The following is a 144,179-nucleotide window of genomic DNA, read 5'->3' as shown; positions in this document are numbered from 1 at the left end:
CCAGTTAACCCTAAATGCTCAGTGCTGACATTGACCTTGAACTGAATCTTCATAATCTAAATCCCAGTAAACATTTTACTGCACAGCAACAAAAGCCAGTACTGTCCTCAGCAATGCCAGAAATATTGTAGTTTTGAATTACAGTATTAGATCCCTAAGTAACCACTATGATGACCTGGCACTCCTAGTTTCATTAAAGACGAACTTCTCCTGTATTATTCTTACTGAAACCTGGCTTAACGCTTTCACTGTCGGTGCCATAATATTACGGCTTGCAAGCCAGTGTTGGTGCCATAATATTAAGCCAAAATTCTAGCGGTTTCAAATCTAGCAGGAGAAAGCTGGTAGACCTACATATAAGAGAATGAGAACGCATACTCAGTGTGTGCAGTATAAAAAAAATCCTGCAGCATACAGTGCATAATGAGAAAAAAAATTCCGACCGTGTTTTTCGTTTAAAACTGATTTTGCGGTGTATTTTCGTATGGTCGTATTCTCGTTTTCTTGGTCTCATTTGAGAGAATGGAAGATATATTACAGAAGTAGATGATTTTGAATTGTTTACAGACTAAAAGTACCTAGAAATCGAGCTCAAAGTAGTGGAAATATTTGATTTTTGCCGATGTTCAAGAGTAAACAAATAGTCACACATCCAGTGCACGTCAATTGGTGGGTCTAATATGCTTTCACAAATGTGCTGATATTTTTTATACCATTTTTACAATAATGCAGTAGTCTGCTTAACAGTAAATCATCTATTTTTTGTGAATAAAAATTCAAAATGGAAAGGAAGTGTAATATGAGAGGGGCCTGGAGACGTGACTAATGAATAGAGAAAATGTTATTTTAGTGCTAGAAATGTTTGTGTTGTTAAATCTGGACCCTATTTTGAAATTGGCCTTGCTTGAATTGTGCATGAAATTGGCCAAATTGCCAATTTTTTTCACTATTAGGTAATTGAAATCGGTAAATTGGTGGTTTCTTGCACTCGATCGATAGAACAAATTGAGTTCTAGTGAAATAGCTAAGAGTTTGGTTGACTGGAACAATGGAATTGGCCGAAAATAGGGGTCAAAGTGGGTGTAATAGCCAATTCGTAAGTATCGCCTAGACAGCTAATTTTGTAAGAGCATGATTCCGTGAGATTTCCATTAAATTTCATAATTTTGCTTTCATTACCTTTGGAAAAAGATTATCATTTCATAAGAAAAAATACAACCCTGATGGTTATTTGCCAGATCTTTCAGGCTATTCTTTATTATGAAGGTTAATACTAACCAAATCTTTTTGACAATTCCTAATTCTGTATGACCCTGTAAGAGTCGTACAGGTACTTTATGGCTGTCATAAAAGCACTGTATGGCTCTTTAACCCTTTGACTGTTTTCGACGTATAAATACGTCTTACGAGCCAATGTTTCTGACGTATATATACTCAATAATTCTAGCGGCTTCAAATCAAGCGGGAGAAAGCTGGTAGACCCACATGTGAGAGAATGGGTCTGTGTGGTCAGTGTGCACCACATAAAAAAAATCCTGCAGCACACATTGCGTAATGAGAAAAAAAACTGATCGTTTTTTTGGAATAAATCGCCGAATTTGAGGTGTATTTTCGTATAGTATTTATCGTTGTATTCGCGTTTTCATGGTCTTGGGTGATAAAATGGAAAACATATTACAGAAATAGAGATGATTTTCATTACTTTGACGATGAAAACGATCTTGAAACTGAGCTCAAAGTAGCGGAAATGTTCGATTTTTACCAATGTTCAGGAGTAAATAAATCACACCACACGTCCAATACACGTCAACTGGGGAGTCTAATATTCTTTCACTAGTGCACTGATATTATTTATACCATTTTTACAATAATGCAGTAGTCTGCATAACAGTAAATTTTGTATTTTTTTGTATGAATAAAAAATCAAAATAGAAAGCAATAATAATATAAGAGGGGCCTAGAGATGTGACTAATGAACAGAGCATATGTTATTTTAGTGCCACGAATGTCTACCTTGTTTATTCTGGACCCTATTTTGAAATTGGCATCTTTTTTAATTTGCGTGAAATTGGCCAAATTGCCAATTTCTGACCACCATATTGGGTAGTACAAATTAGTAAATGGGAGGTTTCTTGTACTCAGCTGATAGATAAAATGGAGTTCTAAAGAAATAGCTGAGTTTGGTCAACTGGAACAATGGAATTGGCTGAAAGTAGGGCTCAATGTCGGCGAAATCGCCGATACGCATATGCCGCCGAGACCGCTAACTTCACGGGAGTATAATTTCATGAGTTTTCGACCAAATTTCGAACTTTTGGTGTCATTACCATTGGGAAAAGATTCTCTATCATTTCATAAGATTTTTTTTTTTTTTTCAAAAATTGAGCGACATAGAATGACAGTTTCAGAAAGGGGCCTGAAACAGTCAAAGGGTTAAGAGTGATACAGACAATCTGTCCCTCTGAATATAATAATCATAATTCATATTTGTTGTTTCAGGGTGAGCTTCCACCGCTGTCACCACTGCCAGTGGTGCGACACACACCAGTGTCACCGCGGCGCCGCATCTCCAGTAACCACTCAGTCTTCATTAACACACTGAGTCCTGTGAAAGGAAGCACAGCCATGTCTCCAAGGAAACCCTTACCTTATTACTTTAACAGAAGTCCTGCTAAGGTAAGAGCTTTGAGAGAGTTCCTCCATGTGTCTCCAGTCTTTATTCTCCTTTCTTTATTTTATATCACTCGTTTTTCTTTTTCGGGCCACCCTGCCTTGGTGGGAATCGGCCAGTGTGATAATAAAAAATAAATAAATACTTTCGCTTTCTCTCTCCTTAATCATTTTCAGATTTATGCTCTCATTAATTCATTCTTATTCTTTTTTTATTTGTTTTTCTCATCAATATTGTTTATTCTTTTTCTCATTATCTTTGTCATCTTTTACATTTTTCTCATTCCTATTATTTTTTCATTATAGAAGGTTGGGAGGTGTTAAATATTATTGTACCATGAATCCCTGCTGTGTGTAGTCAGTGCCTCAACCTGCATCAATATAGGCTAGTACATGCTCTCTACATGCTACTGCTTATCTTATGCTAGGATATGTCTTGACATTACTGTAAGGCACCACTAGTTGCATTGCTGCCTCCAACAAGTGCCAGATCAGCCAGACTGTGATGGTTATGTAGGCTTGTGGGCCACTAGCAGCAACAACTTGGGTTGTGAGGGTAGAAGTACCCACTCAAAGTGGTTACTTAACCAGTTGTATATATACGTATTACGAGGTACTGTTTGACGTATATATATACTCATAAATTCTAGCGGCTTCAGATCAAGCAGGAGAAAGCTGGTAGGCCCACATGTAGGTCTGTGTGGTCAGTGTGCACCATATAAAAAATTCCTGCAGCACGCTGCATAATGAGGAAAAAAACTGACCCTTTTTTTTTTTTTTTTTAATTAATTAATTAAAATGCTGACTTTGTGGTCTATTTTCGTATAGTATCTATGGTTGTACAGTGGACCCTCGCCTAACGATATTAATCAGTTCCTGAAAGCTCATTGTTAGCCGAGTTAATTTTCCTCGTAAGAAATAATGGAAATCCAATTAATCTGTTCCAGACAGCCGAAAGTGTTTAAATTTTTTTTTTTTTTATGAAATAATTTCCTTACAAAGAAAACAAGACATGCACAATAACTACATAAATAAATGTTAAAAATGACATTTACCTTTATTGATGAGTGATGAGACAGTTTTTCTTGAACACTCTGGGATTTTCAGAGTGATACACCAGTAAAGACTTCACTTTACAATCCCCACTAGCATTACAACAAAACATGAGAGTCAGCCTGTCTTTTGTAGGCTTGTGTCCTGGGAGTGCCTTTTCCTCCTGAGTAATGTAGGTCCTGTTTGGCATTTTCTTTCAGACCAGGCCTGTTTCGTCACAATTGAACACTTATTGAGGGATGAATTTTTCAGCTTCGCCATGCCTTATTGCACTGTGTATGCCACTACAATTCTTAAATCTCTCAAACCAACCTTTGCTGGCCTTAAATTCACCAATATGAGCACTAGTTCCAGGCATTTTTTCCTGTTCACCTGGGTTAGTTGACTGTTGTGGGTCGCATATGAGGGGGGGGGGGGGCAGGCAAACCAAGAAAGTGGAGCATACACAAGGTGTGAGCATACTTGTGCCTCATACATAATCTTGCAACCCCTACTGTCAAGCAGATGCAAGAGACGGTGAAGTGCTGTAAACTTCCTGGCTGCCTTGTTTGCAAAATTTACATGGTTCTTCATGGTCAGTTTGGAGTCAAATTTCACCCCAAGGATATCAACTTCTTCCCCAGGCACAAACACCCTCCCATTCATACTTACTACTGACCGGCATTACTATCATGGTGCCCAGAGACCATCATCATTTGTTTTCTCAGGTGCAAGTGTTACTTGCAATCTGTTTTCCCAATCTGATATAGCTCTTAGCTGGTGATTGATGTAGTTTAGAGCAGCTGGCATTTCTTCTCTTGGATAAGTGAATGTCAGTGTACAGTCGTCTTCATATGCATGGGATTCTGGGATGAGACTGAGGAGGTCATTGCAGTAAACATTCCATAACAATGGTCCCAGCACGCTTCCTCGTGGAACACTTGCCCCAATTGGCAATCTTGCTGATTCCGTTCCATTGAGAGCTACCCTTAGAGACTTACCATGAAGGTAATCACTGAGGAGACATAGCGTAGAGCCTGCAATTGCCAGAGCTTAGTTTTGCTAAGAGGCTCTGGTGCCACACCCGGTCAAAAGCACCAGCAATGTCCAGTGCTATCACACACATGACTTTGGATTCATCCAGTGACTGGTGCCATTTGGTGGAGAGGTTTAACAACAGATCAGCAGTAGAGTAACCTTTCCTGAAGCCATATTGACAGTCACAATGTAGTGAATCATTTGTCTTGAGATTGTCTCAAGGATTTTGCCAGTGATTGACATGAGTGACACTGGTCTGTAGTTGCTGATTTCTGCTCTGCTTTTCTTTTTGTGAACAGGGGCTACATTTGCCTCTTTCCATGGGCCATTTACACTGTACTAGGCAGTGCTGAAAGATGCGAGTTAGAGGTGCTGCTAGCTGGTCTGCACATCGCCTCGGCAAGCTTGGGCCCACAGCCTTTTCTTGGTCAACCAATTTAAGGAAATGCATCTCTTCCTGCTTTGTCACAACTTTGTTTTGATACAGTTCTTGCAGTTAGCCAAGGAGGGTCCCATGCTGGATCAGGAACTTGCATTTTGGTAGCAAAGTGTTCGGCAAAGAAGTCCGCTTTCTCTTGACTACTAGAAGAGGTAATCCCATCTTGTCGATTTAGAGGTGGAATGACTTGATCAGGCAGATAACCTTGTCTGTCCTTGACCAGGGACCACCAGGTTTTGGAGCCTACCCTACCTGATGCTAGCTTTCTTTGTGTCCATCTCCCATTTAGCAATGGCCCACTTTTGAAACGTCACCCATATGCCTGCAAGCTTGCCTGTGCAAGTGTTATTGCTGTTCTTGCTGCTGAACAGCGGTTTAGTGCCGATGAAGGTAGCGTAGGTAGCAATGATACGGCCGTGGACTAGTTTGGCTTTAATTGGGTAGGAGTGAGTACACAACGGGCAGTGTGAGGGAGTGACCGCAAGCCAGTCCGTGGAGGGGGAGCACTTGTGTCTATCAAGTCGGTCGGCCTAGAGTGAGGGCGGATGGGCTCAGCCTCCCACTGACCTGAGTGAGCCTACAGAGGGCAGCACCTAAATGCTGCAAAATATGAACTAGTCAGAGCAGACGGCTAGGCTGTGTGTTCTGACAGTACAGGCTGTCTACACAAGTTCCTGTTATAGGTGGTAGGATGTCTCTTATACCTTCGCCATGCCTTGTACTTAGCAGTAGCAGCCTCTCTACAACGAAAGCCAAACCAAGGCTGATCTGTAGGCTTTGTCATATATTGCCAGTGAGGAATGTGCTCTTGTTGTAGATTAAGGATGTGTCCAGTGAAGGCTTTCACTTGGTTGTCAGCATCCCTTTGGAGAAGAGCATTCCAATCGGTGGTGGCGAACTCAGAGCAAAGGGCTGGCCTATTACCTCTTTCCCATAGCCAGGTTGTGCATGTGTACTCCTCACCTCGTTCTGTTGGGATCTTAAGTGTCGTAAAAACAGCCTTGTGGTCAGACGATCCAACGTAGCCGAGGGGTTGACGAGGGACTATGCCTTCTGCCAGATCACTCACTACTGGGTCAAGGGAGGAGCCAGAGATGTGAGTAGGGAAATCAAAAAAGTTTCTCATGTTAAATACTGCAAGAAGGTCATCCAAGTCCCTCTGTATAAGGTGGTGGTTGAGGTCACCAACAATTATGATACGTTGACAGTTGTGTTGTAGCAGAAGGGAGTCCATATTTTCCATTAGGAAGTTGATTGGGTCTGCATGTTGCCACTGAGGTCTGTACATTGCACATGCTAGTACAGAGGTACTAGTGTTTATGCAGAGCTTGAAGAACATCATTTCAAGATGAGTAGGGATGGCAGCATCAATGTGCTGGACATGAACACTTTTAGAGAAGCACACAGCAACACCACCTCCTTGCCCTTGCCTGTCTCTTCTCATCCATGAGGTGTGGCCAGCAATTCTCTCTCTGTCTGTTTCTCTCTGTCTCTGTCTCTCTCTCTCTCTGTCTGTCTGTCTCTCTCTGTCTCTCTCTGTCTCTGTCTCTCTCTGTCTCTGTCTCTGTCTCTCTCTGTCTCTGTCTCTGTCTCTCTCTCTCTCTCTCTCTCTCTCTCTCTCTCTCTCTCTCTCTCTCTCTCTCTCTCTGTCTCTCTATCTATCTCTCTCTCTCTGTCTCTTTTTTTTTTTTTACACGGTTTGACAAGGTTAAGGATCCCTAGCTTTATTGACAAGCTGTTTACAGGTTAAGGATTCCTAGCTTTATTGACAAGCTAAGAGCTGTTACCTACATCAGCTCATTTGAAAGCATTTTTATTGTTATGAGACATACAAGTAGGGAACAGGATGAAATTTGAGCCATCTGTGGGCCAGCATTTTCATTTGATCAACTGACTTTATCTCATTGACATCATTATGCTGTACGAATGTGTTCCATACTCGAGTCATCCTGGGTATATATGATCTCAGATGGAGTGATGTTCTGGAGAAGGGTACAGCCAGAGTGAAGTTGCTGCTTTCTGCCCGTCTTGTGGCATAAAAGCTTGTTTCACGCTGTCCTCGAAGTGGATCCAAGTGTGGTACTTTGACAATATTGGCCTTGTACATAACAGTTAGGAGGGATGTGGGTGGCCTATGTTGAAGGCTCTGCTGAAATGACAGATCTATCCAGGATGGGTCCAGGCGAGAGATGAGACGTCTTGCTCTGTTCTCTTCTCTGTCAAGCAGTCACAGATGAGAGGGGGGGGGGCAGGCAAACCAAGAAAGTGGAGCATATTCAAGGTGTGAGCGTACGTGTGCCTCGTACAGAATCTTGCAACCCCTACTGTCAAGTAGATGCGAGATACGGCAAAGTGCTGTAAGCTTCCTGGCTGCCTTGTTTGCAAGATTTACAACATGGTTCTTCATGGTTAGTTTGGAGTCAAATTTCACCCCAAGGATATCAACTTCTTCTCCAGGTGCCAACATCCTCCCATTCATCCTTACTACTGCACCAGCATTACCATCATGGTGCCTAGAGACGATCATCATTTGCGTTTTCTCGGGTGCAAATGTTACTTGCCATCTATTTCCCCAAGCTGATATAGCTCTCAGCTGGTGATTGATGTAGCTTAGAGCAGCTGGCATTTCTTCTCTTGGATAAGTGAATGTCAGTGTACAGTCGTCTGCATATGCATGTGATTCTGGGATGAGATGAAGAAGGTCGTTGAAGTAGACGTTCCATAACAATGGTCCCAGCACGCTTCCTTGTGGAACACTTGCCCCAATAGGATGTCTTGCTGATTCCGTTCCATTGAGAACTACTTAGAGATCTACCATGAAGGTAATCACTGAGGAGACATAGCATAGAGCCTGCAATTCCCAGTGCTTGAAGTTTTGCTAAGAGGCCCTGATGCCACACCCGGGTCGACAGCGCCAGCAATGTCCAGTGCTACCACACAGCTGACTTTGGATTCATCCAATGACTGGTGCCAATTAGTGGAGAGGTTTAACAACAGATCAGCAGCAGAGTACCTTTTCCTGAAGCCATATTGACGATCACAAAGTAGTGAGTGATAGTCAAAAAACTCATTTCATTTGTCATGAGATTATTGTCTCAAGGATCTTACCAGTGATTGACAGGAGTGACACTGGTCTGTAGTTGCTGATTTCTGCTCTGCTCTTCTTTTTGTGAACAGGGACTACATTTGCCTCTTTCATAGAGAGGGCCATTTACACTGTACTAGGCAGTGCTGAAAGATGCGAGTTAGAGGTGCTGCTAGCTGGTCTGCACATCTTCTCATCAATCTTGGGCTCAACTTGTCTGGGCCCACAGCCTTTTCTTGGTCAAGCAATTTAAGTAGGAAATGCACCTCCTCCTGCCTTATTGTGTCTGTCTGTCTGTCACTGTCTCTCTCTCTCTGTCTCTATCTCTCTCTCTATCTATCTCTCTTGTATATTCTTTGCACTTTAAATGCCATTGGAGGAGTTGCCATTATTTTGGTAAAGGACTCTTGCTGTAATTCATTTGTTATCTTCCCTTTTCTTGGATCAAACCTAAGTTGCCTGCTAGCCACTGTATGGATCATCAGTGTTATGACCTAAACACACTAACAGCACATTCCAACACTTAACATGTTAGTGTGAGCAGGGTAACATTTATGAAGGGATTGAGTAGAAATGGTTAGCTGGACTTGTCCTGGAGTGAGGATGTACAGTACACAGCACTGTTGCAGTTCAGAGCCATCTGTACTGTGATGTATGTGCATTTCTGGCAAGAGCAATATTTTTGTGTTGGCATGTGCATTTTTGTTTGTTTTTACCACCCTACATGTTAAAAGCAAAGTGCTGTACTTATCAAAGAAGATACAGATTTAGAGTGAATTGCAACACAAATGTTTGACCTATGAATAAACAGAAAAGTGATTGTGGACTTGAGCTTCTGGTCTGCTACTGCCAAGACAAGGTTTGAGTGTACAGTGGACCCTCGCCTAACGACGGCATCACATAACGTTAAATCCGCCTAGCAATACATTTTAACGCAAAAATTTTGCCTCGGCTGGCGCTAAAAAACTCGCTTAATGCGATTCATTCAAGACGTGTCCACGTGTGGCCTGAGCCCGCCTCACTTGTTCCGTGGGTGCCAGTGTTTACAAGCCAGCCACCACGGTTGCATCCAAGCATACAATCGGAACATTTCATATTATCACAGCCTTTTTAGTGATTGCACCTGCAAAATAAGTCACCATGGGCCCCAAGAAAGCTTCTAGTGCCAACCCTACAGGAAAAAGGGTGAGAATTGCTATGGATATGAAGAAAGAGATCATTGCTAAGTATGAAAGTGGAGTGCCTGTCTCCGAGCTGGCCAGGTTGTACACAAAACCCCAATCAACCATCGCTACTATTGTGACCAAGAAAACGGCAATCAAGGAAGCTGTTCTTGCCAAAGGTGCAACTTTGTTTTCGAAACAGAGATCGCAAGTGATAGATGATGTTGAGACTGTTATTGGTGTGGATAAACGAAAAACAGATAGCAGGGGATAGCATCTCTCAAGTGATCATATGTGAAAAGGCTAGGAAGTTGCATGACAATTTAATTAGAAAAATGCCTGCAACTAGTGGTGATGTGAGTGAATTTAAGGCCAGCAAAGGTTGGTTTGAGAGATTTAAGAATTACACTGACAATGTTGTGAAACACTTTAGGAATGTCATAAAGGAACGGGAGGTACAGGCCTCTATGGACAGATATGTTGTGCGACAGAGGCTCAATGACTCTGAAGCTGGTCCTAGTGGCATTAAAAGAAGAGAAGTAACCCCGGAAAAGGACTTGCCACCTCAAGTCCTAATGGAAGGGGATTCCCCTTCTAAACATTTACACCATCCACACACCCCTCCTCCCATCCCATCAGTCATCGCCAGATTTTCAATAAAGGCAAGTGTCATGTAACTGTGCATGTCTTCTTCAGTTTGTGTGTATTAAAATTAATATTTCATGTGGTAATTTTTTTTTTCATACTTTGGGGTGTCAGGAATGGATTAATTTGATTTCCATTATTTCTTATGGGGAAAATTTATTCGCCTAATGTTGAGCTCTCGGGAACAGATTAATATCGTTAGGCAAGGGTCCACTGTACATCCATTCTTCTGTTTATTCATTGATAGTTGTTCATTACTTTGTCTTTAACTTCATGTTTACCTTTTTCAGGATTTAAGAGTGATCAATACCATGCTCAAGCGGAAGGGCGTTGGTGTGAAATGTTTGTTGGGTGATGCTGACCTCGGTGGCTCAGATGTTAAACGTCCTCTTCTTAGCATGACAAAGCGTATACAAGGAGTCTTGGGTGATCGATTGTCAGCAACGCCGACCCTTGACCTCAAGGATTCAGCAGCACCACAGACTGCTCCAGCTTTGCCACAAAATGGCCACTCTACCGAGCCAGTTAGTGAGGACTACAATACAGCAGATCAGTCATAGCCTATAGGCAGTTTTTAGCAGTGTTGATAATTTTTTTTTTTTTTTTAATCTCTGCAATGAGTGGAGTGATAGCAAGCTTGTATTGGTATGTCATATTGTCATGCAGCAGTTTAGCCTTGTGAGATTACAATCCTTCAGTGATGTGGGTTAAATGAGCATTGTTTTGAGAAGAGTGTTAAGTTGGTTGGTTCTGTTGTTCAAATGTGAGAATGCATCTCATTGTGGTATGAATTAACTGGTATATTCCTATGTATCTTGCTGTTATTTTAGCAAATAACATATTCTTGTGGATCTCCAATGTAAACCAAAGACATTTGGTTGAGGTTGATAAAGATGGGCATGAATATTAAACGATGGTATCGCTGCAACTTTGTAAACCCACGACAAATTAGAGGACATTTCAGTTCATTCTGGACCATGGTTAACACCCATAATATCAGCTGACAGAATTTTGTTTCCTCAGTAAATTTTGCATTAACTGTAAATTCATGGAGCCATGGTTAGTGACTTGTATTCTTCATGTGATTTCAACAGAAAGATCCATTGGTGGCAATACTTACCATAAATTATTAAGTACTACAGTTACATTATTCTGACCATCTTCTCATCTTCAGAAAGATAAGATGCTCAGTATAAAACTGATAGATAATTTTATTCATGTTTATATAGCAAAAATTATATAATAAATGTTTATCGTTGTAACTTAAATGTTTTAATTTACTGTATACAGTTGTGTAACATTTTTATTTTAAATTGATTAAAGCATATTTGTATTTTCATTGTTTAAGCAATGAAAGTAAGTTGCTACAGTTTGGCATGTGTTCTTGTCCAAGACTTTGGTTGTGTTCCCTTGCTATTTAGACAAATATGACATGCATTGATATGATGGTATCCTGTTATATAGGTGTATATATTGCAGGGTAGACTAAGATGTGGGCTGGGTGGGGTTGGGGGATAGGGAGGGAGGGAGGTTGGGAGGGACATACAAGCTTGTATATTGTAATAAATTAATTATTATCTGGGCCATGTTTCATTTCTCACCCCATTAAGGCAGATAGATGTCTTGGTGCTGGTGTCATACGTTAGGTAAATGAACACAAGCAACTAGCAGAACATTTTGGTTACATTTTGCTTTCCTTGATGGCAGGTCCTTTACATAACCAATAGGAATTTATGGTTTTTACTGCCATAGCTGTACTAGGGAGGCATCAGCTCTGCAAGATGGCCATGCCATAAAGAGAAACTAAACACTGCCCTGTGGGGTTTGCCATGCACGGTGACCCATATTGCATTCATGGGGAAAGGGGCATTGCTATACCCACGGGTCAAACAGCAACAGTGACCCATAACCTCTCATTTTCCCCTACTGCCTGGAAGTTGAGTGTCAGTGGAGCTGTGGCCCTCAGGCTAGCACGTTTCTGTGGTATGGGGATAAATGTCAAACATGACGTTCTGTGCTGGCCGTACTTGAATCATTGCTTCTTGTGCATCACTCTTAACTTCTGTGGAGCACTGTATTCAGTTAGAACATAAGAAAGAAGGAACACTGCAACAGGTCTACTGACCCATGCAGAGCAGGTCCATTGCAACCCCCCCCCCCCATCCCCCTGGATTAGCCCAATGACCCATCCAGTCTGGCCACCTCCACTCAAGGAGCACGGCACTATACTCAGCAGCACAAGCTAGTCAGGTCCAACTCACACCCACCCAGACCCATTCGTGTATTTATCTAACCTATTTTTAAAACTACACAACGTTTTAACCTGAATAACTGTACTCTAGAGTTTGTTCCACTCATCCACGACTATTACCAAACCAGTGCTTTCCTATATCCTTCCTGAATCTGAATTTTTCCAGCTGGAAACCATTGCTGCGAGTCCTGTCTTGGCTGGAAATTTTCAGCACGCTATTTACATCCCCTTTATTTATTCCTGTTTTCCATTTATACACCTCGATCATATCCCCCTAATTCTACACCTGTCGAGAGTGCAGATTCAGGGCCCTCAGTCTATCCTCATAGGGAAGATTTCTGATACATGGGATCATCTTTGTCATCCTCCTCTGTACGTTTTCCAGAGCATTTATATCCATTCTGTAATACGGTGACCAGAACTGAGCAGCATAGTCCAAATGAGGCCTAACCAAGGATATATAGTTGAACAACCTGAGGATTTCTATTATTTATACTTCTTGATATGAAGCCAAGAATTCTGTTAGCTTTATTGCGAACACGAATGCACTGTTGTCTTGGTTTTAGATTACTCCTAACCAGAACTCCTAAATCCTTTTCTCAATCAGTAGTATTAAGATCTACATTATTTAGTTTATATGTGGCATGGTTATTTACCTGTCCAACCTTTAGAACTTCGCATTTGTCAATATTAAACTGCATCTGCCACTAATCCGACCATTGCATCAGTCTATTCAAATCATCCTGGAATGCTCTAGTGTCCTCATTAAAATGAACTGGACAGCCTATTTTGGTGTCATCAGCAAATTTGCTTATGTCTATTTATTCCCTCATCTATGTCGTTTATGTAAATTGTGAACAACAATGGGCCCAACACTGACCCCTGAGGAATACCGCTTGTGACGTGCCCCCATTCCGATTTCTCCCCATATATGCAAACACACTGCTGCCTATTTGTCAGCCATGCCTCTACCCAGGAAAAAATTTCTCCTATTCCATGTGCCTTGTTTCCTCAGTAGCCTCTGGTGTGGAACTTTATCGAAAGCCTTACTGAAGTCCATATACACAATATCATATTCATTACCATGATCTACCTCCTCAAACACCTTAGTGAAAAAAGTTAAATTCGTAAGACAGGAACGCCCCTTTGTAAAACAGTGTTGAGATTCCTTAATCAATCTGTGCCTATCAAGATGGCTATGAATTGCTTCAGCAATTGATTCCATAAATTTTCCCACTAAAGTTCAAAGCCAAGGACCTGTCACCTGCCTTGTAAATAGGTATTACATTTGCCATTTTCCACTTATCAGTCACTATGCCAGTTTGTAGTGATATGTTAAAAAGATTAGCCAAAGGTATGCTAAGTTCCTCTTTACATTCCTTTAACACCCTTGCAAACAGTTCATCAGGACCTGGGGATTTGTTAGGTTTTAGTTTCTCTATTTGTCTGAGGACCATGTCACTAGTTACTGCAATTGTGCAGAGTTTATTATCACCCAGTTCTACATAATCTATTACTTCAGGAATATCGCTAGTATTTTCCTGGGTGAAAACTGAGGAAGTAGGTATTGAGAATTTCACACATATCCTTCTCACTGTCAGTGAACTGACCAGAGTTACTCTTAAGTCTTGTCCCTAATCTTACTTCTGTATACCTGAAAGAACCCTTTTGGGTTAGTCTTTGAATCCCTTGCAACCTTAGCCTCATAATCCCTTTCAGCTTTTCTTATTCAAGTTTATTCTTTATAAGGGTTACAATGTGGGCTTTACAGGTTTTGGGTATTGTGTGGTTTACAGGTTATAAAATACTAATTACAGAGGGGGCCACTAGGACACCTAGCCTGGCTAGGCATTTCAAGCAGACTTGGATTAATTCTTAACATTAAATCCTTACAGATTATGGTATTAAGGCTAAGTGACTACATCATAATTTGTGAATTTAGCAATGTGAATGCTTTTTTGGCACAATACAAAGTGTCTATATTGGAGTATCATAGGCAAACTTATGACTAGTAAGGATTTATTATTTTAAGGTTAAGATTAGTATTTCTGGGTTTATAGTCAGTGGGTGAGTGAGTGTAACTGTGAACCACCAGGTGGTTATGTAGTTAGTTGTCGGGGTGGATCAGGGAGATAAGATGTTTTCTAACTGTAGTTTTGAAAGTGATGAATGTGTCTGCAGTTCTAGAGTTTTCAGGTAGGGTGAACCAGATATTAGGTCCTTTGAAATACATTGAATTTTTGTAAAGGTTTAGTCGAACACGGGGAATGTCATAGAGATGTTTGTGTCTGGTGTTATGCCTGTGGGTTCTGTCACAACTATCAAGAAAGCATTTTAGGTCAAGGTTAATATTGGAATTTAAGGTCCTGTAGATATAGATTGCACAGTAGTAAGTGTGGATGTTCTGAACAGGGAGTAAGTTTAGATCTGTGAAGAGTGGGGGGGGGGGGGGGGTTGCTAGGGATGGGATTTAGGGATTATTCTTTAATCCCATCCCTGGCAACAATCCCCCCCCCCCTCCCACTCTTCATAGATCAAAACTTTGTTTATCTCTCTTTAATTGAATATATTGATTTCTTAATTGCCCATCCCCTCTTTTGATACACCTATGTATGCCTCTCTTTTGACCAGTGAGACGTTTTAATCTATTGTTTATCCATTTGGAATCATTTTTGTTAGATCTAATTTCCCTACTCTGAACAAAAGTTGTCTGGCAGCTAGAACTATGCTCTGAAAAATGTCATATTGGCAACCAAGATTACGTACCTGATCCATAGTCAGGGCATCCCAATTTAGCCCACCCAGGTAATTTTTCAGTCCCATGAAGTCGGCCAAGCGAAAATCTGGGACAGAGATTTGATTGCAGTTATCTGGGTAATTCCATGATATATTGAAACTAAGTGATTTGTGATCACTTTCCCCAAGCTCATCATTAACCTCAAGATTATTAATTAATGAATCTTTGTTGGCAAGAACCAAGTCAAGCAGATTGTTTCCTCTAGTTGGTTCTGTCACAACCTGTTCTAAAAAGCAATCTTGAACCGTATCAAGGAAGTCACTATACTTGAGATTTCCTGTCATATTGTTCCAGTCAATTTGTCTAAAGTTAAAATCTCCCATTATCACCACATTTTCATATCTAGACGCCTTATGTATTTCGTCCCATAACAGCTTACTGCACTCCCCATCAAGGTTTGGGGGCTGTGAAGGCTTACTCAGCCCTGTAACAACTTCAGACAGTATTACCAAGGCTGGCTCCTCCTCAGGAAAATTAATGAATAGAAAACGAAATAATAATTCACAAAGATAAACACTTTATTATTTATTAAAGCAAACATAAAACAATAAAACATGAAAGGTATATCCTATTTGAAAGAAAAATTAAATGAATAAAATAACATTTGAACTCAACGCTAATACAGTGAACCCCCGGTTAACGATATTTTTTCACTCCAGAAGTATGTTCAGGTGCCAGTACTGATCGAATTTGTTCCCATAAGGAATATTGTGAAGTAAATTAGTCCACTTTAGACCCCCAAACATACACGTACAAACGCACTTACATAAATACACTTACATAATTGTTCGTTATGCGGGGGTCCATTGTGTGTGTGTAATATATATATATATATATAAATAAAAAACTTGGGTGTCTGGTGTTGGTGACACGGCGTGTTGTTGAAATCGTAGCCGTTGCTGATGGGGGGGGGGGTCGCAGGTGTTGGTGAAAATCCACTGGCTAGTTCTTCACAGTATAGCAGTGAATAAATCTATCCCGATGACAGGAAAGCAGGTTTTTTTTTTCCCACTGCGATGATGAGGGGTTATATCCTGCTACTTGCATACACAAACAGGTAAGTGGATCCAAAATTTGGGACGTCTCAGAACGTTAGTCCGTCTCCTTCAATTCTACTCGTTGATTGGCAGGTGACCCCCCCTGTCATCCAAGCTGGAAAGATAGACAGGTTACCCACTGCTTAAGAAATCTCTCCATGATAAGTACAATACCTAAAAGATGTGGTGATTATTACAAGTCAACTCAGAGCAAGAAGTGAAGCTTTCAACCAATAAATCCACTAGAATACAAGGCAGGCATGTACTTACAGTAGTGCTGTGAGTCTAGTGATTACTGTTTGGACCGGAGCCCCACACGTCACCTTTCCGGGGGGGGGGGGATAGCGTGAGCTAGACTGACCCTACCTTAACAAGCAGCCGGCAATCAAACTATCACTTTCGGGGTGGGGGAAAAGAGGCAGGAATAGCGGGAGCTAGACTTACCTTAACAAGTAGCCGGCAAGCAAACTATCGCTTTCGGGGAGGTGGGAAGAGCGGGAGCTGGACTTACCTTACCTTAACAGGTAGCCGGCAATGAAACTATTGTTACTATATACTCCATCGCTACTCCTATCTATTGAACTTTTCCCTCGCACTCCCCCATACCATGACTTATAGTCAAGGAGTATAAGAAGAATAGGCGAGGAAAAAGTTCTAACATGTGGAAGCCGCGTAAGGCAACAGATCTTCTACTGACTGTCACGACTTAACCAGTCAGAGAAATAAATGGATGAACCATTGATATACACAATATGGAACTTAAAAGCCTGGAGTGCCAATGTCCACCTCAAGAGGCGACTGTTGGTTCCCTTAAAAGTTTCTAGGTATACAAAGGTTTGTGGTCCGTTTCTAAAATGAATTCTTTTCCCAGCAAATAAAATTTAAGTTTGGAGATACCCCACACAAGGGCCAAACATTCCTTTTCTATGGTGGAGTATCTCGTTTCTGCGGGAAGGAGCTTCCGACTTAGGAAGCATACAGGGGAGTACCATCATGGTATTGTAGTAACACCGCACCTAAACCAGTATTGGAGGCATCAGTTCTTAAACAAAATGTTTTATTAATATCTGGAATCTTAAGTATAGGGTCTTTCGAGAAGATATTTTTAATCTCATTAAACTTTTCCCGAGCTACGTTGGAAAGTTCAAGAGGTTCCTTCACAGACTTTTTAAGGAAGTCGGATTAGATGCCTGTAAGATCAGTAAGGTTCGGGATAAACCGTGCATAAAAATTTACAGAACCAAGAAAGCTACGCATGAGCTTCTTGGTTTTGGGGAATTTAAATTCTAATAAAGCTTTGATCTTACTGGGAGGAGGCTGCAGAGAGTTATTAGAAAGTATCAGTCCAAGATATCTAATCTTGTTATACCCAAGGAAGCATTTCTTCGGCTTGGCAGTGAGGCCATGTGAGCGTAACCTACGCAAAACTGATGTTAATGTTTGGATATGTTTGCCCCACGTGGATGTCATTACGTAAATGTTATCAAAATAAACTGAAACATTTGGCATATTACTCAAGACCTTTCTCATCAGTCTCACGCTGTATAGTCCTTGTGGCTTAGCGCTTCTTTTTGATTATAATAATAATAATCATCAGTCTCACGTAGGTAGCACAGGCAGTTACCAAACCGAAGGGCATAGTTCTATATTGCATCAGTCCTTGGTGTGTAGGAAAAGCGGTGTACTGCTTAGAAGAAGGATCTAACATTACTTGATGATATGCCTGCGCAATATCAATCTCTGAAAAGAAGGAAGACTCATAAAATTTGTGTAGATCGCTATCTATTAAGGGCATAGGCTCAGCATCCCACCGAGTTATAGCATTAAGGCCTCTGAAGTCGATAGCAAGTCTATATGAATTATCCTCCTCCTTAACCATGACTACTGGTGAGCAATATGCAGATACTGAAGGTTCAATGATCTTTAGTTTTAATAATTTGTCTACCTCTCGGTCAAATGCATCCCTAAGGTGAACTGGAACTGGGTATAATTTTCGTTTGATAGGATTGTCTGTCACTAAGTCGATCTTATGGACTACCGTGGAGGTAACACCTGGAATATCAGTAAAGACGTCTGAAAAGTTACTCACACATTGAAGTAGTTCATGTCTCTTACGGTCATCCAAAGATTCATTAGTATTAATGTTGGTTGTGCCCGAGTGGTCAAGAGTCGCCAAGTCATGTAGTTCTTCATCATAGTCTAAGTTAGAGGTGTCAATTACGCACACCTTACATTCTTCAGTTGTTTTATCAAGTTCGTGTGGAAAAACTAAGTCAAAGTTATTAAGGCAGTCAACCGAATTTCTTCGGTAATATTTCTTAAGGATGTTGATATGATAAAGCTTACGTTTCCCCTTGACTTCTATGAGGTAGTCAACTTTCCCACAAATTTTTAATACTTTATATGGACCTTTCCATGCTACTAATAATTTATTTGACTTGATAGGCAAAAGTACCAGAACTTCATCTCCTACTTTAAAACTTCTCCTCTGACTTTTGGAATCAAAATAGGTTTTGTACTGGTCCATTGACAAGCTTAGGTTTTTCGAAACTATGTCAGAGGTCTCGTCAAGTTTGGGTCTAAGGTCAAGGAGAAACTGGTAAGAAGACTTAACCTCTGCATTTGCCTCCTCATTAATCCATAAGTCATGAAGGATGGACAATGGACCTCTGGCCTGTCTACCATAGAGAAGTTCCAAAGGTGAAAACCCCAGAGTCACTGGGAACTTCCCTCATGGCAAACAAAGCACAGGGTAGGTAACGATGCCACTCCTTAGGTTTAAGGGAGCAAAGTTTCCTTAAAATGGACTTGAGAATCGAACGCTGACGCTCAATCCTTCCATTACAGCTGGGATAATAGGGTGTGGTGAAGAGAGGCTTCACTCCCAGAGGTTGGTATAGATGTTGCATTAAGTCAGATGTGAATTGTGTCCCACGGTCAGACAAAATTTCTCTAGGGATGCCCACTCTGGAGAAGATGGACAAAAGGGCTTCAGCCACCTCTGTAGTAGTTATGGTCGTTAAGGGTACAGCTTCAGGGAAACTCGAAGCATAATCAACTAATGTTAATATATATCTATGTCCCCCAGATGAAAGTGGTGATAAAGGACCAACGATGTCAATAGCTACTCTTTCAAAGGGTACCGTAAAGACTGGCATTTTGACCATAGGTACTCGCCTGGTACCTCGGGAGGACGACAGTTGGCAAACTTTACACGATCTACAATAGGTAGTGACATCTGAGGACATTTTTGGCCAAAAATAGATTTCCCTAATTTTATTTAAGGTTTCACGATGCGAGAAATGTCCGGCCACTGGCAGGTCATGAGCCATTTTAAGAACAGTCTCTCTGCATTGACTTGGAACAACTAAGATGGAATAGTGTATCTTATCTGAATTTAATTTGAATACTGACTTGTACAAGATTTTTTTTTTTTTTTTTTTTTTTTTTTTTTTTCTCTTCAACAAGTCGGCCGTCTCCCACCGAGGCAGGGTGACCCAAAAAAGAAAGAAAATCCCCAAAAAGAAAATACTTTCATCATCATTCAACACTTTCACCACACTCGCACATTATCACTGTTTTTGCAGAGGTGCTCAGAATACAACAGTTTAGAAGCATACACATATAAAGATACACAACATATCCCTCCAAACTGCCAATATCCCAAACCCCTCCTTTAAAGTGCAGGCATTGTACTTCCCATTTCCAGGACTCGAGTCCGACTATATGAAAATAACCGGTTTCCCTGAATCCTCTCACTAAATATTACCCTGCTCACACTCCAACAGATCGTCAGGTCCCAAGTACCATTCGTCTCCATTCACTCCTATCTAACACGCTCACGCACGCTTGCTGGAAGCCCAGGCCCCTTGCCCACAAAACCTCCTTTACCCCCTCTCTCCAACCCTTTCGAGGACGACCCCTACCCCGCCTTCCTTCCCCTATAGATTTATATGCTTTCCATGTCATTCTACTTTGATCCATTCTCTCTTAACCCTTTGAGGGTTTTGGTCGTACTAGTACGTCTTACGCGTAGGGGTTTTTGATGTACTAGTACTCATAAATTCTAGCAGCCTCAAATCTAGTGGGAGAAAGCTGGTAGGCCTTCATATGAAAGAATGGGTCTATGTGGTCAGTGTGCACAGTCTAAAAAAAATCCTGCAGCACACAGTGCATAATGAGAAAAAAAAAACTTTGACCATTTTTTTTTAATAAATCAGCGACTTTGCAGTGTATTTTCGTATGGTATTTATTGTTGTATTCTAGTTTTCTTGGTCTCATTTTATAAAATGGAAGACATATTACAGAAATTGAGATGATTTTGACTGGTTTTACAATGAAAGGTGCCTTGAAATTGAGCTCAAAGTAGCAGAAATGTTCGATTTTTACCAAACTTCAAAAGTAAACAAATCGTGCCAAGCGTGCAATACACGTCAACTGGTGAGTCTAATATTCTTTCACAAGTGCACCAATAATATTTATACCATTTTTTACACTAATGCAGTAGTCTGCATAACAGTAAATCTTATATTTTTTGTGAGAATAAAAATTCAAAGTGGAAAGCAAAAGAATATAAGAGGGGCCTTGAGACGTGACTAATGACTAGAGGAAATGTCATTTTAGTGCCAGGAATGTCTTTCTTGTTTATTCTGGACCCTATTCGGAAATTGGCATCTTTTGAAATTTGTGTGAAATTGGCAAAATTGCTAAATTCTGACCACTGTACTGGATAGTTGAATTTATAAATGGGTGGTTTCTTGCACCCATTCGATAGCAAAAATGGAGTTCTAGCGAAATATTCATGTTTTTCGTCGACTAGTACAGTGAAATTGGCCGAAAATGGGGCTCAAAGTGGGCAAAATCGCCGATGCGTAAACATCGCCAAGACCGCTAAATTTGCGAGAGCATAATTCCGTAAGTTTTCAATCAAATTTCAAACTTTTGGTGTTGTTATGATCAGGAAAATATTCTCTATCTTTTCATAAGAGAAAATAATTTTTTTTTTTTTTTAAATTTGGCCGACCCTGAGAACGAGTTTCGGAGAGGGCCTGTCGACCCTCAAAGGGTTAATGGCCAAACCACCTCAACAACCCCTCTTCTGCCCTCTGACTAATACTTTTATTAACTCCACACCTTTTCCTAATTTCCACACTCCGAATTTTCTGCATAATATTTACACCACACATTGCCCTTAAACAGGACATCTCAACTGCCTCCAACCGTCTCCTCGCTGCTGCATTTACCACCCAAGCTTCACACCCATATAAGAGTGTTGGTACTACTATACTTTCATACATTCCCTTCTTTGCCTCCATAGATAACGTTTTTTTGACTCCACATATACCTCAACCCACCACTCACCTTTTTTCCCTCATCAATTCTATGATTAACCTCATCTTTCATAAATCCATCCGCCAACACGTCAACTCCCAAGTATCTGAAAACATTCACTTCTTCCATACTCCTCCCCAATTTGATATCCAATTTTTCTTTATCTAAATCATTTGACACCCTCATCACCTTACTCTTTTCTATGTTCACTTTCAACTTTCTACCTTTACACACATTCCCAAACTCATCCACCAACCTTTGCAATTTTTCTTTAGAATCTCCCATAAGCACAGTATCATCAGCAAAAAGTAACTGTGTCAATTCCCATTTTGAATTTGATTCCCCAAAATTTAATCCCACCCCTCTCCCGAACACCCTAGCATTTACTTCCTTTACAACCCCATCTATGACTATATTAAACAACCATGGTGACATTACACATCCCTGTCTAAGACCTACTTTTACCGGGAAGTAGTCTCCCTCTCTTCTACACACCCTAACCTGAGCCTCACTATCCTCATAAAAACTCTTTACAGCATTTAATAACTTACCACCTATTCCATATACTTGCAACATCTGCCACATTGCTCTTCTATCCACTCTATCATATGCCTTTTCTAAATCCATAAATGCAATAAAAAGTTCCATACCTTTTTCTAAATACTGTTCACATATATGCTTCAATGTAAACACTTGATCTACACATCCCCTACCCACTCTGAAACCACCTTGCTCATCCACAATCCTACATTCTGTCTTACCTCTAATTCTTTCAATTATAACCCTACCGTACACTTTTCCTGGTATACTCAGTAAACTTATTCCTCTATAATTTTTACAGTCTCTTTTGTCCCCTTTCCCTTTGTATAAAGGGACTATACATGCTCTCTGCCAATCCCTAGGTACCTTCCCCTCTTTCATACATTTATTAAACAAAAGTACCAACCACTCCAACACTATATCCCCCCCTGCTTTTAACATTTCTGTCACGATCCCATCAGTTCCAGCTGCTTTACCCCCTTTCATTTTACGTAATGCCTCGCGTACCTCCCCCACGCTTACATTCTGCTCTTCTTCACTCCTATAAGATTGTATACCTCCCTGACCAGTGCATGAAATTACTGCCTCTGTTTCTTCCTTAACATTTAAAAGTTCCTCAAAATATTCTCGCCATCTACCTAATACCTCCATCTCCCCATCTACTAACTCACCTACTCTGTTTTTAACTGACAAATCCATACTTTCCCTAGGCTTTCTTAACTTGTTTAACTCACTCCAAAATTTTTTCTTATTTTCATTAAAATTTCTTGACAGTGCCTCTCCCACTATCATCTGCTCTCCTTGTGCACTCTCTCACCACTCTCTCTACCTTTCTTTTACTCTCCATATACTCTGCTCTTCTTATAACACTTCTGCTTTGTAAAAACCTCTCATAAGCTACCTTTTTCTCTTTTATCACACCATTTACTTCATCATTCCACAAATCACTCCTCTTTCCTCCTGCCCCCACCCTCCTATAACCACAAACTTCTGCCCCACATTCTAATACTGCATTTTTAAAACTATTCCAACCCTCTTCAACCCCCCCACTACTCATCTTTGCACTAGCCCACTTTTCTGCCAATATTTGCTTATATCTCACCATAACTTCCTCCTCCCTTAGTTTATACACTTTCACCTCCCTCTTACTTGTTGTTGCCACCTTCCTCTTTTCCCATCTACCTCTTACTCTAACTGTAGCTACAACTAAATAATGATCCGATATATCAGTTGCCCCTCTATAAACATGTACATCCTGGAGCCTACCCATCAACCTTTTATCCACCAATACATAATCTAATAAACTACTTTCATTACGTGCTACATCATACCTTGTATATTTATTTATCCTCTTTTTCATAAAATATGTATTGGCAGTTTGGAGGGATATGTTGTGTATCTTTATATGTGTATGCTTCTAAACTGTTATATTCTGAGCACCTCTGCAAAAACAGTGATAATGTGCGAGTGTGGTGAAAGTGTTGAATGATGATGAAAGTATTTTCTTTTTGGGGATTTTCTTTCTTTTTTGGGTCACCCTGTCTCGATGGGAGACGGCCGACTTGTTGAAAAAAAAAAAATGTATTACTTATTACCAAATCTTTCTACACATAGCTCAATTAAAGGCTCCCCATTTACATTTACCCCTGGCACCCCAAATTTACCTACTATTCCCTCCATAACATTTTTACCCACTTTAGCATTGAAATCCCCAACCACCATTACTCTCACACTTGATTCAAAACTCCCCACGCATTCACTCAACATTTCCCAACATCTCTCTCTCTCCTCTACGCTTCTGTCTTCTCCAGGTGCATACACGCTTATTATAACCCACTTTTCACATCCAATCTTTATTTTACTCCACATAATCCTTGAATTAATACATTTATAGTCCCTCTTTTCCTGCCATAGCTTATCCTTCAACATTATTGCTACTCCTTCTTTAGCTCTAACTCTATTTGAAACCCCTGACCTAATCCCATTTATTCCTCTCCACTGAAACTCTCCCACCCCTTTCAGCTTTGTTTCACTTAAAGCCAGGACATCCAGCTTCTTCTCATTCATAACATCCACAATCATCTCTTTCTTATCATCTGCATAACATCCACGCACATTCAGACTTCCCACTTTGACAATTTTCTTCTTCTTATTCTTTTTAGTAATCTTTACAGGAAAAGGGGTTACTAGCCCATTGTTCCCGGCATTTTAGTTGACTTTTACAACACGCATGGCTTACGGAGGAAAGATTTTATTCCACTTCCCCATGGATATAAAAGGAAAAGTAATAAGACCAAGAACTATTAAGATAAAATCAAAGAAAACTCAGATGAGTGTATATAAATAAATGTGTACATGTATGTGTAGTGTGACCTAAGTGTAAGTAGAAGTAGCAAGATATACCTGTAATCTTGCATATTTATGAGACAGACAAAAGACATCAGCAATCCTACCATCATGTAAAACAATCACAGGCTTTCGTTTTACACTCGCTTGGCAGGACGGTAGTACCTCCCTGAGTGATTGCTGTCTACCAACCTACCTTTTATATATTCAAAGTTATATGAAAAGTTTTTCCTTTGGATAACTTGATTTTGTTTAGCGGCATTATGGCAATTCTGAAGAGAGGGGCAATTATGTTGTAAATTGACAAAGGAGTCCTTCGATATATCTAAAGGCTTAAAGTCAGGGAAAATCAAAGGATGGACAGTAGGAGAAGCCTGGGCTTTGGTCTGAGCCCTAGTCAAGACATTTATGGTATCGGAGGTGATATCTTCACTTTCATCTAACAAGTGAACCGGTGATCCTACTTCCTCGCTTTCGAGAGTAGCATCACTGGTTTTTATTCCCACATGAATCTCGCGAGACATTGTCTCATCTGAACTTTCGAGGGGCTTCTCTGACTCTACAGGAAGAGGATCTGAAAAGCTTATGTCCATCTTTGGTGATGAAAGGTCAACCTCAGAAGGAAGAATGGCACCTTTTACATTACCTATTAGTACGGAGCAAGAAGTGATGGGAGCTAGTACGGCTTCAGACCAACCTGTGAACCATTTAGACCTAATGTAACAACGGATGGTAGGAAAAGTGTCCGTACGGCCCAAGTAGTCTGAAAGTATAGCAGAGGAATGAGTTTCTTTAAGGTTAGGGAACAGCTTATCAGTACATAGTTCTACTGTCTTCAAGTTATGTCCTAGAATTTGTATTGATAAAGCCACTGGATGGCGAAACGTCTACAATAAAGATACCCAGATGTTGCACATGTGTCTTACTCTCAGCTTATCAGAAATGACTATACATGTGCATCCAGTGTCTCGTAAAATTGTAGATACATTAAGTCCATTAACTGTTCCTGAACAGAAGGGTGCTTGGTCATTACAGTCTTTAAAACATCTTCCAACTTTTTGGACCTTCTTAGAAGGACAATCTGGACGTTTATGTCCCTTAACACCACACAAATGACAAACAGGAATAAAAGAAGTCATTTTACTTTCCACTAGAGGCTTTGATTTCTTAAGGTCTGATGAACCCTTGCCCTTAGGGTTCGATCCCTTTAGGTCTTTTTATGAATTGTGAGCCTCAGCATACAGGTGAGCAGCCTCAGCAACTTTCCTCAGCTTTAATCAGGTTACGTTCTCTGATGAATGTTCGTATCTGGTGAGGAAGAGCTGTCAGGAACTGGTCAGCAACCATGAAGTCTCTAAGAAATTCATAACTGTGATCAATTCCTGAACTCTCTATCCAAAAGTCGAACAAACGAAAGAGTGTTACCTGTAACTGCTGAAAGTTCTGGCCAGGCTGTAAGGTGGCATACCTAAAATCTTTCCTGTAAGAATTAGTGGTTTTTTGATATGCTTTAAGGATTGCCTTCTTCAGTAGGTTATAATTACATATGATATCCTGTGACAGAGTTGCATAGATATTCAAAGTGGTACCAGAAAATAACATTCCTAACCTAGTAGCCCAGGTGTCAGCAGGCCATTCACAGAGGGTAGCGGTATTTTCAAACCTGATAATGTATGAAGTTATGTCTTCCCCCTCTGTGAAGGGAGGTAAATTAGGTGTTGGAATATGTGCACTAGCTGCACGTTGTTCCATTACTCCTTCATCTAATTGCTGTTGTGAGAAAGTTAACTTTTTATTCTCTAATTCAAGGCGAGCTTGTTCGAGCTCGCGATCCTTTTCTCTCTCCCTTAACTCATATTCTGTCCTTTGCTCTTTCCTCAAGTTCCCTTAATTTAACTTGTTCCTCACATACTCTATTTCTTTCTTCATGATCAAGTCTATCACGCTCCTTTTTGTCTTCTCTCTCTCTTTCTTGGATTTCTCTCTCAATTCTCTCTCCTTTTTCTCCTGTCTTTCAAGGTTCTCTTTCTCCTTTTTATCCTCTCTCTCTCTGTCTTCCTTGATTCTCTCTCTCTCTGTTCTTTCTCTCTCCTTATTCTCTTATCTTTCAATTCTCTCTCTCTCTCTTTCAAGTCTTTCCTGGATCTTAGCACTAATGAAAGATTCTAAATTTTTCCCTGTTATACCTAACTTACTTCCAGCATTCATCCAAAACTGGTATTCCTCCATACTTGCAAGAATAACTTAAACTATCAGGGGAAATGAAATGGGTATTAAAGAAAATGGAGGGTTCAATTCCTGCTCCGCTCAAACTGTAAATAAACCAGAGGGCTCGATACCTGCTTCAATTAAACAACATGTATTAATGAAAACGAAGGGTTCTATGCCGGCTCCGAGCAAACAGTAAGTAGAATGGGGTCCCTTGACCATCCAATCTTCTCATCAACAAATCAAGAGTGTCCTACGACAGTTCCCTTGATAAAATAAAGAGCTCAATGAAACAAATTGTCACTGAAAAATCTCGGGTCCCTAGAGTCTAATCCTCCAAAGTGTTTCAAGCTCGAACAAAAAGGTGGCAGAATTAAATATTATATCCTGCCTGACTTGACTTACAATAAATTGAGACTATAACAATCACCTGTACTGTAGTCCTACCATAGAGAATGATTACTCATGGCTGGTGGTAACAGTCTGTGGTATGCGGCGTTGAAGTTCCAATGGTACCTGGAGTTTACCTGGAGAGAGTTCCGGGGGTCAACGCCCCCACGGCCCGGTCTGTGACCAGGCCTCCTGGTGGATCAGAGCCTGATCAACCAGGCTGTTGCTGCTGGCCGCACGCAAACCAACGTACGAGCCACAGCCCGGCTGGTCAGGAACCGACTTTAGGTGCTTGATTCAGTAGAGTTGATCCTGGCAAGGTTGCTACTTGTGAAGGCTTACTCAGCCCTGTAACAACTTCAGACAGTATTACCAAGGCTGGCTCCTCCTCAGGAAAATTAATGAATAGAAAACGAAATAATAATTCACAAAGATAAACACTTTATTATTTATTAAAGCAAACATAAAACAATAAAACATGAAAGGTATATCCTATTTGAAAGAAAAATGAAAAATGAAATGAATAAAATAACATTTGAACTCAACGCTAATATATATATAGGGGTGTCTGGTGTTGGTGACACTGAGTGTTGTTGAAATTGTAGCCGTTGCTGATGGGGGGGGGTCGCAGGTGTTGGTGAAAATCCACTGGCTAGTTCTTCACAGTATAGCAGTGAATAAATCTATCTGGATGACAGGAAAGCAGGTTTTTTTTTTCCACTGCGATGATGAGGGGTTATATCCTGCTACTTGCATACACAAACAGGTAAGTGGATCCAAAATTTGGGACATCTGAGAACGTTAGTCCGTCTCCTTCAATTCTACTCGTTGATTGGCAGGTGACCCTCTCTGTCATCCAAGCTGGAAAGATAGACAGGTTACCTACTGCTTAAGAAATCACTCTCCATGATAAGTACTGTATAATCCTCCGATAGCGCTTCCCCCTAAAAGATGTGGTGATTATTACAACAGTCAACTCAGAGCAAGACTGAAAGGACTAAGTTTATTATTGGTCAGAAGTGAAGCTTTCAACCAATAAATCCACTAGAATACAAGGCAGGCATGTACTTACAGTAGTGCTGGGAGCTGTGAGTCTAGTGATTACTGTTTGGACCGGAGCCCCACACGTCACCTTTCGGGGGGGCAGAAGAAGGAGGGGAAGGGATAGCGGGAGCTAGACTGACCCTATCTTAACAAGTAGCCGGCAAGCAAACTATCACTTTCGGGGAGGGGGAAAAAGGGGAGGAGGAATAGCGGGAGCTGGACTTACCCTACCTTAACAAGTAGCTGGCAATGAAACTATTGTTACTATATACTCCATCGCTACTCCTATCTATTGAACTTTTCCCTCACAGGGGCCTATAAATCACACCCAAAATTAATTTGTCACGTCCCTCGAGAAACTGTAGCCAAACAGATTCTGTGTTTGATGTTTCTAATCTTATATCATGTCTAAGACAACAGTTTAAATTTTCTCTGACATCGCCACTCCACCACACTTCCTGTTGACCCTATCAGTGTGGAATAGTTTATAACCCTGTATGTTGCATTCAGAAGGCATTTCTGTGTCTTTCAGGTTGAACCAGGTCTCTGTTATACCAATAATATCTATATTACCTACACTTGCAAGTAATCTTAGCTCATCTATCTTATTTCTTAGACTCCTACTATTTGTATAGTCACTCGGTGCCCTCTACTATCTCTTTGTTTGTTGATCAGTTGATTTGCCATTACTAGCAACTTTATTTGAATATTGTCTTTTAAACATATCCCTGAGGTATCCTGGTAATAACTGCTGTTTTTAACCCTAATGCTGCAGCCTGATTGTTTCCCACAAACACCCATACCTCTATAATCTATCAGTTTAAATTCCTAGACAAGTCATCAGTTACCCTCTCAATCGAATTGGCTAATGCAACCACTCCATCCCCAGAGATGTACCCCATCCCTTGCATACATATCACATTTGCCAAAGAACAGGTCCCAGTTATCAATGAATGGGATTGCAAGTTCCTTGCAGTACCTGTCTAGCCAGCAATTTATACCAATTGCCCTAGACATCCATTCATTGCCCACTCCCTTTCTAGGCAAGATGCTACATATGACTGGGATCCCTCCCTTAGACCTAACTACTTCTATGGCTGACCTGTACTTATCCAGCAGCTCCTCTCTCCTGCCCTTCCCAATGTCATTACCCCGAGCACTAAGGCAGATAATGGGCTTGTTCCCATTACCTGCCATAATATTATCCAACCTGCTGACTGTCACCAACACCAGCTCCAGGAAGGCATACTCTCTGTCGGACCTTTCTGTCTCTGTTACAAAATGCACGGTCCATATATCTTACCTGAGAATCGCCTACTATTAAAATATTCTTACCTTGTTTAGCGGGGAATCAGTGGTACCTTCAACCTCACTAACCACTAAAGTACACTCGTCTTGGAGAACAGAGAATTGATTTCTTACCTTTACATCTTCTCTATTAACTCTCCTCATCTTCCTTCTTCCTGAACTTTGAACCACTTGCCACTATCAGTGCTGGTGACCATTTCCTCCTTACCAGCTAAATCCTTTTCACACTCGCACCCAAACTCATCTATGCGAAGCTTCAGCCTCCTATTTTCCTCCTGAAGAAGTAGGATCTCCTTCTTCAACACTTGAACCTGAGATTCTAAAACTATACAATAAGCCATGGTGCTTGGTAACAGCCCACGCTAACTCCCAAGAGCTTAGGCAGGTATGACCGTAGGTGACCACTGACCTCAGCGTACTGGCCTAGTAAGCAACAGTGTGCTAACACCATTTTAGTCTTGTGCTTGACATTTGCCTAGCTGTTGGTCCTTGTGCACAACTCTCTTACCCTCAGGTAAGTAAGTAAGTAAGTTTATTCAGGTATACACAAATACAGTTACATAGAATTATCATACATAGCAGCATATGTGTAGAGAACCTAGGATAACCCAAAAAAGTCAGACAGAGTGACTTATTTCCATTGGGGTCCTTTTACCTTATTATTATAATATAAAGGTTATAATATTTTCTTACTATTCTACAATGAAGATAACATCTTATTATCATACTAAAAAGACTATACTACACAAGGGTCATTAAGACTATCTACAATACAAGGGTCATTACTAGGAATAAGGTAAAATTTACACGTATGTTAGCTAAAAAATAGAAAATCATTCCCCTCCCTTTCTGTAGCTACATTCATCAGACACCTTTTGGCACTCTTCTTGAACTGGTTCATGCTATGACTGGCTTTGACATGTGCATGTAGTCTGTTCCATTCCTTTATTGCTGTACAATAAAAGGTGTTTGATGCCTGGCCAATGACTGTGGGTACTACAAAGTTGTGCTCTCTCCCCCTAGTACTATGATTGCTTTGGTTCCCAACCTTGACAAAATTGACAGCAAGATATTCTGGACACTGTTTGTGAGCAATTTTATAAACATGATTTAGCTTCAGTTGTTTTACTCTGTCTTCAACATTCAGCATATCCAACTGCTGTAATTCATCCTGGCCTACATGTTCTCTTGGTCCCAGCCCCAGGATGAATCTTACGATTTTGTTCTGGGTGATTTGCAGTCTATCTTTCAGTTTTTTTGTCAAGGCAGAGTACCATGAAGAGCAAGCGTAATCCATATGGCATTGTATAAGGGCTAGACATAGGGTCCTGCGAGCCTCAGTAGGTAGGTAGACACTGTGCTTGTCTATACAGGAACTTCAGTCTGGCATTCGCTTTCTTTACTACACTGTTCCCTATCACCCCTCAAGGAAGGTTCCTTGATGTTGGTGAGGGGCTCTTGATTTAGGGAATTGGATCTGTGCTCCAGTTCCCCGAATTAAGCCTGAATGCCTTCCACATAGGCGCTGTATAACGGGTTTACTTGATTATAATAATAATAATGTTCCCTATCAATTCTCCTGACATGCATGGGTCAAAGGGGATTCCCAGAGATTTTACTGATGAAACCAAAGTGATGGGCTCCCCATTACACTGAACATTAAAATTATTTACCCTTCTCAGTTTATGTTTCGTGCCAAAGAGAATGGCTTCAGTTTTCCCTAGGTGTAATGATAGTTTGTTGTCTACTAACCATTTGCTGCAGGACTCCAGTTCCAGTGTTAAAACATTAGCAATATCTTGTGGGTCTTTACCTGTCACTAACAGAGCACTGTCATCTGCATACAGTAGGAGTTTGCACTTGACACTGATAGGCATATCATTGACATAACATAAGAATAATAAGGGACCCAGAATACTACCTTGGGGAACTCCACATGTTATCGGCAGGGGTTCTGATTCCGTTTTGTTGATTTTGACTATTTGTCTCCTGTTACTAAGGTAGGACTTAAACCAGTCTACAGAACCTATACCGATAGCTTGAAGTTTCTTACATAATATATTGTGGTTGACAGTATCGAAGGCCTTTTGCAGGTCTAAGGTTACCATACCTATGAGGTTCGCCTTTGACATATCAGTTCTCAGGTAATCCATCAGATTAATAAGGGAGGTGTCGGTTGAGTAGGATCTTCTAAAGCCCGATTGATAGCTATGGAGAATGCTGTTGTCATTAAGGTACTTAACTACTTGAGAATAAACTGCCCTCTCCAGAATTTTAGATATTATACTGAGTATACTAACAGGCCTATAGTTGCTTACATCAGACCTACTATTTTTCTTGAAGATAGGAGTAACTCTGGCCTCCTTGAACCCCTCTGGTACGGTATTAGTGGTGATTGATAGATTTATTATGTGAGCAGTAGGGATTGACAGTTCAAAAGCACCATCTTTTAGGAACTTAGACGGGATGTTATCAGGGCCTGTGCTCTTAGTTGGGTTTAACCTGCTTAGTTCTTTTTGAATGAAGTCATGAGATACACTTTACTAGTTGACAACTGTTTGGGGTTACCCCTTTATTGGTATAGTATGTTTGAAACTTATCAGAGTCTGTGTTAAAGGTATTTAATGCAGCCGGTAGTTTACTTACTAGTGTTGATGAAACAGATGTGTAGTAGGAATTAAAGCAATTTGCCACCTTAGATGTTTCGTGGCATACCTCATTATCGATAGTGAGTACTATGTTAGACCTATCTACTGGCTTATGGCTATACCCCAACTGTTTTAGTTGTTGCCAGAGCTTTCTGGGGTTATACTTATACTCTTCAATTTTTGAGCAATAGTGCTTTGCCTTTGCTCCTTTTATAAGTCTCTGTACTCTGTTCCTCACCCTTTGGAATTCATTTAATGCTGCAATATCCTGTCTGTTTGCTTTAAATCTTTTTAGCAGCTGGTCTCTGAATTTCATATTATCTAATATCTCGGTATTCATCCAGGGTTCAGTTCTTTGTTTAATCCTAACCTCTTTAACTGGTGCAATATTATCAAGGATGGTAGTGAACATTGTTTTGAATTTTTCCCAGGCATCGTTTACGTCCGTGCAACATGTTATCTCTGTCCAGTCACAATTGTGTAGCCTATTTACCAGTGTTTCTTTACTGTAGTTTCTAGTTGACCTCATTTTTATTGTCCTGTGTAGGCCTATCCTATCCCTAGTGATTTTCCTGGTGCAGTAAATGATGAAATGATCACTAAGACCTGTGGTAATGATGCCTGACTGACTAATGTTCTCAGAGCGGTTACAAAGTATGTGGTCAATTAGGGTGGCTGAGAACTGTGTGATCTGGGTTGGTGTATTAATTAGTTGAGTGTAGCTATTTAATCCTAGAATTTGCTTATACCTTTTGCATAGCCCGTTATTTTGCTGCTGAAAACAGATATTGAAGTCGCCCAGTATTATTGTCTCGCAATTGTTTTCAACTCCGGACAAGACTCTGGAAAAGTCTTCTAAGAACTGGTCCTGGGTAGGAGAGCGGTAACTAGTTCCTACTAAGATGGGTTTGGTCTTGGGAAGCAGCACTTCAAACCATAGAATCTCCAGTTTATTGTTATTTAAATCAGGTCTTGGGTTGTAAGCTAAGTCATTTCTAATGTAGGCACATACTCCACCACCCTTTCTGTTCCTATCTAAGCGTTTTATATTGTAACCTTCTATTTTGACCTCGTCGTCAGTCACTGTATCATCCAACCAAGATTCAGAGATGGTTATAACTGCCGCCCTAATTTTGTTAGCTAGAATCCTAATCTCTGCCAATTTAGGAAGAAGTGATCTTGCATTGACATGAATAAAGTGAAGGCCTGTTTTCATAAAACAATCATAATCATCAATATATAGCAATGGGTCATTTGTATTAAAATTAGGTAAATCAATGTCATCACTGCTAAAGGGTAACTGTGCCAAAGTGCATTTGTTACACACAAAATGAATTCTGGCACCGTTGTTATAATTGTACATACATCCATCATGCACCCACCCCTTACACATTTTACATAAGGTGCCTTTTCTGTTTTTCATGCGTACTTTAGTACAGTGTATGCACCTGTTTGGTAGTGTTTGAGATAATAATGGCTGTATTGTCTCACATTGACCCATGTATGCATTACATATGGAGTTAAGGTTATCATTCCTAGCTACTAGACCGTCATTATCGCCGTCATTTATCTGTCTGTTTTGCCTCTGCACAATAGTTTGAGGTCCTGGATTAATTTGGATATCACCACTTAAGAGCGCTACAATAAGAGCTGTGTGCCACTGTTTTTGTTTGGGTATGCGGTGTTGCCATACCTTGCGGCGATAGTGATATTTACTTTTCTGGTAGGATGGCAACTGTTGGGCTTTTACTGTCCAGGGCGCTGTTACTCCATTCACCTTTTCCAGCCCCCATGACTGATTTCTTTCTTCATGGAATTGAAGAAAGATAAATATAATTATGGCAGCCTGTACCCCCCTAATGCCTGCCATTTTCACTCTTCGCTCTTTTACTCATATACAATAATATTTATTTCTCTTTTCCAGTCCCTAGTACACTTAGTATCTGCTTTAGCAATCACCACTGAATTACTAGTAAAATTTCCTCTTCAAGACCCTCTTCACTGCTCACTTTTCCCTTAACTTCACAAACCCCTTACAGTTAACCCCTTATTACACACTCCCCTTCCCACCTTACTTCACAGTCTGGCTTCACCAATTAACTTCTAACTCCTTTCCATTCTGGTAGACCAGAAAGGTTTAATCAATGGTTTCATCCTTCCAAATCCCCCTCGATTCCATTTATCAGGGGTTGTGTCGTGTTGTTGTCTCCTGACCTGTTCTGCTGACTCAGCCATTTTTAAAACACTGAGGGGAGTAACGCCACCTACAACCTGACTTTCCTTGAGCTTATAGATATATTTGGCTTTTTCTGCTATGATTCTCTTACTGTACACTAGTCAGCTGAAAATAGGTCAGCTACTAAAACATTAACCTTGACTATTTAACTATTCACTTCTTTCCCACGACTGGCACTGAGGGATAACCGTCCTATAACCTTGGAGTTTTGTACTGTTGATTTGACGATGTCTCCTGTGTTTCCCTCTCATTAGTACTGGTACAGGTGATATGATGGTGGTACAGATATGATGTTACTGTCAACAGATGAACGTCAGTAAAGATGAGAATTTCACTTCGCTAGTTGTATGTCTGGCAGTAGCTGCTGTTTGGATGCTGGTCAGCCATGTTTAAAGGCTCAATTCTTTCCCTCGTTTGGCACTGAAGAAAAAAGTCCTACAGACCTGTCATTTTCGTATACTGTTAAGCCTTCCCTTATTGGACTTGGTGGGTGGGTGAATACAGCTGAATGTAATTAACTCCTTGACTGTCGCAACCCCAAACCCTGAGGTGTCTCCTGGTGTCGCAAAATTTCCAAAAAAAAAAAAAAAAAAAAAATTTTCTTATGAAATGATCGAGAATCTTTTCCCAATTGTAATGACACCAAAAGAAAGAAATTTGATGGAAAACTGACAGAATTACACTCTCGTGAAGTTAGCGACCTTGGCGATATTTACAAATCGGGAATTTCGCCCACTTTGAGCCCTATTTTCGGCTAATTCCATTGTTCCAGTCTACCAAACTCATAGCTATTTCTTTAGAACTCCATTTTTTCTATCGATTGAGTACAAGAAACTGCCCATTTACCGATTTCAACTACCCAATAACGTGGTCAGAAATTTGCAATTTGGTCAATTTCACGAAAAATAAAAAATATGACAATTTCAAAATAAGGTCCAGAATGAACAATGTAGACATTCCTGGCTCTAAAATAACTTTTTCTTTGTTCATCAGTCATGCCTCCAGGCCCCTCTCATATTACTCTTGCTTTCTATTTTTAATTTTTATTCAAGCAAAAAATAGAAGATTTACTGTTATGCAGACTACTGCAATATTGTAATAATTGTATAAATAATGTCAACCCATTCATGACTGCATATCAGAATGGCTACTTGGACATTTATTGGAAAATGACATCATTTGTTTATATTTCCCATACTCTGAGCTCCATTTCAAGGTTCTTTTCACAGTAAAACCAATCAAAATCACCTCTATTTCTATAATATGTTTTCCATTCTATCAAATGAGACCAAGAAAACGAGACTACAACCATATTAGGAGGAAGGGTGAGAACCCTGTCATATGTGGTATTTTGCCAAGGAGAGTTGGAAATGAATGGTTGTCCAGGGCAATTGGTGTCAATTGCTGGCTGGACAAAAACTGTAAGGAAAATGCAGTAACATTCATTGACAACTGGGACCTCTTCTATGGCAGAAATGACATGTATGACAGGGATGGGGTTCACTTATCTAGGTCTGGGGTGGGGGCACTGGCAACTGCAGTGGAGGAAGCTGTTAGAACTTTAAACTAGGAATAGTTAGTGGTATGGGTTTTGGCAGGAAAACAGTGAAGTCCCAGTGTAGTAATATTATGAGTTCTAGGGGAACTAGTAATAAGCAGAACGAGGTAGATATTGAAAAGCCAGTGACACTAGGTGATAAGGACAGTAATAGGTTTAGTAGAAAAACAGAAATGAGCAGGAAGGGTAAAGAGAAAGGAGGGTCTTGCAAAGTATATTATGCTAATAACCATAGTGCTAGGAATAAGATGGACGAGTTGAGATTAATTGCTAGTGCAGGTAACATTGATGTATTTGCCTTAACTGAGATATGGTTTAATTCAAAAAGTCGGGACATGCCTGCAGAATGTCACATTCAGAGTTTTAAATTGTTCCAAGTAGATAGAAGTATCGGGAAGGGGGGTGGGGTGGCATTGTATGTCCGAGATCGCCTGAACTGTTGCATAAAAACAGGTATTAAGTCTGAAGTAACACATACAGAGTCTGGATAGAATTTTCAGAGGGGCATGAAAAAATGATTTTAGGTGTGATATACCATCCCCCAAACTTAGATAGGGACCAAGGGAGACTACTATGGGAGGAAATTGTTAAGGCCACAAGGCACGATAATGTAGTAATTCTAGGAGACTTTAACTTAAGTCATATTGATTGGAATTTCTTGACTGGCAATTTAGAATCATACGACTTCTTAGAAGTAGTTTAGGATTGTTTTTTTGAAGCAGTTTGTGACAGAACCTACAAGGGGAAATAACCCGCTTGACTTAGATCTGGCAAACAATGAATCCCTTGTTAATAATTTAGAAATTTCAGAGGAACTTGGTGCTAGTGACCACAAATCAATTACATTTAGCATTGAATGGAAGTATGAGACTAGGGATAACTCAGTAACAATCCCAGATTTTTGCTTAGCAGATAACAATGGGCTTAGAGAACACTTATCATCTGTTGACTGGGGTAACGAAGAGTTATCAATATACATGCTGCCCAAAGAACATTTATACCTTATAAAGAAATTAGATCAAACACAAAATGATCCAAAATGGATGAATAATGGGCTCAAATATCTTTTAGGGCATAAGAAAGGAATTTATAGGCGCATCAAAAGAGGCGAGTCATCTTATGAATCAGTATATTGACATTAAGAGGGACGTTAAAAAGGGGATAAGAAAAGAGACTATGAAATTAAAGTTGCCAGGGATTCAAAAACTAACCCAAAGAGGTTTTTCCAGGTTTATAGAACAAAAGTTAGAGATAAGATAGGTCCCCTTAAAAATAACTGGGCATCTTACTGACAAAGAGAACGAAATGTGCTCGATTTTAAATAATTATTTTCTCTCGGTTTTTACACAGGAAGACAATTACAATATCCCAGTAATTAATTTTTATAGTGGGCCTGAAGAAGATAAATTATGTAACATCACAGTCACTAGTGAAATGGTTATAAAACAAATTGATCAACTGAAGCAAAATAAGTCACCGGGACCTGATGAGCTTTTTTCAAGGGTTATTTAAGGGTTCTTAGGGAATGTAAAATGGAACTCTGTGAACCATTAACTAATATTTTTAATTTATCTCTTCAAACAGGTATAGTGTCTGATATGTGGAAGATGGCTAATGTAATTCCTATTTTTAAATCAGGGGATAAGTTGTTACCATCAAATTACCGCCTAATAAGCCTGACCTCAATTGTAGGCAAATTGCTGGAGTCAATTATAGCTGAGATTATAAGAAGCCATCTGGATAAGCATAATCTGATTAATGATACTCAGCATGGATTCACAAGAGGCCGTTCTTGTCTAACTAATTTTTTCAGTAAAGCTTTTGAGGCTGTTGATCATGATAAAGAATTTCATATTATTTACTTAGATTTTAGTAAAGCTTTTGATAGAGTTCCACACCAAAGACTGTTAAAGAAAGTGGCAGGTCATGGAATTGGGGGAAGAGTGCTCTCATTGATCGAGTCATGTCTCACAGACAGGAAGCAGTGTGTCCATAAATGGGGTTAAATCCGAGTGGGGATCTGTAACAAGTGGCATTCCACAGGGATCAGTCTTGGGCCCATTGTTGTTTATAATATATATATCAATGATCTTGATGAGGGAATTACTAGTGAAATGAGTAAATTCGCCAATGACACAAAGATAGGTAGGATAAATGATTCAAACGTAGATATCAGGGAACTTCAGGGGGATTTAGACAAACTCAATACCTGGTCAGAAAAGTGGCAGATGCAGTTCAATGTAGATAAATGCAAGGTTCTGAAGCTCAGGAGTGTCCACAACCCTAGCACTTATAAGTTAAATAATGTAGAACTTATTTCCATACGGGTAGTTTGGAAGACAGCATGCTTATTGTGGAAGACGGTACGGGTAATGGGTGGTGGTGGTTGTGTAATGCATCATGTGACACCGGCCACGCCGCTCTCAGCACATCCAAAACAAAGGCTACCTTCAACCACCCACACACAAACAACTTTCCACAAGCTGTAGCAGTTCCAGGAATATGTCCAGTAACTCTATAAGTGTATATATATTATAAAACAATGGTAATAAAAAAATTTTTTTATTGCTGGTTTGTGTAAACAGGTTTTGTAAACATTTTAATGATGATATTGGCAGTTTGGAGGGATATGTTGTGTATCTCTATACGTATATGCTTCTAAACTGTTATATTCTGAGCACCTCTGCAAAAGCAGTGATAATGTGTGAGTGTGGTGAAAGTGTTGAATGATGATGAAAGTATTTTCTTTTTGGGGATTTTCTTTCTTTTTTTTTGGGTCACCCTGCCTCGGTGGGAGACGACCGACTTGTTGAAAAAAAAAAAAAAATATTTGTGCGGTTATTGTGTTGCATATAACAAGTGGATATATATACATTACACATTATATTGGTCTCACAGGACACAAAAGTACTTGAAAAAATAAAATATTAAAAAATAAAAGAAAAAATAGAATAAAACTAAAAATAACATTACCGAGTAAGCAGCAGTCGCTGATGTTGCCATAAGCAATTCCCTTTCTATCAGCTTCACGTCTCTATCTTGGTAAGTACTGATTGCAAAAAATTTTTTTCTTTTAAAACATTCAGAAAAATATTCTTAAGATTTTGGCTAGAAAAATAATTTTTTTTTTTTTTGACAGTCAAAGGGTTAATAGCTGCAACAGGCACAGGCTGCACAGGCATAACATAAGACACGAAACCCTCTTTTACATCCCCCATATTAGACTCAACCTTTGCAAAAACTCAATGCACATAAAAGGCCCTAAAATCTGAAATTCTTTCTTGAAGATTCAAAAGACCCCCCTATCTGCTAATCAATTCAGAGCTATTTTTAAAAAGCACCTCATCTCCTTAGTGTTGTTCTTCCGAACTTCTTTCAATTCTCATACATAACTGGTAACCCAACTTGTCGCTTTGTATTTCTACTGTAACTAAGGAACTTCCTGTATCTTCACCATCTCTATTCAATCACTCCACAAAACTAAAGATCATTGAATCAGTTTGAAATGGTACCATTTGTTACTATGTACCTTTCTTATTGTACATATGATTATAGTTAACTGCATAAGAATATTGTATAAATCTTAAGTAACATTTAGTTTGTCCAAAATGCATGCATATTAGTGGGTTTCTTTTGTACCTACCAATGTTCTGTTACATGTAAACTACATTATTTCTACCACATTAAGAAATAAAAGTTGTACTGAATTGACCTGAGCTGCTGCCCACCCCTGTGGATGACTGCAAGTACTCACATGGATAAAGAGTGCATTTGACTCCTCAGCCATCCTAATCAAGTACTGATGTTGGACTAGTCTGATTTCTACTGATTTATGTCTGCCTGACGTATGTACGAGGGCATCGTGTGCATGGAACCTTGCAAACATCACTCTACAAGCAGTTAAGTTGCTGCTTACAAAATTCCTTTCATTATAATCATCTTAGCCTAAATAAGAAATAAAATATTGTAATATAAATTTATTCTTCATGTATTTCGACAAAATTATGCACAGTCAACAATTTGAAAATATTTTAATAAGGGTGATATAATTAAAAGCTAATATAAATTATATTACAGATAATCATGATGAGAAATATTTCTCTAATGTATTACTTCCCATCTTCACCTTTTTCTTTCCTTTGTTTGAATTATTTCCCTTCCGTTTCCCTGTAACCTCTGACTGAGAAGCACATTCAGTGCGACTTGCAACTGAAGGTATGGAAGGAATTTGGTTACAGCCAGATTGTTTTGGCTGTATTGTACCTTCCTGCAAAATTTCACTGATTGTATTACAACTGAGGCACTCATCCACATGCATATTTAAGGAGTCTAAAGTCTTAAATTGCTTCTTTTCACACACTGGGCACAAAAAATCAGTAATTGGGTCCTCTGGCATGCCTGTGTTAGTACTTGTAAGATCTTGTAGATTTTCACAATGCTTTAAGTCTTGCCCATTTTCACTCTGACAGTATTTATTAGAGTCATTACTTTTGCTACTGTGTCCTAAATCAGGGCATTCGTGGCTTCTAGTTGGAAAGGAATCTAAAGTATCTCTAGGTTTAGCAAGAAAGTACTCCATTGGCATACTGTCGTCCAATGTTGAATGATTGTTAACTTTTACTGCATCACAAGTTATCAAATTTGTGTCTTGTTGACAGGATGACTGTATTTCACTTGTAGTAGCAAGTGCAAAACTTCCAGCATCATACTGGTGTGAATTCTTTAAATGTGATTGGTCTTCATCACAATTAAATTTATCTTCAACAAACATTCTTCCAATCAAGTCTGAGGTGGAATTCATTTTAGGTTTAAGAGATCTTGAAAACATTTGTGTAAGAGTCGTCTGACGACTTGGACCCATCTCAGATGAATTTCTAATCACTGACATGCGTACACCCAATAAACGCAATGAAAGAGGTTTAACAGATGTGTTCATCTCATGTTGCAAGAGTCGCCTTGCAGTAGAAACCATTACATCAAGTGCACATTTAGCATCAGGTAAAGTCTGAGTGCGAGTTCTTATTTGGAAATCGGAAGTTTTTAACTTTAATGTGAAAGCTTTCCCAACTATGGTCTTCTGTTCCATTTCATCTGCTAATTCTTTACATAACTCTTCAATTAGTTTGAAAAGTGTAGCTTTATCTGCAGTGTTTCTAAATGTAGTCTCAGTACTTATTGATTTGCGGTCTTTTTCTGTCCATGACTCAAGTGTGGTATGGCCTAAGCCCAAAGCAATGCTTATAAAAGTGTTGTAACTATTATCAGAGAAGAGAAGCTTAAGAAGGCCACGCTTCTCTATCAAATGTGAACAGACACTTATGTCCAGGGCCTGAAGTTGCTGCTCCATCACATTGCCAATGCCACTCACCTGTAACAAATAAATCTACATGTATCACTTAATATTAAAGTAGAAAAAACAACACTCAACATCCAGTCATATTCTTGCTGTGTCTTATTGAAAGATAAACCAGCACACAAAAGTATGTATTTAATACACAGTCAGTAAAATGTGTTTAGTGGTTGATAATTTGAAGATGTTTTTGTGCATGTTTCTGTCCTCTGAATATGCATCAGATAACATCCCTTTTGCTAGGCATTTGGGAAATATAGAATCTCAAGAGGTCCAGATACTAACCCTTGATTGGTAACTCAAGACAATTGAGTTTGGCCCTAAATGAAAGAAATTTTTAAAATCTTGTTGAGACTGTTAGTACAGGAGCATTAAGGATCAGTATGGAAACAGTGAGAACTGATTTTTTCTGTGAAGTTACATGGATGTCCATTGAGCTGTATGGAAAAAAGTCTCCAAGAATTAGTCTAGATGGGGCAAATTCTTTTTCTTTTTTTAAGACTTTCCAAGATGGCCACCTTCTGGACACTTCTCCAAATACTCTACTGCAGCTCCATTTGACAATTAATAAAAAGTATTCTTTGTATTGTTTTACACAGGTCAATAACATTTTCAGAGAAACTGTGGAGAAGAAAATGTTTATAAGGTGCAGAGTGTTATTCAGGTGATGTAAGTTATTTGACTTTACTGAGTTATCCCAGGATAAATCTACAGAGCGTGCTTTTTTTTATGTACCCAAAACACCGTGTGCCCTCAAGATAATTTTAAAATACATTTGCGTTTTTTTTAGGGAAACGTAACTCAAAATTTACTTACATTATTTAACAATAAAACAGAAACATGTAATATGCCACTCTGTATCTCCTACTCAGTTTTTCACAACTTTTCAATAACAAAGTTTTTATTTTTCAATGAATAATCACGTAACTTATATCTCAACTATTTAATTCCGGTCAATACCTTGTATTATATTCCTAATTATGTATGTATCTAATTATGTATGTATCTAATAATGTATGTTAACATGTACTGCTCCATAACCTATAACAATACAGAGTAAGAATTAGTATTAGTCTGCCTGATATGCCTAGGCATGCTAGTGGCCTTCTTTGTAATGAATATTTTATAACGTTTAAACTACACATTGTAAGCTTTACAAGGAAATAAACTTTTTCATTTTCATTAGAAGATTGTAAAAACTATGTAGTCATAGTTCTAATTTAAGTTTGCCCAAAATGCTATGCTTACTATGGACTTTCAAATTATTGTGCATGTTTGTACATTAATTTGAAATATAATTATTGTTATTTATATTACTATTATTACAGGTCTCCCTCCACATTCGCAAGGGTTAGGGGATCAAGAACCATGAGAATGTTGAAAAATCATGAATGCTTGGTGCACAAATATATTGTAGGGAAATATAATAATAGCATTTACTTAGCCTAACAATACTGCTTCCTTAACCTATTGAACCATGAACAATCATAAAACATGTGAAAACATCGTAAAAAACATTGTAAAATATATACAGATAACAATGAGGTAGTAGGTTGGTAGACAGCAACCGCCCAGGGAGGTACTACCGTCCTGCCAAGTGAGTGTAAAACGAAAGCCTGTAATTGTTTTACATGATGGTAGGATTGCTGGTGTCCTTTTTTCTGTCTCATGAACATGCAAGATTTCAGGTACGTCTTGCTACTTCTACTTACACTTAGGTCACACTACACATACATGTACAAGCACATATATACACACCCCTCTGGGTTTTCTTCTATTTTCTTTCTAGTTCTTATTCTTGTTTATTTCCTCTTATCTCCATGGGGAAGTGGAACAGAATTCTTCCTCCGTAAGCCATGCGTGTTGTAAGAGGCAACTAAAATGCCGGGAGCAAGGGGCTAGTAACCTCTTCTCCTGTATATATTACTAAATGTAAAAGGAGAAACTTTCGTTTTTCCTTTTGGGCCACCCCGCCTTGGTGGGATACGGCCGGTGTGTTGAAAGAAGAACAATGAGAAAGAAATATAAAGCAGTAATTTTAATAATAAATGAACATTACATACCTTTACTGAAGACTCTTGTTGGAATATGGAAGAAGAAGAAGAAGAGGAAGGGAAAGGGAGGAGAGCTTACTGTTTGGAAGGGGAAGCCCCATCCATAAGGACTTCAGGTATCAAAACCCTCTCTGGGGTTACTTCTGTTCTTTATTTTTTACTGGCACTAGGACTAGCTTGAGAGTCACTGCACCACTGTCACACAAAATCTGTCCACGAGAGGCCTGTTTCTGGCATCTCTGTAAAATTTGCCTAAAATGGGACAAGCCATTGTCATTGAACATGTTGCAAACACGGCTTGCAACAGTTTTGTCAGGGTGATAATTCTCCGCAAAACTTTGCACCTCACTCCACTTTGCACAAATGTCCTTAACCCTTTGGGGGTTTCAGACGTACTAGTACGTCCTGCAGCACACAGTGCGTAATGAGAAAAAAAAAACTTTGACCGTGTTTTTGGATTAAAACAGCGACTTTGTACTATATTTTAATATGGTATTTATTGTTGTATTCTAGTTTTCTTGGTCTCATTTTATAGAATGGAAGACATATTACAGAAATTGAGATGATTTTGACTGGTTTTACAATGAAAAGTACCTTGAAATTGAGCTCAAAGTAGCAGAAATGTTCGATTTTTACCAAAGTTCAAAAGTAAACAAATTATCCCAAGCGTCCAATACACGTCAACTGGTGAGTCTAATATTCTTTCACAAGTGCGCTGATATTATTTATACCATTACTACACTAATGCAGTAGTCTGCATAACAGCAAATCTTATTTTTTTGTGAGAATAAAAATTCAAAGTGGAAAGCCAAAGAAATATAAGAGGGGCCTGGGGATGTGACTAACGAACAGAGAACTTGTTATTTTAGTGCCAGGAATGCCTTTCTTGTTTATTCTGAACTCTAATCGGAAATTGGCATCTTTTGAAATTTGTGTGAAACTGGCAAAATTGCTAAATTCTGACCACTTTATTGGATAGTTGAAATCGGTAAATGGGTGGTTTCTTGTACTCATCCGATAGGAAAATGGAGTTCTAGCGAAATAGTTATGATTTTTGTCAACTAGTGCACTGGAATTGGCCAAAAATAGGGCTCAAAGTGGGCAAAATCGCCGATGTGTAAACATCGTCGAGACCGCTAACTTCGCGAGAGCATAATTCCGTAAGTTTTCCATCAAATTTCATACTTTTGGTGTCATTATGATCGGGAAAAGATTCCCTATCTTTTCATAAGAAAAAATCATTTTTTTTTTTTTTTAATTTGGCCGACCCTGAGAACAAGTCTTTGAGAGGGCCTATCGAACCCCAAAGGGTTAATCACTGAAGAAGGCACATTCTCCCCCCTTTCTTCCTCCTCTGAAGCAATATCCTCAATTGCAGTCCGCTGCTGTTCCTGCTGAAGGTGCTGCGGCTCTGCAGTGGTTAGCTCTTCCCTGTGGCCCTCCACCAACTCTACCACATCTTGGTCACTCACATCCAACCCCATGGACTTCCCCAAAGACACAATACATACATTCCATGATAGGCCAGGGTCAGCCTCAAACCCTTCAAAATCCTTGTCGAGGACACATTGTGGCCACAATTTTCTCCAAGAAGAGTTCAAAGTCCTGAAAGTCAATCCCTGCCAAGGTTTGTCTATAAATCTTATGCAATGAAGGATACTGAAGTAATTCCTCCAGAACTCTCTTAGGGTTAATTCAGTGTCCGAGGTCACTTCAAAGCACCTCTGAAACACTGCTTTGGTATACAGCTTTTTGAAGTTTGAAATGACCTGCTGGTCCATGGACTGGATGAGAGGAGTGGTATTAGGGAGCAAGAATTTCACTGTGATGAACTTACACTCCAAGTCTGGAGGATGAGCAGGAGTACTGTCCAGCACCAGGAGGTACTTAACCCTTTCAGGGTCGACAGGCCCTCTCAGAGACTTGTTCTCAGGGTCGTCCAAATTTAAAAAAAAATTACTTTTTCTTATGAAAAGATAGAGAATCTTTTCCCGATCATAATGACACCAAAAGTATGAAATTTGATGGAAAACTTACGGAATTATGCTCTCGCAAAGTTAGCGGTCTCAACGATGTTTACACATCAGCGATTTTGCCCACTTTGAGCCCTATTTTCAGCCAATTCCAGTGTACTAGTCGACAAAAATCATAACTATTTCGCTAGAACTCCATTTTTTTCTATCAAATGAGTACAAGAAACCACCTATATACCGATTTCAACTATCCAATACAGTGGTCAGAATTTAGCAATTTTGCCAATTTCACACAAATTTCAAAAGATGCCAATTTCCGAACAGAGTTCAGAATAAACAAGAAAGACATTCCTGGCACTAAAATAACATTTCCTCTGTTCATTAGTCACGTCCCCATGCCCCTCTTACTTTCTTTTGCTTTCCACTTTGAATTTTTATTCTCACAAAAAAAATAGAAGATTTACTGTTATGCAGACTACTGCATTAGTGTAGAAATGGTATAAATAATATCAGCGCACTTGCGAAAGAATATTAGACTCACCAGTTGACGTGTATTGGACGCTTAGCATGATTTGTTTACTTTTGAACTTTGGTAAAAATAGAACATTTCTGCTACTTTGATCTCAATTTCTAGGTACTTTTCATTATAAAACCAGTCAAAATCATCTCAATTTCTGTAATATGTCTTCCATTCTATAAAATGAGACCAGGAAAACTAGAATACAACAATAAATGCCATACGAAAATACAGTGCAAAGTCGCTGTTTTAATCCAAAAACACGGTCAAAGTTTTTTTTTTTTCTCATTACGCACTGTGTGCTGCAGGATTCTTTTTATACCACGCACACTGACCACATAGACCCATTCTTTCATATGTAGGCCTACCAGCTTTCTCTCATTAGATTTGAGGGCACTAGAATTTAGGCGTACTATTATTTTATTTTTTATTATCACACCGGCCGATTCCCACCAAGGCAGGGTGGCCCGAAAAAGAAAAACTTTCACCATCATTCACTCCATCACTGTCTTGCCAGAAGGGTGCTTTACACTACAGTTTTTAAACTGCAACATTAACACCCCTCCTTCAGAGTGCAGGCACTGTACTTCCCATCTCCAGGACTCAAGTCCGGCCTGCCGGTTTCCCTGAATCCCTTCATAAATGTTACTTTGCTCACACTCCAACAGCACGTCAAGTATTAAAAACCATTTGTCTCCATTCACTCCTATCAAACACGCTCACGCATGCCTGCTGGAAGTCCAAGCCCCTCGCACACAAAACCTCCTTTACCCCCTCCCTCCAACCCTTCCTAGGCCGACCCCTACCCCGCCTTCCTTCCACTACAGACTGATACACTCTTGAAGTCATTCTGTTTCGCTCCATTCTCTCTACATGTCCGAACCACCTCAACAACCCTTCCTCAGCCCTCTGGACAACAGTTTTGGTAATCCCGCACCTCCTCCTAACTTCCAAACTACGAATTCTCTGCATTATATTCACACCACACATTGCCCTCAGACATGACATCTCCACTGCCTCCAGCCTTCTCCTCGCTGCAACATTCATCACCCACGCTTCACACCCATATAAGAGCGTTGGTAAAACTATACTCTCATACATTCCCCTCTTTGCCTCCAAGGACAAAGTTCTTTGTTTCCACAGACTCCTAAGTGCACCACTCACTCTTTTTCCCTCATCAATTCTATGATTCACCTCATCTTTCATAGACCCATCCGCTGACACGTCCACTCCCAAATATCTGAATACGTTCACCTCCTCCATACTCTCCCTCCAATCTGATATTCAATCTTTCATCACCTAATCTTTTTGTTATCCTCACAACCTTACTCTTTCCTGTATTCACCTTTAATTTTCTTCTTTTGCACACCCTACCAAATTCATCCACCAATCTCTGCAACTTCTCTTCAGAATCTCCCAAGAGCACAGTGTCATCAGCAAAGAGCAGCTGTGACAACTCCCACTTTGTGTGTGATTCTTTATCTTTTAACTCCACGCCTCTTGCCAAAACCCTCGCATTTACTTCTCTTACAACCCCATCTATAAATATATTAAACAACCACGGTGACATCACACATCCTTGTCTAAGGCCTACTTTTACTGGGAAAAAAATTCCCTCTTTCCTACATACTCTAACTTGAGCCTCACTATCCTCGTAAAAACTCTTCACTGCTTTCAGTAACCTACCTCCTACACCATACACTTGCAACATCTGCCACATTGCCCCCCTATCCACCCTGTCATACGCCTTTTCCAAATCCATAAATGCCACAAAGACCTCTTTAGCCTTATCTAAATACTGTTCACTTATATGTTTCACTGTAAACACCTGGTCCACACACCCCCTACCTTTCCTAAAGCCTCCTTGTTCATCTGCTATCCTATTCTCCGTCTTACTCTTAATTCTTTCAATTATAACTCTACCATACACTTTACCAGGTACACTCAACAGACTTATCCCCCTATAATTTTTGCACTCTCTTTTATCCCCTTTGCCTTTATACAAAGGAACTATGCATGCTCTCTGCCAATCCCTAGGTACCTTACCCTCTTCCATACATTTATTAAATAATTGCACCAACCACTCCAAAACTATATCCCCACCTGCTTTTAACATTTCTATCTTTATCCCATCAATCCCGGCTGCCTTACCCCCTTTCATTTTACCTACTGCCTCACGAACTTCCCCCACACTCACAACTGGCTCTTCCTCACTCCTACAAGATGTTATTCCTCCTTGCCCTATACTAGTACGTCAAAAACCCTGGTGCGTAAGCCGTACTAGTACGGCCGAAACCCTGAAAGGGTTAAGTGGCAATTTATTTTCCAGGAGGTATTCCTTCACACTGGAGCCAAAACTTCATTGACTCACTCAATGAAAATTAGCCTTGTGACCCATGTCATACACAATTTACTCTTCATGACTTTGTTTTTCTTGAACACTTAGGGATTTTCAGAGTGATACACGAATAAAAGCTTCACTTTAAAATCCCCACTAGCGTTACCACAGAACAAGAGTTAGCCTATCCTTCAAAGGCTTCTGTCCTGGCAGTACCTTTTCCTCCTGTGTGACATATGTCCTCTTTGGCATTTTCTTCAAAAACAGGCCTCTTTCATCACAATTGAACACTTGTTGGGGGAGGAATCCTTCAGCCTCTACGTACCCCTCGAATTCATCAACAAATGCTTCAGCTGCACATTTGTCTGAACTTGCAGCCTCACCATGCCTTACAACACTGTGTATGCCACTTCACTTCTTGAATCTGTTGAACCTGCCTTTGCTGGCCTTAACCCTTAAATGGTCCAAACGTATATATACGTTTTTCCAACATCTGAAAGTATGTAAAAAAATGTAGATCTTCTTTTTTGTTTTACATTTGAAAACGTGTAAAAAAAACTTTTATCTACATTTTTTTTTGTTATATTTGAAAATATGTAAAAAAAAAGTAGATCTACTTTTGTAGCACTACGAATTTGAACGTCAATCTCTTTGGACCGTTTAAGGGTTAAATTCACTAACAGCAGCACTCATTCCCGGCATTTTCTTTAAGAGACACGCATGCAACTGCCTTGCCTTCTTGTAAATTATCCCTCCGAAACACTATCTCCTGCTAATTGTTTTTGGTTGATCCACACCAACAACAACTTCTCCACATCCTCAATTGTTTGAGACCTCTGTTTCTTTAGCATATTTACACCTTTCGCAACATCAGCTTCCTTCATTTCTGCTTTTTTCAACAGGATGGAACTGATTGTTGATGTAGATTTCCCATACATCCTTGCCAGCTCCGCCACACGTACACCACTTTCATATTTTGCGATAACTTCTTTCTTGAATTCTATAGTGTTTCTCACCTTCTTCACCAAAGGGCTGGCACTCTGAACTTTCTTTGGCCCCCATGGTGGCTTATTTCATAGTTGCAAACAATAAACAAGCACCAAAAACAATGGATGAATGCATGGAGTATTCTTAACCCAACAAGAGAGACGCGCAGACTGAGTGTGATACGTGTGAGGATTCGTCTCATACCAACGATTTCCAAGCGGGTGGTTTATTTCACAGTTGCAAACAATAAACAAGCACCAAAAACAATGGATGAATGCATGGAGTATTCCTAACCCAATGAGAGAGACGCACAGATTGAGTGTGATACGTGTGAGGACTCGTCTCACACCAACAATTTCCGAGTGGATAGCCAATATCCGGGAGAGAATTTCGCTGAAAAAAAGTGCTTGATTTCCGAATTTGCCGATTTCCGCACCTGCCAATATCCAAAGGTCCACTGTACTAAGTGGTCCCAGATATTTTTAATACTGCACACGCTGAGTGTTAAGACCCATTCTGTGCTGACCAGGCATCTCAGGCCAATCGTGCCAAATTTGGAGGCAGGAAAAATAAAATGTTGATCTATGTTTGGAGCATTAGCAGTAAGAATGTATGTAGATTTATGTTTGAACAGTTAAGGGGTTAAAAAAAAAATGTTTTTTTTTTTTTTTCAAAATATTCGGAGCGCTGGCAGTGAGAACATGGATCTATGTTTGGACAGTTAACAAGTTAATATACAAAATATACACATTTATTTTTGTGCCTACTATAGTATATGTATACAGAACATTAAACTCCAATATCAACCCTCCACTCAAACTTTCCCTAGACAGCTACAACGGAGCACACATGCATAACATGAGGCACAAAACACTTTTTGACATCCCTCGCGTCCATCTCACACTAGGTAAAAATGCAATGCACATAAAGGGCCTGAAGATCTGGAACTCTTTGTTCAAAACAGCTCTCAAAACTTGAACCAAATTTAAAGCAACTCTCCCAAATATTTTATTATCCCTTAACTATTGAGCCATTATTACAAACTTAAAAATGTATGTTTCTATCATTAATTGTACTGCCTCATATTAACCCTTAAACTGTCCAACCGTATATATACGTTCACCTGCGCAGCACCCCAAATATTTTGAGAGAATTATTTTTTTTATAGAAAAAAAGAGCATGTGGTACCCGGACGTCCCCAATTTTTTTCATACGGTGCACACTGAGTGCGCACACCCATTCTCTCATGTCCATGTGACTCAGGCCTATCGTGCCAATGTTGAATGAATGAAAAATTAAACGTATATATACGTTTGGGGCGCTACTCGAGAACGTATATATACATTTTGACCATTTGAGCGTTAATAATAGAGTAAACAAACTTAAAAACGTATGTTTGTATCATAAATTGTACTACCTCATATTAATAATAGAGTAAAATATTGAATATTTGCAATCTACCACTCTTCACCTATCTAGACTTAAGTAGTCTTTAAGTATTAGGTTAAGTCTGCCCAAAATGACTCGGCATGATAGTGATTTTCTTTGTACCAATCAAATCAGGAAATATAAACACACATTGTAACCTTAGCAAAGAAATAAAAGTCTGATTCTGACTTTTTAATTTTAATAATGATCATATGACAGGGCTATTTTCATAATGATAAGTCAAAATTCATATTCAAAGAGGTGGAAGTTATGAGGGTAATAAATTTATGCAATTGTGCTTCTAGATGAAGGCCACATAACTCTTCATTTAACACTGTCATTGATCAAACGTTGATCTACATTTTCACTTCTAGCACTCCAAATATTTATATATTTTTTAAATACAGTGGGCCCCCGGTATTCGATATTAATCCGTTCCTGAGAGCTCATCGAATACCGAAAATATCGAAAACCGAATCAATTTTCCTCATAAGAAATAATGGAAATCAAATTAATCCGTGCAAGACACCCAAAAGTATGAAAAAAACAAATTTACTACATGAAATATTAAGTTTAATGCAATAGAATAATTACAATAATAAAATAATTGACACTTACCTTTAATGAAGATCTGGTGATGATTGATGGGATGGAAGGAGGGGAGAGGTGTTAGTGTTTAGAAGGGGAATCCCCTTCCATTAGGACTTGAGGTAGCAAGTCCTTTTCCGGGGTTACTTCCCTTCTTCTTTTAATGCCACTAGGACAAGCTTGAGAGTCACTGGATTTCTGTCGCACAACATACCTGTCCATAGTGGCCTGTACTTCCCGTTCCTTTATGACATTCCTAAAGTGTTTCACAACATTGTCAGTGTAATAGTCACCAGCATGGCTTGCAATAGCTGTGTTAGGGTGATTGTCATCAAAAAAGGTTTGCACTTTAAGCCACATTGCACACATTTCCTTAATCTTTGAAGTAGGCAACTTCTTCAATTTCTCTCTCCCCTCCTCCAAAGCAGTTTCCTCAAGTGTGGCCTCTTGCTGTTGAAGATGATCTATCAGCTCATCAGTAGTTAGTTCTTCATTGTCCTCCTCCACCAACTCTTCCACATCCTCCCCACTAACCTCCAACCCCAAGGACTTCCCCAATGCCACAATGGATTCCTCAACTGGCATAGGATTCTCAGGGTTAGCCTCAAATCCTTCAAAATCCTTTTTGTCTACACATTCTGGCCACAGTTTTTTCCAAGCAGAGTTCAAGGTCCTCTTAGTCACTCCCTCCCAAGCCGTACCTATAAGGTTTATACAATTGAGGATATTAAAGTGATCCTTCCAGAACTCTTTTAGAGTCAGTTGAGTTTCTGTGGTCACTATAAAGCACTTTTGAAACATAGCTTTTGTGTCCAGTTTCTTGAAGTTGGAAATGACCTGCTGGTCCATGGGCTGCAGGAGAGGAGTGGTATTAGGAGGCAAAAGCTTGACCTTAATGAAGCTCATGTCCCCAGAAAGTCGCTCTGCCAAGTCTGTAGGATGACCAGGGGCACTGTCTAATACCAGGAGGCACTTAAGGTTTAATTTCTTTTCAATTAGGTAATTTTTCAAAGTGGGGCAAATACTTGGTGTAACCAGTCATAGAAAACGTCCCTAGTGACCCATGTCTTACTGTTTGCCCTCCACAGCACACACAAATTAGCCTTGAGGACATTGTTTTTCCTGAACACTCTGGGAGTTTCAGAGTGATACACTAATAAAGGCTTCACTTTGCAATCACCACTAGCATTGGCACACATTAACAGAGTAAGCCTGTTTTTCATAGGTTTATGTCCTGGGAGTGCCTGAGTAATGTAGGTCCTGCTTGGCATTTTCTTCCAAAACAGGCCTGTTTCGTCGTAATTAAACACTTGTTCAGGTTTCAAGTCTTCACTGTCTACGTAATCCTTGAATTCCTTCACATATTTTTCAGCTGCTTTTTGGTCTGAACCGGCAGCCTCACCATGCCTTACCACACTGTGTATGCCACTATGATTCTTAAATCTTTCAAACCAACCTTTGCTGGCCTTAAATTCACTCACATCAGCACTAGTTGCAGGCATGTTTTTTATGCCAAATTTCTGGGAAATAAACAACTATTTGTATTGTACACAGTGTTTATCCTAAGCCTTACAGTATACAATACAGTACTAACAACATAAAAAGTAAAGTAAAACATGAAATACCAAAATAAAACAATAAAATAAAGTCATTACAAATGTTTTGTTGATATTCAGTAGTAAGTTCGACTTACGACCATTTCGACTTACGACCGGTTTCTCGGAACCGAACTCGGTCGTAAGTCGGATGGTAGGTGTATATACACACACCCCTCTGGGTTTTCTTCTATTTTCTTTCTAGTTCTTGTTCTTGTTTATTTCCTCTTATCTCCATGGGGAAGTGGAACAGAATTCTTCCTCGGTAAGCCATGCGTGTTGTAAGAGGCAACTAAAATGCTGGGAGCAAGGGGCTAGTAACCCCTTCTCCTGTACATATTACTAAATGTAAAAGGAGAAACTTTCGTTTTTCCTTTTGGGCCACCCCGCCTCGGTGGGATACGGCCGGTGTGTTGAAAGAAAGAAAGAAATGTCCCAGCAATATTTTTAGAAGTAGTATATGAAACTCCTTGATGTACAGTGTGAGACAAGTGTCACTCTACACTACTGACAGTGCAGTCACTCATCAGTCAGTATTGCTGTTCATGCACTACTCCCAAACCTTAGCATATGTTTTTTTATTTGTCCACACTGTTACATCTATCTGTCTATGTCTGTTATCTGTCAAACTGTCTGTCTAGTTGTCTGTCTGTCTAGCTGTCTAACTCTGTCTCTGTTTATCTGTCTCTGTTATCTGTCTGTCTTTCTGTCTGCCTGTCTCTCTCTGAATGTGTATCTCTCTCTCTCTCAGTCTGCCTGTGTATCTCTGCCTGTCTTTCTCTCCGTCTCAGAGAGAGCTGCTCATGAACCAACAGGTGTTACAAACACTGAAGAATCATCATGTCTGAATCCTGAACAAGTTGAAATGCGTATTACTTGAGAGTCATGCTCATGTCTCATATCTATAAGCACAGTATGCCACTTTGCCTGTCTTTTTTGGGTTATTCTAGGTAATTTACACTATGTATGACAACTGTACTTATGTGTACCTGTGAGATAAGAGACAGTGAGAGAGACAGAGATAGAGACAGCCAAAGTCAATCAGACACCCACCCACCCAGCTAGTCAAGTCAGTCAGCCACCCAGCCAGTCACCCACCCAGCCAGTCACCCAACCAGCCAACCAACCTGCTGAACACATATTAAAAAAAAAAAAAAGCTTCATTTTGAAATCTCCACTAGTGTTACCACAGAACAAAAGAGTTAGCCTATCCTTCAAAGGCTTGTGTCCTGGCAGTGCCTTTTCCTCCTGCATGACGTAGGTCCTCTTTGGCATTTTCTTCCAAAACAGGCCTGTTTCGTCACAATTGAACACTTGTTGGGGGAGGAATCCTTCAGCCTCTACATACCCCTTGAATTCATCAACAAATGCTTCGGCTGCACGTTTGTCTGAACTTGCAGCTTCACCATGCCTTACATTATTATTATTATTATAATCAAGGGGGAAGCGCTAAACCCGTAGGATTATACAGCGCCCAGGGGAGGGGGGATGTGGAAGGCATTCAGGCTTAATTCGGGGAACTGGAGCACAGATCCAATTCCTTAAATCAAGAGCCCCTCACCAACATCAAGGAACCTTCCATGAGGGGACCATGCCTTACAACACTGTGTATGCCACTTCGCTTCTTGAATCTGTTGAACCAGCCTTTGCTGGCCTTAAATTCATTAGCAGCAGCACTAGTTCCCGGCAATTTCTTTAAAGAGATTCATATGCAACTACCTTGCCTTCACATTCCAGGATCATTTCTCTTTACTAAGGGCATAGATTATATATAGGACATTTTGGCAGGATGACACTACCACTGGTATCAAAATTGAAAGGATGTGGTTTTTTTTATATTTCCTCGATCACTTGTGACCACATCCATCTCAAAGTCACTAAACTCTGGGTCAACATCACTTTCCTCTTAAAAGGAGAGTGTTAATACAATGTGGCATCAGTGAATCCCTGGTGTTTGCTGCGCTGTTTGTTCTAGCTGGCACTCAATTGAACTGGTGCTCCCACAAGGTACTAAGTGGTTCCAGATTTTTTAATACTGTGCACATTTAGTGTTAAGACCCAATCTATTACTGACAATGTATTTCAGGCCAATCATGCCAAATTTGGAGACAGGAAAAATAAAACATCAATCTATGTTTGAACATAAGAAAGAAGGAACACTGCAGCAGGCCTACTGGCCCATGCAAGGCAGGTCCAAGTCATCTCCTGGCTTAACCCTTTGAGGGTTTTCGTCGTACTAGTACGTCTTACGCGTAGGGGTTTTTGACGTACTAGTACTCATAAATTCTAGCGGCCTCAAGTCTAGTGGGAGAAAGCTGGTAGGCCTTCATATGAAAGAATGGGTCTATGTGGTCAGTGTGCACAGTCTAAAAAAAATCCTGCAGCACACAGTGCATAATGAGAAAAAAAAAACTTTTACCATTTTTTTTTAATAAATCAGCGACTTTGCAGTGTATTTTCGTATGGTATTTATTGTTGTATTCTAGTTTTCTTGGTCTCATTTTATAAAATGGAAGACATATTACAGAAATTGAGATGATTTTGACTGGTTTTACAAAGAAAAGTGCCTTGAAATTGAGCTCAAAGTAGCAGAAATGTTCGATTTTTACCAAACTTCAAAAGTAAACAAATCGTGCCAAGCGTGCAATACACGTCAACTGGTGAGTCTAATATTCTTTCACAAGTGCACCAATAATATTTATACCATTTCTTACACTAATGCAGTAGTCTGCATAACAGTAAATCTTCTATTTTTTGTGAGAATAAAAATTCAAAGTGGAAAGCAAAAGAATATAAGAGGGGCCTTGAGACGTGACTAATGACCAGAGGAAATGTCATTTTAGTGCCAGGAATGTCTTTCTTGTTTATTCTGGACCCTATTCCCAAATTGGCATCTTTTGAAATTTGTGTGAAATTGGCAAAATTGCTAAATTCTGACCACTGTACTGGATAGTTGAATTTCATAAATGAGTGGTTTCTTGCACCCATTCGATAGAAAAAATGGAGTTCTAGCGAAATATTCATGTTTTTTGTCGACTAGTACAGTGAAATTGGCCGAAAATGGGGCTCAAAGTGGGCAAAATCGCCGATGCGTAAACATCGCCGAGACCGCTAACTTTGCGAGAGCATAATTCCATAAGTTTTCTATCAAATTTCAAACTTTTGGTGTCTTTATGATCGGGAAAAGATTCTCTATCTTTTCATAAGAGAAAATAATTTTTTTTTTTTTTAAATTTGGCCGACCCTGAGAACGAGTTTCGGAGAGGGCCTGTCGACCCTCAAAGGGTTAAACCAATGACCCACCTAGTCAGGTCAGGTCAGGCCACATCCACTTAAGTCAGGAGCACTAGCAGTAAGAACGTAGATCAACATTTGGACAGTTAAGGGGTTAGTTCTTATATTATCTCACAGGATATGAAAACACTACATGTGCTAACTGCTGATTTAGAAAAAACAATTTACTCACACCCATGAAGCCTGAAAATATATCCTACAGTTTACACCTGGGGTTATGAAAAACATGAGAGAAAGTATAGTTCCCCCCACTCCCAACATAATATGGCCAATAATGGAAAAAACAGACCACAGAATGGGTGGGGTTTGAACCCATGGTGAGTGAGTTGTAAGACTCAAGGCCAGTGTGTAAGTCACTGTACCAGCTGGCTACAATAAGATTCAGCCAACTAGGTGTATTTATACACCTAGTTGGACAAGTTATATTGTAGCCAGCTGGCACAGTGGCTTACGGACTGGCCTGGAGTTTTACGACTCACTTGCCACGATCCAACCCCCCCCCCCAGTATAGTGGTTTGTTTGCAATCGTGTTATGATTTCGTGAGTCATGTAATTTAACAAGATTGTTGTTATATTGTGTAGAAACACATAAATTACCATAATTTTAAACCAAACTTATTCTCAAAGCTTTACTGTATGAGATCAAATCTACTTACTTTGCGAATGGGTAGTGTAGAAACAAACTTGATAATTTCTTCACGGTCAGAATCCAAGTAAAACTGTCCATTGGGCTTATTCATATCACTGCAGATCTTTGCCAGACGAGTATTGGCAGCAATACCTGCAACAAAAGCATTTTTTTTAAACATTTTCAAATGTCAACCTTTTATTGCTTTGCCTTTATTTTCTTTATTTTCTTTATCACACTGATTACTTTTCACCCAGGGTAGAATGATCCAGAGAAGACAACACATTCACCATCATACTTTTCCAGAAATATGTGGCTACCATAATTCAAATGACTCTTTGAACCACTTATTATGAAATTTATATGTACAGTAGACCATTATATTACACGGTAGTTACGTTCCTGAAAACGCTGTGTTAGGTAAATGTGTGTTAGATAAAATGAAGAACTTAGGGCAAAAATGAGGTTACATTCCAGGGAGCCTTCAAAAAATCCAAACAATTTTTTTTTAAACCTCCAGATCTTACAAAAATAAAAGTGAATATGTAATTGTTGTTCACTGTGATGTATTATGTTGTTTTACTGCTTAAGATTACAAACAAGAGAAATAACAGTATTTCTTACCTTAAATTCTGGGTGCTGGTGTGTGTTGATGATTGTGAAAAGAGTGGAGAGTTATGCTGTTGCACTACTGGGCTGAGGTGGATGATAGAGGTTCTGGTACTGAAGTCAATAGTTCAACTGGAGGTGTGCATAAATTCTGTAATGGATTTCTGTGCTATTTTATCCTGCAGTACATTATACAGCTAACAGTAAGGTATCAGCTGCTCTAGAAACTGTTTCAGAGCACTGCTGCTAGATTTGTCAGAGTCCTCTTCAGTAAAAAAGTCTAACTTTAAGTCAGTAAGTTGGTAAAGTCAACTCAGTAAGTCAGTCAATAAGTCAGTCAGTAAGCCAGTACAACAGTAAGTCAGTCAGTAAATCAGTAAGTCAGTCAGTGAGATGATATCCTGGGTTATTCATTACACAAACTCGTATATTTACCTCATTCTTTTTAACTGTACAAACTGATGCTTCATTACAGCCAAAGGCTCTCTCTTGTCTAATATCTCTACCTCACTGGCAACTACCCTAATACTCTATTTTTAGCCCCAACAAACTCTACTGAAATCTCGCTTATCATCAAAACACTAAAGAACAAGACAGAAGACCTAAATAACTTACCACCACTCATGCATAAAAAAGCTTCTCATGTGTTGTCACCAATTATTGCAACTCTTTTTAACAAATCCATTGAATCTTACACCTTCCCATCCATACTCAAGGCAGCAAGAGTCACCCCAATCCTCAAAGGAAGTGATCCAACTGAATTGAACAATTATAGGCCTATATCAAACCTGCCCCTGCTATCTAAAATCTTTGATAAATTAATACACAAACAAGTCTACTTTTACTTCATATCCCACAACATACCTAACCCTTGTCAGTTTGGGTTCAGACCAAAAAAAAGTACTAATATTTTTATTTATTTTTATTATCACACCGGCCGATTCCCACCAAGGCAGGGTGGCCCGAAAAAGAAAAACTTTCACCATCATTCACTCCATCACTGTCTTGCCAGAAGGGTGCTTTACACTACAGTTTTTAAACTGCAACATTAACACCCCTCCTTCAGAGTGCAGGCACTGTACTTCCCATCTCCAGGACTCAAGTCCGGCCTGCCGGTTTCCCTGAATCCCTTCATAAATGTTACTTTGCTCACACTCCAACAGCACGTCAAGTATTAAAAACCATTTGTCTCCATTCACTCCTATCAAACACGCTCACGCATGCCTGCTGGAAGTCCAAGCCCCTCGCACACAAAACCTCCTTTACCCCCTCCCTCCAACCCTTCCTAGGCCGACCCCTACCCCGCCTTCCTAATGATGCTATTATACATATGCTTGAACTAATATACTCTGCACTCGAGAAAAATGAATTTCCCCTGGGACTGTTCATAGACTTACGAAAAGCTTTCGACACAGGTGACCATGACCTTTTGCACCAAAAACTCGAACATTACGGGGTCAGAGGACACTCTCTCGATTACCTAAAATCTTATCTCCACAACAGAACCCAGTAGTATACACAAATGGAGCCTGTTCCACTACACAACCTGTTCTTGTTGAGTCCCACAGGGGAGCATTCTTGGCTCACTTCTCTTTCTCATTTACATCAATGATCTACCAAACGAATCTAATCTCCTTAAACCCATTTTATTTGCAGATGACACAGCTTATGTCTTTTCTCACCCAAACCCAACCATACTAATAGACACAGTAAATGCTGAACTGCTAAAAATATCAACTTGGATGATTACCAACAAACTTACTCTCAACATAGACAAAACCTACTTCATGCTTTTCGGAAACAGAGCATCAAATGTACAGCTAAACACACTGATAAATGGTTCACCTATCTCGAGACAGGCAGAGGGCAAATTTCTAGGTCTCCACCTTGACTGCAGTCTCAAATTTCAGACACACATACAGCAAATTTCTAAGAAAGTCTCCAAAACAGTAGGCATCCTTTTAAAGATACGGTATTATGTACCCCAAGCGGCTCTTCTTGCTCTTTATCAATCTCTCATTTACCCTTACCTCACCTATGGTATTTGTGCATGGGGCTCAATCACAGCAAATTACCTTAAATCTTTAATAATCCAATAAAAAGCTGCAGTGCGACTGATTACCAACTCCTGCACTAGACAGCACACTCCACCGCTTTTCGAGAGCCTTAACTTGCATAATATACAAAACATCCACACTTATTATTGTGCCTACTATACACACAGAACATTATACTCAAATATTAACCCTCCTCTTAGACTCCTCCTTGATAACTACAACAAAACACACAGGCATAATACAAGGCACAAATTGCTCTTCGATATCTTTTGTGTCCATCTCTCCCTATGCAAAAATGCTATGCACATAAAAGACCTGAAGATCTGTAATTAATTGCCAGAACACACTAAAGAGCCACTGCTTGCAAATCAATTTAATTTTTTTTTTTTTAACAAACCAGTCGTATCCCACCAAGGCGGGGTGGCCCAAAAAGAAAAACCTAAGTTTCTCTTTTTAAATTTAGTAATTTATAAAAGAGAAGGGGTTACTAGCCCCTTGCCCCCGGCATTTTAGTCACCTCTTACAACACACATGGCTTACGGAGGAAGAATTCTGTTCCACTTCCCCTCATCACCCAAAATTAACCAGACAAACACTTTACTTAACCCTTTGAGGGTCGACAGGCCCTCTCCGAAACTCGTTCTCAGGGTCGGCCAAATTTAAAAAAAAAAAAAAAAAAAAATTCTCTTATAAAAAGATAGACAATCTTTTCCCGATCATAAGGACACCAAAAGTTTGAAATTTGATGGAAAACTTACGGAATTATGCTCTCGCGAAGTTAGCGGTCTCAGGGATGTTTATGCATCGGCGATTTTGCCCACTTTGAGCCCCATTTTCGGCCAATTCCACTGTACTAGTTGACAAAAAAACATGAATATTTCGCTAGAACTCCAATTTTTCTATCGAATGGGTGCAAGAAACCACCCATTTATGAAATTCAACTATCCAGTACAGTGGTCAGAATTTAGCAATTTTGCCAATTTCATACAAATTTCAAAAGATGCCAATTTCCGAATAGGGTCCAGAATAAACAAGAAAGACATTCCTGGCACTAAAATGACATTTCCTCTGGTCATTAGTCACATCTCAAGGCCCCTCTTATATTCTTTTGCTTTCCACTTTGAATTTTTATTCTCACAAAAAATATAAGATTTACTGTTATGCAGACTACTGCATTAGTGTAAAAAATGGTATAAATATTATTGGCGCACTTGTAAAAGAATATCAGACTCACCAGTTGACGTGTATTGGATCATTGGCACGATTTGTTTACTTTTGAAATTTGGTAAAAATCGAACATTTCTGCTACTTTGAGCTCAATTTCAAGGTATCTTTCATTGTAAAACCAGCCAAAATCATCTCAATTTCTGTAATATGTCTTCCATTCTATAAAATGAGATCAAGAAAACTAAAATACAACAATAAATACCATACGAAAATACAGTGCGAAGTCGCTGTTTTATTCCAAAAAAACGGTCAAAGTTTTTTTTTTCTCATTATGCACTGTGTGCTGCAGGATTTTTTTTAGACTGTGCACACTGACCACATAGCCCCATTCTTTCATATGAAGGCCTACCAGCTTTCTCCCACTAGATTTGAGGGCGCTAGAATTTAGGCATACGTCAAAAACCCTGCGTCGTAAGCCGTAATAGTACTACGTCCGAAACCCTCAAAGGGTTAATACCTACCAGTTACTCAAAAAAAATACTAAATAATTTAACCCGTGAATGGTCCAAGCAGATCTACGTTCACATGTGTAGTACTACAAAAGTAGATCTACGTTTTTTTACATATTTTCAAATATAACAAAAAAAAAAGTAGATCAAAGTTTTTTTACACATTTTCAAATGTAAAAAAACAAAAAGAAGATCTGCTTTTTTTACATACTTTCAAATGTTGAAAAAACGTATATATACGTTTGGACCGTTTACGGGTTAAGACTGCTCAACTTCTTGATCATTTATTTCAAACCTAAAATTTTTTCAATTTCATTATTGTATATTGTGCTTAATGACTGCTCAGCCATTTACTCATTACTTCAAACTTAGCCCCTTCAGGGTCCAAGGCCAAAATCTGAAGTGGTGCCCCAGTGTCCAAGAATTTTCCAAAAAAAAAAATTTTTATTTTTGGTTTTGAAACAATAGAGAATCTTTTTGTGAAAGTAATAAAACAAAAAGTACGAAATTTGATGGAAAATTGACGAAATTAAGCTCTCGCGAATTTTGATGTGTCAGCGATATTTACGAATTGGCGATTTTGCCAACTTTGACTCCCATTTTAGGCCAATTACATCATTCCAGTCGACCAAATTCTTAGCTATTTCACTAGTATTACTTCTATTCTATTGATTGAGCACAAGAAATCGCCAAGTCAACTGTTACAACTACAAAATAAAGTGATCGGAAATTGGTAATTTGGCCAATTTAACACAAAGTTCAAAATATTCAAATTTCAAAATAGCGTCCAGAATAAACAATGTAGGTATTCCTGGAACTAAACTAACATTTCCTCTGTTCATTAGCTACGTTTTGAGTCTTTACAAATAAATCCCATTTTGATTTTTTATTCACATAATGAATTTTTATTCACACCAAAAAATAGAAGATTTATTGTTATGCAATATTGTAATAATTGTATAAATATCATCACCACATTTGTGAATGTATATTAGACCCACCAGCTGGCGTGTATTAGATGTGTGAGGTCGTTTGTTTACTCTTGAACATCGGCAAAAATTTAACATTTCCACTACTTTGAGCTCAGTTTCAAGCCATTTCCAGTGCTAAAACCAATCAAAATCATCTCTATTTCTGTAATATGTCTTCCATTCTATCAAATGAGACCAAGAAATTGCAAATACAACTATAAAAAACATATGAAAAACACTGCAAAGTTGCTGTTTTAATCGAAAATCTTGGTTTCAGTTTTTTTCTCTCATTATACACAGTGTGCTGCAGGATTTGTTTTATGTGGTGCACACATACCACATAGATGTATTCTCTCATATCTAGGCCCAAGTGTACCACTCACAGTTTATCAGAGCGAGCTGAGCTTATGACGTAGATCTACGGTTTGGACCCTGAAAGTAAAGCCGTAGATCTACAGGACGGACCCTGAAAGGGTTAAAATTCTTTCAACTTCATTGTTTGAAATTGTGCTAAATTGTAATACTGTATATTTTTTAAAAACTATATCAAAACTAAGTATTCTCTACTGAACTTACTAAAGCCATATAGCGTGAACTAACAGAATATTCAGTTTTCTTGTATTCACTGTCACTCACCTAATGACCATATGTACAATTACAGCATTGTTATTGCCTTATTAATCTTAAGTTAGTCTTAACTATGTCCAAAATGCTCTGCATATAAAGGGGCTTTGGCATGTACACCCAATTGTTACACTCCTTTGTATAAACATGTTTTTTTTTTTTTTCAACAAACCGGCCGTATCCCACCAAGGCAGGGTGGCCCAAAAAGAAAAACGAAAGTTTCTCTTTTTAAATTTAGTAATTTATACGGGAGAAGGGGTTACTAGCCCCTTGCTCCCGGCATTTTAGTCGCCTCTTACAATACGCATGGCTTACGGAGGAAGAATTCTGTTCCACTTCCCCATGGAGATAAGAGGAAATAAACAACAACAAGAACTAGAAAGAAAATAGAAGAAAACCCAGAGGGATGTGTATATATATGCTTGTACATGTATGTGCAGTGTGACCTAAGTGTAAGTAGAAGTAGCAAGACGTACCTGAAATCTTGCATGTTTATGAGACAGAAAAAAAGGACACCAGCAATCCTACCATCATGTAAAACAATTACAGGCTTTCGTTTTACACTCACTTGGCAGGACGGTAGTACCTCCCTGGACGGTTGCTGTCTACCAACCTACTACCTATAATAAACATGTATCATGCTAAAATAAACTTGTTATTGTCAAATAAAATGAATGGAAATAAGAAAATGAAGATACTCTAGAAAAGACTCATCAGGGTAACTAGGGATCCCAGGGCAGCTAGTTTTCTGTTCCAGCGACTCAGCACTGCTATTCAGAGGGGTAATGCCTGCTGTATTTTGGGCATGCGCCCCAGTTCTGAAGAGCTGGATGAGATTTTCGCATTATAATCAGTGACAAACACGTAACAATAAGTACTAGATATGTATCTCTCACACCTCATGTACTGTATGTGCCATCTTTATATCAACAATGTATCTCTTAAACCTTTTGTACCATATTATGTAATAAAATATACCTATTGGTAAAAATGAATGAAAAGATGGGGTAGTAAGGGAAAGTGGAATATTCAAACAGCTTCAGGAAGAAATCCAAATATTCTTCCTCGAAGCCTTATTATCCACCTCTCCAAGGCTTTGGGTCCCACAATTTACACCAGAGGTGGACCACTCTATAAGTATTTTATATTTTTGAGATACATACTTGCACTGGCAACATGAACAACGTGGGAACACTCACCTGCACTTGCCGTCAGCTGCGTCTTGCTGAAAATTTTCTCTCTTATCTCTTCTACTATAGCCTTCGATAACCTACCATTTTCATTATCTGAAAACCAAGTATTTCAAAGTCTTAATATGTATGTCTATAAATCCAAGGCAGTGATATTTTATATATTAGGGTAAACATGGGGATGTGTCTCACAAAATTTTAATAACACCATTGTAAAGAAAGACGTATATTTAGTTGGATGAATCGTATTAAGAGTCATCTAGCCCAATGGTTAACACACTAACCTGTGAGTTTCAGCACTCACTTGCCATGGGTTTAAACCTCATCCATTCCATAATTTGAAAAGGATGTGAGAAGGAAGGAGAGGAGAAAGGTCTTCAGTATATACTGTACATGTTTTATATATGTTAGGTACAGGTCCTCCATCACAAATCCGGCATCATTGGGACCTGTAGTGTGAAGGATTACTGAGTTTGCCGGATTACAAAGTGATTAGGTTAGAATACACTTGATAAAATTAACCAACTTGACTTACACAAAGTTCATTGAGCATTGGCAAAAATCAAACATTTCCATTACTTTGAGCTCAATTTCAAGGTGCTTTTCGTCATGAAAGCAATCAAAATAATGTCTATTTCTGGAATATATCTTCCATTCTATTAATTGAGACCAAAAAAACGAGAATACAACCATAAAAACCATATGAAAATATACTGCAAAGAAGCGGCTAATGGCTGAAAAGTGAACTCCTTTATTTATTGTCCATCTTTTTTTATTTTTGGTGTATGTTAAGAAGCATCTTTCCATCATACATTGCCCAAGTTTCAATAAGACAGCCCAACAAACAACTGAGAAAAAAAAATATTTACCAAAAATCATATATGGCAAGCCCAAGCCAGGTACTGGAAATAAGTCACTGTCTGACTTTTCTGGGTTATCCTAGGTTCTTTATACATACACTGCTATGTATGATAATCTATGTAACTGTATTTGTGTATACCTGAAAAAAATTACTCATTTCTAGTCTGTCGACTGAGTACAAGAAACCGCCCATTCACCTATTTCAACTACCCAATAAAGTGTTCAGAAATTGGCAATTTGGCCAATTTCACACAAATTTCAAAAGATGCCAATTTCAAAACAGGGTCCAGAATAAACAATGCAGACATTCCTGGAACTAAAATAACATTTTCTCTGCTCATTAGTCACAGCTCCAGGCTCCTCTTATATTACTCTTGCTTACCATTTCGAATTTTTATTCACACAAAAAAATAGAAGATTTACTGTTATGCAGACTGCTGCATTATTACAATAATTGTATAAATAATGTCAACCCATTCTTGACTCCATATTGGAATTTGGACTGGCAGGCGGACAGGTATTGGACGGCGACGTCATATGTTTACTCTTGAGCTTCGCTAAAGAATAGAACATTTCCACTACTGTGAGTGCAATTTCAAGGTACTTTTCATCATGAAGGCAATCAAAATCATATCTATTTCTGTAATATATCTTCCATTCTATCAAATGAGACCAAAAAAACGAGACTATAACCATAAACACCATACAAAAATATACCGCTAAGCGGCCGCTAATGGCTGAGAAGTGAACTTCGCTATTTATGGACTGATTTTTTTCATTTTTGGTGTACGTTAAGAAGTATCTTTCCATCATACATTGCAAATGTTTCAATAAGATAACCCAACAAACAATTGAGAAAATAACAATAATAATAACAATACTACTACTACTACTAATAATAATAATTTTTTTTTTTCTTCAACAAGTCGGCCGTCTCCCACCGAGGCAGGGTGACCCAAAAAAGAAAGAAAATCCCCAAAAAGAAAATGCTTTCATCATCATTCAACACTTTCACCACACTCGCACATTATCACTGTTTTTGCAGAGGTGCTCAGAATACAACAGTTTAGAAGCATACACATATAAAGATACACAACATATCCCTCCAAACTGCCAATATCCCAAACCCCTCCTTTAAAGTGCAGGCATTGTACTTCCCATTTCCAGGACTCAAGTCCGACTATATGAAAATAACAGGTTTCCCTGAATCCCTTCACTAAATATTACCCTGCTCACACTCCAACAGATCGTCAGGTCCCAAGTACCATTCGTCTCCATTCACTCCTATCTACCACGCTCACGCACGCTTGCTGGAAGTCCAAGCCCCTCGCCAACAAAACCTCCTTTACCCCCTCCCTCCAACCCTTTCGAGGACAACCCCTACCTCGCCTTCCTTCCCCTATAGATTTATATGCTTTCCATGTCATTCTACTTTGATTCTTTCTCTCTAAATGACCAAACCACCTCAACCCCTCTTCTGCTCTCTGACTAATACTTTTATTAACTCCACACCTTTTCCTAATTTCCACACTCCGAATTTTCTGCATAATATTTACACCACACATTGCCCTTAGACAGGACATCTCCACTGCCTCCAACCGTCTCCTCGCTGCTGCATTTACCATCCAAGCTTCACACCCATATAAGAGTGTTGGTACTACTATACTTTTATACATTCCCTTCTTTGCCTCCATAGATAACGTTTTTTGACTCCACATATACCTCAATGCACCACTCGCCTTTTTTCCCTCATCAATTCTATGATTAACCTCATCCTTCATAAATCCATCCGCCGACACGTCAACTCCCAAGTATCTGAAAACATTCACTTCTTCCATACTCCTCCTCCCCAATTTGGTATCCAATTTTTCTTTATCTAAATCATTTGATACCCTCATCACCTTACTCTTTTCTATTTTCACTTTCAACTTTCTACCTTTACACACCTTCCCAAACTCATCCACTAACCTTTGCAATTTTTCTTTAGAATCTCCCATAATAATAATAATAATAATATCTTTATTTACTACACGTACATGTACAACGTATACAGGCCTAGCTGACATCAGTGACATACTACTATATAGAAAGCCCCTTGTTATGCAGAGTATTTCAAGCAAATTAGGTCAGTGTCCCATGATAACACCCACACCAGTCGACTAACACCCAGGTACCCATTTACTGATGGGTAAACATAGACAACAGGTGTAAAGAAACACGCCTAATGTTTCTACCCTGGCTGGGAATCAAATATTTACCAAAAATCATATATGGCTAACCCAAGCCAGATACTTGAAATAAGCCATGTTGTCTGACTTTTTTGGGTTATCCTAGGTTCCCTACACATATGCTGCTATGTGTGATAATCTATATAAAGAAAATAGCTTTTTTGTTTCAGGTTTATGGTGCAGTATGAGTGTATATCAAAGTTAGCCCTGTGCTATACTCCGTTTTCTCTAATATAAGCCCCAAGACAGGGATAGGAGAATGGTACTTGTATCTCATTTCCTCTTCATACCTCCATCGAACTGCTCAGTATTATGCCAAATATTATTCATTCTGGAGTATTTAACATGTTTTATGTTATTTATATTGTTTATTATATTAAATCAACTGTGATAGGCAATAAGCTGTAGTGTTGATATTAGCGTAATAATAAAGTATATTCCCCTGCATCACAAGACTGAGCTCACAGCAACCGACAGTGGCTTCAAGGCCACCTTATCTTTAATGGACAATGTACTGTGTATGTGCTTTACACAATGAGAAGCATTTCTTTTATTTGTTGGAACCATGGCTAGGGCTAAAAGTAAACAGGTTATAACAAACGGAGAAAAGAAATTGGAATGACTTATGCAGCAAGTAGAACCACCAAACAGTACCAGCAGGTTGGTGTGGCGACCCTGGAAATTTGAAATTATGCTAGCCGAAATTAGTGCCGAATAACTGAAGGAACCGAATAACTGATTGCCGGATTTGTGATGGCAGACCTGTACAGGATAATCTTATTTAACTGTAAACACAAAGTGCAGGTAAACCCTCAATATAATGGTCCTTGATATAACTGACCTCAATATAGTGTAATGGGCTTCAATATATTAGACCTCAATATGACAGACAAAATCCCCTGCTTAAATTGTACTTTTAGCTCATTTAATTTCAATATTTACTGCAGTACACTCTATCTACAAGCTGTGTGCACTGTACTATATAAAGTACAGTAATACCCCGGTTTTCATCCTTAATCCGTTCCAGAAGGTTGGCTGAAATCCAAAATGGACAAAAAGCCGAAGTAATATTTCCCATAAGAAATAATGTAAATCCAATTACAGTGGACCCTCAGTTAACGCCTGCATCGGATAGCGCCAAAATCGGATAATGCCTCGCTTTGGCATAAAAAATTGACTCGGATAACACCTAAAAACTCGGTTAGGAGCTTTCGTCCTATTATTATGTCATATTAGACATAATAATATTATGTCATATTAGATAAATTGTGATAGATAAATAAGCCGTAGAGATATTAGTATCATATTGAAGCATAATAAACTCGCCTTCCTCTCGCCTCCTACATGCCTGCTACGCTCCCTGTCCGTCTGCTACACTCCCAGCACGCCTGCTACACTCCCTGCATGCCTGCTACACTTCCTGCATGCCTGCTACATTCCCTGCATGTCTGCTACACTCCCAGCATGCCTGCTACACTCTCTGCATATCTGCTATACTCCATCAAACTAACTACGTAATTAAACATCTCCAAGATAAGTGCAAATATTTCTGTTATTAATATTGTAATATTATGTCATATCAGATGAACTGTGATAGATAAATAAGCCACAGAATTGATAAAAGCGTCACATTAAAGTACAGTGGACCCCCGCCTTACGATATTAATCTGTTCCTGAGAGCTCATCATAAGCCGAAATTATTGTTAACCAAATTAATTTTCCCCATAAGAAATAATGGAAATCAAATTAATCCGTTCCTGACACCCCAAAGTATGAAAAAAAAAATTTTACCACATGAAATATTAATTTTAATACACAAAAACTGAAGAAGACGTGCACAATTACTACTCTACTAAGAATAGAATACATGACACTTACCTTTATCGAAGATCTGATGATGACTGATGGGATGGGAGGAGGGGAGTGTGTGGAAGTTATTGTTTAGAAGGGGAATCCCTTTCCATTAGAACTTGAGGTAGCAAGTCCTTTTCCGGAGTTACTTCCCTTCTTCTTTTAGTGCCACTAGAACCAGCTTGAGTCACTGGACCTCTGTCGTACAACAAATCTGTCCATAGAGTTCTGTACCTCCCGTTCCTTTAAGACTTTCCTAAAATGAGCCATAACACTGTCATTGTACAGGCTGCCAACACAGCTTGCAGTAGCTGTGTCAGGGTGATTTTCATCCATAAAGGTTTGCAGTTCAATCCACTTTGCACACATTTCCTTAATCTCTTTTTTCAATTCCATACTAATTCTCGCCCTTTTTACCACAGGGATGGCACTAGAAGCTTTCTTAGGGTCCATGGTGACTTATTTTGCAGTTACAAGCACTAAAAACACTGGGATAATGTGAAATGTACCAAATGTATGCGTAGATGCGACCGTACTGGCTGGCTTGTAAACACTGGTGCTGAGGCCACACGTGGGACACGTCCCAGACGAATCACGTAAGGTGAGTTTTTTTATTGTGAGGCGAGGCAAAATTTTTGCGTTCAATTGCTTCGTATGGCAGATTTAACATAACGCGATGCATTCATAAGGCGGGGGTCCACTGTACTATTCTGTCAAGCCTCCTGACAGCAGGAACGGATTAATTGGATTTCCATTATTTCTTATGGGGAAAATTGATTCAGTTAAAGGTTAAATCGGTTAAAGCCTAGCCCTCTGGGACAGATTAAAGGTGTTAACCGAGGGTCCACTGTAATCTGTTCCAGACGCCCAAAAATATTAACAAAAAATACATTTTATGGGGAATAACTCTAGTTTTACATAGAGAAAACAACGAGAAATAAATATAAAGGACTAATTTTAGTGGATTAATGAACATTTAAATGAGTTTTACCTTTATTGAAGACTCTTGTTGGTGTATTCTTTATGAGATCCACATACAACTGTCTTGCTGCCTTTTTCCAAATTATCGCCTCCACAACACTATCTCCTGCTAACTGTTTTTCGTTGATCCACACCAAAAACAACTTCTCAACATTTTCAATTGTTTGCTATCACTACCACCGTCTACCACCATCACTACTACCCTATACCACCATCACTACCACCTTCTACCACCATCACAACCACTACCACCCACTACCATCACTATCACCCTCTACCACCATCACCACCACACAACCACCATCACAACCACTACCACCCTCTATCACCATCACTACCACCCTCTACCACAATCACAACCACTACCACTCTCTACCACCATCATAACCACTACCACCCTCTACCACCATCTCAACCATCCTCTACCACAATCACTACTACCCTCTGCCTTTGTAAAGGATTTATCTGGAGTATACCTGGAGAGGGTTTCGGGGGTCAATGCCCCCACGGCTTAGTCTGAGATCAGGCCTCGTGGTGGATCAGGGTCTTATCAACCAGGCTGTTACTGCTGGCCGCACACAAACTGACGTACAAACCACAGCCTTCTTGAAGACAGCCAGGGATCTATTGGTAATCCCCCCTTATGTATGCTGGGAGGCAGTTGAACAGTCTTGTGTCCCAGACACTTACTGTGTTGTCTCTCAATGTACTTGTGGCATGGTAGTGATACTTCTCCACAAAACTTTGCAACTCATTCTACGAGTTCTTTCTTGAATTCTATCATGTTTCTCACCTTCTTTACCAAAGGGCTTGGCCCCATTGTGGCTTATTTCACAGTCACAATCAATAAACAAGCACAAACAACAATGGATGAACGTGCGGAGTATTGCTAACTCAACGAGAGACAGAGGCAGGCTGAGTCTATTACATGTAAGAAGTGGCATCCCGGGTAGGTGGACGCATCTGATACGGGCGATTTCCGAGCGGAAGTACAAAACCCGGGGGAAAATTTCGCCGAAAAAAAGAGCTCGAAATCAGAATTGTATGATTTCACACTGGATAAAAACCAGGGGTCCACTGTACAGTAAAATACAGCCTCTCCTCACTTAGCGACGTACTCGTTTACTTATGACTCAGACTTATGATGGGCTCTCTGACCAGCATGCATACCTAAAAAATGTATATTAGAGCTGATTTCCTCTATTCTGTTTATTGCAGTATACAGTACACTACTGTATAAACATTTAAAAATATACTAAAAATGTTATAAATGGTGCAAAGGTGACATTAAAACAATATCAAAGATGGTTGACACAAACCCACTACCATTATAGTATGCTCCTCACTTAGTGACAAATTCATTTACCGATGTGATATTAGGAACAGAATTCCATCGTTAAGTGAGGAGAGGCTGTACTTCACAACTTTTTCTGCAATTGTTCAACATAATTCTGATTTAACAAAAATTTGGAGAAACCTTCCCATTAGTCCAATATATAGAGAGTTTACCATAGTGATAATCAAAATATAATCACCCTCCAGTTTGTCGACATCATAGTGTGAAGCATTTTTGTTCATATACTCGGTAATGTCCAAGTATGCCTCGTCCAAAGAAGCGGAGCAAAAATTGGCATCGTACTCGGAGAAAACTTCATGAATCTCTTTACTAACTTGCTTGTACTTTGTGAAATTTGGAGGAACAATGACAAGATCAGGACACAGCTTCTTGCCAATGAAACCTGGCATGGCAGCCCGAACACCAAACTTGCGAGCAGCATAGTTGCTCGTACTCAGCATTCCCAGCCCTCCCACTGCCATGGGCTTGTCCCTGTTAGTATTTATTCATAAAATTAAATTCCACTAAAATAGGGCAAAACAGGTGATAGCAATTTTACACATGTTTCCATCTCTATACTCTACTCTCATTTCCTTACAATGACTCTCCACTTGTCTATAAAGTCTGATATTCTCATAATAAAATAATCTAAACTGAAATTCAATTTTACTTTAATACACTGGCCATCTCCTACTGAGATAGGGCAATTAAAAAAAAAAAAAAGTGGTAGCACATCCACGGTCACTCGTCATATTGCTGTGTTGCATTAGCAAGCATTAGTATCAGTCTGCTCAAAATGCTTATGTATGTTAGTGGCTTTCTTTGTGCTTAACTATATTTTACTACATGTAAACTACACATTGTATGCTACACAAAGAAATAAAGTTTTGAATTTTGAATTTGACATGCTGACATCACGGTTCAGATGACACACCAAACTACAACACTGCCACCTGTCTTTCAAAGTACCAGCACTGTACCTCTCAATTTCAGGACTTAAGTCTGTCTAACCAGCTTTCCTGAATCTTTCACATATAGATCACATCACATTACACTTCAACATACACTCTCATATAAAAACTCACACAATTTAACTATTAATAGTATTAGTCTAGCAGTCACCATCAGTGGTGGATGTAAGTGTGGGCAGAGTGGGCATCTGACCAAAGGCATCCACCAAATAGAGGCCTCCACCATTAAATTTAACAATAATGTTATAAAATAAGAGTCTGCAGTTACAAAAAATTTAAAGTTTGAAGTAACATTAACAAAATGAGAACAGTTTGTTACCAAAGTAGCCTGGCATGGCAGTATAAACATCAAATTTGTAAGGGGCTTCCACCACTAAACTTAAAAAAACTATTAACATTATAAAATAAGAGAGTCCAAATTGTGCAGAATTTATGTAGATTTTGTACAGTTAAAAAAATATCAATAATAATATTAGACCTTTTAACAAGTGAGCCACAGTTTGCAACTCTTCCAGAAACATAAGTCACTTTTCAAGGTTTTCACCTGAGAAAACATACTGATAATGATAATTATATGAAAAAATTGATTGCAAATCACTATGCAAAAACATACAATAATTTGAAAGGTCATAGTATAAGCTTTCAAATTATTGAATTGATAGTAAGTTAAAAATTGAATTGATAGTAAGTTAAAAATAATAGTTAAAATATAGGCTACAAGATTAATCATTAACATCTGAAAATGTTAACAATATACCAGCACCCAGGGGACCAAACTGTGGATGATGTACAGTAAAACACCTCATTTAATGAATTTTGGAAATTATGGACAAAAAATTTGTTGAACAAATGCTGGAATCACTGATGGATAACAAGGTAGTTAAGTTTTTGAAAAAGGTAAAAGTGTGTGTAAACTGAACTGAAAAATAGGGGAGAAGAACAGGGTTATGTTCACTACACCTCCCCCTCAAAAAAAAAAAAAAAATTATAGGTCTCAGAATTATACAAAGCAATGATGATGATAATGTAATTATAAGTTGATGAAGTGATGCATCAGTTGAAGATCCTGCAACCACAGATGGAGATGCCTTATTGTTTGGTAGTCCCATTCATTACAACTGTATGGGGATTATAAAGTGGGGTTAGAGTGGTTGGGGTGTACACAGGAGGGGTTAGGCAGGAGAGATCAGACCAGCTAGAGTGACAGAGAGTTCAATGTGGGGGTGGGGGAACTGGGGTGGGGATTAGACGACTGCTGTTATAGGAAGTGGAGACTGGTGAAGGGGTGGGGTCAGGAGATGAAGGCTGGTGTTGGGAGGTGGAGGATGCTGGGCAGTTGAGGGGTGTAGGGGGGGGGAGGCTGAGGTTGGTGTGATGCTTACTGTTTGGGTGGCAGTGTCTGTGGCTCTGTGTGGGTGGTGGTGTGGATGATGGGTGGATGAATGTGTAGTTGGTGGTGTAGGCTGTAATGAGGGTGGTGGGTGTTAAGTGATTAGGTGTGTAGATGGCATATTAGGGTGTGTGGGCCTTGAAAGCATGGGTAAAGGTGTGGGTGAAGGCTGTGTGAACTGAAAGCCGTGGGTGAGTGGTGTGAGTGAAAAGTGTGGTTGTCAGTTGCCTGGTGTGCATGGTGATGTGGATGATGGGTGACTGGGTGAGTACATGGTTGGTGTAGACAGTAATCAGAGCAGTGGGTGCATAAGTGATTAGGGATGAAAAGTCGAGTAAGATGTGGCCATCAGGTCACTGGGAAATGGTGTAGGTGTAGGAATATGGGTGCGGGAGACAAGTGTGGGTGAAGGCATGTGGCCATGGGGGAATTACAGAAGTGGGTGGTATATGTGGGGCTTGTGGGTGGTATGAGTGAGGTTGCTGGGTGTGTGGCGAGGGCAGGTGACCCCAGAAGCAGGTGGAGTATACCTGGAGGGTGTCCCGGGCACCAACACTTCCGTGGCCCAGTCCATGGCCAGGCCTTGCTGTAAATCAGGGCCTGATCAACCAGGCTGTTACTGCCGGTCAAACATAATCCAATGTACGAACCACAGCCAGGCTGGTCATGTACTGATTTTAAGTATCTGTCCAGTTCCCTCTTGAAGCCAGCCAGGGGTCTATTGGTAATCCCCCTTATGTATGGTTTGGGTGGAAGCAAGTGGTATGGTGGAAGCTTGTGGGTGAGGTATGGCACTGGATGTGTACAAAGTGCATGAAATATGGTAGTGGATGCGTATGAACAGAGCACTGAGCCTCGGTGCATACACTTATATAAGTCACACTGTTTGACTATATTGGGTGATCCTAAACTGCATTTACTCACTGTGTTGTTTTGGGGAGACTGAATTCCACTGACAGTACAGTATTTTTTTTTTTTTTTTTATTATCACACCGGCCGATTCCCACCAAGGCAGGGTGGCCCGAAAAAGAAAAACTTTCACCATCATTCACTCCATCACTGTCTTGCCAGAAGGGTGCTTTACACTACAGTTTTTAAACTGCAACATTAACACCCCTCCTTCAGAGTGCAGGCACTGTACAGTACAGTATTATGAAACTGTAATAAATTCACAATGAACAAGGCATCTGTCTGGCAGTGGCACACCCTGTTTGATGTTAGGGAAGCTGGTGCTGGAAAAACAGGTCCTGGTTTCATTATTTACTTAGGTTAGTAAGGCAGTGTTACCCCATGAAGCACTGCAAGGACCTGCCTGGTCTTAGATATTTTGAAATGCATGAAGAGGCTGTAAGAGACCCAAAGAGTTGAACTGTGATCAAAAATAATGACAGGTGGCATATTTGAAGACATGCAAAATTGTGCGTACTAGTTTGCCGGATACACAGTAATCACCTCCACACTGGTAAGTGAAATACACAGTCGGCACTTGCGTACTTGTATATCAGACACACAGTCATCACCATCATACTGGTATATCAGACACACAGTCATCACCATCATACTGGTATATCAGACACACAGTCATCAACTACGTATTTGTACATCACACACACAGTCATCACCCTCATACTGGTACATCAGACACACAGTCATCACCTGTGTACCAGTACATCAAACACACAATTATCACCTGTGTACTGGTACATCAGAGACAGTTCAAAGGTTAAGTTACAACTCAAGTGTTTGAGTCACCAACTCCTTATGCAAAGGGGATAAATCTAGACCAGGCTGGTCCATGCACTATATCATGGTTAACATTGCCTCAGTAACATGTTAACAACAAAAACCACCATTATCACTACCTACAACCACCATCTTCAATGCCAACAACCACCATCTTCACTACCAACAACCACCATCTTCACTACCAACAACCACCATCTTCACTACCAACAACCACCATATTTTGTATATTAAGTTCAAGCTTTTGAAGAGTGGTGGAGTGTGTTTGACACTGGAATGAAGAGTGGTGGAGTGTGTTTGACACTGGAATGAAGAGTGATGGAGTGTGTTTGACACTGGAATGAAGAGTGATGGAATGTGTTGTCTGACACAGGAATGAAGAGTGATGGAGTGTGTTGCCTGATACAGGAATGAAGAGTGATGGAGTGTGCTGTCTGACACAGGAATGAAGAGCGGTGGAGTGTGTTGTCTGACACAGGAATAAAGAGTGGTGGAGTGTGTTGTCTGACACAGGAATGAAGAGTGGTGGAGTGTGTTGTCTGACACTGGAATGGGTGATAATCAGCACAGCAGTTTTTTGAGGGTTATTATTGGTTCTAGGTGATTAGTTGTCATTAGATCCCCAGGGATAAAAACCATAGGTGAGATAAAGATAAATTAGAGATGGTACAATGTAAGTAGTGTTGTGTGAGGTACACAGTAATGTATCTTGGAGAGAACACTTACTGTTTTGGAGAGTTTCTTGGCTTCGTTGTCGGAATTAAATTTCATATTGCAATTAAGTTGTAAACCTAAGTGGCAAGACTATGGGCTCCATACACACAGTGGCATGACTATAGGCTCCATACACAGTGGCATGACTGTAGGTTCCATACACACAGTGGCACGACTAAGTTCCACACACACACAGTGGCATAACTATAGCCTCCATACACACAGTGGCATGACTATAGGCTTCTCACAGTGGCATGACTATAGGTTTCATACACACAGTAGCATGACTATAGGCTCCATACACACAATGGCATGAATATAGGTTCCACCCCCACAGTGGCATGACTATAGGTTCTGCACATACAGTGGTATGGCTATAGGTTCCACAAACACAATGGTATGACTATAGGCTCCACACACACACAGTGGTATTACTATAGGCTCCACACACACAGTGGCATGACTATAGGCTCTGCACACACAGTGGCATGACTATAGGCTCCACACACAGTATGACTATAGGCTTTACACAGTGGCATGACTATAGGCTCCTCACACAGTGGTATGATTACAGGCTACACGCACACACAGGGGCATAACTATAGAATCCACACACACACACAGTGGCATGACTATATCAATCAATCAAGTTTATTGTCTATAAAGATCACGATGCAGGGTTTACATATTATAGAATATTGGTTACAATGTGTGGTTTACATATTATAAAATACTAATTACAGAGAGGACCACTATCATGCCTAGCATGACTAGGCATTTCGGGGCAGACTAAGATTAATTCAAACTCTATATTGATACAAGTTATGGAGCACGTTGATATTAAGGCTATGTAACTGCATTACAGTTCGTAAATTTAGCAATGTGAATGGTTTTGTCTTGGTATAATACATAGTTTCTATTAAAGCTCTTATATTGGAGTATCTCAGGCAAACTTATGACTAGTTTAAGATTCATTAGGTAATAGTTTTATTATGTATTTCTATGTTTACAGTCAATTGGGCGAGTGTAAGTGTGAATTGGGGGGATCACAGATGTTGAGAGTAGGTCTAGTTTGTTTTTGTGTATGTATGATACAAGAGAATAGGTGGTTTTCATGTAGTTAGCTGATGTAAAGTAAAAGGACACAAGTGCAACTAATGTGACATTTATTGTGGCAACGTTTCGCTCTCCAGGAGTTTTATCAAGCCATTACAAACAATACATGGACACAGAGGGTATATAAAGGCTCAGAGTGAGGTGTAATACTAGTGAGGTACCATTTCGATGTTCACTAGTGGTAGTAGTAGTAGTAGTAGTAGTGGTAGTGACAAAAGTAATACAATATGGTAAAGCAATTAATTCGTACATGAGTAAAAGGATATAAAAGCCATTACTTGGGTAACATAAAAATAGGTTGGACAAATATAGACTGGAATGAGGCAGCTTGTTCCAGTGTTCACTCTCTGTGCTTTGTGTAGTATAACAGGAGAGACTATGTGATGGCAGGGTTTACTGTTTTCAGGAGGATTCTTGCTAAGACTTCGGAGATGGTGAAGCTGCCGTTGTTTTGTTTAATTGTATTCGAAACAGCGATCAGTGCTGATTCGAGGCTGATTCGCTGTTTCGAATACAATTAAACAAAACAACGGCAGCTTCACCATCTCCGAAGTCTTAGCAAGAATCCTCCTGAAAACAGTAAACCCTGCCATCACATAGTCTCTCCTGTTATACTACACAAAGCACAGAGAGTGAACACTGGAAAAAGCTGCCTCATTCCAGTCTATATTTGTCCAACCTATTTTTATGTTACCCAAGTAATAGCTTTTATATCCTTTTACTCATGTACGAATTAATTGCTCTACCATATTGTATTACTTTTGTCACTACCACTACTACTACTACTACTACTACTACTACTACTACTACTACCACTAGTGAACATCGAAATGGTACCTCACTAGTATTACACCTCACTCTGAGCCTTTATATACCCTCTGTGTCCATGTATTGTTTGTAATGGCTCGATAAAGCTCCTGGAGAGCGAAACGTTGCCACAATAAATGTCACATTAGTTGCACTTGTGTCCTTTTACTTTACATATTGTCGGTAATTCTACCAACTTTATTAGTTAGCTGATGGTGGGGTGTGTCAGGGAGATAAGATGTTTTCTATTGGTAGTTTTGAAAGTGAGGGTTGTGTCTGCAGTTCTAAAGTTTTCAGGTAGGGTGTTCCAGATTTTAGGTCCTTTTATATACTTTGAATTTTTGTATAGGTTTAGCCGGACACGGGGAATGTCATAGAGATTTTTGTGGCTGGTGTTATGCCTGTGGGTCCTGTCACAACAATCAAGAAAGTGTTTTAGGTCAGGGTTAATATTGGAGCTTATGGTTCTGTAAATGTAGACTCCACAGTAGTAAGTGTGGATGTTCTGTACAGTGAGTAAGTTTAGATCTTTGAAGAGTGTGGGGGGGGGGGGGTGTTGCCTATGATTCGATTGTGTGATTATTCTTACTGCAGCTTTTTTTGGGGTTATTGGCTTTATGTGTGTTGCTGCTGTCAGGGATAGATGAGTGAATAGTATAGTGTGAGCAGGGCAGATTGTGGCACACAGTAATATATCTTGGAGAGAATCCCAACCATTTTGGATACTTTTATTTTGCTATGTGTTAGATATGGGTGCTGAATTTCAGGTTGCTGTCGAGGTGCAGGCCTAGGAATTTGCCCTCATTATGTCTGGCAATAAGAGTGTTGTCGATCTTAATGTTCAGTTGTGCAACACCTGCACTGTTACCAAACATAATATAGAAGGTTTTGTCAGTGTTAAGTGTAAGTTTATTGGCTGTCATCCAAGTAGATATTTTTAGTAGCTCCTCGTTAACAGTGGTGTTGAGGGTGGCAAGATTTGGGTGGGAGATGACATAAGTCGTGTCGTCAGCAAAGAGAATGGGTTTCAGGTGTTGTGATATATTGGGAAGATCACTGATGTATAAGAGGAAGAGCAGGGGACCAAGGACACTTCCCTGTGGCACTCCAGTATCAAGTGGTCATGTTGATGAGGTTGTGTCTTTAATGGTGATGTACTGATACCTATTAGTAAAATAGGATTTGATATATGCAAGTGCATGGCCTCTTATACCATAATGGTCAAGTTTGTGGAGTAGGATGCCGTGGTCTACTGTGTCAAAAGCTTTTGTTAGGTCAATAAAAAGTCCTAATGGATATTCCTTATTTTCCAATGCTGTGTAAAGCAGATCTAGCATTTTTACAATTGCATAGTTTGTGCTTTCATTTTTTCTGAAGCCAAATTGGCAGGGGTTGAGTATGCTTTGTGGCGTTATAAAGGAATATAATTTCTTGTGCAAGAGTTTTTCGAAGATTTGGAATAGCAATGATAAGTTTGATATTGGCTTATAGTTGTTTACACCTGTGGGGTCACCACCTTTGTGTATCGGTGTAACCCTTGCTGTCTTGAGTAGTGTTGGGAACATGCTAGTTTCTAGTGACTTGTTAAAAAGTAATGAAATAGCATGCGAAAGGACATGGGCCACTCGCTTGTACAATAATGGTGGGACGTGAGACAGATTCCCTGAATTATTTTTAAGTGACTTAATAATCGTGGTGACTTCATTGGGCTCCGTAAGTTCAAGATAGGAGTTTGGGAAATTCCCATCTAAGTGTAATCACTTGCTCGGGCATTGGTACCTGGGATTTTACTGACATGAGTAGATCCTATAGTTGAGAAAAATCATTTATCTTGTTAACTGTATCAATGGGATGCAGTGGTGTTTCGTTCAGTTTAGGACAATATTCCTAGTTTTTTCAGTTTGTGGGTTCCCAGAATCTGAGAGAGTGTTTTCCAGGTCTTTCTTATATCTCCTCATTTCAGTGAATCTGCCGTAGTAGTACAATTGTTTGGCGTTTTTTTATTAGTCTGGTTACAACTGATGAATAGTGTTTAAGAATATCTTTTGTGTATTAAGCCCTGTCTATATTGCTTTTCATATTGGTGTTTCTTATCAATGGATCTTAGTATGCTACTAGTAAGACATGGGCAACCAAGCCGTTTATTCGTGATCTGTTTTGTTTTTATAGGACAATATTTGTTGTATAGTCTAAGCAATTTATTCAGAAATATGTCTGTCCAATCATCGATACCATTGGCCTTGAAGAATTCTGTAGTTCAATCAACTGTCTCTAGCTCTGCTGTGAAATTACTTACTGAGGCCTCGTTGTGGAGTCTAAATGAAACTTTGTTGTATTCCAGTGGTGGTTTACTAATGTTTGTTAAGAGGAAGGTAGGGTAGTGGTCTGTAGTGTTGTCTGTGATTATCCCTGATTTAAGGGGGGCTGTATATTGGTCCATATGTGGTCAATTATGGTTGCACTTGTCTCAGTCAGCCTGGTTGGTTTAGTTATTGTAGCATGACTATAGGCACCACACACAGCGGCATGACTATAGGATCCATACACACAGTGGCATGACTATAGGCTCCACACACAGTGGCATGACTATAGGATCCACACACACAGTGGCATGACTATAGGATCCACACACACAGTGGTATGACTATAGGCTCCACACACACAGTGGTATGACTATAGCTCCATACACACAGTGGTATGATTATAGGCTCCACACACACTGGCATGACTATAGCTCCACACACACACACAGTGGTATGACTATAGGATCCACACACACAGTGGCATGACTATAGCTCCACACACACAGTGGTATGACTGTAGGCTCCACACACACAGTGGTATGACTATAGCTCCACACACACTGGCATGACTATAGCTCCACACACACACATAGTGGTATGACTATAGGATCCACACACACAGTGGCATGACTATAGCTCCACACACACAGTGGTATGACTATAGGCTCCACATACACAGTGGCATGACTATAGGCTCCACACACACAGTGGAATGACTACAAGCTCCACACACACACACAGTGGCATATCTATAGGCTCCACACACACAGTGGCATGACTATAGATCCACACATAGAGTGGTATGACTATAGGCTCCACATACACAGTAGCATGACTATAGGCTCCACACACAGTGGTATGACTACAGGCTCCACACACAGTAGCACGACTATAGGCTCCACACACAGTGGTATGACTATGGGCTCCACACACAGTGGTATGACTATGGGCTCCACATACACAGTAGCATGACTATAGGCTCCACACACAGTGGTATGAGTATAGGCTCCACACACAGTAACATGACTATAGGCTCCACACACAGTGGTATGACTATAGGCTCCACACACAGTGGTATGACTACAGGCTCCACACACAGTAGCACGACTATAGCTCCACACACACAGTGGTATGACTATAGGCTCCACACACAGTGGTATGACTACAGGCTCCACACACAGTGGTATGACTACAGGCTCCACACACAGTAGTATGACTATAGGCTCCACACACAGTGGTATGACTACAGGCTCCACACACAGTAGCACGACTATAGGCTCCACACACAGTGGTATGACTACAGGCTCCACACACAGTAGCACGACTATAGGCTCCACACACAGTGGTATGACTACAGGCTCCACACACAGTAGCACGACTATAGGCTCCACACACAGTGGTATGACTACAGGCTCCACACACAGTAGCACGACTATAGGCTCCACACACAGTGGTATGACTACAGGCTCCACACACAGTAGCACGACTATAGGCTCCACACACAGTGGTATGACTACAGGCTCCACACACAGAAGCACGACTATAGGCTCCACACACAGTGGTATGACTACAGGCTCCACACACAGTAGCACGACTATAGGCTCCACACACAGTGGTATGACTACAGGCTCCACACACAGTAGCACGACTATAGGCTCCACACACAGTGGTATGACTACAGGCTCCACACACAGTAGCACGACTATAGGCTCCACACACAGTGGTATGAGTATAGGCTCCACACACAGTAACATGACTATAGGCTCCACACACAGTGGTATGACTACAGGCTCCAAAAACAGTGGTACTGACTAACACTGAGGTAGAACATAACACTCACTAGCTTCATCATCTTCATCACACTCATCACAACAACACACTGCAAACTTCACCATTTCAAGGGTTGACTCAACTTGAGGTGACCCATCCATCTGCCACACATCAGAAGAGCACCACTGAATGAATGATGGTGAAAGTATTTTCTTATTTTTTGTGGGGGGAGAGGAGGGGGTCACCCTCATATATATAAACAATTAATCTGTTATTTCCATTGCTGTCTTAAGTTACACTTAAGCTATGACTATTATTATTATTATTATTATTATTATTATTATTATTATTATTATTATTATTATTTTATTATTATTACTATTCTTTCTTTCTTTCAACACACCAGCCATATCCCACCAAGGCGGGGTGACCCAAAAAGAAAAACAAAAGTTTCTCTTTTTAAATTTAGTAATTTATACAGGAGAAGGGGTTACTAGCCCCTTGCTCCCGGCATTTTAGTCGCCTCTTACAACACGCATGGCTTACGGAGGAAGAATTCTGTTCCACTTTCCCATGGAGATAAGAGGAAATGAAGAAGAACAAGAACTAGAAAGAAAATAGAAGAAAACCCAGAGGGGTGTGTATATATATGTTTGTACATGTATGTGTAGTGTGACCTAAGTGTAAGTAGAAGCAGCAAGATGTACCTGAAATCTTGCATGTCTATGAGACAGAAAAAGGGCACCAACAATCCTACCATCACATAAAACAATTACAGGCTTTCGTTTTACACTCACTTGGCAGGACGGTAGTACTTCCCTGGGCGGTTGCTGTTTACCAACCTACTACCTAAGTATTATTACTATTATTATTATTAGTAGTAGTAGTAGTACTATTATCATTATTATTATTATTACTTGGATGGGAGATGGCCAGCGTACAATAAAAAAATTGAGTAAGAAAACTGGGTTGATACCTTAATGATGGATCATCTCTCATCTCGACAGCAGCATAGAACATGTCCATGTCTATGTGTACGATAGTGCGACTCAGGTCACGCTTCATCTCAAGTTCCTTCATTAATTGATCCATCTGCAACAAGTAAATGTAACACTTCCCAAATTATGTTTACACAATATGGTTGTACAGTAGTACTGTATACAGTTGTACAGTAGAACCTCTACTTGCGAGTTTAATCCATTCCATGACCTTGCTCGCAACTGGATTTGCTCATTTGCAGAGTCAATTTTCCTCATTTAAATTAACTGAAATGCAATTAATCCGTTCCGGTGGAATTCTCTACTTCAATAATTTCGCTAATACATGTATCAACTCTACGGCTTATTTATCTATCTCACTTCATATAATATGACAAAATAAACAATGTAAATAACATAGAAACCTGATATACACTCTAAAATGAATAAAATATGTCATTCATGTAGTGGTATGGGCAGTGTTAGCGGTGGACGAGAGTTTGTCTGGAGACCGGGGAAAATACTTCATGAATAATTTCGCTAATATCATCTATACGGCTTATTTGTCTATCACAGTTCATCTAATATGACATAACAAACAATATAAATAACATAGAAACATGATATATACTCTAGAATGAATAAAATACATGTATGTCATTATGTAACAGGTGGAGGCGGCCACAACCGCTCCCTCTCTGTTGTCGTAAATACTGCCATCTAGTGACGGCCTTTTGAAGCTGTCTATTATTACATTATATGTAGTACATTATTATTATATATGTATTATTATTGTACATATTATATTATTATTAATATTGTATTATATTATTATACATATTATTATTATACCGTACATATTATTATTATACATATTATTATTATTATTATTATTATATAAATTGTAATTTTTATTCACACAAAAAATATAAGATTTACTGTTATTTCTTATTGCAATAATTGTATAAATAATGTCAACCCATTTACGACTGCATACTGGAATGGACAGTGACGTCATTTGTTTACTCTGAAACAGCCAAGCAATGGACCATTTCTCCTACGTTACGCTCAATTTCAAAGCACTTTTTGCCGTGAAAGCAATCAAAATCATATCTCTTTCTGAAGGAGGGGTGTTAATGTTGCAGTTTAAAAACTGTAGTGTAAAGCACCCTTCTGGCAAGACAGTGATGGAGTGAATGATGGTGAAAGTTTTTCTTTTTCGGGCCACCCTGCCTTGGTGGGAATCGGCCGGTGTGATAATAAAAAAAAAAATAATAAATCTTCCATTCTATCAAATGAGACAAAAAAAAACAAGAATACAACCATAAAAACCATTCGAAATTACCGCTAAGGGGTGGCTAAGTGCTAACGGGTCTGCGTGGTGGGTGTGCGCCATAAACAAAAAATCTAGGCGCCCGCATAGCATTGTGGGAACGCTGGCTCAGTTACCCTTGTTCACCATGCCTCATTGCAAGTCAGCTCTCACTCCCGGGAAAATTGGGACTCTCCTCTTCCTATCTGATAGTTCTGACACTGATGGAAGTGGAAATGAAGACGAATTCTATGGCTTTGATCAGTTATTGACCGAAAGGAATGACCAGGATATCGATAATAGTGCAGAAAACCCTGACGATCCTCAACCTTCTACCTCTGGTGTGGGCACTCGTGACTCACGGTCGGTTGTTCCTCAACGCAAGAGAAAACTAATATTTTCACGTGGCCAGGCCTCTGACTTCAGTAATGATGATGATAGTGACCAAAAAACCAAAAACCACCCAACAACCAGCCTATGATGTCCAGTATCCACCGAAACCCTGAATTCACATGGAAAACCCCCAATTTTTGTTCTTTAAAAGCCCCCACCATTTTGATGACTTTTAAATGGAATTTCCCCATTTGCCCCCTTAAACCCAAGGCCAATGAACTGGAATTTTTTGAATTATTCTTTGACCAGCCATTGAGGGAAAACTATTGTCGGGGAAAAAAAAGTTTTTTGAGTACACCAAAAAAACCGATTTTATCACCAAAAAGTCAAGACTACACGGGTTTGGGAAAGAGACGATTTTGAGAAAAGTATTGTTTTTTGAAAAATAATACTTATGCCTCGTCTATAAGCATAATAAAAAAGCATACTGGTCCACAGATGGGCCACTTTTACCGGTTTTTCAGTGAAATAATACCATGAAAAAAGGTTTTTCTTACTGTTACCGTATGTTGACTTCTTGACAAAAAATGGGCCCCAAAAGAAGTAAAAGGTTAAAGGGTTAGAAATGTTTTTTTGATCTCAAACAAAAAAACCCCGCATATACTTTTTTCCATTCCCAAAAATCTTGAATTGAAGTCTTTTATTTTGTTCCCAAAAGGGAGAAATGTCATTCAAGCAGTTTTATACCAAGCAAGAGGTCCCCTTTTGGGATAAAAAATGTTTTTTCCTTACTGTGACAGTGGCCTTTTTGGAATTTTTGTTGTGTACACGGGGATAAAAATGAAAGGGAAACCCAAAATGTTTTTGGGGTCCCAGGGGACGAGGGGAAACACATGATGGCACCCCATCTTGGTAAGGGGCCCTTCATTTCCATAAATGGAACCAAGCCCATTACTCAGTGATTTCCGGGGGAAAGGAACAAGAAGATGTGGGGTTTTTGGCCCTGCCTAATCGTGAAACATATGCCCAGGCTCAAAACAAGGTGTGGGTGACCCGGGGCGGTTTTCCGCCAAGACATCGGGGAACGGTGGCATGAAAAAGATGTCACACTGCTGACAAAATATTCACCTGAAAAATGCAAGACAGGGCAAAGTTGACGAAAATGACTAATGGGAAAATTCAAAAAAACCCGTGACAGTGATTTATTAAAAACAAAACATGCGCTTGGTTTACAAATGTGACACGGATTGGTTTTTTTGATTGTTCGAAAAGTTACAAGTGGGACATGAAACTTTTTTTTCCATCTCATGGACATTTCAAAAGCCCCCAATGCAAAAATGTACCAAAAAAAGACTGGCAACAGACCCCAGGGATGGTAAATTTTTTTTGTCTGTTGTCAGACAACTCATATTAAGTAAAGGGAAGAACACTCTATAAAACAAGGTCCCCAAATTCCCCGGATATACCCTGTTTGAGGGGGAAAAAAATGATCATTTTACAATATACCTTCCTTCAATTCAGAAGAAATTTGCTCAGAAAGATTGGGGTTTCCCCTTGCCAAACAAAAAGAAAACAAAGACGAAAAACACCCCGGGTTTTTTGGGGGAATGGAAGGGGCCCCTGTGCATGGTGCCTGTTTCCGGGAGTTCCCCCAAGCTCCAGCAGTTCAAAAAATGTCCAGGGATTTGCCCAAAATTTAAAAATATGATAGAACATTAGATTTTTCAAAAATTTGTGCATTTTTTATTGTAATAAAAACAGTGGTTAAAAATAATAGAAAAAATTAGGGGGGGAAAAAAGTTCAATACAGGAGTTTTATATAAAATTTTTACAAATATTGGTTCTTAGGGGCCCCCAAAAAAGTTAAAAGGGGAAAGGGAAAAAAAAAATTGGAAAAAAAAAGAAAAAATATAAAAAACCCTGGAACAAAGTTTGGAATGTGGAAAATTTTCCCATGTTGCCGCCCCCCACATCATTTTTTTACAAAAATTTTTGGTGTATCTTGGGGAAGGGGACTGATCAAACATTTTTTTTTCTTATTACTTTTACAAAAAAAATTTTAATTTTAGGGCAAAAATTTTTTTTTTTTTTTTTTTTAAAATTTTTTTGGAACTGGGGCACCACTTCAGATTTTTGGCCTTGGGCCCTGAAGGGGTTAAACCCAAAAAAAGCATTTTTAACGCAAAAGTTTTTTGCCCCTCACGAAAAAAATCCCCCCTTGTAATGTACACCAAAAATGAAAGAAATCTAAGCATAAATAATGGAGTTCACTTCTCAGCAATTAGCCACCCCTTTGTGGTAATTTCGAATGGTTTTCATGGTTGTATTCTCGTTTTTTTGGTCTCATTTGATAGAATGGAAGATAAATTACAGAAATAGATATGATTTTGATTGCTTTCACGATGAAAAGTACCTTGAAATAGAGCTCAACCTAGGAGAAATGGTCCATTGCTTGGTTGTTTCAGTGTAAACAAATGACGTCACAGTAAATCTTATATTTTTTGTGTGAATAAAAATTACAAATAATTTATATAATAATAATAATAATAATAATAATAATAATAATAATAATAATAATAATAATAATACCTAGGTAGTAGGTTGGGAGACAGCAACCGCCCAGGGAGGTACTACCGTCCTGCCAAGTGAGTGTAAAGCAAAAGCCTGTAATTGTTTTACATGATGGTAGGATTGCTGGTGTCCCTTTTTCTGTCTCATAAACATGCAAGATTTCAGGTACATCTTGCTACTTCTACTTACACTTAGGTCACACTACACATACTTGTACAAGCATATATATACACACACCCCTCTGGGTTTTCTGCTATTTTCTTTCCAGTTCTTGTTCTTGTTTATTTCCTCTTATCTCCATGGGGAAGTGGAACAGAATTCTTCCTCCGTAAGCCATGCATGTTGTAAGAGGCGACTAAAATGCCGGGAGCAAGGGGCTAGTAACCCCTTCTCCCGTATAAATTACTAAATTTGAAAAGAGAAACTTTCGTTTTTCTTTTTGGGCCACCCTGCCTCGGTGGGATACGGCCAGTTTGTTAAAAAAAAATAATAATAATAACGATAATAATAATAATACAGTGGACCCCCGCATAGCGACTTTAATCCGTGCAAGAGGGCTCTTTGTTATGCGAAATGGTCGGTATGCGAATGAATTTTCCCCATAAGAAATAATGGAAATCAAATTAATCCGTGCAAGACACCCAAAAGTATGAAAAAAAAAAATTTTACCACATGAAATGTTAATTTTAATACACACAAACTGAAAAAGGCATGCACAATTACATGACACTTACTTTTATTGAAGATCTGGTGATGATTGATGGGATGGGAGGAGGGGAGAGAGAGTGTTAATGTTTAGAAGGGGAATCCCCTTCCATTAAAACTTGAGGTGTCAAGTCCTTTTCTGGGGTTACTTCCCTTCTTCTTTTAATGCCACTAGGACCAGCTTCAGAGTCACTGGACTTCTTTCGCACAACATATCTGTCCATAGTGGCCTGTACCTCTCGTTCCTTTATGACTTCCCTAAAGTGTTTCACAACATTGTCAGTGTACAGGTTGCCAACACGGCTTGCAATAGCTGTGTGAGGGTGATTTTCATCCATGAAGGTTTGCACTTCAAGCCACTTTGCACAGATTTCCTTAATCTTTGTAGTAGGCAACTTCTTCAATTTCTCTCTCCCCTCCTCTGAACCAGTTTCCTCAGGTCTGGCCTCTTGCTGTTGAAGTTGATCTATCAGCTCATCAGTGGTTAGTTCTTCATTGTCCTCCTCCACCAACTCTTCCACATCCTCCCCACTAACCTCCAACCCCAAGGACTTTCCCAATGCCACAATGGATTCCTCAACTGGCATAATCCTCTCAGGGTTAGCCTCAAACCCTTCAAAATCCCTTTTGTCTACACATTCTGGCCACAGTTTCTTCCAAGCAGAGTTCAAGGTCTTCTTAGTCACTCCCTCCCAAGCCTTACCTATAAGGTTTACACAATTGAGGATATTAAAGTGCTCTCTCCAAAACTCTCTTAGAGTCAGTTGAGTTTCTGAGGTCACTACAAAGCATCTTTCAAACAGAGCTTTTGTGTACAGTTTTTTGAAGTTTGCAATAACCTGCTGGTCCATGGGCTGCAGGAGAGGAGTGGTATTAGGAGGCAAAAACTTCACCTTAATGAATTTCATGTCCCCATAAAGTCGCTCTGCCATGTCTGTAGGATGACCAGGGGCATTGTCTAACACCAGGAGGCACTTAAGTTCTAATTTCTTTTCAGTTAGGTAATCTTTCACATTGGGGGCAAATGCATGGTGTAACCAGTCATAGAAAAAGTCCCTAGTGACCCATGCCTTACTGTTTGCCCTCCACAGCACACACAAATTCTCCTTGAGGACATTCTTTTGCCTGAACGGTCTGGGAGTTTCAGAGTGATACACTAATAAAGGCTTCACTTTGCAATCACCAGTAGCATTGGAACACATCAACAAAGTAAGCCTGTCTTTCATAGGCTTATGTCCTGGGAGTGACTTTTCCTCCTGAGTAATGTAGGTCCTGCTTGGCATTTTCTTCCAAAACAGGCCTGTTTCATCACAATTAAACACTTGTTCAGGTTTCAGTCCTTCAGCCTCTATGTACTCCTTGAATTCATGCACATATTTTTCAGCTGCTTTGTGGTCCGAACTGGCAGCCTCACCATGCCTTATCACACTATGTATGCCACTACGCTTCTTAAATCTCTCAAACCAACCTTTGCTGGCCTTAAATTCACTCACATCATCACTAGTTGCAGGCATTTTTTTGATTAAATCCTCATGCAACTTCCTAGCCTTTTCGCTTATGATCGCTTGAGAAACGCTATCTCCTGCTAGCTGTTTTTCATTTATCCACACCAATAAGAGTCTCTCAACATCTTCCATCACTTGCAATCTCTGTTTCGAAAACACAGTTAAACCTTTGGCAAGAACAGCTTCCTTGATTGCCTTTCTGTTGCCCACAATAGTAGCGATGGTTGATTTGGGTTTCTTGTACAACCTGGCCAGGTCGGCGACACGCACTCCACTTTCATACTTATCAATGATCTCTTTCTTCATCTCTATTGTAATTCTCACCTTATTGCTGTAGGGTTGGCACTAGAAGCTTTCTTGGGGCCCATGGTCACTTATTTGGCTGATAAAATCACCAAAAACACTGTAATAATACGAAATGTTACGATTGTATGCTTGGATGTTACCGCGGAGGCTGGCTGGTAAACAATGCCACCAGCGGCACATGTGAGGCTGGCTAAGGGCGCACATTGGACGCATCTCAGACGAAGAGCGGTGATCGGGTTTTTCAGCGGTATGCGAGGCAAAATTTTTGCGATAAAAGCGAGCGGTATGCGGATTGTACGTTATGTGATGGCGACGGTATGCGGGGGTCCACTGTAATATGTATAATAATAATATGAATAATAGCAATACGTATAATAATAATAATAATAATAATAGTATAATACAATAATAATAATAATAATACAGTGGACCCCCGCATACCGATGGCATCACATAACGATTAATCCGCATACCGCTTGCTTTAATCGCAAAAATTTTGCCTCGCATACCGCTTAAAAACCCGCTCACCGATTTTCGTCCGAGACGCGTCCAATGTGCGCCCTCAGCCAGCCTCACATGTGCCGCCGGTGGCATTGTTTACCAGCCAGCCTGCGCGGTAACATCCAAGCATACAATCGGAATATTTCGTATTATTACAGTGTTTTCGGTGCTTTTTCTGGAAAATAAGTGACCATGGGCCCCAAGAAAGCTTCTAGTGCCAACCCTACAGCAATAAGGGTGAGAATTACAATAAGAGATGAAGAAAAAGATCATTGATAAGTATGAAAGTGGAGTGCGTGTCTCCGAGCTGGCCAAGTTGTATAATAAACCCCAATCAATCATCGCTACTATTGGTGGTACAGCTGCTGCTGCTGCTGCACTGTCAGCTGCTGCTGCTGCTGTAGCATCGTCTGCTGCTGCTGTAACATCGTCTGTTGCTGCTGTAGCATCGTCTGCTGCTGCTGTAGCATCGTCTGTTGCTGCTGTACCACCGTCAGCTGCTGCTGCTGCTGTAGCATCGTCTGCTGCTGCTGTAGCATCGTCTGCTGCTGCTGCTGTAGCATCGTCTGCTGCTGCTGCTGCTGTAGCATCGTCTGCTGCTGCTGTAACATCGTCTGTTGCTGCTGTAGCATCGTCTGCTGCTGCTGTAGCATCGTCTGTTGCTGCTGTACCACCGTCAGCTGCTGCTGCTGCTGTAGCACCGTTGTTGGTGTGGCTTATTGAGAATACCAAGAAACAATTAACCCCAGAGGATTTGCCACCCAGGATAACCCAAAAAAGTCAGTGTCATCGAAGACTGTCTAACTTATTTCCATTGGGGTCCTTAATCTTGTCTCCCAGGATGCAACCCACACAAGTCGACTAACACCCAGGTGAACAGGGAAAAATGCCTGGAACTAGTGCTCATATTGGTGAATTTAAAGCCAGCAAAGGTTGGTTTGAGAGATTTAAGAATCGTAGTGACATACACAGTGTGATAAGGCCTGTTCTGGAAGAAAATGCCAAACAGGACCTACAGTACTCAGGAGGAAAAGGCACTCCCAGGACACAGTGTCTCATCAGTCATTGCTGCATCTTCAATAAAGGTAAGTGTCATTTATTCTTCATTTAGTAGAGTAGTACATGCACAATATATATTGTGCATGTACTACTCTACTATTGTGCATGTATCCTTCTCTTTGTGTGTAGGAAAATGTATATTTCATGTGGTAAAATTTTTTTTTTTCATACTTTTGGGTGTCTTGCACGGATTAATTTGATTTCCATTATTTCTTGTGGGGAAAATTCATTCGCATACCGATTATTTCGCATAACAATGACCCCTCTTGCACGGATTAAAATCGGTATGCGGGGGTCCACTGTAATAATAATATATGTATAATAATAATACATTATAATAATGTACTAAATATAATAATTATAATAACAGATGGCTTCAAAAGGCCGTCACTAGATGGCAGGGTTTACCACAACAAAGAAGGAGCGGTTGTGGCCGCCTCCACCTGTTACATAAAGACATTTTATTTATTCTAGGGTATATATCGTGTTTCTATGTTATTTATATTGTCTGTTATGTCATATTAGATGAACTGTGATATATAAATAAGCCATACAGATGATATTAGCAAAATTATTCATGAAGAATTTTGCCCGGTCTCCAGACAAACTCTCGTCCACTGCCGACACCGCCCATACCACTACATGAATGACATATTTTATTCATTCTAGAGTATATATCTTGTTTCTATGTTATTCATATTGTTTGTTATGTCATACTAGATGAACTGTGATAGATAAATAAGCTGTATAGATGATATTAGCAAAATTATTCATGAAGTATTTTGCCCGGTCTCCAGACAAACTCTCGTCCACCGCTGACACCGCCCATACCACTACATGAATGACATATTTTATTCATTTTAGAGTATAAATCAGGTTTCTATGTTATTTATATTGTTTATTATATCATATTAGATGAAGTGAGAGAGATAAATAAGCCGTAGAGTTGATATTAGCGAAATTATTGAAGTACAGAATTCCATTGGAATGGATTAATTGCATTTCAATTAATTTAAATGAGGAAAATTTATTCTGCAAACAAGCAAATCCAGTTGCAAGCAAGGTCATGGAACGGATTAAACTCGCAAGTAGAGGTTCCACTGTATACCAGAAATGTTATAAATGGTACAAAGGTGACATTAAAACAATATCAAAGATGGCTGACACAAACCCACTACCATTATAGTATGCTCCTCAATTAGCGACAAATTCGTTTACTGACGTGGTCTTAGGAATGGAACCTGTCATTAAGTGAAAAGAGACTGTATTAATATATACATCTTTATATATGATTTATAAAAGTGATAAGTGAAAAAGACCCATGTGCAACATTCGTCATCCAGCGGTTTCTTCAGTATAAAACAAAGAGTAAACAGTGGAAGACATGAAGAGGTAAATTGAGGTGATCAGTCCATGAGTCTTGATAGAAGGTACTCAGTCCTTCAGTCTTGATAGAAGGTACTCAGTCCTTCAGTCTTGATAGAAGGTATTCAGTCCTTCAGTCTTGATAGAAGGTACTCAGTCCTTCAGTCTTGATAGAAGGTATTCAGTCCTTCAGTCTTGATAGAAGGTACTCAGTCCTTCAGTCTTGATAGAAGGTACTCAGTCCTTCAGTCTTGATAGAAGGTACTCAGTCCTTCAGCCTTGATAGAAGGTACTCAGCCCTTCAGTCTTGATAGAAGGTACTCAGCCCTTCAGCCTTGAGAGAAGGTACTCAGCCCTTCAGCCTTGATAGAAGATACTCAGTCCTTCAGTCTTGAGAGAAGGTACTCAGTCTTTCAGTCTTGATACAAGGTACTCAGCCCTTTAGTCTTGAGAGAAGGTACTCAGTCCTTCAGTCTTTACAGAATGTGCTCAATCCTTCAGTCGTGATAACAGAGTTATCAAGACTGAGGGACTGAATGCTTCTCTTCAAGACTGAAGGATGGCTAAACATCTTCGCAATAAAAACACCCAAGTGTTGCAAATACAGTGGACCCTCAGTTATTGGCCGTAATCTGTTCTAGAAGGTCGGCCGAAAACCGAAATGGCCGAAAACCAAAATAATATTTCCCATAAGAATTAATGTAAATACAATTAAACCGTTCCAGAAAAAAATATTCACAAAAAAATAATTTAACAATTACCAAAACTGTTGTCCAGAGAGCTGAGGAAGGGTTGTTGAGGTGGTTCGGACATGTAGAGAGAATGGAGCGAAACAGAATGACTTCAAGAGTGTATCAGTCTGTAGTGGAAGGAAGGCGGGGTAGGGGTCGGCCTAGGAAAGGTTGGAGGGAGGGGGTAAAGGAGGTTTTGTGTGCGAGGGGCTTGGACTTCCAGCGGGCATGCATGAGCGTGTTTGATAGGAGTGAATGGAGACAAATGGTTTTTAATACTTGACGTGTTGTTGGAGTGTGAGCAAAGTAACATTTATGAAGGGATTCAGGGAAACTGGCAGGCCGGACTTGAGTCCTGGAGATGGGAAGTACAGTGCCTGCACTCTGAAAGAGGGGTGTTAATGTTGCAGTTTAAAAACTGTAGTGTAAAGCACCCTTCTGGCAAGACAGTGATGGAGTGAATGATGGTGAAAGTTTTTCTTTTTCGGGCCACCCTGCCTTGGTGGGAATCGGCCAGTGTGTTAATAAAAAAATAAATAAATATAAAATACCTTTATTGAAGGCTAATGCTGGCTTCTGGAAGATAGTGAGGAGGAAAGGGGGAAGGGGTATCCCCCGCCATAAAGACTTTAGGTAGCAAAGCCTTCTCTGGGGTTACTTCCCTTCTTTGTCTTTTAACCCTTTCAGGGTCGCCAGGCCCTCTCCGAGACTTGTTCTTAGGGTCGCCCAAATTTAAAAAAAAAATATTATTTTTTCTTATGAAAAGATAGAGAATCTTTTCCTGATCATAATGACACCAAAAGTAAGAAATTTGATGGAAAACTTACGGAATTATGCTCTCGCGAAGTTAGCGGTCTCGACGATGTTTATGCGTCGCCGATTTTGCCCACTTTGAGCCCTATTTTCGGCCAATTCCAGTGTACTAGTCGACAAAAATCATAATATTTCGCTAGAACTCCATTTTTTCTATCGAATGAGTACAAGAAACCACCCATTTACCGATTTCAATTATCCAATAAAGTGGTCAGAATTTAGCAATTTTGCCAATTTCACACAAATTTCAAAAGATGCCAATTTCTGAATAGGGTCCAGAATAAAGAATAAAGACATTCCTGGCACTAAAATAACAAGTTCTCTGTTCGTTAGTCACATCCCCAGGCCAATCTTATATTTCTTTGACTTTCCACTCTGAATTTTTATTCTTACAAAAAAATAAGATTTACTGTTATGCAGACTACTGCATTAGTGTAGAAATGGTATAAATAATATCAGTTCACTTGTGAAAGAATATTAGACTCACCAGTTGATGTGTGTTGGACGCTTGGCATGATTTGTTTACTTTTGAGCTTTGGTAAAAATTGAACATTTCTGCTACTTTGAGCTCAATTTCAAGGTATTTTTCATTGTAAAACCAGTCAAAATCATCTCAATTTCTGTAATGTCTTCCATTCTATAAAATGAGACCAGGAAAACTAGAATACAACAATAAATGCCATACGAAAATACAGCGCAAAGTCGCCGTTTTAATCCAAAAACACGGTCAGTTTTTTTTTTCTCACTACGCACTGTGTGCTGCAGGATTTTTTTTTATACTGCGCACACTGACCACATAGACCCATTCTTTCAAATGTAGGCCTACCCGCTTTCTCTCACTAGATTTGAGGGCACTAAAATTTAGGCGTACTAGTATGTCAAAAACCCTGGGGCGTAAGCCGTACTAGTACGGCCGAAACCCTGAAAGGGTTAATGCCACTAGGACCAGCTTGAGTGTCACTGGACCCCTGTCTCACAAAATAACTGTCCAGAGTGCTCTGTTTCTGGCATCTCTTTAAGATTTCCCTGAAGTAAGTCAGGGTTTTGTCACTAAACATGTTGCAGATATGGCTTGTTTCAGCTTTGTCAGGGTGGTACTTCTCGACAAAACTTTGCACATCATTCCACTTTGCGCAAATGTTCTTAATCAATGAAGAAGGCACCTCCTTCACTCCCTCTTCCTCCTCCTCTGAAGCAAGTTCTTCAGCTGCAGTCTGTTGCTGTTCAAGTTGAAGCTCTTGCAGCTCTTCAGTGGTTAGCTCTTCCCTGTGGTCCTCCACCAACTCTTCCACATCCTCGCCACTCACCTCCAACCCCAGGGACTTCCCCAGTGCCACAATAGAGTCCACTGGGTCAGCAGGGTCAGGGTCTGCCTCAAACTCTTCAAAATCCCTCTCTTGGACACAATCTGGCCACACTTTTCTTCAAGCAGAGTTCAAAGTCCTGGAAGTTACTCTCTCCCAAGCCTTACCTATAAGGTTTATGCATTGGAGGATAGTGAAGTGATTCCTCCAGAGCTCTCTTAGGGTCAACTGAGTGTCCGAGGTCCCTTCAAAGCACTTTTGAAACTGCTTTTGTGTAGAGTTTTTTGAAGTTAGAAATGAAGTGCTGGTCCATGGGTTGGAGGAGAGGAGTGGTGTTAGGAGGCAAGAACTTCACTTTTATAAAATTGAAGTCCCTAAACACCTGGTCTTCCAAGTCTGGAGGATGTGCAGGAGCATTGTCCAGTTTTAGAGCAGGTCGCTCCAATCTGTCCCAGCTACTGGATCACTATGACAAGGTCCTGGATGCACTAGAAGACAAAAAGAATGCAGATGTAATATACACAGACTTTGCATAAGCCTTCGACAAGTATGACCATGGTGTAATAGCACACAAAATGCGTGCTAAAGGAATAACAGGAAAAGTTGGTAGATGGATCTATAATTTCCTGACAAATAGAACTCAAAGAGTAGTAGTCAACAGAGTAAAGTCTGAGGCGGCTGCGGTGAAAAGCTCTGTTCCGCAAGGCACGGTACTTGCTCCCATATTGTTCCTCATCCTCATATCAGACATAGACAGGGATATAAGCCACAGTGCTGTGTCTTCCTTTGCAGATGACACCTGAATCTGCATGACAGTGTCTTCCAATGAAGAGACTGCAAGGCTCCAGGCAGACATCAACCAAATCTTTCAATGGGCTGCAGAAAACAATGTGAAGTTCAACAATAAGAAATTTCAATTACTCTGATATGGTAAATGTGAGGAAATTAAAACTTCATCAGAGTATAAAACAAATTCCAACCACACAATAGAGTGAAAAACTAATGTCAAAGACCTGGGAGTGATCATGTCGGAGGATCTCACCTTCAAGGACCATAACATTTTATCAATCGCATCTGCTAGAAAAATGACAGGATGGATAATGAGAACCTTCAAAACTAGTGATGCCAAGCCCATGATGACACTCTTCAGGTCACTTGTTCTATCTAGGCTGGAATATTGCTGCACACTAACAGCACCTTTCAAGGCAGGTGAAATTGCTGACCTAGAAAATGTACAGAGAACCTTCACGGCACGCATAACTGAGATAAAACACCTCAATTACTAGGAGCAATTGAAGTTCCTGTACTCCCTGGAACACAGGCGGGAGAGATACATGATTATATACACCTGAAAAATCCTAGAGGGATTACTACCAAACTTGCACATGAAAATCACTCCCTACAAAAGCAAATGACTCGGCAGATGATGCAACATCCCCCCCAATGAAAAGCGGGGCTGTCACTAGCATGTTAAGAGACAACACAATAAGTGTCAGGGGCCCAAGACTGTTCAACTGCCTCCCAGCATACATAAGGGGGATTACCAATAGACCCCTGGCTGTCTTCAAGCAGGCACTGGACAAGCACCTGAAGTCAGTACCTGACCAGCCGAGCTGTGGTTCATACGTTGGATTGCGTGCAGCTAGCAGTAACAGCCTGGTTCATCAGGCCCTGATCCACCATGAGGCCTGGCCACAGACCGAGCCGCAGGGGCACTGACCCCGGAACTCTCTCCAGGTAAATTCCAGGCTGTCCAGCACCAGGAGGCACTCGTGTGGCAATTTCTTTTCCAGGAGGTATTTTTTCACACTTTGGCCAAACACATCATTAACCCACTCTTTGAAAATTTGCCTTGTGACCCATGCCTTATGATTAGCTTTCCACATCACACATAATCTATTCTTCATGACATTGTTTTTCTTAAACACTCTGGGATTTTCTGAGTGATACACAAGTAAGGTCTTCACTTTGAAATCCCCACTAGCATTACCACACAACAAAAGAGTAAGCCTGTCTTTCATAGGCTTGTGTCCTGGTAGTGCCTTTTCCTCCTGGGTAATGTAAGTCCTGTTTGGCATTTTCTTCCAAAACAGGCCTGTTTCATCACAATTAAACACTTGTTGAAGTTTGAATCCTTCAGCCTCTATGTACCCCTGGAATTCCTGCACGAATTTTTCAGCCGCACATCTATCAGAACTTGCAGCCTCACCATGCTTTACAACACTGTGTATGCCACTACGCTTCTTAAATCTATCAAACCATTCTTTGCTGACCATAAATTCACAAACTGCAGCACTTGTTCCAGGCATTTTCTTTGCAAGATCCTCATGCAACTGCCTTACCTTCTCACAAATAGTAGACTCCACTACACTGTCTCCCACTAATTCTTTTTCCTTAATCCACAATAATAATAACTTTTCCATCTCTTCCATTATTGGTGGCCTTTGTTTAGTTAGAAAAGTTGTCCCTTTTGCAACATTAGCATCTTTGATTTGTTCTTTCTTTGCCAGGATGGATGTAATTGTTAATTTATTCTTGCTGTACATCCTGGCAAGTTCCACCACCTTCATACCACTCTCAAACTTTTCTATCACTTCACTCTTAAATTCCATGGTGTTTCTCACTTTCTTTACCACAGGAACTTTCTTTGGAGCCATGGTTATTTATTTCACAGTTGCACTGCAAAAATAACACAAACTACAATGGGAAATAAACAAAATGTTTGGAAGTATGAGAAGAAACTTCCTCAGCCATGTGAGACACAGCCAAACTGACGCGCAAGCGGTCTCAGCCAATGGACAGACGCATCCCAAACAGTCGATCGCTGAATTAACGGCTGATAACTGGGCGCTGAAAAACCGGCCGATCACCGAGTTGGCCGATAACAGAACCGGCTGATAACTGGGGGTCCACACTATCTTATTCATCTACATATGACCGAACGAACTTCAGTCATCACACTGTCCACTCAGACTGGTGACAAAAACAGTGACTTAAATGAGCTCAATGTATTTTTTTATCTTAAGACAAGTCTATAACATCTACTTACTATATAAAGACTTTTTATATAAAAATAAAAATAATAATAATAATAATACAGTGGACCCCCGCATAGCGATTTTAATCCATGCAAGAGGGCTCATTGTTATGCGAAATGATCGGTATGCGAATGAATTTTCCCCATAAGAAATAATGGAAATCAAATTAATCCGTGCAAGACACCCAAAAGTATGAAAAAAAAAATTTTTACCACATGAAATGTTAATTTTAATACACACAAACTGAAAAAGGCATGCACAATTACATGACACTTACTTTTATTGAAGATCTGGTGATGATTGATGGGATGGGAGGAGGGGAGAGAGAGTGTTAGTGTTTAGAAGGGAAATCCCCTTCCATTAAGACTTGAGGTGTCGAGTCCTTTTCTGGGGTTACTTCCCTTCTTCTTTTAATGCCACTAGGACCAGCTTCAGAGTCACTGGACTTCTTTCGCACAACATATCTGTCCATAGTGGCCTGTACCTCTCGTTCCTTTATGACTTCCCTAAAGTGTTTCACAACATTGTCAGTATAATAATCACCAGCACGGCTTGCAATAGCTGTGTGAGGGTGATTTTCATCCATGAAGGTTTGCACTTCAAGCCACTTTGCACAGATTTCCTTAATCTTTGTAGTAGGCAACTTCTTCAATTTCTCTCTCCCCTCCTCTGAACCAGTTTCCTCAGGTCTGGCCTCTTGCTGTTGAAGTTGATCTATCAGCTCATCAGTGGTTAGCTCTTCATTGTCCTCCTCCACCAACTCTTCCACATCCTCCCCACTAACCTCCAACCCCAAGGACTTTCCCAATGCCACAATGGATTCCTCAACTGGCATAATCCTCTCAGGGTTAGCCTCAAACCCTTCAAAATCCCTTTTGTCTACACATTCTGGCCACAGTTTCTTCCAAGCAGAGTTCAAGGTCTTCTTAGTCACTCCCTCCCAAGCCTTACCTATAAGGTTTACACAATTGAGGATATTAAAGTGCTCTCTCCAAAACTCTCTTAGAGTCAGTTGAGTTTCTGAGGTCACTACAAAGCACCTTTCAAACAGAGCTTTTGTGTACAGTTTTTTGAAGTTTGCAATAACCTGCTGGTCCATGGGCTGCAGGAGAGGAGTGGTATTAGGAGGCAAAAACTTCACCTTAATGAATTTCATGTCCCCATAAAGTCGCTCTGCAACGTCTGTAGGATGACCAGGGGCATTGTCTAACACCAGGAGGCACTTAAGTTCTAATTTCTTTTCAGTTAGGTAATCTTTCACATTGGGGGCAAATGCATGGTGTAACCAGTCATAGAAAAAGTCCCTAGTGACCCATGCCTTACTGTTTGCCCTCCACAGCACACACAAATTCTCCTTGAGGACATTCTTTTGCCTGAACGGTCTGGGAGTTTCAAAGTGATACACTAATAAAGGCTTAACTTTGCAATCACCAGTAGCATTGGAACACATCAACAAAGTAAGCCTGTCTTTCATACGCTTATGTCCTGGGAGTGCCTTTTCCTCCTGAGTAATGTAGGTCCTGCTTGGCATTTTCTTCCAAAACAGGCCTGTTTCATCACAATTAAACACTTGTTCAGGTTTCAGTCCTTCAGCCTCTATGTACTCCTTGAATTCATGCACATATTTTTCAGCCGCTTTGTGGTCCGAACTGGCAGCCTCACCATGCCTTATCACACTATGTATGCCACTACGCTTCTTAAATCTCTCAAACCAACCTTTGCTGGCGTTAAATTCACTCACATCAGTACTAGTTGCAGGCATTTTTTTAATTAAATCCTAATGCAACTTCCTAGCCTTTTCGCTTATGATCGCTTGAGAGACGCTATCTCCTGCTAGCTGTTTTTCATTTATCCACACCAATAAGAGTCTCTCAACATCTTCCATCACTTGCGATCTTTGTTTCGAAAACACAGGTAAACCTTTGGCAAGAACAGCTTCCTTGATTGCCTTTCTGGTGCCCACAATAGTAGCGATGGTTGATTGGGGTTTCTTGTACAACCTGACCAGGTCGGCGATACGCACTCCACTTTCATACTTATCAATGATCTCTTTCTTCATCTCTATTGGAATTCTCACCCTTATTGCTGTAGGGTTGGCACTAGAAGCTTTCTTGGGGCCCATGGTCACTTATTTTCCAGAGAAAATCACCAAAAACAATGTAATAATACGAAATGTTCTGATTGTATGCTTGGATGTTACCGCAGAGGCTGGCTGGTAAACAATGGCATGGGCGGCACATGTGAGGCTGGCTGAGGGCGCACATTGGACGCGTCTCGGACGAACAGCGGTGAGCGGGTTTTTAAGCGGTATGCGAGGCAAAATTTTAGCGATAAAATGTATCGGTATGCGGATTAAACGTTATGTGATGCCAACGGTATGCGGGGGTCCACTGTAATAATAATTATAATAATAATAGTCTCCATGGGAAAGTGAAAAAGAATTCTACCTCTGTAAGCCATTCATGTCATAAGAGGCGACTAAAATGCCAGGAGCAAGAGGCTAGTAACCCCTTCTGTATAAATTACTACTTGTAAAAAAGAAAAATTTTTGTTTTTCTTTTTAGGTCACCCTTCCTCAGTGGGATACGAACAATACACTGAAAAGAAAAACGAAAATAGAAAAACTTCTTTTTCTCTTTAGGTCACCCTGCCTCAGTGGGAGATGGCCAGTGTGTTAAGAAAAATATAATAAACATAGTGACAGAAAGAAGTGATACTCAAAAGACTTCTACTTAATTTTCAAGCACTTCTTGTACAGTGGACCCCCGGTTAACGATATTTTTTCACTCCATAAGTATGTTCAGGTGCCAGTACTGACCGAATTTATTCCCATAAGGAATATTGTGAAGTAGATTAGTCCATTTCAGACCCCCAAACTTACACGCACAAACGCACTTACATAAATACACTTACATAATTGGTTGCATTCGGAGGTAATCGTTATGCGGGGGTCCACTGTATTTGTTAATGTTTTATTTCCACCAGGCTATGAATTCAATGTTTCTCATGAGTGGTGGATGAAAAAGTGACCTAGTAAGCCCTCGATATAACAAACCTCTATACAGTGGACCAAAGAAATACAAAGCAAAATTCAGTGTAAACACAGACAGAGCCGATAGGTGGGAGACGGCCATTGTGTTAAAAAAAAAAATAGTAAGGTACATTAGAATACAGAGGACCCTCGGCTAATGAACACATCGCATAACATTAAATCTGCCCAACGATGCGATTGAGCGTAAAAATTTTGGCCTGGCTAACGATAAAAACACTCGCCCAATGTGATTTATCCCAAACCTGTCCGTCCAGCCTGAGCGCCTCAGCTGCTCTGCCATCATTGTTTACAAGCCAGGGTGGCTGGTTTAATACATTTTGAATTATTCCATTGTTTATAGTGCTTGTAACTGCTAAATAAGCCACCATGGGCCCAAAGAAAGCTTCTAGTGCCAATCCTGTGGTAAAAAGGGTGAGAAATACCATCGAAATACTATCGTACCATGGTCAGCTGCTGCTGCACCACCGTCAGCTGTTGCTGCACCACAGTCAGCTGTACTACTCGAAGACGTGGAGAGACTGTTGTTGGCGTGGCTTAACGAGAAACAATTACCGAGAAACAATTAACCCCAGAGGGTTAGCCACCCAGGATAACCCAAGAAAGTCAGTGAGTCATCGAGGACTGTCTAACTCATTTCCATTTGGGTCCTTAACCCTTTCAGGGTCGACAGGCCCTCTCAGAGACTTGTTCTCAGGGTCAGCCGAATTTCAAAAAAAAAAAAAAATTATTTTTTCTTATGAAAAGATAGAGAATCTTTTCCCGATCATAATGACACCAAAAGTATGAAATTTGATGGAAAACTTAAGGAATTATGCTCTTGTGAAGTTAGGGGTCTCGACGATGTTTACGCATCAGCGATTTTGCCCACTTTGAGCCCTATTTTCGGCCAATTCCAATGTACTTGTCAACAAAAATCATAACTATTTCGCTAGAACTGCATTTTTTCTATCGAGAGAGTACAAGAAACTACCCATTTACCAATTTCAACTATCCAATACAGTGGTCAGAATTTAGCAATTTTGCCAATTTCACACAAATTTCAAAAGATGCCAATTTCCGAATAGGGTCCAGAATAAACAACAAAGACATTCCTGGCACTAAAATAACATTTCCTCTGTTCATTAGTCATGTCCCCATGCCCCTCTTACATTCTTTTGCTTTCCACTTTGAATTTTTATTCTCACAAAAAAATAGAAGATTTACTGTTATGCAGACTACTGCATTAGTGTAGAAATGGTATAAATAATATCAGCGCACTTGTGAAAGAATATCAGACTCACTAGTTGATGTGTATTGGATGCATAGCATGATTTGTTTACTTTTGAAATTTGGTAAAAATCGAACATTTCTGCTACTTTGAGCTCAATTTCAAGGTACTTTTCTTTGTAAAACCAGTCAAAATTATCTCAATTTCTGTAATATGTCTTACATTCTATACAATGAGACCAGGAAAATTAGAATACAACAATAAATACCATACGAAAATACTGTGCAAAGTCGCTGTTTTAATCCAAAAACACGGTCAAAGTTTTTTTTTCCTCATTACGCAATGTGTGCAGCAGGATTTTTTTTATACTGCGCACACTGACCACATAGACCCATTCTTTCATATGTAGGCCTACCAGTTTTCTCTCACTAGATTTGAGGGCACTAGAATTTAGGCGTACTAATACATCAAAAACCCTGGTGCGTAAGCCATACTAGTATGGCCGAAACCCTGAAAGGGTTAATCTTGTCCCCCAGGATGCGACCCACAACAGTCGACTAACACCCAGGTGAACAGGAAAAAATGCCTGGAACTAGTGCTCATATTGGTGAATTTAAGGCCAGCAAAGGTTGGTTTGAGAGATTTAAGAATCGTAGTGGCATACACAGTGTGATAAGGCATGGCGAAGCTGAAAAATTCCAAACCCAACAGGTGTTCAACTGTGACGAAACAAGCCTGTTCTGGAAGCAAATGCCAAACAGGACTTACATTACTCAGGAGGAAAAGACACTTCCAGGACACAAACCTATGAAAGACAGGCTAATTTTCTTGTTTTGTTGTAATGCTAGTGGGGATTGCAAAGTGAAGCCTTTACTCATGTATCACTGAAAATCCCAGAGTGTTCAAGAAAAACAAAGTCTCATTACTCATTACTCTTCAATAAAGGTAAGTGTCATTTTAACATTTATTTATATAGTTATTATGCATGACTCATTGTTTTCTTTGTAGGGAAATGTATATTTCATGAAAAAAAAAATAATTTTTTTAATACTTTTGGCTGTCTGGAACGGATTAATTGGATTTCCATTATTTCTTATGGGGAAAATTAATTTGGCTAACGATAATTTCATCTAACGATGAGCTCTCAGGAACGGATTAATATTGTTAGCCAAGGGTCCACTGTATGTAGATTTTACAAAGTGAACATTCAAATGGTATAAAATACCGACAGGTTGTTAGGTAAAACACATACACAACAGTTAGGTATCTTTATTTCGAAATGTTTCGCCTACACAGTAGGCTTCTTCAGTCGAGTACAGAAAAGTTTATAGAAGCAGAAGATACTTGAAGACGATGTAATCAGTCCATCACCCTTGAAGTTTTGAGGTGGTCAGTCCCTCAGTCTGGAGAAGAGTATTGGTCCATAGTCTGAAACAATATGGAGTTGAAGTGACAGAATGGAGCCTTATATAACGCCAGGAGGTGAGATGTAGGCAACTAGTAGAGGTAAGAATGTTGTCGTTGGAAGGTCAGGTCCCTCAAAAAAAAAAAAAAAAAATTATTTTTTTTCTTATGAAATGATAGAAAATCTTTTCCTGATTGTAATGACACCAAAAAAACGAAATTTGATGGAAAACTGACGGAATTACGCTCTCGCGAAGTTAGCGACCTAGGCGATATTTACAAATCGGCGATTTCGCCCACTCTGAGCCCTATTTTCGGCTAATTTCTTTGTTTCAGTCGACCAAACTCATAGCTATTTCTTTAGAACTCCATTTTTTCTATCGATTGAGTACAAGAAACTGCCCATTTACCAATTTCAACTACCCAATAACGTGGTCAGAAATTTGCAATTTGGCCAATTTCACGAAAATTAAAAAATATGACAATTTCAAAATAAGGCCCAGAATGATAGAGAATCTTTTCCTGATTGTAATGACACAAAAAAAACGAAATCTGATGGAAAACTGACGGAATTATGCTCTCACGAAGTTAGCGACCTAGGCGATATTTACAAATCGGCGATTTCGCCCACTCTGAGCCCTATTTTCGGCTAATTCCTTTGTTTCAGTCGACCAAACTCATAGCTATTTCTTTAGAACTCCATTTTTACTATCGATTGAGTACAAGAAACTGCCCATTTACCAATTTCAACTACCCAATAACGTGGTCAGAAATTTGCAATTTGGCCAATTTCACAAAAATTAAAAAAATATGACAATTTCAAAATAAGGCCCAGAATGACAGAGAATCTTTTCCTGATTGTAATGACACCAAAAAAAACGAAATTTGATGGAAAACTGACGGAATTACGCTCTCGCGAAGTTAGCGACCTTGGCAATATTTACAAATCGGCGATTTCGCCCACTCTGAGCCCTATTTTCGGCTAATTCCTTTGTTTCAGTCGACCAAACTCATAGCTATTTCTTTAGAACTCCATTTTTTCTATCGATTGAGTACAAGAAACTGCCCATTTACCAATTTCAACTACCCAATAACGTGGTCAGAAATTTGCAATTTGGCCAATTTCACAAAAATTAAAAAATATGACAATTTCAAAATAAGGCCCAGAATGAACAATGCAGAAATTCCTGGATCTAAAATAACATCTTCTTTGTTCATCAGTCACGTCTCCAGGCCCCTCTGATATTACTCTTGCTTTCTATTTTGAATTTTTATTCAAACAAAAAATAGAAAATTTACTATTATGCAGACTACTCCAATACTATAATAATTGTATAAATAACATCAACCCATTCATGACTGCATATTAGAATGGCTAGTTGGACATTTATTGGACAATGATGTCATTAGTTTACTTTTGAACATCGGCAAAAATCAAACATTTCCCCTACTTTGAGCTCCATTTCCAGGTTTTTTATAGTAAAATCAATCAAAATCATCTCTTTTTCTATAATATGTTTTCCATTCTATTAAATGAGACCAAGAAAACGAGAATACAGCCATAAATACTATACGAAAATAGACCACAAAGTCGGCATTTTAATTAAAAAAAACGGTCAAGTCTTTTTTTTATTATTATGCACTGTGTGCTCCAGGATTTTTTTTATGTGGTGCACACTGACCACACAGACCCATTCTCTCACATGTGGGCCTACCAGCTTTCTCCTTCTTGATTTGAAGCCGCTAGAATTTATGAGTATATATATGTCAAACACGGTACCTCGTAAGACGTATATATACGGCCGCGACAGTCAAAGGGTTAACATCAGGAAAAAATTCTCTATTTTTCAAAAATTTTGTGACACAGAGAGACAATTTAGGATTTGGGATCGCGGTAGTCAAAGGGTTAAAAAGCACTTCATCTCCCTAATGTAATTGAGACAGCAATTTACTATGTCAGACAAAGCCAGCTTTCATCCAATTCTGTCCTTGTTCTTCTTCCAACCTTCCTTCAACTCCCATACATAATTGGATTACCAATTATGTATGCCCTATTGAATTTCTACTGTAGCTAAGTAACTTCCTGTATCTTCACCATCTCTGTTCAGTCACTCTTCAAAACTGAAGATCACTGAATCAGTTTGAAATACAGTAGATCATCATTTAACACGGTTTTGTCTGGCACATTTTGGTTATAGCACAGTTGAAGAATTGCGGCATATTTTGTTTAACACATCGTAAAATTAATTTAACACGGTTGCGGGAAGGGAAAAATTTTTGAGCAAGCGGTCGGTTACACCACCGAGTCAACAGGGGAGACCTACCGCCATCTCCCGCCACCCTCCAAGCCCGGTTTGTACATGTTTGCTGTTGGATGATTCTGTGCTAGGAGGGAGCACGCTGTGTTTGTTTAGATACATACTATTTTAATTGCCATATCTGAAATCTGCCAAGCAATCATGGCACCCAGTAGGCATATACAAGTGTTGCTGAAAATGGCAAGAAAAGGTTAGTCTTAGAATTAACGAAGAAAACAGAGATATCAGACAAGAGATAACTTGTGGCCATAATGAACACGTCACTCTGTACACAAAAAAATGAGGTAAATATGAGTCTGTGTGATGACTGACTGACTTTCTGACTGAATTATTGACTGACTGACTGTATTACTGACTGCCTTACTGACTTACTGACTGATTTACTGACTGCCTTACTGACTGATTTACTGACTTGACTGACTGACTTATTGACTGATTGTATTACTGACTTGACTGACTGTATGACTGACTTACTGACTTGAGTGACATACTGACTTAAATGACTTACTACTAACTTGACTGGTTAACATACTGACTTGACTGACTGACTTACTGACTTGACTAACTGACTTATTGGATTGACTGACTGACTTGACTGATTTATGCACACTCCAATACAACCATCGATTTCAGTACCAGAACCTCTACCATCCACCTCAGCCCAGTAGGGCCATAGCACAACTCTCCACAAACATCAGCACCCACAATTTAATATAAGAAATACTATTATTTCTGTTGGACTTGTAATTTTAAGCAGTAAAATCAACATAATACATCACGACAATGAACTACAATTACATATTCACTTTTATTTTTGTAAGATCTGTCGATCAAAAAAAAAAGTTGTTTGGCTTTTTGGGGGCTACCAGAAACGTAACCTTATTTTTCCAATAAGTCCTTCAGTTTGTCTAACACAGTTTTGCCTAACACAGCATTTTCAGGAACGTAACTACAGGGTTAAACAAAAGTCTATTGTATGTAATTCTTTTGTAATTGGCCATTTATCATTAGCTACCTTTCTCACGGTACTTAACACACTGGCCTATGAGGTTCAAGACTAACTTGCCATGGGTTCAAGACTTTGTGATGTGTACTTATGATTGTAGTAAACTTCACAAAAAGCCCTACTTAATATTTTATGTCTGGTTCCTCGGTAACAATTAAGCATCATGATTAGCTACCCAAAATGCACTGTGTAATTAGTGGGTTTCTTTTGTACCACCTACCAAAGTTTTATTACATTTAAATTACATTATTTGTACCACATAAAGAAGTAAAAATTATACTGTGTTGTATTGAAAAGATATGTAATAAAAGAACATTAGTGAAGACACTTAGGGAGAGAAACATGATAAAGTTACATAATAAAAAAGCTTGCCTGTAAAGTAGCTTTCATAATGTGTTGGTGAGTAAAGGAGGCAGCCGCTTGCTTCAAGCTCAGTATCTTGTTGTCCAACTGTTGTTGACACCTCTGCTTGTGCTGGTAAAAACGTGATCCCTCAGACGCAGTCTTTATGATCTCATTAATTCTTTCAGTATCCAATCCTGAAAGAGACATTTCACAGAGATGTATAGTAGAAAATATTGAAGTTTCCTAATACCAGAGCCTGGCTCAAGGCCAAACTCCACTTCTGATTACCTTGTCAGGCAGGTCACTGATGTTTAAAGGCCTAGCAAAGCAGTCTTATATTAATGGTATACAGTAGTTGCAAGTAAATAAGCAAGACACGTGCAACAGTTGGGAATGTTTTTGCACACAAGTATTGCCTGGTATAAGAACATAAGAAAGAAGGAACACTACAACAGGCCTACTGACCCATGCGGAGCAGGTCCATGTCCCCCCCCCCGGATTAGCCCAATGACCCCCCCCCCCCCGGATTAGTCCAATGACCCACCCAGTCTGGTCACCTCCACTCAAGGATGAAGCACTACACCAGACCCAGCAGCACAAGCTAGTCAGGTCCATCTCACACCCACCCACACCCACTTATGTATTTCTCTAACCTATTTTTAAAACTACACAACGTTTTAGCCTCAATAACTGTACTCAAGAGTTTGTTCCACTCATCCACAACTCTATTACCAAACCAGTGCTTTCCTATATCCTTCCTGAATCTGAATTTTTCGAACTTGAAACCATTGCTGTGAGTCCTGTCTTGGCTGGAAATTTTCAGCACGCCATTTACATCCCCTTTATTTATTCCTGTTTTCCATTTATACACCTCGATCATATCCCCCCTAATTCTACGCCTTTCGAGAGAGTGCAGATTCAGGGCCCTCAGTCTATCCTCATAGGGAAGATTTCTGATACATGGGATCATCTTTGTCATTCTCCTTTGTACGTTTTCCAGAGCATTTATATCCATTCTGTAATACGGTGACCAGAACTGAGCAGCATAGTCTAAATGAGGCCTAACCAAGGATACATAGAGTTGAAGAACAACCTGAGGACTTCTATTATTTATACTTCTAGATATGAAGCCAAGAATTCTGTTAGCTTTATTGCGAACACTAATGCACTGTTGTCTTGGTTTTAGATTACTGCTAACCAGAACTCCTAAATCCTTTTCGCAATCAGTAGTATTAAGATCTACATTATTTAGTTTATATGTGGCATGGTTATTTAACTGTCCAACATTTAGAACTTTGCATTTGTCAATATTAAACTGCATCTGCCACTTCTCCGACCATTGCATCAGTCTATTCAAATCATCCTGGAGTGCTCTAATGTCCTCATTAGAATGAATTGGACGGCCTATTTTGGTGTCATCAGCAAATTTGCTTATGTCGCTATTTATTCCCTCATCTATGTCGTTTATGTAAATTGTGAACAACAACGGGCCCAACACTGACCCCTGAGGAACACCACTTGTGACGTGCCCCCATTCTGATTTCTCCCCATTTATGAAAACTCTCTGCTGCCTATTTGTCAGCCACGCCTCTACCCAGGAAAAAATTTCTCCTCCTATTCTGTGTGCCTTAAGTTTCCTCAATAGCCTCTGGTGTGGAACTCTAATGAAAGCCTTACTGAAGTCCATATACACAATATCATATTCATTACCATGATCTACCTCCTCAAACACCTTAGTGAAAAAAGTTAGTAAATTTGTAAGACAGGAACGCCCCTTTGTAAAACCGTGTTGAGATTCATTAATCAATCTGTGCCTATCAAGATGGCTACGAATTGCTTCGGCAATTATTGATTTCATAAATTTTCCCACTATGGAGGTAAGGCTTATTGGTCTATAGTTCGAAGCCAAGGACCTGTCACCTGCCTTGTAAATAGGTATTACATTTGCCATTTTCCACTTATCAGGCACTATGCCAGTTTGTAGTGATATGTTAAAAAGATTAGCCAAAGGTATGCTAAGTTCCTCTTTACATTCCTTTAACACCCTTGCAAACAGTTCATCAGGGCCTGGGGATTTGTTAGGTTTTAGTTTCTCTATTTGTCTGAGGACCATGTCACTAGTTACCGCAATCGTACATAGTTTATTATCCTGTTCTACATAATCTATTATTTCAGGAATATCGCTAGTATTTTCCTGAGTGAAAACTGAGAGGAAGTAGGTATTGAGAATTTCACACATATCCTTATCACTATCAGTGATCTGACCAGAGTTACTCTTAAGTGGGCCAATCTTGTCCCTAATCTTACTTCTGTATACCTGAAAGAACCATTTTGGGTTAGTCTTTGAATCCCTTGCGACCTTAGCCTCAAAATCCCCTTTTGCTTTTCTTATTCTTTTTTTTATTTCTCTCTTTAATTGAATATATTGATTTCTTAACTGGCCATTCCCTCTTTTGATACGCCTATATATGCCTCTCTTTTGACCAATGAGATGTTTTAATCTATTGTTCATCCATCTGGGATCATTTTTGTTAGATCTAATTTCCCTACTCGGAACAAAAGTTGTCTGGGCAGCTAGAACTATGCTCTGAAAAACGTCATATTGGCAACCAAGATCACCTACCTGACCCATAGTCAGGACATCCCAATTTAGCCCACCCAGGTAATTTTTCAGTCCCATGAAGTCGGCCAAGCGAAAATCTGGGACAGAGATTTGATTGCAGTTATCTGGGTAATTCCATGATATATTGAAACTAAGTGATTTGTGATCACTTTCCCCAAGCTCATCATTAACCTCAAGATTATTAATTAGTGAATCTTTGTTGGCAAGAACCAAGTCAAGCAGATTGTTTCCTCTAGTTGGTTCTGTCACAACCTGTTCTAAAAAGCAATCCTGAACTGTATCAAGAAAGTCACTAGACTCAAGATTTCCTGTCATATAGTTCCAATCAATTTGTCTAAAGTTAAAATCTCCCATTATCACAACATTTTCATATCTAGATGCCTTATGAATTTTGTCCCATAACAGCTTACTGCACTCCCTATCAAGGTTTGGGGGCCTACAAATCACACCCAAAATGAATTTGTCACATCTCTCGAGAAACTGTAGCCAAACAGATTCTGTGTTCGATGTTTCTAATCTTATATCATGTCTAAGACAACAATTTAAATTTTCTCTGACATACATCACCACTCCACCACCCTTCTTGTTGACCCTATCAGTGTGGAATAGTTTATAACCCTGTATGTTGCATTTAGAAGGCATTTCTCTATCTTCCAGGTTGAACCAGGTCTCTGTTATACCAATAATATCTATATTACCTGCACTTGCAAGTAATCTTAGCTCATCTATCTTATTTCTTAGACTCCTACTATTTGTATAATAAACCTTAAGGGAGCTAGTCACTCATTGCCCTCTACTATCTCTCTTTGTTTGTTGAGTCAATAGGCCTGCTGTAGTGTTCCTCCTTTTTTATGTTCTTATGTTTATTGACAAGACATTTTGCCTGCTCAGAACATTTTTCAATTACCTGCAGAGTAGGCAAAACATTGCAATAATAAATACATATACCCAAGTGTTGTCCATGTATCTTACTCAAAATTGTTAAGATGTAGATAATACAATTCAATACATATTTTATTTCTTGATGAGGCACAAACAAAGTAGTTTACATATAATAAAATATTGGTAGACAGAAACGGAAGCCACTAATCATGCAATGTATTTTGGGAAAACTAATTTTAATTTTTAAATGTTACTTAAGATCTAGACATAGATTATTAACCCCTAAACGGTCCTAATGTATATATACATTCTTACTGCTAGTGCCCCAAATGTATATACAGTGGACCCCCGCATAACGATTTTAATCCGTGCAAGAGGGGTAATTGTTATGCGAAATAATCGGTATGTGAATGAATTTTCCCCATAAGAAATAATGGAAATAAAATTAATCCGTGCAAGACACCCAAAAGTATGAAAAAAAAATTTTTACCACATGAAATATACATTTTCCTACACACAAAGAGAAGGATACATGCACAATAGTAGAGTAGTACATGCACAGTATATATTGTGCATGTACTAGTCTACTAAATGAAGAATAAATGACACTTACCTTTATTGAAGATGCAGCAATGACTGATGAGACACTGTGTCCTGGGAGTGCCTTTTCCTCCTGAGTACTGTAGGTCCTGTTTGGCATTTTCTTCCAGAACAGGCCTTATCACACTGTGTATGCCACTACGATTCTTAAATCTCTCAAACCAACCTTTGCTGGCTTTAAATTCACCAATATGAGCACTAGTTCCAGGCATTTTTCCCTGTTCACCTGGGTGTTAGTCGACTTGTGTGGGTTGCATCCTGGGAGACAAGATTAAGGACCCCAATGGAAATAAGTTAGACAGTCTTCGATGACACTGACTTTTTTGGGTTATCCTGGGTGGCAAATCCTCTGAGGTTAATTGTTTCTTGGTATTCTCAATAAGCCACACCAACAACGGTGCTACAGCAGCAGCAGCAGCTGACGGTGGTACAGCAGCAACAGACGATGCTACAGCAGCAGCAGACGATGCTACAGCAGCAGCAGCAGCTGACGGTGGTACAGCAGCAACAGACGATGCTACAGCAGCAGCAGACGATGCTACAGCAGCAGCAGACGATGCTACAGCAGCAGCAGACGATGCTACAGCAGCAGCAGACGATGCTACAGCAGCAGCAGACGATGCTACAGCAGCAGCAGCAGCAGCAGCAGACGATGCTACAGCAGCAGCAGACGATGCTGCAGCAGCAGCAGACGATGCTACAGCAGCAGCAGACGATGCTACAGCAGCAGCAGCAGCTGACGGTGGTACAGCAGCAACAGACGATGTTACAGCAGCAGCAGACGATGCTACAGCAGCAGCAGCAGCAGACGATGCTACAGCAGCAGCAGCAGCTGACAGTGCAGCAGCAGCAGCAGCTGTACCACCAATAGTAGCGATGGTTGATTGGGGTTTATTATACAACCTGGCCAGCTCGGAGACACGCACTCCACTTTCATACTTATCAATGATCTTTTTCTTCATCTCTATTGTAATTCTCACCCTTATTGCTGTAGGGTTGGCACTAGAAGCTTTCTTGGGGCCCATGGTCACTTATTTTCCAGAAAAAGCACCGAAAACACTGTAATAATACAAAATATTCTGATTGTATGCTTGGATGTTACCGCGGAGGCTGACTGGTAAACAATGCCACCGGCGGAACATGTGAGCGTGGCTCAGGCCGCACATTGGACGCGTCTCGGACGAAAATCGGTGAGCGGGTTTTTAAGCGGTATGTGAGGCAAAATTTTTGCGATTAAAGCAAGCGGTATGCGGATTAATCGCTATGTGATGCCATCATTATGCGGGGGTCCACTGTATACGTTTTATTTTTCCTGCCTCCAAATTTGCCATGATTGGCCTGAGATGCCTGGTCAGCACAGAATGGGTCTTAACACTCGGTGTGCACCATATTAAAAAAATCTTGGAGTGCCAATTAAATTGAGCGCCAGCTAGTGCAAACAGTGCGGCAAACACCAAGGATTCAATGATGTAATGTCATATTAACACTCCCCTTTTAAAAGGAAATTGATGTTAACCCCAAGTTCAGGGTCTGTCTATCTGTCTCTGTCTACCTCTGTTTATCTGTGTCTGTCTATCTCTATCACTGTCTGTCTGTCTCTGTTTGCCTGTCTCTGTCTATCTGTCCTCTATCTCTTTTTATCTATCTCACAGGTACACACAAATACAATTATACATAGTGTAAATTACCTAGGATAACCTAAAAAATCCGAAGTGCTATACTGTGCTTGTAGATATAATGCATAAGAATGACTTAAGAAATCGTAATGACACGATTGCAAACCATACCCCCGGCCGGGATTGAACCCGCGGTCATAGAGTCTCAAAACTCGACGGGCTGGAGTTTTGAGACTCTATGACCACGGGTTCAATCCCGGCCGGGGGTATGGAATGCATAAGAATACCTGTTGGTTCACAGTGGCTCTCTCTGAGACAGAGAGAGAGACAAGCAGAGAGATGGACAGAGACAAGCAGACAGAGACAAGGCAGACATACAGATAATCAGAGACAGAGATACCAGCTCTTCAAATGTCATCCCTTATCTCTGCACCCTCACTGGCACCCATCAAATGCCATCCCTTATCTCATCTTATCTCTGCACCCTCGCTGGCGCCCATCAAATGTCATCACTTATCTCATCTTATCACTGCTTCAGGGAACTTCTTCCTTCTTCCTCCTCCTCCTCCTTCTATACTCCTGTGTATCCAAAATATTGCTGGGACCTATAAATACTTTGCATATATATTCCTAGACAATAGTAAATGACCAAGGCAGGTGTAAATGTCCACCTGTCAATGTGTTTGTGACAATTTGAGTACAATTTCAGTGCCTAATATTAGTGTCAGGACAAAGATTGGTTATGAAATGACAAGAACTACAATAAATTGTAATTATCAGAACATAAAAATCATATAAAATATAAAAATGAGAAAAAATGGTATATTGGCAACACTTCTGCTAGCAGCAGGACTTGATGGTGCCATCAGGTGAGCATTAAGTGCCAACTTTGCAGCCTCATATCTCAGTAAGTACTGACCCTATTTTTTTTATTACTTTAATCCTATAACACTTGGAAAAATTTTCTCTTTATTTCAATGAAAAAAAAAAGAATTTTTTATTTTTCAAAATATTCGAGGCACTGGGGGAGAGAACACATATATACATTTGGACCGTATACGGTTAAGTAGGACTTTTTATGCAGTCAGCTACAATCATAAGTACAATAAGAAAGGCAGCTAATAAACAAATGGTCATTTACAAAATTTTTTTTTTTCTCATTACGTACTGTGTGCTGCAGGATTTTTTTTATACTGCGCACACTGACCACATAGACCCATCCTTTCATATGTAGGCCTACCAGCTTTCTCTCACTAGATTTGAAGGCGCTAGAATTTATGAGTACTAGTACGTCAAGGACCCTGGTGCGTAAGTCGTACTAGTATGGCCAAAACCCTGAAAGGGTTAATGGCCACCAGCACTCTAAACACTGCCAAATACAAATATTTAAAAACCCAACCTAACAGCTAATGTAAGGCAAATGTAGAGTGTTATACAGTACCTTCCATTCCAGCCTTATTTGTGTTAAGAGTCAGTATCTGTGGAGCAGTTGAGCGATTGCTCTGCACGCTCACTGCTCCAGGCTCGGTAACTCTGTTATCTTCCTTCTCCATGGCGATGCTGGGATTTTTCCAACTCTTCTCTTTTCTTAAAAGATGTAACCGTAGTTTTGAAGTACAGGTACAGTATTGCAAGGTGCCTTCTTGGGTAACTGCAGGAGAAAGTCAAGCAAAAACAGAAATATTTTCAAAATACCATATCGTATTACTTTACAGTACATAGGAAACAAGATTTTATCTGCATTATTAAGATAACTTTATTCCCTGAGAAGATATTAGCATATTTCTTATCCAGTACAAAGAAATTCCCATAGTTATGACACGGCGCATCATGCAGTCTGATGCTAGGTCTCTACAGGAATGACATGAAATAAAAAATTGGCTTATAGTAAGTGGTGAGTAGTAGTTATTGAAGGAAGCCAGAAGGAGACGGTATATCTTCAGCCACTTACTCTTCAATGAATTTTATTTTTGAGGAGACTTACATGAAGCTCTTGCAAGAGTGTGTTGTTGTTGATGGTGAAGGATGTTCAAGGCTAACTGTTGCTGTTAAAGGTTGCCAAGAAGGAAGTTTAAATAAGTGAAGAATGGGTAAAATTGAAAAACCACTGCATCAGCGAAATGCTATAAAGCGAAGTGCTGTAATGAACTTTACCTTAAAATTTCTTTAGAGTATGCAACACCACTGAAAGAGTTGCACTCACTTCTACTTTAGAAATTTGGATAAATTTTCTCAAGAACTGCCATTGCCATTTCTACATAGCTGATAGCTTCTTCCAAATCCTTGAATGTCATTTCCGTAATGGCAGTAAAACTATCATCAGGATGGATCTAATCTTCAAGAAACTTCTTTCTTTGCTGTTCATTCGAAAGATCTTGGTCTGTTAGGGCCCCATCATGAGTGAGAAGCAGTTCTTCCACATCCTCAGGCTCCACATTCAATTCTAATTCCCTTGCTAGGTCCACAGTATTTATAGTGACAATCAGCAGCTGCATTAGCCCCTAGCAAGAGTGTTAGCCTATCTTTTGCAGCTTTGAAGCCAGGCTTTGATTTATCTTCTTTAGTAATAAATGCCCTTGATGGCATTTTCCAATTTAATGCAGTTTCATCTACATTAAAACTCTGCTGCTTGGTATATCCCCTTGATGGCATTTTCCAATTTAATGCAGTTTCATCTACATTAAAACTCTGCTGCTTGGTATATCCCCTTGATGGCATTTTCCAATTTAATGCAGTTTCATCTACATTAAAACTCTGCTGCTTGGTATATCCACCACCTACAATTATCCCAGCTAGCTCATGCTGATAATTTTCTGCAGTTACAGTGTTTATGGTAGCTGTGTCACCCTGCACTTTGATGTTGTGAAGCTGGCTTCTTTCCTTAAACCTATGAAACAAGCCTCTACTAGCTTTGAATTTATCTTAAGCAGCTTCCTGGCCTCTTCCAGCCTTCACAGAATTGAAGAGACTTAGGGCCTTGGCCTGGATAATGGCTCAGCTTATAGGCACATTGTGACTGGGTTTAATCTTCAATTAATGCCAGTGAAATAGATGGCGTGTAACATTTGCACCTAAGAAAACACAAATGATGATGATGATGATAGTCTCTAGGCACCATGATGGTAATGCTGGTGCAGTAGTAAGGATGAATGGGAGGGTGTTGGCACCTGGGAAAGAAGTTGATATCCTTGGGGTGAAATTTGACTCCAGATTGACCATGTAGAACCACGATGTAAATCTTGCAAACAAGGCAGCCAGGAAGCTTACAGCACTTCACGGTATCTCACATCTGCTTGACAGTAAGGGTTGCAAGATTCTGTATGAGGCACAAGAATGCTCACACCTTGAGTATGCTCTACTTCCTTGGTTTGCCTGGCCCCCCCCCTCTCATCTGCGACTGCTTGAGAGAGTAGAGAACAGAACAAGACGTCTCATCTCTCACCTGGACCAATCCTGGATAGATCTGTCATTTCAGCAGAGCCTTCAACACAGGAGGGATGTGGGTGGCCTTACTGTTATGTACAAGGCCAATACTGTCAAAGTACCACACTTGGATCCACTTCAAGGACAGCGTGAAGCATGCTTCTATACCACAAGATGGGCAAAAAGCAGCAACTTAACTCTGGCATTCTAGACAGAATCCAGAGAGATGCAGAGCTCACAGAAGATGTAAACAAACCGAGAGAAAGAAAAATGACATGCAGATGCCCAGCTGGGAGGATCATACTGCAATAGCAAATCAGCTGCTCCATAAATATTTCAGAATGCACAATTTGAAACTGCTTTATTAATAAATTGCAGAGAAGCGAAGCACCATAAACCAGGTCCCTCCTGTACATATGTTACATATTCACTAAATCAATTTTATTATGTGTATACCTTTGATGTCCTTATACAGTGGACCCCCGAGTTTCGTGATTAATCCGTTCCAGAGAGCCTGCCGAAAGTCGAAATTCACGAAACTCGAAACCATTTTCCCCATAAGAAATAATGGAAATAAAATTAATCCGTTCCAGACACCCAAAAATATTAAAATAATTTTTTTTTTTTTCAAATTAAATAAAGATTTATACATTATACTGAAATCAATGAGAAATCAAGTACATGCATATAAAAAATAATAATAACATTACACTTACCTTTACTGAAGACTTCTGGGTGGATGGAAGATGGGAGGAGGGGATAGGAGGAAGGTGTACACTATTTTTTGGAAGGAGAATCTCCTTCCATTAGGACTTTAGGTAGCAAGTCCTTATCTGGGGTTACTTCCCTTCTTCTTTTAATGCCACTGGGAACAAAATATCTGTCCAGAGAGGTCTTTTTCTGGCGTTTCTTTAAGATTTCCCTGAAGTGGGACACAACACTGTCATTGTACATGTTGCAGATATGGCTTGTTTCAGCTTGGTCAGGGTGATACTTTTCAACAAAACTTTGCAACTCATTCCACATTCCACACATGTCCTTATCACTGAAGAAGGAACCTCCTTCACTCTCTTTTCCTCCTCCTCTGAAGCAAGTTCCTTGGCTGTGGCCTGATACTGTTCCAGTTGAAGCTCTTGCAGTTCATCAGTGGTTAGCTCTTCCCTGTGGTCCTCCACCAACTCTTCCACATCCCTGTCACTCACCTGCAACCCCATGGACTTGCCCAATGCCACAACACCTTCCACAACAGGCAGAGGGTCGGCTGGACAGGGTCTGCCTCAAACCCTTCAAAATCCCTCTGGATCGTGTTCCTCACTTTATTTACCAAAGGGCTTGCACTAGCTTTCCTTGGGTCCATGATGACTTATTTAGCAGTTGCAAGCACAAAAAACAATGGATTATTATGAAATATATTGTATGAACCCACGGGGTGATGGTCACGTGTTGGTAAACAATGGCACACTGAGCATGAATGGCATGAGAGACTGGCTTGGTGTGCGCGGTGATGGGCGGACGGGTACCGGACGGTCGCCGAAACACGAGTCTAATCACGAAACTCAAGGCCAAATTTTACCAAAAAAACTCGCCGAAGGTCGAATTTCAAGAAAGTCGAGGCTGCCAAAACTCGAGGGTCCACTGTATACATATACGTAGAATAGAAATGTTAAAAGCAGGTGGGGATATAGTTTTGGAGTGGTTGGTGCAATTATATAATAAATGTATGGAAGAGGGTAAGGTACCTAGGGATTGGCAGAGAGCATGCATAGTTCCTATGTATAAAGGCAAAGGGGATAAAAGAGAGTGCAAAAATTATAGGGGGATAAGTCTGCTGAGTATACCTGGTAAAGTGTATGGTAGAGTTATTATTGAAAGAATTAAGAGTAAGACGGAGAATAGGATAGCAGATGAACAAGGAGGCTTTAGGAAAGGTAGGGGGTGTGTGGACCAGGTGTTTACAGTGAAACATATAAGTGAACAGTATTTAGATAAGGCTAAAAAGGTCTTTGTGGCATTTATGGATTTGGAAAAGGCATATGACAGGGTGGATAGGGGGGCAATGTGGCAGATGTTGCAAGTGTATGGTGTAGGAGGTAGGTTACTGAAAGCAGTGAAGAGTTTTTACGAGGATAGTGAGGCTCAAGTTAGAGTATGTAGGAAAGAGGGAAATTATTTCCCAGTAAAAGTAGGCCTTAGACAAGGATGTGTGATGTCACCGTGGTTGTTTAATATATTTATAGACGGGGTTGTAAGAGAAGTAAATGCGAGGGTCTTGGCAAGAGGCGTGGAGTTAAAAGATAAAGAATCACACACAAAGTGGGAGTTGTCACAGCTGCTCTTTGCTGATGACACTGTGCTCTTGGGAGATTCTGAAGAGAAGTTGCAGAGATTGGTGGATGAATTTGGAAGGGTGTGCAAAAGAAGAAAATTAAAGGTGAATACAGGAAAGAGTAAGGTTATGAGGATAACAAAAAGATTAGGTGATGAAAGATTGAATATCAGATTGGAGGGAGAGAGTATGGAGGAGGTGAATGTATTCAGATATTTGGGAGTAGACGTGTCAGCGGATGGGTCTATGAAAGATGAGGTGAATCATAGAATTGATGAGGGGAAAAGAGTGAGTGGTGCACTTAGGAGTCTGTGGAGACAAAGAACTTTGTCCTTGGAGGCAAAGAGGGGAATGTATGAGAGTATAGTTTTACCAACGCTCTTATATGGGTGTGAAGCATGGGTGATGAATGTTGCAGCGAGGAGAAGGCTGGAGGCAGTGGAGATGTCATGTCTGAGGGCAATGTGTGGTGTGAATATAATGCAGAGAATTCGTAGTTTGGAAGTTAGGAGGAGGTGCGGGATTACCAAAACTGTTGTCCAGAGGGCTGAGGAAGGGTTGTTGAGGTGGTTCGGACATGTAGAGAGAATGGAGCGAAACAGAATGACTTCAGGAGTGTATCAGTCTGTAGTGGAAGGAAGGCGGGGTAGGGGTCGGCCTAGGAAAGGTTGGAGAGAGGGAGTAAAGGAGGTTTTGTGTGCGAGGGGCTTGGACTTCCAGCAGGCATGCGTGAGCGTGTTTGATAGGAGTGAATGGAGACAAATGGTTTATAATACTTGACGTGCTGTTGGAGTGTGAGCAAAGTAACATTTATGAAGGGTTTCAGGGAAACCGGCAGGCCGGACTTGAGTCCTGGAGATGGGAAGTACAGTGCCTGCACTCTGAAGAAGGGGTGTTAATGTTGCAGTTTAAAAACTGTAGTGTAAAGCACCCTTCTGGCAAGACAGTGATGGAGTGAATGATGGTGAAAGTTTTTCTTTTTCGGGCCACCCTGCCTTGGTGGGAATCGGCCAGTGTGATAATAAAAAAAAAAAAAAAAAATAAATAATATATATATATACTAATACGTATAATGTTTATTGCTCTTATAGTCTTAAGTTAGGCTTAAGCTTGCCAGAAATGCTCTGCATAACCATGGACTTCTACATGTATTATCAAGTGTCAATCATTTCTGTACACTGTATTTTATTTAATTTGAATAAGCACAGCTTATACTTTACTGAGCCACAGAAGCCTCCACACTACTGGGAGAAGGGCTAATATGGTTGAAGCCATCATAGATATAAAAAACAGCAAAATCCTCCCACACCATTTTTTGGCATTTATCTTGAGCATGTGTTTCTTTGGTATCAGTGTGATTTGTTTCTATATATTAGGTATAGTTTAGTAAAGACACTGCTTATTTTTACTGATGTTGACATGTCGATGGCAGATGGTGGTGGTGGTAGCTGATACTGCCTGCCATTTTAAGATATGTATTGTAGAGAGACAATAATAATGAATGGTCACACAGTCTACTGTCAGACAACACCCCTTCCCCCACTCTTCAAAGGCCTAACTCTACTTACTATACAAAACATTCGCTCTTATTATAGTGCACCCTGCATATACAGAACAATAAATTCTCATATTAATCCTGACCTGAAGAACTTCATTGATAGCTGCAACGGAACCCAAAGACATACAGAATACAGTGTTGGAGTGGAAACTGAACCCATACGAAGTCTCCCTTATTATCAACGCACTAAAAGACAAGGCAGGAGATTTAAATACCTTACCACTCTTTATATACAAAAAAGCGTCACAAGTACTATCACCAATCATTGCAACACTCTTTAACAAATCCATTGAATCCTCCACCTTCCCTACAGTTCTCAAAATAGCAAGGGTCACCCCGATCCACAAAGGAGGAGACCAAACAGAGTTGAATAACTATAGGCCAATATCCAACTTACACCCTCTCTCAAAAATCTTCGAAAAATTAATTCATAAACGAATCTACTCCTACCTCATCTCCCATAACATTCTCAACCCCTGCCAATTTGGATTCAGGCCTAATAAAAATACTAATGATGCTATTATACACATGCTAGAACATATATACACTGCAATAGAGAAAAAAGAAGTCCCACTGGGGATCTTCATTGACTTACGTAAAGCTTTTGATACAGTTGACCATGACTTGCTCCACGTAAAATTGGCACACTATGGTATTAGAGGGCACTCCCTCAACTACCTCAAGTCATACCTCAGCAACAGAAGCCAATATGTGTACGCAAATGGGGCAAACTCTTCTGCACAACCAATTACAGTTGGTGTCCCACAGGGAAGTGTCCTTGGCCCTCTTCTCTTTCTCCTATACATAAATGACCTACCAAATGCTTCGCAATTACTCAAACCCACACTATTTGCAGATGACACTACATACGTCTTCTCTCACCCAAGCCCAGTCACGCTAGCCAATACTGTAAACACCGAATTACAGAAAATATCTACCTGGATGAGGACTAACAAACTTACACTAAACATTGACAAAACCTACTTCATTCAGTTTGGTAACAGAGCTACAGATGTCCCTCTTAACATAATGATAAACAGATCACCTATCACAAAGCTAACAGAGGAAAAATTCTTAGGAATCCACCTTGATAATAGACTCAAATTTCATACACATATACAACAAATTTCTAAGAAAATTTCCAAGACTGTAGGCATACTATCGAAGATGCGGTACTATGTTCCACAGTCAGCCCTCCTGGCCCTTTATCACTCTCTTATTTACCCCTATCTCACCTATGGAATTTGTGCATGGGGCTCAACAACAATTAACCATCTCAGACCACTAATTACCCAACAAAAGGCTGCAGTCAGAATGATAACAAATTCTCACTACAGGCAGCACACTCCACCAATATTCAAAACACTCAACCTACTCACCATACAAAACATCCATACTTATTATTGCACTTATTACATACATAGAACACTTAACTCTGATATTAACCCTCCCCTCAAACATCTCCTTGCCAACCTCAACAGAACACATGACCATAACACAAGGCACAGATCACTCTTTGATGTTCCTTGTGTCCATCTCACGCTATGCAAAAACTCAATGCACATAAAAAGGCCCTAAAATCTGGAATTCATTACCTGTAAATATAAAAGAAACACTACCTGTTCATAAATTCAAGTCTCTTCTCAAAGATCACTTACTCACCCAAAACCAAATAAATACTGAATAACTGAACCTTATAAATTGTATATCTTAAATGTTTCTCACAATTATATCACATAAATGTTAAACCTAAAACCCAATCTAACTTTATTATTTTTTAAATACACTACCTAACAGAATACTCCATACGACTGAATGTACAACAATGCATGCAACCATATGACCTGTCTTTGTAATACTCACTTGTGCTTTATAGTAATCTGTTTACAGTAATGTTTTATCACTGATTTCATCATTGCTTAGTTAATCTTAAGTTAATTTTAAGCCAGCCCGTAATGCTATGCATAGTATAAGTGGCTTTGGCATGCTGCTCTTATCTGTATTTTTTTGTACCTCTGTATGTGTGCTCAAATTGTAAATAATAATAAAATAAAAAAATAAAATGGTACATCAACGCAGATGGAATAACGAATAAGTGGAAGAAGTGGCACGAAAAAATCAGAGGCATCACCAGACATCATAACTCTCACAGAAATCAAGAAGCTCACAGGAATGATAACAGACAACATCTTTCCAACTGGACATCAGATCCTGAGGAAAGACAGAGGGAACAGGAAGGGGGGGTGGAGGATTGGCACTGCTCATCAAAAACCAATGGGATTTTGGGGAGTTGGAGAGAGAAGACAGAGACAGAAGAGAAGCAAGGCACTACATAATAGGAACACTTCAGACAGGAGGTCCCAAGGTGGTGATTGCAGTGATGTATAACCCACCAAAGAATAGTAGGAGGCTAAGACAAGAATATGATGAGAGTAACAGAGAGATGGTTGACACACTGGCTGAAGTAGCCAGAGGGGCCCACTGGCCCTACTGGAGTTCTATGACAAGGTGACAGCAGTAAAACAGGAGAGAGAGAGGTGGGTAGACTGTGTTTTCTTGGACTGTAAGTAGGCACACAGTTCCACGCAAGAGATTAGCACAAAAGCTGGAGGACCAGGCAGGTATAACAGGGAAGGCACTGCAATGGATCAGAGAATACCTGACGGCAAGGCATCAGCGAGTCATGATATGTGATGAGGTGTCAGAGTGGACACCTGTGATGAGCGGGGTCCCACAGGGGTGAGACTTGCTCTAAACCCATGTTGCCCTGAGTTGTGTAACTGATGGGTACCTAGATGGGTGGTGATCTTGCTTCTTAGAACCCTTCTAAAGATTTTTATGATATGGGATGTTATTGCTATCGGTCTGAACAGGTCTCCCGCAACATTCATGAGGGTTAGGGGATCAAGAACCTTACAAATGTCGAAAAATCGCAAATGTTTGGTGCCCCAATATATTGTAGGGAAATGTATAATACTACAATACTGGTTCCTTAACCTACTGAACCATGAACAATCAAAAAACACATGAAAACATCGCAAAATATTGTACTATATAGTACTACATACATGTTATAGTTAATAACAAATAATGAACAAACAAAACACTCACCACTCGTAAGGCCAATGACCTCTGATTTGTGATGATGACAATGACGATGATGATAGTGATGATAGTTAGCCATGCAGTTACTGATGACAGTTGAATGGACGTGATTTTATGGAGTGTAACTGCATGGCATGATGAGTCAAGTGTGTGGATTCTAACTCTTTGCTGCCAGTGTCACTGCCGATGGGTTGAGGCTCAGGTGAGGCAGTAGGGGTAGTGGCAGGCTTCCTTGTGAAGAACATTATGATGGGCAACTGAAACCACTTCCTCTTCATATCTACAGAGTTTTGTAGGGAATTATGCTCTTATCAATGTCGTTCATCACCTTCAAAGCCCTCAACATTGGTGGGTCTATGTCGTACATAAATTGTTTGAGCTGTTCTGTCATTCTCATCACTTGTCCTAGTTTTTCAAGGGTGAGGGCTTGAGGTTGATTGGCCTCAGCAACACTCTCCTCTTCTTCACCCTCACTCCCTGCCTGCACAATCTCCAACAACTCTTCATCATTTAGCCCCAGTGCATGTTTTTCAACCAATTCTCTGACCTCACCCTCCTGCATGTCCTCAAACCCTTCACCACCAACTAGCCTTGCTAACTCCACAGTCTTCCTCACGGGTTTGGCAACCTCTTCCTGAGGAGCAAATCCAACAAAATCACACACACACTCTGGCCACAAAACCCTCCAACAACCCAAAACGTGATCTGCCAAACTTGATTCTCATCTTCAGGTTGTGCAGGGAGAACCATCTCTTAAATTTTTCAAACCATCCTTTACTTGCTAGGAAGTCAGGATGGATAGGTTCTGCACTGGTGCTAGCCTTAACACTAGCCAATGTATCATACAAAGTCTTTCCCTTTACATGAATTGCACTGTTGTCTATGGGATTTCCTTTTCTATTTTGGTCTGAAATCCACACAAATAATGCTGATTCCATCTTAGACATCGCACTGTTTCTTACTTGTGACACTTGCTTGGCTGAGGGAGGAGCAGTAGATGCTAGTGCCGCCCTTATCTTAGCCCCATTTTTCTTGATTGAGTTCACTGTGCTTTCATTTACATTAACCCTTAAACTGTCCAAATGTAGATCTACATTTTTTCAACATTTGAAAGTATGTAAAAAAGTATATCTTTTTTTTTTCATTTGAAAACGTGTAAAAAACTTTGATCTACTTTTTTTATAGTATTTGAAAATATGTAAAAAAATGTAGATCTACTTTTGGAGCACAACGTATGTGAACATAAATCTGTTTGGACAGTTCAAGGGTTAAATAATTTTCCAATGGCAGAACTGCTCAAATTACCTGCCCTACACTTGTCTAGCAATTTCACTTTCTGCTCCAGATTCTTGACTTTCTCTGAGCGCTTAGGGGTTGGCTCATCAACAGCGGATGCTGCTCACTTGGGGGCCATACTTTCACCACCACACAAACACGATAGGACACACAAACAACACAGACCGACAAGAAGAGTGGCTAGATAATGACTGAGTGAGCGAGTGGCGGGTGGGCTGGCTGCCGGCTGAGGGGGTCGGAGGGAGGGTAGCAGAGACGTGTGGGTGGCACGAAGCATAAATATGATTTGGCAGCTGGGAATTTACAAATGTTTGAAGCCTGCGAAAGTGGAAAACATTAATGTTGAGGGAGACCCGAAGTTTTTTGTTATTGTTTTACTGTACCCTTTGTGGAGTGAGGCTGTCTGTTGTTTTTAGCAGCTGTGGGATGACCTGTGTCCATGCTCCCTCTCCATAGGATGTTAATAGCACATGATAGGGGATTCTTGCAGTTCTTGATGAACACAGAGTTCCAGGAGTCTGGGCCTGGGGTAGAGTGCATGGGCAAGTCATTTATTGCCTTTTCAAAGTCATTTGGCATCAGGATGATGTCAGATAGGTTTGAGTCCATCAAATTCTGTGTCTCGCTCATAAAAAATTCATTTAGGTTTTCCACTCTGTCTGGTTAGCGGCTCGCTAAAAACCAAGTCATATTGGGACTTGAGTTGCTCACTCATTTCTTTGCTGTCATCTGTGTAGGATCCATCTTGTTTAAGTAGGGCCCCAATACTGGATGTTGTTCTCGACTTTGATTTGGCATAAGAAAAGAAATATTTTGGGTTTCTTTCAATTTCATTTTTCGCTTTTAGTTCTTTCTGCATTTCTTGACTCCTGTAAGATTCCTTTAGCTTTAGCCAGATGTTTACTATTTCTCTGACCAGTGCCTCCCTTTGTATTACAGATATACGTATTGGCCTCCTTTAACCGCTCTGTTATTCTCTGCCTTTGCCTATACAGGGAGCACCTTTCTCTTTTTAGTTTACATCTTCTCTTCCTTTTCCTAAAGGAATATGCTTTGAGCATACCTCGAGTGCCACAGAGTTAATTTGTTCTAGACATAGGTTTGGATCCGTGTTGCTTAGGCTATTTTCCCAGTTTATATCATTCAGGACCTGGTTGACTTTGTCCCACCTTATGTTTTTGTTACTGAAGTTGAATTTGGCAAAGACTCCCTTGTGACCGATCACATTTTGTTGGTTTGGGGCCCCGCGCATACATGTCTGAACCTCCATTATGTTGTGATCTGAGTATATTGCTTTGATATGGTAATATTTCATGTCAGATCACCATTGTTAGTTAAGATGAGGTCCAGTACATTCTCCAATTTTATTGGCTCTATTGTTTGCTGGTTTAAGGTGAATTTGGTGCAGAGATTTAAAAGCTCATGTGTATGTGAGTTTTCATCTGAGTTGCCTCCTGGGGTTATCTCTGCTACAGCATTATTTGCTACATTCCTCCATTTTAGGTGCCTTAGGTTGAAATCCCCCAGGAGCAAGATGTTTGGGGCAGGAGCTGGAAGATTTTCCAGACAGTGGTCTATTTTCAAGAGCTGTTCCTGGAATTGTTGGGAAGTTGCCTTTAGAGGCTTGTATACAACCACAATGGCCAGGTTTTGATTCAAGATCTTTACTGGAGTTTACCTGGAGTTTACCTGGAGAGAGTTCCGGGGGTCAACGCCCCCGCGGCCCGGTCTGTGACCAGGCCTCCTGGTGGATCAGAGCCTGATCAACCAGGCTGTTGCTGCTGGCTGCATGCAAACCAACGTACGAGCCACAGCCCGGCTGGTCAGGAACCGACTTTAGATGCTTGTCCAGTGCCAGCCTGAAGACTGCCAGGGGTCTGTTGGTAATCCCCCTTATGTATGCTGGGAGGCAGTTGAACAGTCTCAGGCCCCTGACACTTATTGTATGGTCTCTTAACGTGCTAGTGACACCCCTGCTTTTCATTGGGGGGATGTTGCATCGTCTGCCAAGTCTTTTGCTTTCGTAGTGAGTGATTTTCGTGTGCAAGTTCGGTACTAGTCCCCCTAGGATTTTCCAGGTGTATATAATCATGTATCTCTCCCGCCTGCATTCCAGGGAATACAGGTTTAGGAACCTCAAGCGCTCCCAGTAATTGAGGTGTTTTATCTCCGTTATGCACGCCGTGAAGGTTCTCTGTACATTTTCTAGGTCAGCAATTTCACCTGCCTTGAAAGGTGCTGTTAGTGTGCAGCAATATTCCAGCCTAGATAGAACAAGTGACCTGAAGAGTGTCATCATGGGCTTGGCCTCCCTAGTTTTGAAGGTTCTCATTATCCATCCTGTCATTTTTCTAGCAGATGCAATTGATACAATGTTATGGTCCTTGAAGGTGAGATCCTCCGACATGATCACTCCCAGGTCTTTGACGTTGGTGTTTCGCTCTATTTTGGGGCCAGAATTTGTTTTGTACTCTGATGAAGATTTAATTTCCTCGTGTTTACCACATCTGAGTAATTGAAATTTCTCATCGTTGAACTTCATATTGTTGGTTGATGTCCGCCTGGAGCCTTGCAGTGTCTGCAATGGAAGACACTGTCATGCAGATTCGGGTGTCATCTGCAAAGGAAGACACGGTGCTGTGGCTGACATCCTTGTCTATGTCGGATATGAGGATGAGGAACAAGATGGGAGCGAGTACTGTGCCTTGTGGAACAGAGCTTTTCACCGTAGCTGCCTCGGACTTTACTCTGTTGACGACTACTCTCTGTGTTCTGCGTTCTGTGTTACTGCCAAAACTTCAATTATATCTTTAGAGGCATTTAGTAGTTCTGAGCATATCAGCGCCTCTGTGATGTACAGACCAACCCTTTCCTCCCCCCCCCCCCTTTTGCTTATTCAGTCTGTTGCATCTGTAGAGCTATAACCTGGGATCCGTATTTCATTGTCAAGGTGATCCTTTATGTGGGTCTCTGCGAAAACTGCGAACATTGTGTTTGACTCTGTAAGCAGTCCATGCATGACAGGTAATATTTTGTTGTTCATTGTTGACTTTCGACCCTGTATGTTTGTAAAGATGAATGTTGCCTTACTGATGGTATATGGTGGGGTCTTTTTCTTCATGGCACTAATATCTGTTGTTTTGGGGTGAAGGCCACTGACTGTGATTCCGCTCCAGAAGCGATCTAAGTTTCTGTACAATTTCTGTCATTTCCTGCCAACTTTTTTTCCTTCCTGGCACTAAAAAACCCCTCTCTCTGGAGTGGTTGTGGCTACCCAGGTTTTTCTATGGTCTGGATGTTCTGTGTCTTCTTGTCCCTTTTAGGTGGTGTGCCTGACAATACAAGTCACAGCATTGTCTTTCCTGAACAGAAGAGCGACACATTTCAGGGTGGTAAAACTTACAGGAAGAAAGGTTACATTCTCCTGTTTTCCTATGGGCATGGCATTTTTTGGGGTGGTCAAAGTTGCACATCCCATCCGTTTTTCCAGATATTCCATGTCTGGAGAATAGCTGGAGTATACCTGGAAAGGGTTTCGGGGGTCAACGCCCTTGCAGCTTGGTCTGAGACTAGGCCTCGTGGTGGATCAAAGTCTGTTCAATCAGGCTGTTACTGCTGGCCACACACAAACTGACATATGAACCACAGCCCATCTGGTCAGGTATTGACTTTAGGTGCCTGTCCAGCACCTCCTTGAAGACAGCCAGGAGTCTACTGGTAATCCCCCTTATGTATGCTGGGAGGCAACTGAACAGTCTTGGGCCCTGGACACTTGTTGTGTTGTCTCTCAGTGTACTCGTGGCGCCCCTGCTTTTCTTTGAAGGAATGTTGCATCTCCTGTTGAGTCTTTGGCTTTCATAGGGAGCGATTTTCATGTGCAAGTTTGGTACTAATCCCTTCTAAGTGTATATTATCATTTATCTCTCTTGTCTGCATTCCAGGGAATACAAATCAAGGGCCTTCAACCGTTCCCAGTAATTTAGGCCTTATCGTACTTATGTGTGCCTATACAGTGGACCCCCGGTTAACGATATTTTTTCACTCCAGAAGTATGTTCAGGTGCCAGTACTGACCGAATTTGTTCCCATAAGGAATATTGTGAAGTAGATTAGTCCATTTCAGACCCCCAAACATACACATACAAACGCACTTACATAAATACACTTACATAATTGGTCGCATTCGGAGGTAATCGTTATGCGGGGGTCCACTGTATATACATAAGGCATAGAATCTGTATAGGTTTGATTTCTGTTTGCCTTGGTTTTTCGGTGGCTGCATTCCCTACCGGTGCATGTTTTTCTGTCTCCTTCTGTCACCTATACTAACAATGGTACCTTCACCAGTATTTTCTGGTATTTTATCTTCACTATTCCTTGGGGCATCCCCTTGTTTACTATCTCCAGTGGTATTGCTAGTTTGTAACCTTGGGGTTTGCATGTCCTTGTCTACACCTGTTTCCCCAGCACTACAGCTCCTGTCAACCTCCGGGCCACCAACTTTCATTTTTCTATTCTTACCGGTACTGTCTACCAGCACAGCATTTGCACAAGGAGCGACATCACCATCTGGCCCAGTCCTTTTATTTTCCCATCGGTTATAGAATGTTGTCAGGTTTTCTATGAAGGCCATTCCCACATAATAACTCCCCCACACCTACATAATAACTCTCCCCACACCTATATAAAAACTCCCCACACCTACTTAACCCTTTGAGGGTCGACAGGCCCTCTCCAAAACTCGTTCTCAGGGTCGGCCAAATTTAAAAAAAAAAAAAATTATTTTCTCTTATGAAAAGATAGAGAATCTTTTCCCGATCATAACGACACCAAAAGTTTGAAATTTGATAGAAAACTTACGGAATTATGCTCTCGCAAAGTTAGCAGTCTCGGCGATGTTTACGGATCGGCGATTTTGCCCACTTTGAGCCCCATTTTCGGCCAATTTCACTGTACTAGTCGACAAAAAACATGAATATTTCGCTAGAACTCCATTTTTTCTATCGAATGGGTGCAAGAAACCACCCATTTATAAATTCAACTATCCAGTACAGTGGTCAGAATTTAGCAATTTTGCCAATTTCACACAAATTTCAAAAGATGCCAATTTCGGAATAGGGTCCAGAATAAACAAGAAAGACATTCCTGGCACTAAAATGACATTTCCTCTAGTCATTAGTCACGTCTCAAGGCCCCTCTTATATTCTTTTGCTTTCCACTTTGAATTTTTATTCTCACAAAAAATATAAGATTTACTGTTATGCAGACTACTGCATTAGTGTAAAAAATGGTATAAATATTATTGGTGCACTTGTGAAAGAATATTAGACTCACCAGTTGACGTGTATTGCACGCTTGGCACGATTTGTTTACTTTTGAAGTTTGGTAAAAATCGAACATTTCTGCTACTTTGAGCTCAATTTCAAGGCACCTTTCATTGTAAAACCAGTCAAAATCATCTCAATTTCAGTAATATGTCTTCCATTCTATAAAATGAGACCAAGAAAACTAGAATACAACAATAAATACTATACGAAAATACACTGCAAAGTCGCTGATTTATTAAAAAAAAATGGAAAAAGTTTTTTTTTCTCATTATGCACCGTGTGCTGCAGGATTTTTTTTAGACTGTGCACACTGACCACATAGACCCATTCTTTCATATGAAGGCCTACCAGCTTTCTCCCACTAGATTTGAGGTCGCTAGAATTTATGAGTACTAGTACGTCAAAAACCCCTACGCGTAAGACGTACTAGTACGACGAAAACCCTCAAAGGGTTAATATCTCTCCCCACACCTACATAATAACTCCCCATACCTACATAACAGCTCTACATGCCTACATAATAACTCTCTCCACAACTACATAATTACTCAACACACCTACATAATAACTCTCCCCACATCTACATAATAACTCTCCCCACACCTACATAATAACTCCCCACACCTACATAATAACTCCCCCACACCTACATAATAACTCCCCCACATCTACATAATAATTCCCCATACCTACATAACTCCCCACACCTACATAATAACTCCCCACACCTACATAATATCTCTCCCCACACCTACATAATATCTCTCCCCACACCTACATAATATCTCTCCCCACACCTACATAATAACTCCCCATGCCTACATAACAGCTCTGCACACCTACATAATAACTCTCTCCACAACTACATAATAACTCCCCACACCTACATAATAACTCCCCACACCTACATAATAACTCTCCCCACATCTACATAATAACTCTCCCCACACCTACATAATAACTCCCCACACCTACATAATAACTCCCCACACCTACATAATAACTCCCCCACACCTACATAATAACTCCCCACACCTACATAATAACTCCCCCACATCTACATAATTCCCCATACCTACATAACTCCCCACACCTACATAATAACTCCCCACACCTACATAATAACTCCCCAACACCTACATAATATCTCTCCCCACACCTACATAATAACTCCCCATACCTACATAACAGCTCTGCACACCTACATAATAACTCTCTCCACAACTACATAATAACTCCCCACACCTACATAATAACTCTCCCCACACCTACATAATAACTCCCCCACATCTACATAATAACTCCCCATACCTACATAACTCCCCACACCTACATAATAACTCCCCACACCTACATAACTCCCCACACCTATATAATAACTCCCCACACCTACATAATAACTCCCCACACTACATAATAACTCCCCACACCTACATAATAACTCCCCACACCTACATAATAACTCCCCACACCTACATAATAACTCCCCACACCTACATAATAACTCCCCCCACCTACATATTAACTCCCCACACCTACATAATAACTCCCCACACCTACATAATAACTCCCCACACCTACATAATAACTCCCCACACCTACATAATAACTCCCCACACCTACATAATAACTCCCCACACCTACATAATAACTCCCCACACCTACATAATAACTCCCCACACCTACATATCAACAAGCAACATCAATCAGAATTACAAAGTTAAGATAAAATGTTTTATTTTGACTGCTGAGTTTATTTTCAAAAAAAAAAAAAAAAAAAAATATTTGGCTTCCTTGTTGATATCCAAGGAACAAAACCCTAATTTTTTCTATACATTTTCAGTCCATTTTCTGCCATTTCAGGCAGACTAATCCTAATACATACTTAAAAACTACAGTGGATCCCCGCTTAACGATCACCTTCCAATGCAACCAATTATGTAAGTGTATTTATGTAAGTGCGTTTGTACGTGTATGTTTGGGGGTCTGAAATGGACTAATCTACTTCACAATATTCCTTATAGGAACAAATTCGGTCAGTACTGGCACCTGAACATACTTCTGGAATGAAAAAATATCGTTAACCGGGGGTCCACTGTACTTAAGTCTAGACAGGTTAAGAGTGGTTGATTTTTAAATATTCATTATTTTTATCTTATTACTACTGAGGCAGTCAAAAGTTCTAAAGTTAATAAGAGTAATCTCGATGTAGCACATAACTAACAACAATATTACAAGTAGTACAATTATTAATGGTACAGCAGTTTGGAGGGATATGTTGTGTATCTTTATCGTGTATGCTTCTAAACTGTTGTATTCTGAGCACCTCTGCAAGAACAGTGATAATGTGTGAGTGAGGTGAAAGTGTTGAATGATGATGAAAGTATTTTCTTTTTGGGGATTTTCTTTCTTTTTTGGGTCACCCTGCCTCGGTGGGAGACGGCCGACTTGTTGAAAAAAAACAAAAAAAAACAACAGTACTGTAATAAATATGAGTTAATGTTTTAATAAATTAGGTCATAAAATATTTGAGAGAGTTGCTTCAAACTATTAGATGATTTAGCATAGTGTTGGTTTGGTTAATATTGAGAGAGAAAATGATTTTTGAGTAGTATAGCCCTAAATGTGTTTGCAGGTAGGGAACCTTTTGCTGCTTCGGGTAATGAGTTCCAGATCTTGGGGCCCTTTATGAGCAGTGCATTTTTACATAGTGTGTGATGGACACAAGGGATGTCAAGGAATGTTTTGTGCCTTGTATTATGTCTGTGTGGTCTGTTGTAGCTATCAAAAAGTTTAAGAGGGTTTATATTGGAGTTCAGTATTTTGTATATATAATAGGCACAATAATATGAGTGTACATTTTGTATGTTTAGTAAGTTCAAGCTCTTGAAGAGTGGCAGGGTGTGCTGTCTGGCACAAGAGTTGGTGATCATCCGCACAGCAGTTTTTTGCTGGGTCATTAAAGGCTTAAGGCGATTGGCTGTGGTCGATCCCCAAAAACAAATACCATAGGTAAGATAAGGGGTATATTAAGAGTGGTATAGTGTTAGGAATGCCGTTTGGAGTACACAGTACCATATCTTGGAAAGGATGCCTACTGTTTTGGAAACTTACTTAGATATATGCTGGATGTGGGTCTGAAATTTAAGATTACAATCAATGTGAAGACTTATAAATTTACCCTCAGTGTGTCTAGTAATGGTGGAACTAAGAACATAATGCATGTACTAAATTTAGTGAAATACAGTGGACCCTCAACCAATGATTTTAATCCATTCCAGAGAGCTTGTCCTTAGCTGAATTTATCGTTAGCCGAATAAATTGTCCCCATGAGAAATAATGGAAATCCAATTAATCCATTCCAGATAGCCAAAAGTATTAAAAAAATCATTTTTTTTACATGAAATATACATTTCCCAACAAAGGAAACAATGAGACATGCGCAATAAATACATAAATAAATAATAAAATGACACTTACCTTTATTGAAGAGTACTGATGAGTGATGAGACACTTTTTCCTGAACACTCTGGGAGTTTCCGAGTGATACACTAGTAAAGGCTTCACTTTGCAATCCCCACTAGCATTACTACAAAACAGAGTTAGCCTGTCTTTCATATGCTTGTGTCCTGGGAGTGCCTTTTCCTCCTGAGTAATGTAGGTCCTGTTTGGCATTTTCTTCCAGAACAAGCCTGTTTCCTCACAACTGAACATTTGTTGGGGTTGGAATTTTTCAGCTTTGCCATGCCTTATCACACTGTGTATGCCACTACAATTCTTAAATCTCTCAAATCAACCTTTGTTGGCCTTAAATTCACATCGTTGCCCAATTTTATCTATAGTCGATGCCACCGTTGGTCAACGGTCCACTGTATATTGAAAAAAAAAATTCAATATAAAATTGCAACTTAAATTTGGAAAGATTAAAATGGAAATAAATAGATAACAATGGTTGCAGATATGATTAAATTAAAAAAAAAAAAAAAAAATGGAATACGGTGTATTTTAAAACTTGGGCCCAAAAATTTAATGGCAGGTTAAAAGCTACATTAGAAATTGGTTTTTGGGACAATATTAGAAACAATATTTTATCCTTAATTTTTGTTTGAATTCATTAAAATAATTTGTTTAATTCATCTAGCAATTTATTCCATATATTGGGTATTTTTAAGCAGAGTTTCTAATGAGGTTCAGACAACAAGAGGAATATCAAAGAGGTATTTCTTTGGAGTATCTTCAGGCAGCATCAACATTATGGTGTAGTGTCTTGAAGATGTGCACTGAACAGTTGGAAGAATATATGGCATTAATATTTAACAGGTACAGGATTTTGAACATAATGTGTTGCCTAAATTCTGAGTTTGTGATGATTTTGATAGCTTCCTTTTGTTGTGTTATAAATGGTTAGAGGTGGACAACTAAGGCAGAACCCCAGGCAAATTCTCTAGGTCAGATATGGGTAAAAGAGAGGTAGAGTGTAGTACAGACCTGGGAATATAACAGCAAATTTGAGAGCATAATATCATATTCTAGTTTATTTTTACTATGTCTGGTAGTCTTCTATTAATAATATAGACTAAGCCCACTTCATTGGGTGTTTGTTCATAACTGGTAGTTGATTGGTTAAGAGGACATAGTCCACTTAAATGAAACTTTCACTTCAATGGATTTTTGCTATAGCAGACATCCTTTTCCCTTTTTAGACCATTTCATGGAGATTTTACTATTCAAAAAGAAACGACATATCGTACTCATGTGGGTCAAGAACCCCAATGGAAATATTGCAAGTTAGTCGATAAGTAAGACACATGAGCAACTGTTAGGTAACTTTTTCCCAAAACGTTTCACTTGCATGGTATGTTTCTTCAGTCGGATGCAGAAGTGAGTAAATATGAAGACAGCAGAAGAGGTGAGGTAAAGATGATGTGGTGAGTGCATCAACCTTGAAGAAGCAGTATTGAAGTGGTCAATCCCTCAGAACAAACAACTTTATTTCTATAAAGTGGCATACTGTACAGTATACAATTATGATAACTGACATGTATAAAGTACTTTACAGAAAGCCCCTTGTTATGCAAAGCATTTTGGGCAGCCTTTACACTAACTTATAATTACTGGACAATGAGACACACAGTACATGAGAATAAGAATACTGTAGGGCCCGCTTCACAGCATCTCGCCTTGCAGCACCCCGCTATACGGCTCCCCACACCTGACTTTCTAATATGGCCCCCTCGCCCCACCCAGTTTGTTTACATTCTCCGTGAGCACTACGTCTCTCCATTATATCTGGAAACTTTCCAAAATTTCAAGTGTTTTAAAGTCATTTCATGTTTTATATACATGTATATGTACTCTGATACTAATTATACTTGTGTGTGCCTGTACCTAAATAAACTTACACACTGTGCTGGCATGCAGGTATACATTAAAGTCATTAAGATTGTTTTATTAGTCTTGAGGATGCCATATTAATAATAATAACAATAATAATAATAATACACAATAATAATCATTCTCAGGTGCATTAAATTTCGTATATTATGACATTTAATCCAGCTATGAAATTTTTTTTTCAAAATTATATAATAAACATGCTACGTAACGTATAAACATGATAAATACAACCCACAGTAGAATAAATTAACATAAATGTGAGATGTTATGTGTAGATGAACGTGTATCAACCATAATCAGACATGTCTGTTTGCATACTCCGAGTGTCTCTCCTTTCTCGTTGACTCGTTGACTCGCTCACTCTCTCTCTCATTTATTCGTGTTACCTTGTTTACTCACCTCTCACCCTACATTAAGACTACAAATATTTTAAGGTAAGTAATGAGTGTACTGTAAATGCATTTTATTGCTCTGGGGTGCTTTAAATGTTGTAGTATATTACGTGTGGGTAGAGTGCCCTTGCTACCATACCTCCCACACCTGACTTCCTACAAATAAATACTACTCACTTCGTACCCTACATTAAGACTACAAATATTTTAAGGTAGGTAATGAGATAACTGTGTGTGTATTTTACATTTTGCTGTTTTTAATGCCTAGTTCTATTGCTAACTTAATATATATTAGTGTAAATTTGATATCTGGTATTTATATGCATTTACATGGGGAAAAAACGGTGTTTTGCTTTCCGGTGATGTTTGTTTTCCAGCAGTAGCCTGCCATATAAGTGGGGCCCTACTGTACTTAGTTTACATTATACTGAAAGTATTCAGTACAGTCAAACCCACTTATACTAGGTTAGGTTCCAGGCTACTACTGTAAAGCAAAAATCACTGTAAAATGAATCATAAAAGTCTGATGTGTTTACACTATCATATATTAAGTGAGCTAGGCTTAAAAAAGCATGTACAGTATACATATTGCTTACTTTAAAGTATTTTCTTCCTTAACTTATAGTAAGTGGTGAATATACTTATTATAGGAAGTCTGAATAAATGAAGAATGGGTATAATTGAAAATCGCTGCATTAGTGAAACGCCATAAAATGAAGTGCTTGAAAGCGGAGCCAGCCTGCAATTTAATAAAAATTTCTAATTAAAGATACATTAAGGATGAAGCTAGGTACACAATGTAGAGATGTTCAGCTTTATAGTCTTGAATAATGAGTCTACTGAAGAAGCTTATTGTGAAGGTGAAACATTTTGGAAATACACATAGTATGTTGCACATGAGACTAACGCATCAGCGTGTCAGTATTGCATACCATTATTGCAATGGAAATATGTAGATCCTTGTTTGACTTTGTCGTGCAATCCCAGGTTATTTTCAACGTTAATTACTCTACAAGACTAATGTAAAATTTTAACTTATGAAGGTGAATAATGAGTTTGTGGCCACATTTTTGAGCATATCAAAAAGTTATTATGAATGTAAATTCTCCAGAATTAAGAGGATTGTGCAGTGTAGACAGTTAAATTTGGGGGATATTTTGGATAAAATTCCCAGAACAAAAGTCCATCAACATTACACACCACAGCATATCCTTATCCATAACACAAGAAACACACTTGTTGTGGAAATTGTTATTTTTTCAAAGCAAAAGTCAAAGATTTATTTCCACATGATACAATGTTTATACAGAGATGAGTGACATTTGGTTGTGCATGCAGAGAGCCCAGGGTTAGGTAGGACATTTACTGATGTATAAGCCATAACAACACAATATAAATGATTAGAATGATGAGACTCAGTACCCCCACCATAAATGATCATCCAGAATATACAGTAAGTATATTCAAGTATACACAAATACAGTTACATAGATTATCATACATAGCAGCATATGTGTAAAGTACCTGGGATAACCCAAAAAAAGTTAAACAGAGTGACTTATTTCCATCGGGGTCCATTATCTTTCCACTATCTTTCACCACTCAAACTAACCCAACTTAACCTAACTTTACCTCAAAAAATTAAATTTAATGGAAAAAGTGATAAAAGACAGTGGGTGATAGTTGGTAGGTCAGAGGAATTGGTGATGAGGCAGCAACCAAGGCATCTACCACCAAGTCACTGTTCAGTGTCATTACCATGATTTTGGTGTTATTATGGCTGACAAGTTGATAAATAAATTCCACAAGAGAGAAGTGTGTTTTCCATTTTATGGGGATAGACAGGCTGCAGTAAGTGTATCATGTTGATGGGATTCTGTTCCAGGAATTTTATCAGTGCCTATTATTCTTATTTTTTGGTACCTCTCCCACAAAAAATAGTAACCCAACATAACTAACAAAACCTAGATTAAGTTAAGATAAGATTTGTTTGGAATTTTAACCTGAGGAGGCTTAGCCAACCAGGATAACCCAAGAAAGTCAGTGCATCATTGATGACTGTCTGTCTTATTTCCATTGTGGTCTTTCAATACTGTCCTCCAGGATGCAATCCAGCCCAGTCGACTAACACGCAGGTACCTACTTACTGCTAGGCGAACAGAGACAGCCGCTGTAAGGTGACTAACACCCAGATACCTACTTACTGCTATTTGAGCAGGGACAGCAGGTGTAAGGTGACTAACACCCAGGTACCTACTTACTGCTAGGTGAACAGGGGCAACAGGTGTTTACCTGGAGAGGGCTTCGGGGGTAAGGAAACATTCCGAACATATCCACCCGTGGCGGGGATTGAACCACGGACACTCAGTGTGTGAGGCGAGTGCAGTGTGCAAGTGCATTGTGCGAGTGTGTTTTACGAGTGCATCATGAGAGTGCGCTGTGAGAGTGGAATCATCAAAGTCTATGCTAGATTAGGTTAGGTTGGAGAGGTTCTGCTTGCTAAAAAAAAAAAATGGGGCCAAAATACAAACATCTCAGTTACACAACCCACTTGTTGAAGTATTTAAATAATAAACAAATTACAGCAATACCGAGTCTCGTATATAATGCCGAAATAAAAGTTACATAACCACAAACTCTTCTTCAGAAGAGGTTCAGTTTCTTGATGAAATATTTGTAACTTGTTCTTGATCTGATGTTTCTGTTCTTATGATGACGAGACTTACTAACATTTAGATTTAGATTCAGATATTTTCCATCGCTGCCTTTAAGTTTGTACAATATAGCTACGATAATCACTAAGAAATATATCACACTGCTGGGTCATCTTTTTCAGGATGTACTGTATAGAACCATTGTAACTATATACAACCACTGTAAGCATATAGAACCACTGTAAGTATATAGAACCACTGTAAGTATATAGAACCATTGTAAGTATATAGAACCACTGTAACTATATAGAACCACTGTAACTATAAAGAACTACTGTATCTATATAGAACTACTGTAACTATATAGAAACACTGTAAATATATAGAACCACTGTAACTATATAGAAGCACTGTAACTATATAGAAGCACTGTAACTATATAGAAGCACTGTAACTATATAGAAGCACTGTAACTATATAGAAGCACTGTAACTATATAGAACCACTGTAACTATATAGTACCATTGTAAGAATATAGAACCACTGTAACTATATAGAAGCACTGTAACTATATAGAACCATTGTAAGTATATAGAACCACTGTAACTATATAGTACCATTGTAAGAATATAGAACCACTGTAACTATATAGTACCATTGTAAGAATATAGAACCACTGTAACTATATAGAACCACTGTAACTATATAGAAGCACTGTAACTATATAGAACCATTGTAAGTATATAGAACCACTGTAACTATATAGTACCATTGTAAGAATATAGAACCACTGTAACTATATAGAAGCACTGTAACTATATAGAAGCACTGTAACTATATAGAAGCACTGTAACTATATAGAAGCACTGTAACTATATAGAACCATTGTAAGTATATAGAACCACTGTAACTATATAGAACCATTGTAAGTATATAGAATCACTGTAACTATATAGAACCATTGTAAGTATATAGAACCACTGTAACTATATAGAAGCACTGTAACTATATAGAACCACTGTAACTATATAGAACCATTGTGTATATAACCACTAGAATATAGCACTGTAACTATATAGAACCACTGTAACTATATAGAACCATTGTAAGTATATAGAACCACTGTAACTATATAGAACCACTGTAACTATATAGAACCATTGTAAGTATATAGAACCACTGTAACTATATAGAACCATTGTAAGTATATAGAACCACTGTAACTATATAGAAGCACTGTAACTATATAGAAGCACTGTAACTATATAGAACCACTGTAACTATATAGAACCATTGTAAGTATATAGAACCACTGTAACTATATAGAAGCACTGTAACTATATAGAACCACTGTAACTATATAGAACCATTGTAAGTATATAGAACCACTGTAACTATATAGAACCACTGTAACTATATAGAACCATTGTAAGTATATAGAACCACTGTAACTATATAGAACCATTGTAAGTATATAGAACCACTGTAACTATATAGAACCATTGTAACTATATAGAACCACTGTAACTATATAGAACCACTGTAACTATACAGAAGCACTGTAACTATACAGAAGCACTGTAACTATATAGAAACATTGTAACTATACAGAACCACTGTAAATTAAAATTATATACGAGACCAACACTTGTTATTCTTGTTTGTTGGGTTTATCCAGGCCACTGACCGCATGAGCCGTATCGAGTCCGGTTTCTCAATGGTACAAAAAAAAAGTGGTGCCCAAGGCTGGGCGATGAGAGAAAAGGAACAGAAGTTCCTTTGTAAATTGATAGAAACTTGAAGTTTCCAATTAGATCCGGTGGAGTCCGGTGGACTCCCACCTGAGTTCAGTAACCGGCTTCCCATCGAAGACCGTTAAAGAATTTTCAGCAGTGGAAACAAATTGGAGCTGGCTAAAGTAAGCTGATGAACAGGTGCCCCTCCTGTAGAGTGCTAGGTGCTCCTCCTGTAGAGTGCCAGGTGCCCCTCCTGTAGTGCCAGGTGCCCCTCCTGTAGAGTGCCAGGTGCCCCTCCTGTAGAGTGCCAGGTGCCCCTCCTGTAGAGTGCCAGGTGCCCCTCCTGTACAGTGCCAGGTGCCCCCCCTGTAGAGTGCCAGGTGCCCCTCCTGTAGAGTGCCAGGTGCCCCTCCTGTACAGTGCCAGGTGCCCCCCCTGTACAGTGCCAGGTGCCCCTCCTGTAGTGCCAGGTGCCCCTCCTGTAGAGTGCCAGGTGCCCCTCCTGTACAGTGCCAGGTGCCCCTCCTGTACAGTGCCAGGTGCCCCTCCTGTAGAGTGCCAGGTGCCCCTCCTGTACAGTGCCAGGTGCCCCTCCTGTAGAGTGCCAGGTGCCCCTCCTGTACAGTGCCAGGTGCCCCTCCTGTAGAGTGCCAGGTGCCCCTCCTGTAGAGTGCCAGGTGCCCCTCCTGTACAGTACCAGGTGCCCCCCCTGTACAGTGCCAGGTGCCCCTCCTGTAGAGTGCCAGGTGCCCCTCCTGTACAGTGCCAGGTGCCCCCCCTGTACAGTGCCAGGTGCCCCTCCTGTAGAGTGCCAGGTACCCCTCCTGTAGAGTGCCAGGTACCCCTCCTGTAGAGTGCCAGGTACCCCTCCTGTAGAGTGCCAGGTACCCCTCCTGTAGAGTGCCAGGTGCCCCTCCTGTAGAGTGCCAGGTACCCCTCCTGTAGAGTGCCAGGTACCCCTCCTGTACAGTGCCAGGTGCCCCTCCTGTAGAGTGCCAGGTGCCCCTCCTGTAGAGTGCCAGGTACCCCTCCTGTAGAGTGCCAGGTGCCCCTCCTGTAGAGTGCCAGGTGCCCCTCCTGTAGAGTGCCAGGCGGACTAAATAGATGAGCACAAGCGTCCCAGTGAGAATTAAACTAAGAATTAAACTAAGTCTGCCCGAAATGCCTAGCCATACTAGGCGTTCTAGTGGTACACTCTGTAATCATTACTTAACTACATGTAAACCACACAACAACCAAATTCTGTAAATTCAACATTGTAATCTTTATAGAGAATAAAGTTTGAAGAAAGAGACGTCCACACCCGACACTTACTGTTGTTGTTGTAGTTTATAGAGTCACAGAGTGTACGTCGTATCGAGTCCTGTCCTCCAGCACCCGGAGAAAAAACATCGGCCACAGTGGAAGCAAATTGACTAATTAACTGTAGATATTTTTATGTCTTTGCAAACAGTGCATTGAGATTTTATATTTACAGTAGTGGGTTGCAATACAAAGAGAGCCTCTATTATGCCCAGGCATTATGGGCCAACTTAACATTATTGGCTTACAGTCAACTTAATACTAAGGAGTATATATCATAGTTGTACAGTAGGACGGTAATTATTTCATAGTTGAACAGTAGATTATTAATTATAAGTGAATTAAATTTGTATAAGACAAAGGATATAATCATATAGTCTGAAATGCTTTTCGTGAAAAACAATGGTTCAATTATATTCCTGTTAACAATGGATAAAAGGTTCAAAGTGATTGTTGAAGTTATGATGTGGGAGTACATAGGTGAGTAAGTGTGTACTGAGTATTTAGCATTTAGTCTAGGGTGATTAAGTGTCTTTTGAGAAGAGTCTTAAATTGATTTTCAGACTGGGTTACTTTAATATCTTCTGGTAATTAATTCCATATTTTAGGGCCCTTTATATGCATAGAGTTTTTACACAGTGTGATATGGACACGAGGTATATCAAAAAGAGATCTGTCTTGTGTTGTGGTCATGTGTCCTGTTTAATTTGGTGAGAAGAAGTTTGAGTGGAGGGTTTATATTTGTGTGTATTGTTCTGTGTATGTAGTAGGCACATGAATAAGTATGGATGTTCTTAATGGTGAGCAGATTCAGACTTTTGAAAATTGGTGGAGTATACTGGCTCAATGATTTCTTCTCCACTATAGGACAAAACCTTGCCAATAAAATCCCAAGCTCAGATACCCCACCAAATGACTACCTCACTGGCAACTACCCGAACACACTGTTCCTAGCTCCGACTAACCCATACGAAGTCTCCCTTATTATCAACGCACTAAAAAACAAGGCAGGAGATTTAAATACCTTACCACCCTTTATATACAAAAAACTGTCACAAGTGATATCACCAATCATTGCAACACTCTTTAGCAAATCCATAGAATCCTCCACCTTCCCTACAGTACTCAAAATAGCAAGGGTCACCCCGATCCACAAAGGATGAGACCAGAGTTGAATAACTATAGGCCAATATCCAACTTACACCCTCTCTCAAAAATCTTCGAAAAATTAATTCATAAACGAATCTACTCCTACCTTATCTCCCAAAACATACTCAACCCCTGCCAATTTGGATTCAGGCCTAATAAAAATACTAATGATGCTATTATACACATGCTAGAACATATATACACTGCAATAGAGAAAAAAGAAGTCCCACTGGGGATCTTCATTGACTTACGTAAAGCTTTTGATACATAAGAACATAAGAACATAAGAACGAAGGAACACTGCAGAAGGCCTACTGGCCCATGCGAGGCAGGTCCAAGTCTCCTACCGGCTTAAGCCAATGCACCCAACCTAGTCAGGTCAGGTCACATTGACTTAAGGGAGGAACACGGCAACCGACCTGGTAGCACAAGCTATCAGGTCTAACTCACACCCACCCACATCCACTCATGTATTTATCCAACCTATTTTTAAAGCTACACAACGTTCTGGCCTCTATAACGGTACTTGGGAGTTTGTTCCACTCATCCACAACTCTATTACCAAACCAGTACTTTCCTATATCCTTCCTGAATCTGAATTTTTCCAACTTAAAACCATTGCTGCGAGTCCTGTCTAGGCTAGATATTTTCAGCACACTATTTACATCCCCTTTATTTATTCCTGTCTTCCATTTATACACCTCAATCATATCCCCCCTAATTCTACGTCTTTCTAGAGAGTGCAGATTCAGGGCCGTTAGTCTATCCTCATAGGGAAGGTTTCTGATACATGGGATCAACTTTGTCATCCTCCTTTGTACATTTTCCAGAGAATTTATATCCATTCTGTAATAAGGTGACCAAAACTGTGCAGCATAATCTAAATGAGGCCTAACCAAGGATGTATAGAGTTGAAGAACAACCTGAGGACTCCTATTATTTATGCTTCTTGATATGAAGCCAAGGATTCTATTAGCTTTATTGCGAACACTTATGCACTGTTGTCTTGGTTTCAGATTACTGCTAACCAGAACTCCTAAATCTTTTTCGCAATCCGTAATATTAAGATCTACATTATTTAGTTTATATGTGGCATGGTTATTGTCCTGTCCAACATTTAGAACTTTGCATTTGTCTATATTAAACTGCATCTGCCACTTCTCCGACCACTGCATCAGTCTATTCAAATCTTCCTGGAGTGCTCGAATGTCCTCGTCAGAATGAAT

The 144,179-nt window shown here is 39.8% G+C and overlaps 2 protein-coding genes across 3 annotated transcripts in view; one reads left to right on the top strand and one right to left on the bottom strand.

Moving 5' to 3' along the window:
* Positions 1-10,782, top strand: part of Rbf (Retinoblastoma-family protein) — a 319,473-nt gene extending 308,691 nt beyond the window's left edge. For both annotated transcript variants that reach the window (XM_053784060.2, XM_070093847.1), the window contains 2 exons: positions 2,500-2,676; positions 10,363-10,782. In XM_053784060.2, the coding sequence (XP_053640035.2) occupies positions 2,500-2,676; positions 10,363-10,632 (447 nt within the window). In that variant the 3' untranslated portion in view covers positions 10,633-10,782. The remainder of the gene's footprint in view (positions 1-2,499; positions 2,677-10,362) is intronic.
* A 27,809-nt stretch (positions 10,783-38,591) lies between these two features.
* LOC128694075 (DNA polymerase kappa-like) lies at positions 38,592-141,900 on the bottom strand. Its single transcript, XM_070093846.1, has 8 exons — positions 141,817-141,900; positions 114,731-114,940; positions 107,596-107,762; positions 82,693-82,808; positions 71,102-71,394; positions 63,655-63,741; positions 56,547-56,671; positions 38,592-41,134 (listed from the first exon to the last, which is right to left on the bottom strand). The coding sequence occupies exons 2-8, from the start codon at positions 114,840-114,842 to the stop codon at positions 39,848-39,850; spliced, it is 2,187 nt and encodes a 728-aa protein (XP_069949947.1). The 5' UTR covers positions 114,843-114,940; positions 141,817-141,900; the 3' UTR covers positions 38,592-39,847.
* Between the last annotated feature and the right edge of the window lie 2,279 nt (positions 141,901-144,179).

This window comes from Cherax quadricarinatus, chromosome 43 (assembly GCF_038502225.1).
Source record: "Cherax quadricarinatus isolate ZL_2023a chromosome 43, ASM3850222v1, whole genome shotgun sequence".
NCBI classification, from domain to species: Eukaryota; Metazoa; Arthropoda; class Malacostraca; order Decapoda; family Parastacidae; genus Cherax; species Cherax quadricarinatus.
Note: the sequence above shows the minus strand (reverse complement) of the source record. Positions and strands in the feature narration are given on the sequence as shown.

Excerpts from the sequence above, each read along its gene's own strand:
- LOC128694075 (XM_070093846.1), bottom strand. The coding sequence starts at position 114,842 with ATGGAGAAGGAAGATAACAGAGTTACCGAGCCTGGAGCAGTGAGCGTG. Across the intron at positions 107,763-114,730 it reads AAATAAGGCTGGAATGGAAG|GATTGGATACTGAAAGAATT; the intron begins GTACTGTATAAC and ends TGTCTCTTTCAG. Across the intron at positions 41,135-56,546 it reads CTACACTACCCATTCGCAAA|GTGAGTGGCATTGGCAATGT; the intron begins GTAAGTAGATTT and ends TATTTGTTACAG.